General features: G+C 42.9%; 5 protein-coding genes across 9 annotated transcripts; 3 read left to right on the top strand and 2 right to left on the bottom strand.

Annotated features, from left to right (window-relative positions):
• Positions 1-4,899: 4,899 nt before the first annotated feature.
• senp8 (SUMO peptidase family member, NEDD8 specific) lies at positions 4,900-6,969 on the bottom strand. Of its 2 annotated transcripts, none has more exons than XM_067249247.1 (2): positions 6,871-6,969; positions 4,900-6,404 (listed from the first exon to the last, which is right to left on the bottom strand). In XM_067249247.1, the coding sequence occupies exon 2, from the start codon at positions 6,362-6,364 to the stop codon at positions 5,726-5,728; it is 639 nt and encodes a 212-aa protein (XP_067105348.1). In that variant the 5' UTR covers positions 6,365-6,404; positions 6,871-6,969; the 3' UTR covers positions 4,900-5,725. The 2 variants fall into 2 exon arrangements, with proteins under 2 accessions (XP_067105348.1, XP_067105349.1); XM_067249248.1 differs by having other exon boundaries at positions 4,900-6,455; positions 6,871-6,899.
• Positions 6,970-7,201: 232 nt separating this feature from the next.
• Positions 7,202-87,790, top strand: myo9aa (myosin IXAa). 3 transcript variants are annotated; one of them, XM_067248520.1, is made up of 43 exons: positions 7,202-7,455; positions 22,949-23,919; positions 46,864-46,958; positions 47,204-47,266; positions 48,609-48,708; positions 50,545-50,598; positions 53,618-53,715; positions 53,857-53,983; positions 55,432-55,521; positions 58,318-58,434; positions 58,898-59,032; positions 61,873-61,994; positions 62,092-62,233; positions 63,002-63,197; positions 64,547-64,666; positions 66,528-66,603; positions 68,863-69,006; positions 69,157-69,196; positions 69,300-69,422; positions 70,842-70,922; positions 71,426-71,536; positions 72,806-72,928; positions 73,627-73,776; positions 74,309-74,628; positions 75,167-77,020; positions 77,277-77,376; positions 77,682-77,894; positions 79,002-79,105; positions 79,285-79,415; positions 79,578-79,798; positions 80,058-80,174; positions 80,342-80,530; positions 80,687-80,734; positions 80,979-81,090; positions 82,031-82,092; positions 82,360-82,552; positions 82,694-82,822; positions 82,994-83,099; positions 83,303-83,434; positions 83,690-83,813; positions 85,328-85,536; positions 85,736-85,878; positions 86,006-87,790. In XM_067248520.1, exons 2-43 carry the CDS (start codon positions 23,032-23,034, stop codon positions 86,494-86,496), a joined length of 8,193 nt encoding a protein of 2,730 aa, XP_067104621.1. In that variant the 5' UTR covers positions 7,202-7,455; positions 22,949-23,031; the 3' UTR covers positions 86,497-87,790. The 3 variants fall into 3 exon arrangements, with proteins under 3 accessions (XP_067104621.1, XP_067104622.1, XP_067104623.1); XM_067248521.1 differs by lacking the exon at positions 50,545-50,598; XM_067248522.1 differs by lacking the exon at positions 64,547-64,666.
• Positions 87,791-88,512: 722 nt separating this feature from the next.
• Positions 88,513-94,086, top strand: scamp2l (secretory carrier membrane protein 2, like). 2 transcript variants are annotated; one of them, XM_067249065.1, is made up of 9 exons: positions 88,513-88,635; positions 89,096-89,173; positions 89,303-89,389; positions 89,772-89,892; positions 90,001-90,129; positions 90,428-90,587; positions 90,757-90,858; positions 91,556-91,673; positions 91,954-94,086. In XM_067249065.1, exons 1-9 carry the CDS (start codon positions 88,579-88,581, stop codon positions 92,098-92,100), a joined length of 999 nt encoding a protein of 332 aa, XP_067105166.1. In that variant the 5' UTR covers positions 88,513-88,578; the 3' UTR covers positions 92,101-94,086. The 2 variants fall into 2 exon arrangements, with proteins under 2 accessions (XP_067105166.1, XP_067105165.1); XM_067249064.1 differs by having other exon boundaries at positions 88,514-88,635; positions 89,772-89,907; positions 90,007-90,129.
• Positions 94,087-96,300: 2,214 nt separating this feature from the next.
• Positions 96,301-103,693, bottom strand: LOC136955605 (calcium-activated potassium channel subunit alpha-1-like). Its single transcript, XM_067249330.1, has 26 exons — positions 103,490-103,693; positions 103,262-103,366; positions 103,107-103,168; positions 102,930-103,020; positions 102,629-102,740; positions 102,333-102,408; positions 102,151-102,226; positions 101,860-102,030; positions 101,680-101,771; positions 101,435-101,545; positions 101,094-101,199; positions 100,724-100,806; positions 100,519-100,588; positions 100,290-100,445; positions 100,003-100,112; positions 99,819-99,887; positions 99,588-99,674; positions 99,372-99,457; positions 99,078-99,138; positions 98,699-98,819; positions 98,339-98,599; positions 97,902-98,139; positions 97,645-97,775; positions 97,065-97,259; positions 96,626-96,729; positions 96,301-96,448 (listed from the first exon to the last, which is right to left on the bottom strand). The coding sequence occupies exons 1-26, from the start codon at positions 103,691-103,693 to the stop codon at positions 96,301-96,303; spliced, it is 3,126 nt and encodes a 1,041-aa protein (XP_067105431.1).
• Positions 103,694-106,777: 3,084 nt separating this feature from the next.
• Positions 106,778-113,133, top strand: dapk2a (death-associated protein kinase 2a). Its single transcript, XM_067249021.1, has 9 exons — positions 106,778-106,842; positions 107,004-107,144; positions 108,596-108,817; positions 109,071-109,209; positions 110,457-110,586; positions 110,685-110,760; positions 110,897-111,049; positions 111,647-111,692; positions 112,148-113,133. Exons 2-9 carry the CDS (start codon positions 107,083-107,085, stop codon positions 112,823-112,825), a joined length of 1,506 nt encoding a protein of 501 aa, XP_067105122.1. The 5' UTR covers positions 106,778-106,842; positions 107,004-107,082; the 3' UTR covers positions 112,826-113,133.
• Positions 113,134-114,515: the final 1,382 nt, after the last annotated feature.

The raw sequence follows: 114,515 nt of genomic DNA, 5'->3' as shown, positions 1-114,515 counted from the left end.
TAAACAACACATTGCCCTGGTGTGATACCTGTCTGAGATCAGTCCATCTTCACTTGCATTCCTTAAAAACATACATATACATCTGTGAAATCTTTGACATGACTGTGGCAGTTTTAATAAAAAAAGCAATTTAATCCAATGGTTTATGTATTTATCTCATTGAGAAGGTGAAAACACAGGGCAAACAAATGGGCAACAAAGGGCATTCACCATTGAAAGAATATATACTTTGTATACTGAATGCAATTGGGAATTCATTGTATGCAATTATAAAACTGTTAGATGTGTGAGTGTAGTTGATTATGTTTTGTTGACTTTTAGCGTTTATGTTATTTATGAGACCCAGTTCCATTCCTGACACTTTCTTCTTTCCACGAGATGGAGCCACATATTTGAATGAGATAGAATGAGAAAACAGCTGCTGTATGTTGTTCATCAAGGCAATAAACCCCTATTTGTGAAAAAACTGATAACACACAGCTGTGTTTTTCAGCATGTATTAATTGGTTGATTTAACTTTTAAAATACAAAAGTATTGAAAGTGTTGTCAACAGATAATGGCTGCAACATGTCAAAGAGCAGCATTATCTCAGCTTCTGCGAGATAATGCTGGTCTATAGTCTCCAGAGTCTCGGAGGGGTACAAGCGGCACGTTCTCCATCATCGTCAAGTTCAGGTAGTTATATTTCTGAGCTGCTAGGTTCTAAAACAACATTTTAGTATCAGGACTTGATTCTGTTCCCCTCAAGTGGTAAATTGCAGCACTGTGCCTAAAAAATCCTTAACATTTGCATACATAGCCTTTATGGCGAGGCCACAATAAGTGGTCAGTGTAAATTTGTTTCTAACCAGAATATCAGGAACCACTAACTATTATGAATGTTGTTCTCAAGTGTCTTTTTTTTCGCTAAATCAGCAGCAAAATTTATGAAGAATGTTTGGAAATAATGCTACAGTGGTTACTTAATCAACATACCCCAAAATGAGGCTACTGTGGATAAAGTACATGACAAGGTGTGAACACAACACAAGCGCATCTAGCGTGACTTTTCATGGCATGACGGGTGGGTCGGGATGGGAGGGAACAAACAGAAATGGACACGTTAAAACAGACAATAGGCCTGTAATGAAACACCGAAATGAATAAGGATTTATATATACATTTAAGCTATAGTGATGTAGCTCGGCAGGGCAACAACTGGGATGTAGGAAAAGAACCACTATGTAGCCTACTATTAAGACCAAATGTGATTGACTGGTAATAGATTGGTTCCCACTGTCCAATCAAGGGAAGGTCCAGGCCAGAGAGGGACACCTGGTTCTGAGGTTCCAGTAGTCATGCTGCAACACTCTTCTTAGCTATGGTTGGAATGCTGCCAGATAATTGTCTAGGAGAAGACAAGCACCCTAGGTTGACAGGCAAGGCTAAAACTGGCTACTTTGAGACCAAGTGGCCATCAACTTTGAGAGGAGCATTATCATGCTCATCTTCTAATCTGAGTCCCATTTTAGATAGCCTCAACTAGAGTGGCTCGATACAATTTCATTTTGACAGCTTCATTTTATGTCTCTCCCTTTTATTTAATGTTCAAAGAATGTAATTATTTGTTATTTTGAGTTTTAGTTAATTTTGTGTCTTGGCATCCACTTACCATAAGGTTGGCTACTTATGCTTAGAATATATGGAGTGGTGGTGGTTGAGGCAGTGTAGGGTAGAGAGGTCAAATTGAAGCAGATGGACAGAAATACAGCCAAGCCTGTTCCTCCTGGGGGACATCTTGTGAGTTCTGGAATGTTCCCAAGATGACCCTTGCCCATGACGGTGTGAACATGAACATTAAGAGATTATGGTTACAGTGTCGGTCTACAGCACCAATAAATATTCTCCAACTTGTTGGAATTTGGGAGGAAATCATTTGATGCAGACATTTACATTAAATTATGAATCAATGGTTTTGACAATGCAGTCTTTACTAATAAACAGGATCAACACTGCATTTGTAGGATAGGCTGTAGACCTTCTCACATTCCCAATAATCAAGTACCTTACACAATTTTTAGGTAAATACATCTTTATTATTTACTATGGCACATTTACATATTCACCTGGGTTTTATGTGAGTAGCTACATGTAATGGTAAATCCAACAGCTGTGCTTGTTACCTGCTAGACTAGCTAGTTGAAATATTCACTAATATCCGTCTTCATACTCCAGGGATATAACATAAAATGAGGTGTTTATAATCATATAGACAGACTGACCTAGTCAACACACTGTTATTCTGTCATGCCTTGAGGTTATTTTTTGGTCAGACCAGATGGTTCAACATATCCATAATGTAGGTTGACACTAAGTTTATTGATATTAAGAGCTGTTTGGTGGACATAGCTAGCCTAATCTAAGGCAAGTAGGTCTATACTTCTAAAAGATGTTTTGAAATATTTATGTTCTGAAAATGGCTGTAGCTCAACTAACAGCTGGTGTTACTCTCGCAGACAGGGCTATTACCTATGGTATCAGACTTCAGAATGCCTCTAATGGCATTACTATTTGTGACTAGAAGACAAGTGTCTGCAAGCATTATCTTTTCAGGACTTTTGCAGATGTTAAGAGAATGCTGCATGTTCAAGTCAGTGAAGTTGCGCACATGTGGGTGTAAATGAAGTCCAAATGGTTTCAATCTTAATGTAGTTGGTTTCAGATGTTCCTTGCACCAACAGGACAACACAGAGTTCATAAGGCTGGAGGGAATTGCAAGTCGTGACCTGTTACAGTATTGTGTGCATGTGTGGGTGGCTTTTATCTAAATGGCAGCAGGATGGGCATGTGTGTGTGTTTACATGTTTTGTGTGGTACATTCCAATCTGACCCCTGGAGCAGATAATATGAAACACCTGAGATGTTAGAAATAACCTTGTAGGATCTCAACTCCCAGGAAGTATGCTAACCCTAGAGCTGTGATAAGATACATACCCTGATCTAAGAGTACGGGCACATCTGTCTCCAGCCAGACCCAAGAGGATTCGTTTTATTTAAAGAATATTTAGAAATTATAAGTACAAACATACTTGCATATATCTAAGTTGTCAATAAGTTTATTAACAAACAAAATCCATACGTTTCAGGTATACTTCCAATTGTGTAGAAAATTATAAATATTCTGAAAATGCCGTGAAAAAGCCAGTTTTAATCGAAAACCAGCGTTGTAAACCAGCGTCAGAAAACTGGAGCAAGTCAAACTATCCCAAATGATTAATATTGATAAATATTAAATACAATGTATTCTGAAAATGTATTAGACTCTCATTTAATACATTTAAATTTGATTTAAGTATACTCCGGGGGATAAACCCTGCAGACTGGTAAAACGGCAAAGATCCATTTGGCCAAGCTTAGTGGTCAGGTGTGTGTGGTGGTGAGTGTCTTTCTGCATGAATACAGGGCTCTTCATGGGGGGCTTCTTGGGCACTCTTTGGTCATATTTTTTCATGGAATGCCATGGTGCCTCTCTGTTGGATAGATTCAACCCAGGTTCATACCACAACCTAAAGGCCAGACTTGAGCACACATAAAACATCTGAACACATGACATTGTCATGGACATATGAAGATTTAAACCCAATATAGTATATCTGTCAATATATATCTAAAGAGAGCTGGACTACAGGGGTCGCTCTGCGAAAAAACCTCTTCACCCCACCAAATAAGTAAATCCCCATGCAAGTATAGTCTGTTAAGACACCCAATTGTCTACAGTTTTTGTCCTCAGTACTTTAAGTAGGGTATAGACAGAATTTTCAGGGTATTTTTATTATCACTTACCCTGAGTACCAGTGAAGGGCTCTACCACTAATGAACTTTTTTGCCAGGGTGGTGAGAGGCACAGCACTCTGGGTGGTTTATAGGTACACCAGTAACCCTTTTAAAGGGACGTCTGTCTGGGCACTCCTGGTGAAATACGACCGTGGATTGTATATGGGTGGGGGCGACCAGTCAAAACGGTCTGGAAGGTGGCACATCTCCAAGTGGAGTGAATACAAGAGCAACAGAGCCTTCACTCAAAGGGAGGGTGGAGGACCAGCAGTGCCTCTTCTTGAACCAGTTGTTTACAAATGGCTGTGTTTGCTTTTCCATTTCACATATGTAGAAATGACAGGATAGCTGATAAGTGACCAGTGTATATTAATTTAAAACAAATACACAAAAATCTATGCTATCTTGCTATGAAATCTGAATGATTAGTCACAATAGTTTAACATATTGACTGTGACTGTAAATATCTTAAAGTATACTTAATACAAAAGTGGATTACTTGAGTGCAATGTTGCATTTGTATGAGTCCTCAGTGCAGCCTGCCACTTAAATGTCTCTGAACTGGACAATCTCAGGCTGTCCCTGAGGTAACATAAGGTGTGCTGTCTGTAGAATATCACCCACACTCCCACCTTTAGTGTAGTTTCCACATTGCTCTTACACATTCACATCACAGCTGACAAGGTAAGCCCTTCAACCTGACACCAATATTTATACATTGGAAGGTCAAATTCTGATGGTAACTCTACAGTTGAGAAGAATAGCAACTCTTTCCAGTTAATATGGATTTTAAAATGTATGTTTTAGCAGTGAGTTGACTCACAACAATTAAAAACAAAATACTGTTGGGTCTGCTAGGAACAGCATTCAAGGTTACAACTTCCCTTAAGGGCACAACTGTATTTTTGTATTGGTATTCACAATGCTTTGGTTTAGTTTAACTGTGCTTCTAAAACATTTTGTTGCAATTAACTAGGGTTAGGGTTTTAGAGGTGAATTTAGAATTCAGTAAGATGTATATTTCTGAGTGTACCTTTTATCAAAAAGTTATTAAAGCAACCATCAGCTATTTTATAAATGTGTTTATCTGTTTTATTACAACTGAAAATACCATTCTTTCCATTAACATATTCATTCAAAACAATATTTGGCACTTTTGCTGTTGATGTTTTACAGGAAGTACTGTAGTATTATTCCAAAATGGCATAGAATAAATCCATTAATCTAATCATAAACTAGAATTCACCCGCAGATTAAATAGAGGTCTAATGAAACGAGCTGTTATCTTATTCTTTCAGACAAACATTCATAATAGTACTATGAATGTTTGCATTTAAACATGTCTTCAACATAAAGTAATTGTATAATAAACATTCTTTGTCAATTAAAGTTCATTTAACATGACCCTGAGTTAACATTCTTGTAAACAATTTTCTAAACAAGAAAAAGAAAAACATTGAGTGACAGTCTCCTTCTCAAGATGTACCAACTACCCCTCATTAAATATACGGTTAAGGATGAAATTGTTAAAATAGTTTTTGTAAGCATGCTGGTACAGTGTGTAAATGTTATGAATATGATTCAACTTGACAGAAGACTATTCACATTATTGAGCACAGCTAAACAGTACTACTAGCCTCCTTTGCTGCACTGAACAAGGACATTCTAAAAGGATACCCTTCGAAAGATTGAGGCAGCAGAGTACTGTTAAGATCTGCACAACAATATGACGAGTATAACTGTTATATGAATCTGAAAGATTAGTAACCTATTTTTAATACATTGGCTGTGACAGGGAATATCTTGCAGCATTGTTAATAGGAAGTGCATTCGTTGACTTATTGTAGACATGGGAGTGGCTGTTTGCTGTTTTTGACAAGCTAAAAGTTAAGGAAGAATGGGTAATGAAGCTCAACTTTTTGCCATTCTCTGGATCAGCTTGCTCCACTCAGCTCTCTTCTGCGTGATATAGGCCGGGGTGATGGTCTGGACCGGCAGCCGAGGTGACCCGTCTACTCTCGCCTTCTCACACAAGGCCTCTGCGTTACAGATCACATACATGCCACAGTCATAGCTGTTCTGCTGGGAGGGACAGGGCTCCTCCACGACAGCTATTTTTCTCCCAGTGCAGAGGAAGGTCTCCAGCTTGCTGGCGATTCGTCTGGCATGTTGTGAGTTGCTCCCACTCTGAGAGTCGTAGTGGGCAAAATGGCCACCATCACGGCGGAAGAGCAGCAAGCTCCAGTGGGACCCGCCGGCAGTCTGGTTGGAGTTGTCATTGACGGCCAGGAAAACCCAGCGCTTGGAGGCAAGTCCTAGAGGCTCTAGGAAGAGGGCTAGCTCCTCAAGACAGGAAGCACACTTGATAAACTGGGTGACCTCAGGGCTGATGAAAATGGTGGCTTCGCCAAGGCCTTTAAAACGCTCAGCAGCAAAGTACTCAAAGGCAAAGCCAATGACTTGGTCATTAAGCCAGTGAGGTCCATCTAGTAAGGCAACATCTGAACGTCGCAGAAGGCTGTCCTGGTAGCTCAACACCACTGGATCCATTATTCAAGATGGGTTGGGCAGACAGGTGGACTGGGTCAGTCTGGTGCAAGATATAGAGACAGTTCGGTTGACGATCAACTTTATTAACAAACTATAAGGATTGCATGTAAATTGTAAGACACAAACAAGTTAATTGCTGTGAGACTGCAAAATGTATAATCTATCACAGATACAGATGAGAATGGGATCATCTCTTGCTGGTAAGTACACTGTAACAGTCAGTTTTAATCGAAAACCAGCGTTGTAAACCAGCGTCAGAAAACTGGAGCAAGTCAAACTATCCCAAATGCATTCTGCTGCCTCATAGTCTCAAAACGATGCAAAATAGTTGGTTAAAGTTCTCTGGGGGATTTGGCATAGCGTTTTGCAGACCTAGGCTAACGTTGCTAACGTTGAAGGCTACATGCTCACCACTTTGTATTCATTTAAATGGTAATTCTAGTAAACTGACGTCCGAAACGCGTTCAACGCCACATAATTAATGTACAGTCTATAATGTCACATACCTTTTAAAACACATTCAACTGGAAAATCTACAAAAACTTCAACCTTGTCCTCTCATAGCAGTAGCAATCGTAAACCGCGTCTTTGACTGTAAACTCTTTGCGACAGTACTGCACGAGTGGGTTGTCCCTGTGTATTCTGGTCTGTCAAGTTCTCTGATTCGCGGGATGTTCACATTCATCCAATCACGTTAACGTATCTGGAAATCCTCCTTTGCTCATTATTTTGTCTCCGCCCATGACTAGCGTGAGCGCGCACTGCGCGAATGCGAGAGGCCGCACTGATTAGCAAAGGAAAAGAGGCAGTGGAGTTTTCATCGAACGTCACTGGGCGAGGAAGGACTGCTTTTAATTATTTTTTTAGGCAGAAAGAAAATTGGATGTAAATGCGTCATTCTTTGACACGGTCGTGAATTGCAAGGATTTTCTTCCGAGGTGGTTCTTTGCCGTAAGAGAAAACAATTATTCTTTCTTGGAGTCCAGGGAATTATTGAGTTGCAATTGTATCCAAGCTCGAGCTGCTTTCCCTTAAGAAGTCCTCTTTAGTGTCAGCGCACAGGTTTTTTGTTTAATATTCCACTGAGAAAGGTAAGAAAACTAAGTTGTAATTGTCACTGTCCCATACAGGGTATAGGGGCTTTTGCATGTAAAAGCTGAGAGTAATCGAAACCAGCAGTACGATTCCTATGATATATTTTTTAATATCATTCATCGCGCACTTTCCATGTAACCAACATTCAATTTACAGGCTGTGCATCGCAAACTGGCTTTAGCTTTACTTTGTCTGATTGCTTGGACAACTATTTGTGAATATAGGCTATCTTTTTGAGATTGCAGACAGCTACGTCAGCCAATTACTAATGAAAGTTCGCAGCATTATCGTTCAGGGTGATTTAGCTAAGTGTCACATTTCAAGCCACTTATAGTAAGAAATCTGTTTCAGCGACGAAGTTATCAACTTCGCATCTTGACACGTAGGCTATCATCCTGCGCCCGTCCAAATTGTACGACCAAGTTGGCTTACTTTCAAGAACTACCAAAATGTCCTTTAATCTTTCTGAGTGTTCAATGTCATTTTATTGTCCTCTACATTTTTATTACGAAGTGTAGCAGTCCACGCCATGTCATAATTCAATTCATAATTGTGCTCGCGCATGTGTACGGCTTTGTCTGGGGCAAGGAAATGTCTGCATGTATTATTTAGTGGAGGTCAGCCAGAATTGCTTAAACGTAATGCAGTGAAGGCGATACAGACTGCAAAGCATCGTGGAATAGTAGAGGAGGTCTAATGGGGTGAGGAAGCTGCTGAATCATGCCTGCCTTGTAGCTGGAAGGACAGTGAGACTGCACCACCGCATCAATGCCACTGTGCCATATTATTCAGCACAGTGCTAGTGGAAATATGTTGTCAGGGATGATTAATGTTGGTGTTTTGAGTTTGAAAAGTATTTTGGTGTCCAAGTAGCCAGCGACAATCGAGTATTATTATACAATCAGAAAATTGCAACCTCACACGGTAGATTATTTGAGTTTTCTAAATGTGAAATCTGTTCTGATCATACTATGGTTTAAAATAGGTTGTTGTCCATCCCATCCTTGGCACAGTATGGGACAGTACAGTACATTATAGTGAAGCAGAGAGTCTGGCCTACAGGAATGTGAGGAGGGGTCGGCACTTACAACTGCAACTGTAGGGTGAAGGAGTGGTGCCCAGGAGTCAAGCAACTGGTCCCCATTGAAATCCGACACTCCACTGCTTCGAAGTCGGCTGTTTACAAATGACAGGGTACTCTTTAGATCATATTGGTAGTAATGCTGTAGCCTCTTAACAATTACAGGTGGTTTCCCAGACACAGTTTAAACATAATCTTGAACTAAGAGAATCTATGGCAGGGAAACTAGTCATTATTTAGGCTGATTTTAGTCGCAGGCTGTTTATGATGTTCCCTGTGGTTGGTAGATAAATTAGTTACAACCACACACTGGACATGTGCTTTCCAATCATATTGTTGCCTATATAATGCTGTTCTTTTCAGCTGAATTCTAGCAGTGCCTGACTTATAGTTAGAAGGTAGGACTGAGATACAGATACAGTTTTTATATGGAGTTATTCTGTGGCTTCACTTTAAGTGGCATCTCTATGGGATGCTGTGGATGCAATATAGCTCTTACTCTGTAGAAGAAGCAACATCACTGCAGTTTTGAAATGCTCAATCATGAAATATTCATATGGCCTAAAAATAACCCATTATGTCATTCTCTTGACAGGGAACTTTGTCTGAGGCGATATAAAAAAGGAAATAAATTACGTTTTTGATACTCTTAATTGATATGAAGTACTATGGAAGGCTTTTAGAAAGATTTCCTAGAGACATTTACAATGATGAATCTGATATTTGTTAATAAAGAAACGCATCCTGTTTGAAGATATATTAGGGTTTATCGTTGGATGAGCTGTAGCCTTCATGCTGGAGCTAATGAGGCAACACTTGGAGAATACTGAATCTGCCATTGTTACTGACTGACCATTTAAGCCTGTTGTTTTGGTTGACCTTTTAATTCTCACACTGGAAAGGAGAAATGCTCTAAACACACTGACACTACTGTAAGTTCTGCCACCATGTCACTTTGTGGTATATCCAACTTGTTTAGCTAACTTGGGAAACAAAACACTTTTCTGTGACCAGAGCCTTCCACATCCACAATGGCCCACTGAGGGTAGTTCACATTCTGAAACCCAACGTGACCTCAAATGAGAATGACCCCGGTGGTGCTTCCTGCTGGACTGCTCTCTCATCTTTGTGTTTGTGCGCACCTGTGTGTGTGCGTGTGTAGAGGGAATCAATTAATGCAAATTCACAGTGGTGGACTCAGGCTATCTGAGGGGCAGGGGTGAAAAAAATAAAGGTCTAGCACAGGGGTGTTGTACAGTTCAGGGAAATAGGTTTGATATCAGCTTAGTCAAGGACATCAATAGTAAATGCAAGGGCAAATTTTCTTTGCAATAATTTGCATGCAAAAAAAAAAAAACTAACCCTACACCCCCCCCCCCCCCCCCCCCCCGGTCCATGACTGCAAAGTCACATGATTCTAGCGAACAAAAAAAAAGTATTTTTGCCCTATGATGGTATTGTGTGGCGTAAGTGATCGGCATGCACATGAAGTCATTAAAGTGGAACCTGCTTGTCTTGTGCTGAACAAAGACCCCCATTCAAAGGGCCATTACATGAGGAGGCTACAGCCTTAAAGGCTCCCCCCTCGCCACGGCATTTCCCCCCAATTACCCCATGGTGCTTGCAGTGGCTGGGGCTAGATAGAAATAAGTAGACCCAATAACAAGGAATTGTGTTTATGTATCATAGGAACATTTTGATTGTGTATCTTGCTTTGCAATGTATTAAATATATTTATTTAACTTTTGAAGTTTTAGTTTTACTTTACAGAAATGTAGGCCCTATCCCTGACCCAGCATATGAGCTAGTAACCTACTTTAGGTCAGATGGTGTTAAATACAAAGTACTTAGATTTTAGCATCTAATGCAGCCTCTGTAATGAGAAGTAGGCCAAGCCTTTGTGTTTAAATCCTTCTCTGTAGAGAAACCCATGTGATGATTTAGTTCATATGTTAAAACAATGACCGGAAAGCTTGAGGTATATGTAGAGAAAGTTACTTCTGAAAATGACCCTCAAGTTAATTGAAGCCAGTGCTTCATCATGCCTTGCAAATTAGCTTTGAGGTATGGCATGATGAGTTTCATAGATCTGCTAGGTTGCATTGAGCAGGCTAGTCTTCATAGTTTTACACATGTAGTGGAATAATACACATTACACTTGGCTGTGTACTAAAGTACAGTTACTCAAAGTATAATGTTGGAGAAGCACCTTGTATGGATGATGTTTGGAAGGAACACTGAGTGGCGTACTACAGTGTATAGGTGCCATACTCTTGAGGAATGTGGCAAATGGAATGTGTGTCGCAGAGTTTTAATACTCTTGTCTATGATCTCCTCATTACCAGAGGCTGTTTTCTGATCCTTTTAGTCTCAGAGACCTTCTCAGCCAAGGTGCTGCAGGATGACCACCCGCTCTGCTGCATACATAGTATATAGAGCAAGAATCATGACGGAAAAGGAAATGGGTTAGGTGTGTGTGTGTGTGTGTTTCGAAACAGCTTTGACAGTAGCTGCAGTGGGCCCACATACAGTGGCCCACACACAGGACAGGTCCAACGCTCATCTCCTGGCATGTGCTCCTCTGTGTTTGTACAATGCAGGCCCTTTGATGGGGAGGGCAATAGTTTAGGTTGAATAGTTGGCATTGCTGTCATAGTGTCATATTTTTGACCCGAAACACCCCCACAGTTTGTAGGACTTGATCGTTTTTACCCTTATAAACAAGAATATGTTTGACCAATATGGCCAAAATAATAGTTGAATAAATTGAATGAATTATTTGTTGGATTATATAGTATGAAGTACAGAACATTATGCCGATCCTGCTTGCTGTTTTCTTGGTTTTGGCCTTTGGGAATTCTTCAGCCCAGGGCTGTATAGTGTCAATGGGTGAGGCAAGAGGGGAGGATAAGTGGAGATTTTTGGTTTACTGACAAGAAGCAGATCGTAGTGCAATTTCTTTGTGATAAGGTTTAGGCCCTACTACAGTTCATAGTTCCTCCCCCGTAGATTAGCTCATACTGACTCACACACCTAGCCTAGCTACTGGACTTTAAGGCCTAGTTTCCCAGACATGGATAAAGCCTCATCCTGAAGTAAGAGAAAAATTGAATGAAGTTCTCCACTGAAAATGTTTTTAGGCTAGGACTAGGCTTAATACATGTATGGGAAACAAGGCCTACATTTATACCCTATTCTCTCTAATCAATAAATTCAATTGGAAGTATCTGGACATTGCAAAGATGCATGCATGTTGAATCATTGGCACCCATGTATTATAAGTAATACAAATAAAAAAACTTGTACTTGTAAACAGGTCAGCATTTAAAAAGTTCTGCCGTGCAGCTTCTCTGCTGATTGTTTAGTACTCTCAATCAGGCTACTGAAACCATTAGCGTCATTAGATTCTCTTTTTAGCGTCTGTTCACCTCAAACTGTCTGCATCTCTTATCCTCCCCAGACTGACAGACTGCCTGATGGACTAACAGATGTACTGACTCACTGATTGACTGAGTGTTAAGACAAATGTCTTCATCTTGGATCGAATTTTTGTAGATTTGTTAGTTTATCCCAGCTAATAGTTAAATTGCTCTTTGGTTGTTCTATGTGCTTTCCTACACCTATACTTCTGCTCTTTATCTGCAAGTGTACTGAACTAGAAAGTTCCATGTGTTATGTCAGGTGGGTCTCGTGTGAGTGTGGAAAGCTACCCTAAAATTGGGGGTCTTGAGGGGAAACTGCACTGCAAGGACCTTTTTGAACCCAAGTAACTGTATATTGGATGTTGTAGGCTAACTGTTGAAGCTAGGTGATGATCTCAGTAACTTTTCGTTTTCAAGAATAAGTTAAGGCTATGGGAAAAAAACAACCTTGATACTTGACAAACTAATCAGGACAAACAAGCCTCATAACTGTCACAAGAACTGCAACTCTTTCTCAGTCCTCACAACTGTCTTCCATATCCAGGTTGTACAGGTACAAGTCCATACTTTCACACAAGTGAATCTTACACCATTGTTGCCAGTGCAGGCCTTACCATATTTATCCACCCACCAGGGCACCACCCTTCTCCGATTTCAAAGTGTGACTGTCTGCTCCAGCCAGCCAGTCAGCCAATCAACCATCAGCCCCCATCCTCGTCTGACAGGCTCAAGATAATGCTAAACATTGCCCAGTAATTGGAGGTCACGTTTCAATTTAATGCGTTAAGAAGATGTGCTTACCTTGTGCTTAGCACTCATTCCCGGGGTTTGACGTTTACACTTTGTGTAGTAATTACTGCTATAACTGTACTGTAGATACCACTTAAGACATATGCATGATGTCATGTTGATGTTTAGCAACATTCAACATGACATCATGTAGACCTATTAATTCTCAAACAATATATGTTCAGTTTGCTTTGTTTCTTGGACCTTTCTAAATGCATTGCGTTCTGTCCAGCAAGAGAAATTACTTCAAAAAGGCCATTTCCTTTTGATGTTCAAATCAAATAGAAAAAACATGAATCAATCTCAGTAGATAATCAAATGCTGGACCCTGGCATTGTTCCATGTACATGAAATACCCCAGACCTTTTGAATGCCGGTCAAGCCTAAATTCCAGTTCCAAATCAGATTTTCAGGACAGAAGTGAATTACTGGTCTAGTCCTTGAAATTGAGAACAACCAAGGGACTAATGTCGGCACATACTCCAGGCGGCACTGGAGGCATCACTGGATCTTGGGGTCAGATGGCTGAGCGGTTAGGGAATCGGCCTATTAATCAGAAGGTTGCCAGTTCGATTCCCGGCCGTGAAAAATGACGTTGCGTCCTTGGGCAAGGCACTTCACCCTACTTGCCTCGGGGGGAATGTCCCTGTACTTGCTATAAGTCGCTCTGGATAAGAGCGTCTGCTAAATGACTAAATGTAAATCCTAATGTGAAGACCTGTTGGGTCTTCTGTTGGGTATCACTCAAACCTCAAGCCAGGGGTCTTGGGATAGAAAACAAATCAGATTTTGTAGACTCTTTGGTTGATTGGTTTTAACTCACTTAATTGTAATCTTCAGTTTCATTCTGTCCCAAATATTGTCTTTGTTAACTCCCTAGAAGAACCATTTTAAAACAATTAATTTTTGAATCAAGTCCGGCAGAGGCAAATGGTGTTGCCTTTGATTACATAGACAGTCCTCCCACTGTGTCATTATATAATGCTTCTCAATAGAATCATCCAGCAGCTAATTTGATCATCTTCAACAGAATTAATTGACCATGATGATTGGGGTTTACATCTAACAGTATTCATTCCCTCAGGTATAAAACTTACTGAGTATCTTTAAACGTGCTAGACTTGGTCATGACCGTTTCTGTCTGAAGAGTCATGAGCCATTTTTTTTGCTGCTCTTTACTGGAGGGTTTTTGTCAGTTTCTGTCTCTGGCACACTGATTTGGGAGCACCAACAGCAGCCATCAAACAGCATATCAGCAGTCAGCTATGAAAGAGATGAGGAGGGCGATCGTTTGGTGCTTGTCTTGCCTTGTGTGTGTGTGTGTGTGTGTGTATGGCTGTGAATGTGAATAGTATGACTGTATCTCTCCGCAATATCTCTGCCAACAAGTGGGTTTGGAAGCAGCCTGCTGGCCAGTAGTGCCCTCCCTCCCTCCTTCTGGTAGCTGCCTTGCCCCCAGGCCAGAGGTATCTGTGTGGGACCGTTTGGCCTCATGGCCACTTTTCTGAGGGGTAAATGGATTGTGCATAATCCAGTTCATTGGCATCTTCTAGCTTCCCAGTGTCTCCTCCTGCTTCCTTATTTCTTTTCTCTGTATCCCCCTCCCCAACTTTGCAAAACATTGCTCCTCCTTGATATTTTTTCTTGTAACATGTTTATTCGTTTTTTTCTTTTTTTGGCACCTTTTTATTTGTATAATAAAGCTTAGTATTGTTTGCTTGTTTTTGTTAAGATCTGGAGTTAAATGGAAGTGTTTTATGAATAGGGTTGTCTTGTTGCACTCATTATTGAACATACATGAATACAAGCACACTTTGACATAAATTGTAGGCAATTAAAGAAATTAGTGGAAACCTAGTGGGAGAGTGATTTAAGAGAAATGGGGATGAATTACAACAAATAGAAAGATGAGTCAACAAAATAGGAATTACCAGAATGTGACTGTCAAGCAGTGAACTCCTGACAGTAAGTGACAGACAGAGGCAGACATGTGGCAACCTGGTAGAGGGTGAGATAGAATGCCTGGTAGATCTGTGGTAAGTGTTCTACTTCCCCTGGTTTCTGACGGGTGTTTGTAGACCCACGTAGACTACGGCTTCTGCCATGCCGGAGCTTGGGAATAGATCCTGGAAGTTCTCAAGGAAAGCTCACATTCTGATGGACCCATGGACCCTCTGCCAGTTTGTCAATCCATAATGTTTCTTTACTAGAACCCGCCACTTTACAGGACACCTATGGCTTATCTCTGGCATTTGCAAGCACTATTTGTATGTAGAAATGCTTTCTTTGACAGTGTATCTGCCTGTTGAAGTTCATACTCTCAAACTTGTGTGTATAGTCTGTATCTAATTACAGATACAGGAAATTGAGAGCGCCATGTTTGCTATGATTTCTAATCTGAGAAAACAGCAACTCCATTGCACAATTTTCTAGAGTCTTCAAAAGTAGAAACGTCTTCAACCTTCTTGGAGACATTCCGGACAATAGACCTCCTGGAAAGGTTTTTGGACATTGACTCCTTACAATGTGCAGAAAGTGAAAACCAGACTCACCAACAAGGACACACTGTTGTTATGGAGAAGCCCCCTGAGTCACTCTTCCTGTTTCGCCCATGCCGGGGTCATTGTCCTGGGTGTGGATGCAGGAAGAGGGCTTTGCCATGGCGACCATGGAGGAGTGGTCTTGTTTACGCTCTGTCTCCCCAGCATTCTATTTTATGTTAACTTTCGCTAGCGTTATTAATAGCATTTCCTTTCTGGAACCTTTACTGGACTGATGATGGGGCTGGGGGTTTTGTGTGGTTGAAGTGCACCAAAATTTCTTTTGTGCATTAAAAGAATGTTCCCCCTCTACCAACACAGAACATGGTCACACCTCATTAAATATTGATGGTGCCTAATGATTGTGCCCTTTTATTTCATTTAATGCTTTCTGCTTTTATTGTTCAAAATATTTTCATTCATGTTATCACCTTTGGTGTTCATCTCAAAGAGCTTTATCCACAGTAGCCTAGCCTTGATGTTCTACAATTTACAAGGTTGTGAAAATTAGTGGTTGCGGTTTCTTTCTGCCTTCATATTTGACAGTAGGCTTTTTTTAAACAAGCACAAACACTAAGTTCTTATGCTTTACCTTTTTAACTTCCCAAAGACACCTTTGTCTGGTTGCATAAATTGGAAATTACCCTTATCCACTCTCCTATGTCTAAATGGGTCAGACCTTTTTTCCTGAACTCAGTTCAGTCTTGACAGAATCATCTTGTTCATGAGTTAGACATCAGATTGATATTGGTTAGACATGGCACAGATTGCTTTTTTCTTGAGTTGAATGCACAGTGATTTAGTGCAACTTGCTTCTATAGAATTGGCCTACCTTTTATGTCCTTGGATGGGTCCAGTGCACTGTGTAATTTACATCCTTCACCACAGTCTCCTCGTACCCTCGTGGAGCTACAACAATAATAGCTTGTGCATGGCTGGAACGAGGATCTTAATTTAGCAATGACACATGGAACTGTCAACCTGGCCTTCAAAACAAGGTCCCAGTCCTCTCAACAAGACCCATATTTTTTTGCCAGTGCTTATCCACACAGTTGTTCCACCTGTTCCACCTTTAGCGCAAAGGCTAGCATGTTCCTATTATAGAAAGAATGTAGAGGGATCTAATATAGCCCTTGTGTTTCAGTCAGACTTCCATCAGACATGATTATCTCCACAGTGTGTGCAGATGGGGATAGGAGAACTAATCTTTAGTTACATTGAGGACATTCAGGCTGATTTGACCTTCTGCCAGCACTGAAGAGGTGTCAATTGTGACCACATGCTACTGTAGCTGTGTTGGCAGTGTTAGTGGTGCACTGTTAAGTTGGTACGGTCTGCTTGACTCCCGTGGAGCTTAAGATAGTCATGATAACTGGGGTCCCCTCATTTGACCCATTCAATGTTGGTTGATAGGGACTCCCTGAAGCCTGTGTAGTGCCAACAATCTCATCCTGTTTTACAACATGGATATAACCTGTGGGCCAGATTTAAAAAATCCAAAGGAGTTGTTTTTTGTTTTAAATCTCTGAAAATCTGTCTGTCCTGACTTGGAAATTGTAACTGTCTTGCTCTTGGCTTGGAAGCGGTGGGTCTGGAGTGACATCCTCTCACTGACCCTGGCCTACTGACTAAGGTGTTTACAGCCACGTTGGTTCGCCTGGACACAAACAGCATTGCCTTAAAAAGCTTGTGTGGCCTAAGCTCCTTCAGTGAATCAAACTGATTTTTATCAAACTGCAAGTTTGTTTTTGACTCTTGCTCTTTTTTCTCACATAATTGCCAACTGATATCGAGCTAAACCTGTTTTGAAGAAAGATTGTTTCTGTTGAAGCTTGAGTTCTAGCCAGGCTTATGATATAGCCTAATGAAATCTTGTGGAGTCCACATGTTGTTTTGCAAAACAGATGGCGTACATATTCCTATCATGCAATTAATTACTCCAGCCTTGCTGTTGATGTGCTTCAATAATGTCATAGGCTTCTTGTACTGTATATTTTAGTGTAGGATCTACTTTTCAGGTCACTGAGGGCTGGGCTTATTGAAAGCAAACCTATCAATCTAACTTTCAAGCCTAACTTTCGAATCTACATTTTCCCTGGATGCAAGATGATGTAAACATTTAATTAACTTAAATAAACACATACTTGTGTGTATCCTGCCATTTCAAAAGTATTTTTAAGATGTCTAACTGCCAGACTAGTGTTTTATTGGATTGGCACTGTACTTCAAAGGCAGATTAAGTGCACGTTGTTGAATTTCTATTTTTTTTTTTTTTTTAGTTGCCGATATACATACATCTGCAGTATATAGCCTAGGCGATCAGTGCTCACTTTCTCGAGACTTGTCACATTTGCTAGGATTCACCAATATCAGCATTGTTTCAAATTTCTGTTGCAATTTGCAAGTCACAGACTATACTCTATGAGCTAAATGTGGCCCCTGTTCAGGATGTTTGAAAGACTACCATTTTCTTCACATGTGGGCTAAAGTGTAGCACCACCATCAACAAGCATTTTGCAGCAATCCTGTGCAAAGTATTACTTGTCAAAGTAATAGTCATACCGATAGGGCCACACAGGGGGCAGTTACCTAAACGGGACATGGTGCCCGTTGCCTCACATCATTTTCCTGGGTGTAGCCCACAAAGGTCTTTTCACAAGCAGCCATTACAGATCTAACTGTACTCTCTGCCACGGAAGGGGTGTATTTGTTGTGCAAATAGAGCAACTATATGTTGAACCACCAGTGTAGGGGAGGAAGATGGGGAGCGTTAGGAGTTGGAAGGTATAGTATAGACTAAGGAAAGAAGGAGACCTTAGTGAAAAATCCTTGAGCAAAAGAAAGATTGTGAGAATGTGAAAAGGGTGGAGAGAAGCCAAGGTGTATGGACCCAGAGCAGAACACAGACAAGGGCTTGAGTGATGTCCTCCTCCGTCTGCGCAGGTCTGTGGTAGAGTTTGATGGGCCACGGATTGACTGTGGGTAGGCTCTGGAATCTCTCCCTCTCTGTCTCTTGTGCTCCCTCTCTCCCTCTCTGTCTCTTGTGCTCCCTCTCTCCTGCTTTCTCTTATTCACGATAGCTTTTGCCCTCTCACTGGCTCTTTCTCTCACTCTCTGCCTTTTTCTTCTGTTGTGTTAACTCTACCGTTGGTCCAATTTCAGAAAACCAGCGTCCTAACTCCCTCTCCCTAGGTCCGCTTTGCCTCCCAAGGCAGCTATGAAGTTATCCTAGGCAGACAAACAAATACTGTGTGCACCAACCACCACTTCCATGTCATTACTCCAAAGACTGACCAGTGAAGAAACAGATACAGTTACAGGATACAGGAATAGGGATGAGTAACTAGGTCCCCCATATCCTTATGGATCTCTTACAGAACAAATATCATTGTCTATTTTGCAATGTTTAATTGAGCAAAGTAGACGGACACTCTGTCAAACTTCCACAGTTAAGCTCTACCAACTGACTAGAGCGCTCCCTATAAGAAACATCCTCCACAAACTCTGAAACATGACTGTTAGTTTCCTGCTTTCTTCCCTCTTTGAAGCTCAGAGCAGACGGTGTTACTGTACCATAAGCTGCATTCCTGCGTACTCATGTTTACATTTGTTTAGAAATAATTATGTCTAATTTGCATATGTTCCTGGATATTTTGTATGTTGGAGACTGACACGTCTGTTTCATTTCTGGCAGTAAAGGGGAGGCCACATGGTCAATTTGCAAGTCAAATCATTCTCAAAGATGAAATTATACCTTGAAAGAAATGTTGGCTTTGCAGTGTCAACAACTTAAAAATGTCTGACTGACTATTCTAGAGGGCTCCAAGCACACACCTTCTACCTCATTGAACACTTATAACTTAGGTAGCAGAATAATAAATGGTTACCTGTGCTTCTGTCTCCCTCTTTCTCTCTGTGCCCTCTCCCTCCAAACTATGTCTCACTCCCTCCCTACAAGCCTCCCTACAAGCCTCCTATCCCATGACCTTCTCCACCCAAAGCGGCCAAGATATTCAGTGTCTACGATGCAGGCTTGCTTTTGAATGAACTTTAGTTATGCAAGTCAAGTTAGTCACTAGCTCCCATTTTCATGTAGGCCCCCAAACAATACGAGACAGGACAGGATGTCACATTTTTCTATGCGTCTTTTTCAAAGAATCCTACTTCCTCTAACAACAGTTAATGGAAAATCAAAATAATTCAGTCTTAGATTACAGTCTAGTGGGTTCCTCTCCCTCAAGTGTTCCTTTCCTTTTTATGTGCTGCAGTAATGTCTTTTATGTCCAAAGTGCAATTTCCTCTCAGACTTGCGCTGTAATTGTTTGAGACCTGTTTCTGAGAGGCAGCGGAGCCTAGCATTGCATTGCCACAGAGCCATTAGCCATCCACAGACACACACTCACACAAAAGCACGTTTGGGCATTACGGCATATTTGGATGCAAACACAAACGACTGTAATCTATCAAAATAACAAACTATGACATTTGGAACTGTTTGGGTCCAGTTTGTGGGTCAAAGACTCCTCTGAAAGCGGATCAAATTTGATCCGTCAAGAAGCTCAATCATGTAATTCACCCCCCCCCCCCCCCCATTTGCTTCTCTTGTGTCAACATCCAGTGATATTTTTGAGGTATTTTTCAATATTTTCCATCTGCATGTCTGTTTTAAGATTTTTCTCCAAACTGAAGTAACCACAAATCTTACATCAAACTACCTGGATGTGCACTCAAAGAGAAAGGTCAATTCCTGGAGTCCACTTTATCCAACCAGACCAGATTACCTGAACATAAATCTTAACCTTGACCCCATTACCAATTGTCTTAACCCCCTAAGCAACTTACTCCTATATACTTTTGGCATTTATTTGAAATATGAAGTACATCCAACTAGGAGATGGTAATGGCAGAATACATTGCTAGAATAGTTTTATTGAATTGACTCTTAAGTGATTACAAGATGTTGTTCACCATTGATGGGAAGGGAAGGAAAGGCCATGTTCCCACATAACTGATCAGATTACCCTATAGTGTATCTTAAAAGGTGAGGAAACCAAATCTGTGCCTGGATCAGCACTTAGAGGGACAAGGAGAGGTCAGTGGGCGTACTCTCTCTCTCTCGCTCTTTTTCCTCTCTCTTTCCAGCTCTTTTTCTTTCTCAATCTCTCCCTCCCCCACCCTTGCGTTCTCTGCTCTCTCTCTCTCTCTCTCTCTCTCTCTCTCTCTCTCTCTCTCTCTCTCTCTCTCTCTCTCTCTCTCTCTCTCTCTCTCTCTCTCTCTCTCTCTCTCTCTCTCTCTCTCTCTCTCTCTCTCTCTCTCTCTCTCTCTCTCTCTCTCTCTCTCTCTCTCTCTCTCCCACCGTGTTCAGTCAGTGTGTCGTGTCACTTCCTTCGGGGCACTAACCCCATAGCTTATCTTCACCACGAGACCTTTTCTCCTTGTATGAACGAAATCACACACACAGAGACACACACACACTCCTTAGACGGGATGACCTCATGCCTCAAACATTCACTCATTTTCTCTCTCTCTCTCTCTCTCTCTCTCTCTCTCTCTCTCTCTCTCTCTCTCTCTCTCTCTCTCTCTCTCTCTCTCTCTCTCTCTCTCTCTCTGTCTGTCTGTCTGTCTGTCTGTCTGTCTGTCTGTCTGTCTGTCTGTCTGTGTGTGTGTGTGTGTGTGTGCAAGGACACCTCGCAAAGCAAGTAGCAAGATTGTCAAGTTTGTTTGCCATTCCGAGTAGATCATGGCTTCAGAATGTGATACAACAATGATCAGGTCTGTCCTTGGTCGGAAGGGCGTGCTAGACATGGTTAGGCTTAGTTCTGACACTTTGTCCATCCATGATGGCATTAAGACACTGCTGGGTGTACTTTTGTTCTTTAAAGCTTAAAGAACATATTACAGTATTTTGAGTAATGTCCTTGCATGGAGAAATACCAGGACGATAATCCCTTCGCCTAGTTGGTTTGCAAAGAATTTGCAAATAAATTCTACTGGATGTTGAAAGTTAATGTGGGCGACTGATGGACACACTTGACAAGTGATCTCAAGTCTTTGCTAAACTTATTTTGATGTTCATAATTCCCCATCTCATTCAGTAGAAAGAACAATTATGATAGGCCAAGTGATTGCCAGGGGCCTCTTATTTCCCAGGGGAAACCATTAGCTGATTGTCCCAATGTGGTAAACAGAGGGGCCAGCATGGCCTAGCCACATGCAGCACAACCTTAAATCTCCCCCTATCCTTTAAGCAGTGCATTGACCATCTGCCCTGTTGTCCACCGAGCCCAATCCTCGCCAGTCAGCCTACTAATACCATAGTGTGTGTGTGTGTGTGTCTGATCCACCGTTATGCAATTTAGTGAAGAAGACTGTGTGAAGAGAGATTGCTGATATGAGTAGGCCTTTGTGTGTTTGTGTGTTTATGTTTACACAACATGACTAATGTCAGTTGGCAACATGGTTACATTGGCCTTAAACATGGTGGGGGGTGGGTAATATTTGCTCCCTGGAAATGGGCATGAAGGCGCAAAGCATTGAATTTGGACCCAGCCAGAACCTGCTGCACTACACTTTGCACACCTTTAAGCTGTATTCCATTTCCTGTTTTTCAAAGCTGCCTGGTTTCTGAGTTAAAGTACCATGAAGGCTACATGTATTTGTACTAGGTTAGAAAATAATAGTAAAAGCTTTGTTTAAAACAACAACATTAATATCACAGTCAATTTGATAGATTGGTGTTTATAGAACCCCTTTAAAGAAACTACGGACTTCACATGAATTTGTTAAAATTACTACATTGAAAATCCCCCTTTTTACCCCTTGTACACAAAGTTATAGTCCACCTATGAAAGGCAAGTTGTGGATTTTGTCTGGGAAATGCCACTATTGACAACTTGTGCTCTATACAATAGAGGTCTCAGTTGGCTTGAACAGACACAGAAACCTGTTTTTGTAAGATCCACCTGAATGACATGGCCCCAGTCCAACAGATGTTTGTGTGAATTGGAGAGAGAATGCAACTGATATGTTTTTGACCCATTTGATTCAGTCATATCAGAATATATTGTACAAAACTTTGCATTCTTTATCCCCAGTAACAATATTTTGTGAGAGTTTAAGCACGTTTCTTAACAAATAGTTACATTTCAAATTACATTCATGCAAGTGACATTTTGAAGACAGCAAGACAGAAGCTTTTTTGTCACCAGCTCCCTAATAATCTCTGCGGCAAACACTGACCCCGTGATGGCCCTCTGCTGTGTATTAAGAGGGGGCTTGTGAATAGTGTGATTGTGTATTCAGGATGGCAGCTGCTGGCCTTGGCGTTGGGATGAGTTGCTGTGCAGTGTAATGCGGATGGTAATCCCATAGATCCAGATGAATTATCCCCTTTTATATTATCTTTCCTCTTTATGAGTGTGCATGCGGGGGCCTCTGACATAATAATTTGGTGCTTTCAAAGATTATGTATCAGGCACACTGTCACTTTGTGCAAAATTTCTATAAATATGTTGTCCCATGAAGTTGTATTTGTGTTTCAGCTTAGATAGATGATTAGGTTGTGTCGTGAATAGTGGTTGTTTGTTCAAGGAATACTCAAGCCAAGATGAATCATCTTATGCATTGGTCTCTTAACAGTATCATTCTCTCTCTGCAGTGATGTCTTGATGCGGTCATTCGTTCAGCCCAGCGAAGGACGTGCGAGTGCCAGGTGCTGCTAATGGGAACTCCTGCTTCGCCATGAGTGCTCGTGATGGCGGCGGCGGCGGAATTGGCGGCGTGGGTACCCTTGGCAGGAGACGGCGCTTCGAGGACTCGGAGTTCACCGTGCGCATCTACCCAGGCACCTTGGCGGAGGGCACCATTTACTGCCCTGTCAGCGCCCGCAAGACCACCACGGCAGCCGAGGCCATCGAGCGCGTCATCGAGCGTCTCCGCCTGGACCGCACCAAATGCTATGTGCTCGCCGAGGTGAAAGAATTTGGCGGCGAGGAATGGATCCTCAACCCTACCGACTGTCCCGTCCAGCGCATGATGCTCTGGCCCCGCGTAGCGCTGGAGCAACGCTCCTTTTCGGGCGGTGAGGACTATCGCTTCCTGTTACGCCAGAAGAACCTGGACGGCTCCATCCACTACGGCGGCAGCCTCCAGATGTGGCTGCGGGTGACGGAGGAGCGCCGCTGCATGGTGGAGCGTGGCCTGCTACCCCAACCGGAACCGCAAGGTGACCACGCCGACCTTTGCCGCCTGCCGGAGCTCAACGAGCGTTCGCTGCTGGACAACCTGCGCTCGCGCTTTCGCCAGGAGAAGATCTACACCTACGTGGGGAGCATCCTCATCGTCATCAACCCTTTCCAGTTCCTGCCCATCTACAATCCTAAATATGTCAAGATGTACGACAACCATGCACTGGGAGAGATGGAACCACACATTTACGCGGTGGCGGACGTAGCATACCACGCTATGCTTCAGAGACGAAGCAACCAGTGCATCGTAATATCAGGCGAAAGTGGGTCTGGAAAGACCCAGAGCACCAACTTCCTGATTCATCACCTGACCGCCCTTAGCCAGAAAGGATTCGCTAGCGGCGTGGAGCAGATCATTCTCGGAGCAGGACCTGTTCTGGAGGTAAGGATATTGGTTTTGTGGAAGGAATTATTCTAGGAAAGCTAGAGTATTTAGGTATTGTATTTTGGAGGCAAGTGTGTAGCAAGTGTGAATTGTGGAATAAACTGTGGAAGGGCTCCAAATTGTGTCAGTAAAGGTAGAATAATTAACATAGTAATATTGTCATTATGAGGAGACAAGATATTGCTTGGTTGTAAGTGTCTATCTTCTCTATTGGATCGGGTTGCATTTCTTACACCTTTCCCAAGGAATTTGGAAAGTTCCCTCAGATTATTTCACTGCTATCACTACAGTATGTTAAATGACTTGGCTGCTCTGTAGTCGTAAATGCAATAAATGAAGTGATGTGCTCAGTTAGATATAGACTGCTGCTACTGTGTTCAACCTGGATTGTTGTTATAGCTGGGATGAGCTGTGTTTGGACTCGGCTGTCCTGTAACATTAGTTATGCAATGGTGCTTAGCCACAGCTGCCCCCATTGAGAGCTGCAGTTGCTCCTCACAGGCCGTTATGACGGTTCGAGTTCATCTGTGCTGCGATTACAATGTACACAGAGGATCTTTTTTTCCCCTGTGTGTAACAGCTTCAGAATGGTTACAGTTGAATCCCTGTAGTGTTTTTCCCTTTGTTTTTGTAAAAACAATTGGATTGGAAAGGCAGCAATGAATTTATGTATTTGTGTAGTAGGTGCAGGACTGAGAAGGTGGCAGATAGTTTGGGATGGATGACTCACCTAGCCAGACAAGTTGTACGACGCAACGCTTGTTGTGTTTTGTTTATGTGTTGACAGTTTGTCCTTCACAGAGAGGTTGTATGAACAATAAGTTCTGTAGGTTATTTCAGGGCATTCCGTCCCCCATTTCAAAACATTCCACTCATACCGTGTGGACGAAGAGATACCTGAACTTGTCACTGGCGAGAGGACAAACATCCTGTGTTACTGTACCTCTCTTCAAGTCGACCAAAAATCTGAACATGCTTGCATAATACCCAGCAACTACAGGTACAGCATTGTAATAAGATTCTAAAACCCTTTCTGAGATTTGATAAATACTGGCACACACGTTCAGATATTACTTAATTCTCTTCTGGTCAGCTGACACAGAGCAAATTTACAGTAATGTAATCCTATCATAAAAATGAGTGAGAGCCGAATTCTTCATTTAGTCTTGATTTATTTATTTTTATTTCCGCCAATTTTATATTTTTATGGGTTGTTAAGCATTTAACTTGTCCACTTAGCTAATTAAACAGTGATGTGAAAGGGTAAAATTAGATGAGATATTTAGTTAAATCTAGACTTGAATAAAATGGCAATGGACACCTAGGCTGTGCTTTGTTCGCTGTTAACTATACTTCAACAGTTTACACTACAGTTTCATTGAACATGGGCGTGTGCAAAGCAATGCATAGCTGCATTCTTTCTGGCATTCCTGTTTGAGGAATTCAGACTGGCACCAGTCACGTTGATACCACAAGGAAGTAAACTACTGGCCTTCCAAATGTTGATTTATAATTGTTTGAATCCTAATTGAAGAGTTTTGAAATGTTTATTCCCATGCTACAAAAATGTCTTCAAAATTTGTCAGCTGTCTGAAGTGTCACATGACAAATTACTAAAGCTTCCTCCATGGAGCAGCCCATATGACATTCTTCACACCTTAACGTTTAACCATTCGGGTGCCTGTCGCAGTAGCTAATGTGTAAGCACTGTGGGGTTGATCTCTAACGGGAGAGCAGCTCCTTGAACTGTTTGCACAGTGAGATTGTGCTTCTGGATGTTGGTGATTAATGCAAGGCAGGACAGGAACTGGCTGTAAGAAGTACCATCCTAACTTCACTGATAGCAGTACAGATATTTTATGTAGCCCTGCAAGTATATTATTTGTATTGTATTGAAGAAAATTATAAACAAAAAGAAGTGGCTTAAGACTCAAATTAAGTAACTTCTTAGTGTGTATTAGATTGGAAAAATAAAACTCAAACCTCGTGATCATACTGTCCCAGTGCTATTTCAAAAAACTTGAACTTGTCCACTCCGACTGGGGTCATTGGTCTCAGGATTTGAGTTGTCAAAATGCCTTACAAAATAAATGTTTTTATTTATACAATCGGAAAGAATATGCGTACAACTTGATGTGGTGTTGATCCTCCAGTGACATGTCTTTTTGAGAATCGTAAAGACATAAATACCCCTGCCCTTTACTATTCTTTAGATGGAACTTGTAGGACTGCTGTCAAAAGTTATATAAAGTCTCTTATACCGTTCTCCCTTTTAGTGCTGTAATGGGCCACTCTCCCACTATTTAATGTAGGGCTGAAGGGTTATGTCTTTCAGATCCTAATGCTAACCAGATACCTTCATGCTAACTAGCTTTTCAAGTTCCATCCACCTCTGAGATGAGTAAGCATATTGTTCTGCTTGACAGAAGTGCCCTTATGTAAGCAAGTGGTTTGACAAGTATTTCTCTTGGTACAAACCAAGTGAGCTCATTTGCTAAAATGCATACTAAGGAATGGCCACATTGATGTATGTTTGAGTTGACAGTAATTATGTTATCTATTTTATCCAAGCTGTGAGGATGAAGGCATGTTTCTAGACTGACTATAAAGTGACATTTTTACTTGAGATAAACATAGGCTAGATAAATGCCATAGCAGTATAGTACTTTAGCATTAAAGTATTGTAAGTAAACTAAAGAAAGATTGACATGTTCCATTTTCCCACAAGTGAAATGGTTGTATGGTTGTTAGTTGGGAAGCTGGCTCACCCTGGGCTAATTCTTGTCAGATAGAGTATATGTTATTGTTTGATGGAGGATATTACTGACTGCTTTTTTGTCTGGTTGGAGTTCTGCCAAAACACTGTTTAACTGCTAGGTTCTTACAAGCCCTGTCGCTGATTAAGTAAATGAGGACGGGAAACTGCTAGCAGGTATGTCTGTAGCACAACTTAGAATAGATGTAATGTTTTTGGTGGTGTGTGGCCATCTTTTAAAGCTTGATGGAGATGACTTGACCATCTTATCTCCCATATGAATGTGTAGTGACTGTATGTTACTGTGTGTGTGGGGAACAAAACTATGTAATCATATACTGCATGTCTGTAACTAATATAGCTTACATTATTCCTGGCATTAATTGTCTCCTGATATGGAAGAACTTGTTAAACTGCATAACTATTCAACGTTTTAACTAGAGAGAGAGACAGTAACTCCTGTAAATCTTTTTAGCCTTATGTTGTTTTAAAAGTTTATTTTTAAAACTGTACTATCACTGAGCACTAATAGCCTGTAAAATCAGTCTATTGATTAGTCATAGAAGAAATTTCCTTTTTTCTCTGTACTGTATATTGGCAATAACCATATTGTACAATTACTATTTTTATTCCTACAAGAGAGGAAAGAAGGTTCGCCCTCTGTCAACTATTGACCATAACATTTCAGATCTGAGCCCTTTTCCCCTTTGAGCTCCAGTTGTCCAACACTCCCTATCAGTAATAATAGCCTAGTTCAGGAAACAGTGCATCCTCTTTCTTCGAGATAACTAACATGTTTGCCAAATGCCACATACAGCCTAATACTTTGCCCCACTCGCTATTTTTAGTCAACCTGCCACGTCCTCACAGAGAGTAGTCTTGACAGATTGATAAGTGTTGAAAATGCTCCTTGTCCAGTGTTCAGAGAAGAAGGCTGGCCCTTTTTCAGATTTTGGAGATGGGGGGCCAGATAGGAGTCTTTTTAATCTTCTCTTTTGGGAGATAGACAGTCCCTGGAGGCCGTGTAACTACCACTCATAGTTCGTATCCAGGTGTCAGCCGGTTAAAGAGCTTTTGGTTTGCAGGTGTTCACTCACATTCAGGATGAATGGGAGCCACAGTTGTGGGAGAGCTTCCAAACAGGTTTGAGACCAAAGTGTAGATTTAATTAGGCTATACTGAAGATGAGCACCATATGAAGCAAGAACGTTATTATAACAACTATTTTAACAAATGAAAATAGGTAATCAAAGATTGTAGAATATCCTGTATGGATAAAAAATGAGTTACGGCTGTCTCAATACCACACATTTACAGTTGAAGTTAGTCTTGACCCATGTACAGCTATAGAATTATCAAGAAACACCCAAAACTCACCGACTCACTTGGTCTATGCCCACACACACACACAATAATAGACACGCCACACATGTCAAACCTCTACGCATGGCTGGGTGCCTTAAATGAACCATGACACTATACATCATGAGCTATTGCTGGGCTATCACAGTAAGGTGGAGGACAAAGACTAGTCTACTAATTGTTGTCGACAACCTCTCTTGCCCAGTGTGTTTGTGTGTGCGTAGTGGGAGTTTGCCGTTAGTCCGAATCTTTCGACCAATCCTTGGTCCAAAGAAACACTCCCAGAGTGAGTCAACCCAGGTCAGCAGCTTTCATCAAAGCTCTCCTTTGGATGGTTGGAACACATGCATTCATGTTCACTTGCACACAGTCCTCAAACATGTCTTACTCTCTCTTTCTCATCCGTACATAACAGCTGCTCACTCCCACCCAAGTCCCCCTGAACTGCCATAATACTGGTATTAGTGGGTAGCAGGACCCCCCACACACACACACAAACACACTCCAACAGGGCAGGCTTAGCAAAGACGTAAGGGATTTACTGTTCACTGTAAGTGTCGTTTTACGTCCTCCTGGCCCCAAAAATAGACAAAACCCAATAAGAATTGATTGGTGTATGCCCTTAGTCAGACCTTTGTCACATGACAAGGACAGAGTTTGAACCTCCTTAGCCAGTGCGTGTCCACTCATTATAATCATGTTGGCCCAGCCAGACAATCGGCTCCAGGAAGTGAATGAGCTAATGTCCCTGAATCAATCCCCCTCTCGCCCTAATACAGAGATAATGAAAAAAATGGGAGATTATAAGATGCTTAATATTAGCTCGGCGGAAAATGTGTCCACCTGGTTCAAACGACAGACAGTGGAATAGATATAATTTGCGGAAAACAATTGCTTGAATATATTGTAGACAGTTAGTCATTCATGCTCCTCAAGGTTTCTTCTATTCTCATCTTGACACAACATAAATTATCATATTGACACAACATAAATTATCATCAATGGTTTGACATTTTTACTTTTGCTTGGTACCATACTCAGCAAGATGTGAAAGGCTGGTCACACTTGATCCTGTCATTCAATAGACCTTGAAAAAAAGAATCCTGACCTGATCATGACATAGCTTTTCAGGCCTAAACACATGGTGTTGAATTGCTACTCATATGAATAGCCTATGCCATAACCCAAATGCTTATTTTCCATCACATTTGGAAGTAGATTTTAAGGGCTTAATAGGGGTCTAACGATACACTCAGCTCACGATACAATACGTATCACGATACTGGGTGTACGATACAATACGTATCACAATATTTTGAACAACATTTTTTATGAAACTGAAATTCAATTAACAGATTTATTTCCAAAACATTTAACATTTTCAATAATTGTCTTTGTTGTCCATACAATTTAGTTAACTCAGTTCAAGCGATTTCTGTGAATGCAATGAATGCACGCATGACACACGAGCAGAGTAGGTCGCGCACTGGTAGCTCAACCAATAGGATCAAACGGATGTCATATTGTAAAAATATTACCATAACTCTACGATACATATTGTAAACATTTTGTATTGCGATATATTGTTCCACGATATATTGTCACACCTCTAGGGCTTAAGCATCATATCCAACACATTACTCTGTGTTAGCTAGCAAGTCTGTAATGAACCCACCAAACAAACACACACACCTCTTCTGAACACAATTCCCCCAAATGGAAAATGGATGCTGTGTGCTGTACGGTACCAATCTTGCCCACCCATTCCCTAGTGAAATGGGGGTCAGGTGGCTGAGCGGTTAGGGAGTCGGGCTATTAATCGGAAGGTTGTTGGTTCGATTCCCGGCCGTGCCAAATGATGTTGTGTCCTTGGGCAAGGCACTTCACCCTACTTGTCTCGGGGAGAATGTCCCTGTACTTACTGTAAGTCGCTCTGGATAAGAGCGTCTGCTAAATGACTAAATGTAATGTAATGTAAAATGTGAAATACTGGACAGACTCCTGCTGTTTCTTTTCAAGCCTCCCGTTTCCTTATCTCCTCCCCATGGTGCCAAGCAATTTTTTTCCCTCATAGACACAGCACTGGAACCTTCCAGAAGGTTTGTACCACCACACTAGCAAAAAAACGGGGAGGCCAGCATGCAGTACAGTACAAACTGTTCCTAGATTAACATGCTGAACTAACAAAAGCGCTTCTTAGACCATCACTTTATTTTGGTCTCAGTTATTGGGTAGGAACACAGGACTCAAGGTCAAAGTTCACCCCTGTATTTGACAAAACGTAAGGTCAGAGTAAATGCCTTTTGGAAGAACTTTCATGTGTTCTATTCACTCCCTCATTGGGGGGTTAAAGGGAAGGAAGCATCGGAAAAGAAAGCATCTAAAAACACCTCCCAAACATCCTGTCTCTTTGCAAGTGGGGGTTATGAATTTGGCCAAGCAGATATGCAAAATAGATTATGTACTTTTGAAAACTACATCTGATCAGCCTAAAAACATCTGAACATGGTTGTTAAAGACAGTTAATCGTCACGTAGATTGTAGCTAGTACAATAATATTCAAAAAAGAGAACTGCTGTCGGGCTGCAGTCTCTGGTCAACACCTCGCTGGCTGGTGTGTGTGTGAGGCCGGGCTTCTGTCTCAGTGCTGCACCAATTCAATAGTCCGTAGCAGATGCTGTGGCCAGTGGCAGCCTAACAATGTGTCTGTGTGGATCGCCCCAACATGCTCTTTATTTAAGCGGAGGCACGTGAGAGTCCTCAGATGCCTTGTCAGCATTACGCATGCACACATGAACGTACGCTTACACTCACACACACAAACTCAGCAACAGGCACCTGCCCTCAGAATTGACCAGCTGCGCCACTGCCCTCACTACACCTGCAGCTTTGTCACTGGAACAGATAGAAATAGAATGGGTAGAACATACTTGATTGTTTGCCATGTAGACAGCAAAACACAATGTCAACTTTTGCTCAGTGTCTAGGCCTGTTTGCAGTACACATGAATGTTGAGCCTACGTCCTATTGTGAGGGATCTAGCTCGCTAGGCTGTCTCTGGTATTGCCAGTGAGTTACACTGACTGCATGAATGGAAAAAAGGTCTATTTTGTATCTATTGTCTATGGCTTTGTTAATTGTTTTTCAGTTTGTATGACTTGTGTTCAAATCATTAATTTGTTTCTGTTTTAAATGCTCTCCAACTTCAGTGAACTAAAGGAAAACATGTCCCTTTTTTATTTATTCTTTACTTTACACACACACACACAAAGTGTGTTCCCTTCCCCTATGGCCTTGACTCCATGTCCAACTGCAGCTTGCCAGATATTGTTATTCCCCCCTCATCCCTCTCTTGCAAGTCTCTTCTTTCCTTCCTGCCTGTGTCAAGAGGTGGGTGTGCAAGCCCTTTGCCAATGCTCACTCGGTGTTCTTCTCCCTTCTACTCTCCTTCCTCAGCAGACATGAAGGGTTTGGGGGTTGTGTTGTAATGTTTGTAGTTTTAAGTAAGCCATCTTCAAATCACTCCAAAGTGAAGTTTGAAAAAGCCATCACTCCTGAACCTTTTATTATAGACCACTATGTCTAGACTTTTGACCTGACTACTTCAACATGCTTTTATGGCTGTTTTTTCTTTGAAGTTCTATGTGGGATGTGGAAGAGGAGTAGACTACGAGCCTTCCAATACTCACTGGGTTGTCTGGTCGTAACAGGATATTGTGTATTCCTTGCATACCTGTTGTATTGAGCACACACTGCTGTTTTGCATGTCCTTATGTCTAATTAAGACCCCAACATATTGAAAGTTTCAATTTGAAACATTAAAAATATACATTTTACAAGAAAAAAGGCCTGAAAGAAACAGTGCCTTCTCAATTTCATTTCTACCTTCCAGTGTTTGTTCGGCCATTTGAACTGGGCCTCACTGACTCAGCTCAGTAAGAGGATAAGTGTCACCACCATGCTAAGAATAAAGTGGTTGTCCCTCTTGGAATGTTGTCGGCGGTGTAGTAAACGACTTATTAACTGTCCATAACAATGACTGGAGAAAGTCACTGTAGTGGTTTTGTTGGGAACGGTCCGGAAATACGGTTCCAGTCTTTTACAGCCTGTTTGCTGTTGACCAGATTTGACTACCTCATTTGATTATGGCTGTTGGCGTAATTCACATTGTGCCAAATATCCATATATAAATTCAGTCTTTTTTGTGTCCCATGCCTGTATAAAATACATGCATTTCATTATAATATTTATAAGCATTATTTTTATATAAAAACTCTCCCCTCAGTGTCCCCATAGTTAAATCAACTTCTAGCATTCTGTTATGAACTGTTGTAGTTAAACAACTCAACACACATGGTTTTATATTTAAAATTGAATCATTTAAATGAAACTTTGATTTCAAATGTAAGCTATTTAAAGTTTTGACTTATTTTTATAAAAATGTCTGAATGGTTAGCCCATAGTTATATTTGTGTTGGTGCACATAGAAAGCTGTGGGATAATCAGATTAGTCACTGACCTCAGAATGGTACTCAATCACAAGGGAGAACTAAGGGACTGTGTTCATTCACTCTTTGCTTGAATACCACTGTGATTAAATTGGTAGAGGTATAACTATGGGAAAAACTTTTCATTACTTATCCACTAGACAACAGATAACAACTTGCTTATTTTATTTTAACCGCCAGACACTTTGAAGATAATATATTTAGTTTTGTGTTTAGTGACTACATTCATCTGCAAAAAAGAATTGGGGCATTGACATTTGTGCAAGCAGTTGGCATGAGATTGAATGGAGTTGCACTGTGTGTGTCTCAGTGCCAAGTAATGGGATTGACCTCCTTTCTGCCTGGTCCAGGTGCATTAGCATCAGCCCCAGTGTGCTAAGTCACCCTCCATAGTAATGTATGTTGCATAGCTTAGTACCTCAACCTAGTGTTCACCAGCCAATGCTTGACATGTGGCCTACTTTGGTGTGTATTGCAAGATCACCTGTTCTGTCTTTACATCAATATACCCTGTTAGGTGACAAGATCTCTAAAAGCACGCCCTTATAGTGTTATCTCAATTAATTCATGTCAGTAACAGTGGAGGGGTATCACAATCAGACAGACACTCTAAATGCCCATGTCTTATTTTCCTCCAAAAAGGGTGAATCATTATCCTGTAATCTCCACTTCATAGACATTTTACAAATGATGTGTGGGAGCTTGGAAGCAGTCACCACTCACCAAACAGGAGTTTGAACTAGTGGTAGTATCGAGTCTGGTGAAGTATGTTTGCTGGGTAAATATTCTGCTCAGATTAAGGGATAGGAAGCGCTCCAAAGTAAATCCTGCTTGTGAAAAATAGAGAAACTGACGTCTGAGGGCCAAGTGGTCTTTCTTCACCACGGTTTGTCGAAGGCTTTGCAAACACAGCACTGATGAAACTGATAGGAACTTCAAAACAGGAGATATGGATCTTCTTTAGTGAATCTCTAAAGAAAATCTCCACTAAGTAGCTATGTTCCAGTTGAACCAGTACAAAAGGGATGAACTACTGCAGTCCAGTTTAGTATTGACAGGCTTCCATAGACAGCACTCACTGGCTGTAAATCAGCTGCTTCCCAGATGAAAAAGGTTTACTGACTTTTGGCAATTTCTTATCACACTTTCTCTTGGGCTCAGTCAAAAGATTGTTCCTGAGTTATAGGCCGAGCCCTATAAAGATTATATCTACTCCAAAGCTACTGTAACACCAGTCCATCTTCACATGATGCAGTTAATAGTATCTCATTGAAGGATTTCAGAAGAAGTCTCCATACAGCCATGTTCTATGAAAGGTACTGAACGTTGGAAAAGCTAGGCAACCTTGTGAACACAATAGCATTCATTGTTCCACAGTCTCAGTTGGATGCTCTAAGCTCACTGCAGGTTTCCACTTCAGATTTTGACCTCATGACTTGCAGTTCTTTGTGTAAGATTCTTCCCAAAAGTGTGAGTTACTATCACAAACATGAATGTTAAAATGAGACACAGGTGCAGACAAAAAGCATTGACACAGTAACAATAAAAATGTTGGCATTCAGACGACGCCTATTTGGAAATACATCTGCCCATCTCCCTTTCAGACTGTGTTTATGAACATCCGCCCATCCTCAGCTAGTGCTGTTTCAGCTACTTCCCACCACCACTGCTGCTTCAGTGGTCTAGAACATAAAGGAGGAACTCCATCCCAGAATGCACTTAGCCTGGTGAAGCTGTGTGTGGGACAGTGGAGGCCCCAACCCAGCCTTGGCTAACAGTTACTGATCTACAATAACAATTACCCGTAGCAGAGTTCACTTACTAGAATGCTGGCCCCTCTCAAATATGTGAGAAAAGCAAGGTTGACATTGCCTAAGCTAAGGAATCTCAGTATGTCCTCTGCTGCTTATCCAATAGCAGTTGTCCAACAAAGCCCCAACATTGTCAGGTGGTAACGCTTTTATGTTTCACATGAATGTTTTTGATGTGTGTCATAGAAATATTTTATAAATCTGGGCAACAGATGTTGGAATCATGCGACAGTTAACATTTGAGTGTGAGAAAGGGAAAACAAATGCTGGTCAAAAGGTATTGACTTGACCTAGAAGTGAGTGGGGTTTTGCAATATATTGGGCTAAAGCATCTTAGGGACCGAAGTTAGTTTTTCTTTTGCTAATTGTTTATATAGACAGTATAGTCTTTCTTTCAGTCACATGCTCACACTGTAGGCTATGCATTCATACATGCATAGCCTACATACTGTCATTCTCTCTCTTTCTCTGACTCTTACATTCCATCTCTCTGTATGGCCACCAGATTAAGGAAGTTCCTTTTGCCAATGGCTGCATTTCCTCTGCTTCCGCTTGAATCTGGGTTGTCTCTCTCTCTCTGTCTTCCCCATTTCTGCCACAGCAAGTCTTAAGTCTGGCAGCCCCTGCATTGTTTTAGCGGCATCCTCATTGAAGCGACTCTGCTTAGTTCAGCGTGTCTGAGTGGGAGCAGACTCGTGAAAAGGCAAGAAATGGCCATCGTAAGAAATGTGAGTTTTCGGCGTCACTTCACATATAAGTTGTGGTGCATGGTCTGAATAGCCTACGCTCATACCCACACAGACAAACACAACGTGAACTTAGCCAGATGGATAAGGCTTTCTCCACTAGATCTGTCGACACTGCATAAATTCTTCTGGAGATTCCGCTGCGCACAGGAGACTAGTCCAGATATAAATAATTTGGCCTGGCTTTTCTCCTGTTGTCTTCTCTGAGTACAAACCTTCTCACAAGATGAAATTTCCTCATCACAGCCAATGTTCATCTACCTCTCAAATCGTTGAAACACCTTTTAGTGAACACCTAGCTGGGTTCCATTTCAGTTTTTATTTATTGTTATGTCTGGGTGTTATGTCTGGGTGTCATGCTATCAGTGGTATTAGCTATGGACCCTGATTTTTGGACACGTTCAGGCCGTAACCATTCGTGTCTGGGAGATAGCATCATGTCTGAACATCTTAAATGGTTAAATTCCTTCAGAACTTCATTTAGGCTCAAGCATGACTTGGTCTCTTCAACCCTGTCTCTTACTATAAAACCTTTGTTGGCCCTGTTCCTGCTTACATTACTAAATCCTGCTCAGTTAGCGAAGATCTACTGTAAGTACAGGGAGAACAACGCACATCCAAGTCGGAACTTGGAAGCTAAGTGGCGTTGAGATATCCCATATTGACACAGCCTCGGGAGCAAGTAGGCTTCAATGTTTGCTTTAAAAGATTGTGTGTCTTTTTGTCTAATACTATTTGCGGAAGTGCAGATCATGTTTGTGTCTTAAATTCCTCCCTATTCACACTTCCGCCACAATGAAAAGGATAGGTCAGCATTGGCCCCAGTGGGATTGGACTGCAGATATAATACATTGTATTGTGCCATCAGAGGAGGGCTTATTTTACATATAGCAGCAAAAATAATGGCCATATGTTTATAGTTTATGTAACAAAAGAAACAATAAAATGGTTTCTTATATACTAGTGTAATAATTGGACCAATACGCTGTTCCTATTGGTCCAAAAGACGTTCTCAAAAGTTAATAAATCCGTTTATATACCGCCTGAAAGTTCGCAGAGGTAAATAAACGTTTTTACGGACCTAGCAACAAGCGGTTGCCTTGGAGATGTAGCCATTGACCTTAACAACGTGGCATCTGCTCGGCAACAAAGTAGCCTAAATTGCCTAAAAAAAAACTAAAACAACCAAATATGGTTTCTGCACAGGTCCGCAAACGCCCCGCAATCGCTTCCCGTTTTAAGAAAGTATCTGAAGCAGACAGAAGACGAATTGATGTTGTTGATATGTTGCCTTGGAGATGTAGTGACGTCACCAGTGTAAGTGCAGCTGATTGCTCTGACAACATGGCGTCTGCTACAGATTCGACGTGTTTGATTTGGGATCTTACCACGTATTGTTGTAGTATATAAGAAACCAAATGTTTACTCCTCGACAGGTCAGCAAACGCTTTGTCGCCTCGATTTGTTAAAACGATTTGTTTGTAAACCTCTACCTACGGTCTCGGTTAACAAACGTTTTAACAAATCTCGGTTTACAAAGGCGTTTGCAGACCTGTCGAGGAGTAAACATTTGCTGTATATTATCTCTTTGGAGAAGGTAATGTACTCCACACAATTAATGATCAAATAGTCAATTTCTGAGAGAAATGAGAACACATCTCTTTTCGCAACTCAGATAAGCAAATAGAGAAAGCATGAGATTCACTGAAGCCAGTTCCTAAGGAGCATACATCGAATCCAGTCTACGACACTGTACACCTTTCTGCAAATAGACAACTGAATCAAACTACTGACTTTTAATACTCAAAACTCACCATCCACAACTGGAAATTGACATCATCTTCCCCCCATCACCCATCCCTTTTAAAACCCCTCAGAATATGCGAAAACACTTCACTTTCGAGGGGAAAGTGCCAATATAAACCAGATGTCCATAAGCTGACATCAGACCATGGCCTTTCTAGTTCCAGACCCACGCCCTCTCGGTTCCAGATGGTTTGCTGCCCACTGTCTGTCACTCAGAGGCTGCGGCGGCTAGAGCTAGATTTGAGCCTTTCACTCTAGATGTCTATCTCCTTTGGGACTGATCACACTGGAGGAACACTCATTACATAATCAGGATTCTCTGAGTCTGTTTCTCTTCCAGCTTAGCTGGAAAAGCAATCAGGGATACTGCCTATATAGACCCTCTGTACTCTCAGCACAATTTGCACACACACACACACACACACACACACACACACACACACGCGTGCACACACACACATAGTGGCAGTGATTTTGTTTCCCTCCCTGCTGTTATCTGTTTTTTAGTCATTGTACTCCATTGCCCTTTATCTTACCCCTATGCATGTGGTTGTGTGCGTGCACTTTTGAGTGTGTGTGAGTGTGTGTGCACACTTCACTTTAATGTGTCCATCCCTACTCTGGTACTATCCTCTACTCTTAGACAACCACAGCAGCCAAAAAACTCAGTACACACAAACACACGCAAGCACCTATAAAGTACGTCCTGTAAATGACATGTCCAGATCCTGGAATATGGTGTGTTGATGAAGTTGAAGGCCATGCAGTTGGCCAGAGGTCAAAGCCTGAGGGCCACAGCCGGCAGGCCACACTCAGATCATAGTTTGACCTCCATAGAACAGCACAACTTTGTCAGTTTGTAATTCATCAATGTCACTGTTAACCCCACAAATAGACCTGCCCCCGTCCCATGGCAATGACATTTTTTGACAACTTTGAGGCGAAGGCTGTATAGAAGTACATTGTAAGATGACAAAATGCCAATGTAGACATTGGTAATACATAATTGTATTACCAGATTTTTCCCTTGTCTGAGACAAACAATCCAGTACTTGGCTCGCTCCTAGCTTACAACCACACCCATGTCTACAGTGCTGCAGTGTGTTGGAATAGATTCAGGCGTGTGCAGTGTTATGTAGACTGGTCCGTGGAGGGATCAATAACAGTAATGGCAGCTGCCCAGTGTTTCTCACTGTTGGTTGCATGGGTCGCTCCTGCCCCTGAGGCAAGGTGAGGCACCAATGCAGTCACTCAGCTGTCGAATATCAGTAAAAGGCTTTCTGTTGTTTTGTACTCTTTGAATATGTGGCACTATCCTCGGGTAACTGACCCTCCAAAAACTGACAGAGAATATTCGAATACAAGATACAGTATTTCTAATGAAATCCAATTGATGACATCATTGTTTCCTGTGACTACACTGTGTAGCCTTGTAATGTGTATTGGGGCATGATTTTGGAAGGCAACAAAGCAAAAGGCATCATGGATCTCTGCAGTACATTAAGCCTGTTCCATAGGGCTGCCTTCACTACAGGACAGCCTGGTCAGAGACCCAGCCCAGAAGGAAGCAGACCGGGAAGTAAGCCCTGCCTTTCAGGAAGACTACCCATCAGGAGGCCTACATCTGCAAAACGCACACGGGCCTAGCCCCGGGCACTCTGCCAAGGCTCAACCCACCACACACACACACGTGCATGCATACACTTTGGCTCACTCTCTGTCACACAGACACGTAGGCTCTCATTCGCTCTCTTCCTCGCGCGCACACACATACACAGATTGCAGTTGACCAAGAAGTGATAACAAAGCTTAAGTTAAGTCAACTTCAGACATGTTGAGAGGTCAAAGGACATCACTGGCTCTCATGGAACTGTACAAAATCACGGAAATGGTCTGTATAGATCTGCTGTAATAATTGCAGTGAATCAGATGTGCTTCATACTTACGGAATGGCATCATGTCTTCCGATTTAAAAAAAATAACTCTGAACATCACTGTTTCTCTGTTAACATTTGAATTTTTTTGTCCAGTATTTAATAAGTGGATCAAAAGTTAATTCCGTATCTAATGCATTTGACCAGGAACAGTTCCATTGGCCGTGACAAACTCTAACCTTTGTAATATTACAATTTAACACATGCATCAGTATCTTCCACCCTCCCCCTCAAGTGCTGATATCAGATCTTTTCAAGCCGTGGTCAGTTATATGGTCGTTTGGCTGAACAATTGGGTCTTGTTTCACTTGTGGTTGGTGGAATGACTCAGAACTCGAAGGCTCTGTCTGTGGGCGAGTGGAAGGAATGACTAGCATCATGAGATGGTGATGCATCAAAGCTTTTTGTCTTGAAGCCTTCCATTTTTAACGCTTCTTATGGTGTTGACTGCACCATAAATGTGGTAGGAGGTCAGCAATCAAGTATGCTGTAGGGCAGATACAAGTCTCTAGGGTAGACATTGAAATTGACACAAGGTGCGGTCAGGGAAGGACTTTCATATTCTTGCTCATGGTTTCCTTCTTATTGTTAGCTTAATGATTCACCTGAAGGGGCTCCAAGCCTTGGAGCTGTAAATGACTGCTGGGATGATGCTTTATGTCCTTTTTAGTTTCAGACCAATGAGCTGGGAGGGTGATTCAGGCCCCAACTTCTATAGTTAGTAGTCGTCATGCTTTGTCATCTACACGCTTGGCTTTTTTTGGTATTACAGTCAAGATAGATGCTCGATTTATGTCTTGGGCAACAAATAGACTAGTAGTATACTCTTATTTAGGTTAAGTTGTCTGATCAATGATTTTGTTGGATACCCTTTTTTTTTTCTTTTTCTTTTTTTTTTTACAGTTAAAAGGCCCTTTAATACCAGTGTTCTGGAAAAATGCACAGAGGAACACATCGTTAATTCAAATGCATGGGTTAGGAAACTCCTACCCCAATTTTTTCCATTTTCATTTTGTGTTGAGTTTGAGTTCTTTTTGCTAGGAAAAGGACTAAGGTACAGCCAATGTTACTCCCTCTGTTCTTACATTTACATTTAGTCATTTAGCAGACGCTCTTATCCAGAGCGACTTACAGTAAGTACAGGGACATTCCCCCCAAGGCAAGTAGGGTGAAGTGCCTTGCCCAAGGACACAACGTCATTTGGCACGGCCGGGAATCGAACTAGCAACCTTCGGATTACTAGCCCGACTCCCTCACCGCTCAGCCACCTGACTTCCAGCTGTTAGCTGTTAGCTCAGCTAAGCTAACAAGCTGCTGAAAGCAGGCTTGTTTCTTGCTCTCAAAAGCACCCATAGTTTTGTTACAAGACTGTTTCAAGGAGGGTTAAAGATGTATTAGCAGGGTGCATGGCTTTACATGACCAGATAGCCCAGGGTAATCTGCTTAGCGCTCATGTGCAAAGTGATGGCTGTCATCTGATTACAGGTAAACTAACTGTGCTGCAACAGAGGATTTGCTGAGCATGTCGCTTGTTTTTTTTAAAAGTTTGCTGCAATAACAAAAAATACTTCTGGAAAAAATATCAGCTTTAAGAGTCACTAAGTGAAGTAAAAATAGTAATTCTAAAGTAATTTGAGTTGTCGAGCTTCTGTTCTGTTCATATTCCGCCACGCTTCGCTCATCATTTTATTTGTCGTGGATGCCATGCTAAATTACGCAAGCAGAGTATTTAACTGTATTACCATAGAGGAAACTCCTTTCAATGGCTTGGATGTGCAGGGCTTCAAAAGGAATGGGAAGATTTCCCCCCCCCCCCAGACACACACATAAACACACACAAAACATTAAGCACACATAAGAAAACAAACACTCTTACATAAATCAGTCAAAGTTCAGTTAGGCTTAGAGTGGGTGGTGTAGGGGTTGCTGCATAACATTTACATTTAGTCATTTAGCAAATGCTTTTATCCAAAGCAACTTACAAGAAAGAGCTTTACAAAAGGTGCATAGGTCAATGAGCATAAACAACGAGAACTGTGTGTAGCCAAAACATGAAGCATACATTGTGAAAAGCAAATAAGAGCCAATGGGTAGAACCAGAAGAGCATGTAGTTAAACAAATTATAATTGAATGACATGATCCTCGAAAGTACTAGAGTGTACCTGTAGGAAAGCAAGCAACAATAATATAATTCACAGCGAGTACAAGTAGTTAGATCAGTTACAACTAACCAACAAGTGCATAAAACAGCAAAACCAGGGACTTCAGAGATAATAAATTCAGTGCCAGGATACGTCCGAAAGATGAAAAGCTACCCTATGGCCCGGCAGTCTGGCATGTCTGTTTCAAATGAATGTGTCAAGAATGGTGCTACATAAAGATTAACACTGGGTTACGCTGGTAAAGCTTTGGTAAGGTTCTAAATGATAGATTTCCGAATATTGGTTTGATGCATTTTTTTGTGCTCTGAGTGTAATGTATTATATTTATATATAACTATATCCTGCATTTTGTTTCGTGAGTGACTTGCAAATCCCCAGCTTATTTTGTGATGTGGTAAAACAAAACTCCCAGCTCTCCTTTGCATCAAAGAGTCTAGGTCTAACTTGTAGATTGACAGAGAAGAGTTCCTACCCCATACAAGGTTTAGAGGTACTTGTTTCCCATTTCACCACCTCTTTATTGGATGCTTCCAGTTGCCTTGACACGTCGCCACCCGTTCCATGCTTGTGGCCACACACATTCGCCCAGCCCAGCCCATGCATCAGAAGTGCTAAATTTAGCTTTGTTATAGAGAGAGACAACGTCTAACGTATGCACTCATCTACACAGTTGTGCACAAGCCCTTGCAGGCCTGCATGTACAGTACATTTATTTGTCCACACACGCGGGAAATCTATTTCAATGCACAGACACACACACTGGCCTCTCCCTATAAGCATCTGCGGCAGATTTTTTGTACTGTCAGTACAGTAAACATCCCCTGCTTTCAGCAACAATCGCTCACGGGGGAATTCTACTCTAGCAGGGAAACATCAAAACAAAGATGACTAACCTTCAATTTAGGCCTGGCATCCCCCCACCCAGCACTGCACCTGCTTACATAGAAGCCAGTCTTATTTCAGTTCAGTTTGGCTCATGGGTGGTAGAGAAAGCTAGAATGTTACATTGAATCGGCCTTCTTTATGAAGCCTTAATCACTTCCCTTTCAGTCGTGCACAATATAGGCCTAAGTAAGTAAGTAAGACTTTATTTATATAGCACTTTTCATACAAGAATTGCAGCTCAAAGTGCTTTCTGTTTTCTAAGCTATTCTGAATTGTATACAGTAAATGTTAATTGGTATTACTGTGTAAGCACACCTTTCCAGGAACACAATTTAATGTAAAATGAAGATGATAGTAGAACTGTCATGAACGGGCAAAACCTTGTAATGGCAATGCATCAGTGCACTTAAACTTCAACATTCTAGAGTTGTACTGTACTGTCCTCATCACCCACATTGTCGATGTCTGGCAACATAACCACGCTGGTTCCCTTCTGACTACATATAAGATGGTCTGGATGAGCTGGTAACAGAATGATGCTATGCCTCATTATACATGAATAACTTGATTTTGGTCAGTGTGTTTTTGGTGAGATGGAGAATCTGTGAAGAGATCAGAAAATCACAAAACCACAGGGCTCAATTTCAAGGAAGGATTGATTGTTGACATAATTTTTCTGATTTACTAGAGAAAGAAAAGTCACAACCAAACCACATTTTTTAAAGACCTTATTACAGTGGACCCATGGACAGCTACAGTATGAAGGAGGAATGTAGCCATTTTCTGCTCTGCCTTCCTTAATTCCAGGAGGCTTACATTAAATGAAAGATGTAGGCTCTGATGGCCGGTTTGTCCATGAGAAACAAGCCTGAGAATTACTTTCCTGGTGGTGTGCTGCCATCGCAGCCCCTGCTGCTAACATCTGTAACTCCTGAATAAACTACTGTTAGATCTGAAGATTTGATTAGACTCTGGAGCTGTACACAAGTTAAAAAGCAATGGGTCTCAATCCTGGTCTCAGGCTTTCTCCCTCCCTCAGAGGACTGATACAGAGGAATAAAGAGGTCTGTCTATCACCTTTTAATGGTTATCCTCTTTCTCCGGTGGGCATACTGTAATTTCTCTCTTTTATCTCAGCTATAATCACTCAAACTATAACTTCACTCCTTTGTGAGTCATCATTTCATAACTCCTTGCTGTGTTTACTTTTTTAACGGAAAACAAAATATATTTGCCAACAACCCTTTCTTAGTGAGGAAGACAAAATGCAAGGAAAATTTCTGATAATGAAACTAAACCTACAAAAAAATATATATTGCAGAGAAAGTGTAGAGATACAGTATAGATTAATGAAAATGTTGTAATTGTCACAGCAGAACGCTTTGAAGAACAGTTTATGGAAATAGCTGCGGTAAAGGTATTTAGGGGCAGTGGCACTTTGCAGCAGCCAACTAATTAAGGGCATAGCACAGTCCCTCAGACTCTAGACATTCTTTGTTCATTGACATCACATCTGACCCTCGGGGTGTTGAGTTTGGGGGGTGGGGGTGGTATTCTCAGAACTGAGGAAGAGGCTCCGACAATAGGATCGTATGTGCTCCCACTCTAAAGAGCTTGATTGTTGAAACAGAGCCTTGTACTGGACCAGTGCTTGTGCGATGGCGCCTTTAGAATGTTCCGGCTGCTTCGAATAACATACTATCTATTATTAGAGGTTTGAGTCAAGTCACAATTTCCTGCCTCGTTCAGACGATTACTGTATTTAGTGAGGATGTTTCACATGCAAATATCTTGCTCATTAACAGTTGCTTTGTACCAGTGTTGGATGTGACACTTGCTACGTTGGGTTCAAATCTTTACAACTTTACATTAAGGGGGGTAGCTCATCAGGTAAGAGCTTGTACCACTTAGCCTGGTCTTAACCCAGGTGACCGAGTTTGATTTCAGCCATCCCATTTTTTTCTCCTCTCTCCATGCTTTCCTGTCTCCCTCTCTAACAGTCTCTATTAATAAAACCCCAAAAGTTCCAGAAGGTCTTTACATTAAGGTTACATTCACTTAAAATAAGTGGATGTTGTAAAGGGGCAGTTGAAGTTTACCAAAACGAGATCAATGGTAACATCCACTTACCACTGGAAAGCCCTGCTTCCGCCATAGCAAGTTTCACTATAGTCATAACATACCGCAAACTGTAATGAAGTGTAACTACGATGTTGTTACTATAGCTAGTTCTATACAGTTACATGGTACTACAGATACTTTACTATATAGACTACAAATAGTAAATGGTTTCATCAATTAAAGTTGTGTTGAACTTTGTGAAAGTACTAGTTACCTCTCAAAATATTCAGCAGATAAAGGCTACTTGTCAGTAACCTTTAATAGAGGTTGGTAGTGACTAGAAATCCCAGGACCCTTGACTCTCACTTTTAACATGACTCAAAATATCCAAGTGCACCCAACCACAAAAACCGCAGCACCCAAGAGCTTGCCTCACATCAGGTTCAGGAACACAGAGTAACATGGTTAGCACTTAGCTTCTGTAAAAACCACTTGCCCACACATGCTGGGGTATAATTGTGATACAAACCAAGTCTATTCACCCATGCTTTCATGCCATTGTGAAAGCCTCCAAAAACCACAGATTGTGGTAAGGTGAGTAGACCAAATGGTAGGCTTGTTAAATGGTGTGATTGTTCGTGGGATTTAGGTGAGTCATTCGGAGCCATAGAGAGATTATTAACATTTCAAGACACTAGTCTTGAGAGAGAGAGACATTCTGTAGATGGAACACCATTTTCTGCATCATCCATCTTATCAATCAAAGCATTATAAATCACTTAAAAACCTTAGATGGCATCCGCTGTATGCATGCCGCTATATTAGTCTACCTCTTAAATCATACAGGCAAGTAATTATGAAACAATTGGGAGAGGAAATTACCTAACCATTGGCAGAATCATGCAGGCTGATAGAATTAAAACAACGTATTCTTCCTCAGCTCCCTTTTGTTCAGCAATACCCTTTACTGTAAACAACAAGACACACAGAGGACACTACAACAAATAAACTGCCCCAAAACTCTCCAGACCTTGGTTTGTTCTAGACTCATTGACTCTCAATACAGACACATCAGTGACACGAGAAGCAGACTGGTCCAGCGTTGACCTGGTTCCATGCCCAGAAGACATATCTGCTTTTTGCAGGGTACGGCCGGCTGCACATGCAGGCATTAGGTCATCATGTTTTTTTTGAGTGGCAGAGCAGAGTAGATTAAGTGTACAAGTACAGCAGAGCAAGAGTTCCTTCGGGAGTTGTCCCAGACAGAGCTCCCTTGAACACACTGTTTGGTTCAACCCATTTTAGACCCCCCCCCCTCTTACACTAATTATGTGTCTGCTATACAGTTGTTGGACCACTCAACATTTAACTGTATGTTTCTGCTTTGATGTACGGATGTTAGGGGTGCTTTTGAAGTTTTCGATTAGGCTGCTCCACCAGTGGGTACCGCTTTACCAATGGCAGTGATCTATTTCCTCCTAGTGACTTGTTACATTAGAAATTCAATGTTGTGTCAGTCCCAATGCTTCGACAGACTTGTCTGTCTTGTGATTGTCTTGTCATTTTGACTTCATGGATGCACCTGTTTCTCAGGAGGCCCCAGTGTTCTGCACCCTGGAGGCTTGCCACTGTCTGACTTCCTAGCTTAATCTGATGAAGATTTAGTGCTGTAGATATGATGTGAGCCAAAATACTGATGTTTTAAGTCATAAAAGTGTCTAGCTTAACTATGGACAGTTTTACACAGACCAGGTGCATGTACACACACTGTACGAATCTCTCATATTTAATGACTCCAGATCTGTATTTCTGTAGCGATTCATGTGGAATGTCACCTGGAATGTACCTCTCTCGAAGTGGGATTCCAGTTTGCTTCCGTGTTCTTAAATTAAATATGCAGGCTAGCGCTGAGAAATAATCTTTATTGGCTGGGACTCATTTTCCAGAAAAAAGAAAGTGGTGGCATGATACTGACTGATGATTGGCTGTTTACATCTGTTTCCTTTTTTATGGAGCTGGCAGGTTTAAGGTCTGAGGCTCACTGAATGATGAATTCTCTAAAACAGCTCTGTGCATTTCTCATGGGGTACATGGAAGCCCTATTCACATCATTATACATTTTATAATCTCATCCCTCCGGGCTCTGCATTATAAATGTATAATATATTATATTTCTCAAATTACATTGACTTTGCCACTTTCTCCACAGTTGAACTTGTTGTGGGAGCGGAGTTAATACATGTTAGTGTCTGCCTTCTAGTAATGGTCTGCTTCTAGAACCAATGTGGTGTCGTTCAGTGTAGCTTAGAGTTCATTGCATTAGCCTAGCATCCAACTGACTGGTGATGGTGGAAGAGGATGTGGGCCGGGCGGGTTCCAGACACGCACTGGGGCACCTCAAAGTGATTTGCCAAGGAATTTGTTTACTTGTGGCGTTACTACAAATAACCATGGGGTTTATACAGGGCAAATAACTACTTCCCCTCCAGGCAGGCTTACAACACAAACACACCAGAGGGGAAATACTGGACCTCTTATTAAAGCACACCACTACACATTTTCCACAAGTACACATGGATCACATTACTCACAGGGATGTTTTTACATTGGAGGTGTCTTGCTTAGCTGCATCATTTTTGGACAATTTGTCTGATTCTTGACTTAAAGTGCTTTTGTGGTTTTTGTTCCAAAACCATGTTATGGTCCAGAGATGAGACTGAATAAGGACAGGACTTTGTTCTGTACTATTCACCTTGTTTTGAAAAATGATTGATCATAACATTTGCTTGTATTTTAAATGATATCTAATTAAAAGACTCAAAACAAAGCATTGGTTTGTTGATCCGCGATAAATATTTCTCCATTATAGTAAATGTTCTCATCACATATGTGCCTGTCTCTTCTCCTTAGGCGTTTGGGAACGCAAAGACCGCCCACAACAACAATTCAAGTCGTTTTGGCAAGTTCATTCAGGTCAACTACCAGGAGAGTGGCACAGTGCGAGGGTAAGTGGACCATATTTAACCTATGTCTCATCAAACTGACCGGAGCTAATAGCCACAACTACTGGTTGTTGTTGTTTTGTAGATCCTCTATTCCCTTTTGGTTTTCTCAGGTCTTAACATCTCATAGTTTAGGATTGTTTAGTTTGTGTCTTCCAAGCTCATAAATTCAAAGCACATCATGCAGTCAGCCTACTGTGATGTGGTGCCATCACACTCTGATTTGAATGTCTGGTTTTGTGTTCCAGAGCTTACGTGGAGAAGTATCTTCTAGAGAAGTCCAGGCTGGTTTACCAGGAGCACAATGAACGGTAAGCAGCACCAAACATACAGAATAATATAACAAGGAGCCATTTTAAGATGGCCTACACATGCCATCAACAGTATCAATCTACTTTTTAACTACTTAGTTAAGCAAAACAAACTGCTGTACTTTCACTGTTCAGATATTGTGTTATTACCCTCAGACCAGAAATAATTATTTTGCCTAGAAATTGATTGTAGAGAAAGAAAACACAGTTTTTTTTTCTTCTGTGTATTTTGATATTAGAACCCAAAAGTCAACAAGCTATTAATAAATCCCTGCAATTCTGATAGCAGACACTCATTGTGAATAAGCCATCCATTGTGATTCAAAAGAAACATATGGGAACAATTCAGCAACATGATATTCAGTCCTTCTGGTGCACATGCATAGCCTGACGTTGTCATACTCATAATTCTAGTCAGAATATGAGTCTGAGAACTCTCCGTTGGGCTGTGACTATGGGGCGTGTTTCAAACGAACCTGGAAAACAAATGCCTCTTCGCTCAATTGGATAGATCTACAACCAATCAGAGCAACGTAGTATGTTAACTTTTACCGAATCCCGTAGGAAGGACGGCAAAAACATATTTTCCATCGACAAATGCCTTGATTGCGTTTCTCTGTTCCTCTTTCAACATTAATGCGCTGTCGATGTCTTCTAAAACAGACTCGATGGCAGAATCATAACATCCCAGATCTCCAGCGGTAGCCATGTTTGTTCAAAACGAATTCAACTTAAGCGCTCTTTTGTGACGTGGGTGATTACGTTACTGTTGATCATCTGTCCATCATCGTATAAAGCCCGCCCTGGCAATTTCATTGGTCCGCCCAGATTCTGGTTTTCTGTAGTTGTCCCCAATACGAGACCCTCCAGACCCAACATCCCGACCAAATTTTTTTGTGGGCGGGACGAAGTTGGGCTGGCAGCCAGGCTAGCACATGCACACACTCACACTCTAAATATTCAAAGTCAACAGTAAAGGGTCAACTCAGTCATGACTATCTGGGCGTCCCCTTGCTGACTCCATGTGTAAAGTTGTTGACATGTTAGTGTGGAATCTAGTAGTTATTATGTGCAGTCAAGAAACAAAGAATTCTGAGTAATGCTGAAACTGACACTACAGTAAATGAATGGTTCCAACCTGTTAAGATAAGAAAGTACTCAACCAATGAAGAACCTATTTGCTCAGAAGCACAATAATAACTTCTCACAGTCCATGACAATTAGTCTACTGGTGGTAGATCTTAGCTAAGCACATGATTAAGGTGAGTGGTTTTTCTCTCTCTTCCATTCATTTATTCCTTCCTTCCTTTATTCCCTTCTTTGTTCCCTTCCTTTTTTCCAGGAACTACCATGTGTTTTACTACCTGCTGGCAGGAGCAAGTGAGGAGGAAAGGACGTCATTTCACCTCAAGAAGCCTGAAGAATACCATTACCTCAATCAGGTAAGCATTGGTGGTCAGCTCGACCTCTTAATGAGACTTGGACAAAGTCACCTGGGAACAGAAAGACATCTGTCTGTCAGAGAGAGTCACCCAGAGGTGTGTGTGTGTGGTGTTTTCTGCATTGTATCTATTTGTATACAAGTGCGTGGGTTTGTCTCTCTCTGTGTCACAGAGACAGAGAGACTGACCCACACACTTACATTACATACATACGCACTTACATATATATATGTAAGTCTATCCTGCTCTATCTCTCTCGTCTTGCTGTTTGTCTCTATCGCTCTCTCACCTCCCCCTCTCCAAAAACCGGAAAGAGAGGAAAGCAAATCGCAGAGGAAACGCATTCCATTGTTGGTGCCTTTCAGCAGCTCCCCTAGTCTCTCACACAGAAAGACCTTTTACAAGGGCCTAATCCCTCACCCATCAGATAGACAAGCTGTGTCTGTGTGTGTGCACTTATTACCATCACATTGCCATCCTTTCAAGGAAATCAGCTTAAGAGTTTTGACTTTGTATTGTTCCATTTATTTGTGTGTTGGTTGTCTTTGTGTTTCTGTTTGGATATATACATTCATGTCTGGTTATCTTTCTATGAGATCCTGATCTAGCACGTTTCAAAGGACTTTTGGTGTGTATGTGCGGGGTCTCGTGCAGGAGCCCGTGTGAGCCTCTAGGACATCTGGTAGACGATGCGCACACACACACTGACACACTACCTACAGCTGTTTGTGACAATACGCTGCCAACATACTCTGATGGCACACAGAGCCCCCAGGCCCCAGGGGCAAACCATGTCATGCTGCCTGGTTAAAGCATAAACAAAGAGAAGCACACACATGCTCACTGGGAGAGGCTGCGTGGTGTTAGTCTCTCTCAAATCCTTCTCATACCAAGCGTTGTTTTCCTCTTGCTTTTTCGACTGCAACATACTGGCCCCATCCAGATACGCACACACACACACACACACACAAAGTTACACAGCACACAGACGATAGATGTGAATCTAGAGGCTCACAGGAATACTGTTAGATACCACTTAGACAATCTCTTTCTCTGACACACTCACCCATACACACACACTCAAAGAAACCCATCAAAGGTGTGGAATGTTGATGTTGTTCATAACTTGTGGCATCTCTGCTAGTACCTGAGTTTACATGTCCATATCATGGTACAGAGCCAGGGTCTGTCAGAGACCACTGCACTCAGAGAGACCACTAAGAGAAGGGTGTGAATTCCTTCTATTCCTCACATGTGCAGTCCTCTCTCACTCTTTCTCTCTGTCTCACTCCTTCCTCATCCTTCACCCCTCTCACTATCTTTATTTCTCTCCCTCTGTCTTCCTCTGCCCCAGCCCTGTGTGTATATCTTAAACTCCCCATCTCTCCTCAACAGCTCAAGCGTTCCCAAGGACTTAATAACTTTCACAATTTTCCACCTCAGCCTCCCCTCTGGCATGTTGTGCACAAGCTAACTAAACCATTTAGAGATTAGAGCAAATTGCAGACCCAATTTTTTCTTATAGCAAAAGTTCAGGTATTCAGGGCTCCTTCCATCTTTCCACATTAAAACGTCCAGCCTTTTCTTCCAGTGTCTGTCTTAGTGGTGCTCCTCCATGCTTACTGTGTGTCTGAGAGTGTGTGTGTGTGTCTGTGTACGTGACTGTAAAAATGTGCAATTGTATCCAATTGTTGCTCCGCCTCCCCCACCCACTAACTACATTACCCTTGCATTGCCAAGAGAAGGGTGTGTATGTGTGTGTACGATGTCTGTGAATGCTAACGCCTAATGCTAACGCCTAACCCTAACCCCATCTAATGTCCCTCAACCTTCCAGATGACAAAGAAAGCCCACAGACTGCACTGGGAAAATTACGATGAGAGCGAACCGGTCAGTATCTTAAAGTTCCGGCTGTGTCGTGGTGAGACGCTATTTGTGTGCCACCAGGAGTAGTCTTAGATTTGCCACCACTTGACAGTACCTCACCAATCACGTGCTTGTGCTCATGCCACACACCCACTGTGCGCAGGGTCACCCCACCCACTCCTTCCTGATTTGGATTTAGTGGTCTTTATTTCCAAGTTCCTGGTTTGTTTTTTTGTTTGGCTTTTTATCAGTTTGTGTTTGTATTGTCCCCAGTCTCTGCTTTTGCTGCATGTGTGGTTTGGGGCGGCTTATTTGGTCATTGACACAGTGTTTTTTTTGTTGTTGTCAAGACTTGCTTTCTGTTATTTATTTACGTCAGGGGGATTTTAATGACAAGGTTTCAAACTACTTTTGAAGCCTCCTCAGAGATGTAGATATAGCTTAGCAACAAGATAGTTGTCGAGTGTGTTGTTCAGTATCCAAGAGTTGTCATGCTCCACTCCATGATGGGGTGATCACATATCAACAGGGCGTGATTTTACTTCCCCATTCTACGCATTCCATAGTTTGGGACTGTGCCAGTGGTGCCGAAACCACCATCCACACTTGGCCATGACTGGTGGTTACTATTTATACAGTAAACCTCCCTGCCAGGATCCTAGTCAGATCACAATCTGACTACAAACACTAAGGCCAGATTGAATAATTGCAGAGATAAGGGGTAGTTCAAACACTCAACTGGCTGCTGTTTGCCCTAGGTGGAGATCTCTGTTGACTTAGCCCTAGTGGTAGCTGTGTGTGTGTGTGTGTGTGTGTGTGTGTGTGCGTGTGTGCGTGTGTGCGTGTGTGCGTGTGTGCGTGTGTGCGTGTGTGCGTGTGTGCGTGTGTGTGCGTGCACATATGGAAGGAGAGTATGTTTGAGTGTTCGTGTGTCCGAGTGAGCTCTGACAGCAAGGAGGTAAACATGTCAGTGACAAGCCCCTGGTGCTAGCATAGTGGAGTCAAGACTTGACTCATGAACTTTTGACCTTTGCACACCAATCAGTAGTGAACTGTGGTGAACTTGTCAAACAAACAGTCAGTTGTACAACTCCGTCTTAACTCCAAACACATAAATCAATACGTTTTCCTGTGAAAAGGCTGACTCTGATTGGAGTCAATGACCAAAAAAGCCATTGGTGTGTGATTTGGATCGTGCTAATCCAATGGGTGGTGGGGTAAGGGGACAGTCTAAGCAATGGTTACACTGTAGCCTGCATATTCAATCAGTGTTCTGTTTACTCATTTGCACAAGAAATTACTTCAAATGTGTTTTAAAATACAGTGCAATCCAAGGTAAGTAGTCTGATGTTTGATTTGCGTCTAGTTCAAGTTTGTCCATGAATAGCACTCCAACATAAATGCTTGGAATGGGCACTGCCATAATAAGGCATTGTTTTTCAATAATTATAATGGTGAGTATAGGAAATCCTGTTTAAATTCGAAAATGTGCAGCCATTTAAGAGATGTCTAAAATGTACAGACGTAGTATTTTGAAATAATTTCTTTCTCAACGATGCATATAGGAACATCAAATATTGTTATTTCCTAAAAGTTAGTAGTCATTGGGAAAACTTGCAATGTTCAAGGCAGATGTAGGGAGGGGTAAACTAATCCTTGAAAGGTTCCAGTTGAAGCCATGGAAGAAGAGAAAGATGCATGAGAAGAGAGGGGTACAAATTATCATTATGGCAGCAATAGTAGTAATGAGCCTGTAAAGGAAAGACTCCCCACTCGCAAGAATGTGCATGTGTTTCAGTCCTGCTAGCTGACACTCATGCCCCCTCTCAGAATATGTGACAAACAGCTGTTACAGTACCACCACCGTACTTGAACTGGAGGTGCCATATGTTATGTTTTTCATGCCCTCAAATACAGTCTGACAAAAGAGCCAGAACTACCACTCAACCCATAATGACAACCAGTAATTGCCTGCCTTTGATCCACCATCCATCCATGCTCAAGTTCACGTAATCATGTGACGTTATTCAACTAAGGCACACCAAATACAATTCAGTGCTGCAAAACTTGGCCTTTAAGTTAGACATGCAGGTACTGTGATCCCACTACAAGGTATACTTCAACCTTGACAAACTAGGCTGCACTACACTGTGTAACTCTTGGCTGTTTAGTTTCATTGTAACATCACAAGGAGATTGTGGTGAACATGTGGTGCGTGTGATTTGCATGTAATCAGAGAAGCTGGCTGGCCTCTCTGGTCAATCTCTTTGTCTCTGGGACCCACGCCAGAGACATTTAAAAACCTGTGAAGAAGACATGCTGCTTGCAGGGTTACACACACAGGGAGATTGTGTACGTGTGTCTGCATGTATGTTTGTGCACAGCTTAACTGTGAGCTCATGAAAAGTAAGAAAACAGACGTATCCTCCATCTTGTTCCCCCTCTTGAAGCCCCTACTTGGAGCTCACAACCCACCAGATCCTATAAAGACTCTCATAAATTGCTACTTCTCTTATTGCCTTTTAACTGGCCTGCAAATTTTCCGTGGAGTAGAAGGGTTGCAGCAAAAGCACTGAATTTTCCACTACATGGGCAGAACATGCATATGCAAACGTTCACCAGACTCCCTTGAATGTGGCCAGAATTGCAGTTACACTGACAAGAGTTTGTTTGCCCAACTTTCATAATGACATGGTCTCATAAGTCACTCATCAAGTTGAGTTCCCTATCAGTTTCTTTTGAGAAGTAGCCAGTCATAACAATAGACATTTTAACGTGAAGTACTGTAAACTGTTAATAGTAAGTGGCTAAATGTCTTGCTGTTTGTGTAAATTAGTAAATAGAGGTGACTTGTCATTATCTGTCTATTGTAGAGTAGAACTTCGCTCGCTGTAGCAGTTCTGCTTTTTGTTGAAAAATCCATGTTTTAAACCGAAATGGCTGAAGCATCACCTATGTTGCTCATGTCTAGTTAGAGTCTAAATGTATACTATACCTTAGCAACATAGGTAACACCTGGTGTTCTTGTCATTGGCCCATTCAGGACTGCTTTACAGTGGAAGGAGAGGACCTGAAGCATGACTTTGAGAGACTACAGCTGGCCATGGAGATGGTGGGCTTCCTGCCTGCCACGCGAAAACAGTGAGTCCCTACATACACACGCACACACACACACAGTTCTTTAGTACCCTCTCACTTCACCGGTGCAAATGAAACATTTGAAAAATAAATAAAAACACTATTCCAGTACACACCCTTTTTCTTGTACCTCATCCCCTGTAGGATATTTTCCCTGCTCTCTGCCATCCTCCACCTGGGAAACATCCGCTACAAGAAGAAGACCTACAGGGACGACTCCATTGACATCTGCAACCCTGAAGTTCAGCCCATAGTCTCGGAACTGCTGGAGGTACAAGGAAATGAATGGACTAACTAATGAAAAACATTCAACCTAATTCCGTCCTTGCTGTGCTTAGAGTGGAGAGGATGTAGGAAAGGACTGGCTTTACAAAACTTTGATAACTTTAAAAGAAATAATTTACGATATTCAGGTGATAAAAAGAACAGTTGATGTGGACATTGAGTGTAAGCAAACGCACCCGCATTTGGTTCAGCAAGCTCAACATGTTTTCAGACAAAGTTTCAGTGAAATACTGGTCGAGACACTAAGCGGAAAAACGTAATTCCTCGGTCAGGAACGTTGGTTTGCATGGAGCATGTAATTACATCATTTCCAATTCTGTCACCCGTCTGCAAATATTCTGTAGGCGTAAGACTATTTCTCTCTCTCACTCCCTTGACAGAGTTAAATTATGGAGTTTTTGGGATGGAGGGGGCAGTGGTGTGAGGGAATTGGCCTTATACGGGCAGATTGGTGGCACTGCCACATACTGGCAGTCTCACATAGGAGCGCGCACACTAACTGACGCACAATGAAACACATACTGTAGTCAGGACAGGCACATGCTCAAACCAGCATGGACTCGTGCTTCAATTGAGCAATAATGGACTGTTGGATGGGAATTTCACAGTTTTAATCCTGTTTGGCATTCAGTTAGGTTGCCAAAAAAAGGAAAAACACAATTGGAAATGTCATTCACACTCCCATGATAAGCCTTACTCACTTCTCTGAAACAACCTGGCCAACAATTAAGACGGGGTTCTTGCAGGACTCTCATCTCAGTCACGTCAGGGCAGTGTTGACAGACCCTCACACACTGATTCATCCTATAATGTCTATGGAGGACAGGTTTTCTGGCTTAAATCCATTAGTTAAGCGGACCATGGTAGAATACTACTGTCAAACATTTGAGGTGCACTCACTTTAGGCCTCACTCCTACAAAATGTGATGGGGCCATGAATCAAATACATTACAATCAAGTGCACAAATAAATAAACAGCTTTCTTCAACTATCAAATGCTACTCTGTTGAAGTGTTTCCAAGACCACGTATATATCGAGAATAAAGAGGTAAGACACAACGCAGCAGAGAATCACGCTGTATCGGTTCGTACAATGAAATGTTTCGAAGCCTGGGCCTCGTCTCTCGTCCTCTCAGAACAGGATGTTTATTGGACACTCCACTCCTTTGGCCCTGAGTCAATAACCGGGAATTAATCTTTCTCACGACCACAAGTGCTACTAAATGGATTGGAGAACAATCCCCCCACCCCCACCCCACATACAAACACATCACTACCTAAACACTATAGTGAATCAAGGCTTTGATGTACAATGCCCTGACGTACCCTGGTACAACGCTGTTTCCTGTACACAGCGTTTCAGCCCCAAAAAAGAGAAACATTTGGTAAGCATCAGGAGTGTAATTAACAGTGTTTTTCTTTCCATGCACACAGGTCAAGGAGGAGATGCTTTTCGAAGCTCTGACGACTCGAAAGACTGTGACGGTGGGCGAGAGACTGATCGTGCCCTACAAACTGGCAGAGGTGAGACACCTACATGAGAACATCAACCTGTTAGTTCTCCTCTAAATCATCTTCACCATCACTGACGAAGTACCGAGTTATGACACACAAAATACCATTCCTCTGCTTAATTCCTTTGAAAGTTAAGGGTTAGGAGGGTTGTAATTCAAAATATATTTTTTTATGGTGGTCTAAATCATACATAAGTCAAAGTAGTTTGTCAATAATTACCAAGCTGCATTGTGGTCATTGTAAAGGAATACACTGTTTCCACATGCATCTGTCTAAACCGGTGCAGAGGGTCATGCTGGGCCAGGCTAGGCCTGTCTGGCTACAGGCTAAGACAAGGATGCTTTGGAAATGAGATGTATGGGTGAGCAGGGGCCAAAACAGATGTTTCCAGGGCCGTTGAAGGGGTCCTCTCGGCCCAGAGTCAAGGACTGAAAGTGTGAATACTGCTTTTTCCATCAGCCACCTCATCCGGTCTGTTATGAAAGACCAGCAGTGCAGTGCAATGCTATCTTTTGTCAGTTTCTTCTATACAAGCGACATTTATCTTAAAGCTTGTCCAGTTGTAGGCCTACTTGTTATTCCCCTGAGGAAACACTCTGTCTTCTGTAGTTTAACACCAAATAATTTCCCAATTGACATAATATTTGTGACTCTTGAAAATATACAGACAGTCAGACATTCTACAGATATGCTCAACGTCCCACTGAATATGTATCTACTAAGTTTCACAAATGTACTGGATACCAAACCTTCAATTACCTAAACAGGTTTGGGTGGAATGTCCCGGCTAATGGAGGACAATAAGTAGGTCTACATCTCAGACCTTTACCATGTTTCACCTACAAGAATGCAAACAGTCTGAAATGCCTGTGCATAGAACAGCTTTGTTCCCTTGTTGTTAAGATTTGTAAAAGGCCTCTTGAATCAAAATGGCATTGATGCAAACACACCACATGTCCTCTGGAAAAGAATGAACATGGTCTGAGATTAAATATAGAGATACTTTACTTGATCACACCTGAATCTGTTGTTATTGTGATTATTATTATTATTGCAATGTTCGACAGTGTCAGATTGTACTTTTGGTACAGTACCCTTCACATTAGCATGTGACATTATCCACTCCAGCACATTGGAGTAGGGGCTGTAGACTCTCCTTATATTTTTAAGTTATGCTGGTTGGCTATTCCCCCCCACCCTCCCATGGACCTCCACAGACCCGCCACTTTTTTCCGGGACACTTGGCTCCCAGCACGTCTCCCCTGTCCGGCACCCTCCTCTCCCATGCTGCGGCATCACACAGCCTCCCCTCTCTGTTTACAGGAAGCAGCATTCCAACCGCATAGAGAGAGTTAGTCCCCCCCACCCCCCACCATGAAAACAAACACACGCCACATCTCACTGAGGAACCCCTGCTGAAAAAGGGGGGTGGGAGGGGGGACTAATTCGAGCTGGACCAACAGGCATACACTCTCCAAAGGAAAAGCCTGTGATATTAAATATGTTATTTTAGGCCATGCCGTCCAGGGCCTATCAAATTGTGTTCACTTCCCAATATGTTTTGTTTGGAGTCATTTCAAGACTTATATTTCATTTTCAAAGCTAGGTTTGTCCTGTTTTTAGGTTCAAAACAAATGCACTTGTAAGGTTATTTGCCTACTTCATTACTCACAAATTATTACTGTAAAAATGACGTTGAGCATCAAGTAGAGGAATACTTTATTGATCCCCGGGGGAAACAATTAGGGGTGTGAAGGAGATTGACAGTATTCAAAGTCAATAAAAAGTCATTTTTGCTTTAAACTGGGGTTCATTTACCACAGTAATTCTATAAGCGCTTCGTTCAATATCAAAACAGTCATATCCTCCTTTGCTGCAATAATTGTAGATGTTTAGAGATCATTTAGGATGAACAAACAGTGGTGATTGTTTTGGCAGCTTGTTGGGTGGCCCATTGTCAAAGAACCCCCATGTACCGATTTCAGGGTTGCAACATTCTTGGAGGTTTTCCTACTGGTACTAATTATAGCACTTGAAAACTCAAGTACAACTGAAACTTGCTTCTTCTGTGTGTAATTGTGTTCCTGTGTGTCATTAATGAGATGCTTTAGAAAGTAAAACTTTGCATAACAAATTGTGTGCAGCTATATAACCTATCTACTGGCTATCACTAGCTGTTTACTGGTTAGCCCAGTGGCTGATGCCCTCATAAGACAGAGTGCGAGACGCTAGCACTTATCAGTCCAACCCAGACAGTTGAGCATGCCCTGCGACTGTAGATGTGTCTGCTACAGTAGATTGGATTGAAAGTGGCTGTGTCATCCTCAACGAGTATTAGACGGGCTAATGTCATTAATCCTCACCCTGACAATATGTTGTTGCTGTGCCACTGCTGGAACACATGCTGGTGCCACCTGCGGCCCAGTAGGGCACACTGCCTGAACTCCTTGATTGGATTTAAATCAGTCTTTAGCAGTTTAATGTTGTCCATTTTGTTTGAGACAGTTTAAATGATCTACATACAGAATTTGTTTCCCCCTTCTATTAAGTATCTGATATTACATATACAGCTGTACTGCTGTTATCATTCCAGTCATGTCAAATGAATGAATGATTTCTTCACTGAAGGGGAATTCTTGGGACTAATGACCTGATATTTTGGTCTGTTTATGTAGCAGGTTTTTTAAACCAAACATACGAGAAGTACATTATGCTTTCTCCTAGCTCTTCCGGGTTCACTGATAAATGACCACAGATAGAAGAAAACACAGATACTTCTAAAGTAGGTGTTTTTCTTACATCCAGGCGGGGACTGTTCGTGACTCAATGGCCAAGTCTCTGTACAGCGCCCTCTTTGACTGGATTGTGTTCCGAATAAACCATGCGCTGCTCAACAACAGGGACCTGGAGGACACAGCTAAGGTAAGGTTGCATCATCGACATACGGCTTCATACAGTACAGTATTCGACCCCGCTCATGTCTGGGCTAAACATCCTATTTAGAGTTTCCCTAAAGGTCTCTGCAGAGCTAACTATGAGCTAACTCCACAAGCCCTCTAATCATTGCCAGTTGTTGCTGCATTCTAACTTGAGGTGCAGATGATAGCTTGAAATTGGAGAATTATTTACAAGGGTCTTTTAGAATAAATGTTAATTCATAATTTAAAAAAACGCCACAAAGTATTTGGTGAGCATGGTCATTATGGCTGTACTTTTACTGTAGGTTGTGTTTCAAGGTCAGCTTTGTCATTAAAACAGCATGATCAGTTCAACCCATGACCCGTGGTGTAGTAAAAGACAATCTAAACAATACTACATATATATGTATTTATTTAAGTCCTGTTCCCCTATTATGTAAATATCCACTTGTTCCTTCTGTTCCCAGATCTTATCTATTGGAGTATTGGACATTTTTGGCTTTGAAGACTATGAGAACAACAGCTTTGAGCAGTTTTGCATCAATTTCGCCAACGAGAGGCTGCAGCACTATTTCAACCAGCACATCTTCAAACTGGAGCAGGTAAATGCTTTTATTTTAGGTTTTATTTTCCTTTGCAAGATGCAACTGCAGTACCTTATTTAGATACTGTATAATAGGCGTGAGAGTATCAACCTGCTCGCTGGCTTTATCGTACAAACTGCTCACTGTACAATAACCGTTTAACAACGGAGGACGTGCGGTTACACAACAGGTCTTAGGTCAGGGGCTGACGAGCGCATGATCCACATTATCATTTTCTTCCCTCCTCTGATTGAAAACATGACAGATTTGTGCTGTGTTAAGTAGATACAGGTTGACATGAAAGGGTGTCACAGTTACCACCATCAGGATTCCTGCTCTGGAGAATTACAGCATTTTCTCAACCATTGTCTGTGTTGGACTTTGAAGCCCTCAACAAGTCAGCTTTTCAGCTCCCAGTTAATAGCACCGTGAAGAGTCCCATTGCATGTATTTGGTTAATGAGGGACATGTAAAATAGTAGCCAAAAAACACATTTAACCTAAACAACGTGATAAGGCTTTGCGTCATAAAAATCACTTCTGAGTGTTTTGTCTTTTTGTTGGTTGTAAGCTTAAGTCAAGGGTCACTGTCCTTCATCTTGTAATGTAAGCTCTTGTCAGATTTGCTGCGTTAAGATGTTCTGTTCCTAGGCACAAAACAAGAATCTTACGTAATAAATAGCTGGTGAAAGTGCTCTAAAGCAGTCTTCAAACGCTCACGGCACGCATGACTTTAGAGCATTAAACTGTTGTGAATCGTTCGGAATCGTTACCTTTTGTACTTTCTCACGGGTATTGCTGAATGTTAAAGTCTGATGGCAGAAGCAAGTCACGCTTTCCTACGCTTTGAATGGAGGGTCCAATCTGTTTGACTATAGTACTACCTGATACTTGTAATTTGTGTTGAATGAATGAAGCAGTTTAAAAATGTTTACCCTTACACGTTTACTGTACTCTAGATCTTATAGCCCTTCCATTTCTCACACAGTATTGTGTAAGTGTGCAGGTGTATGCATATATGCATGCTTGCATGCGCACAGAGGTCCTACATCGTGTCTATCTGCAGGATGTCTCTGTCTACCAATATCATATAACTCTCCTACGTTGGTATAATTATTATTATTATATGGTAGATAAATGACTAACTATACCAAGCCAAACTTGCGTTTAAAAAACTATTGTCCTGCAACAACAACACTGTTTGAGACTAGCAGACAAGTTTGGTGTTGTGTGAACCTGCGACTGTGTGAACATACCAGTTCAGTGTCAACATGTGACTGTGAACATAAATTGTTTTTTTTACGTTCTATCCCACTGAGGAGTTTGTTATAGAGCACTCTGTGTTCCTCTGTGAGGTTGCTGTATTTTTCTTTTACGGTGTAGGCCTACTTAGCAGGTCTTTCTATGCATCATGAGAGAGAAGGATAGACAAAGAGAGGCAGTGATGGAGCCAACAACATCAGGCTAAGGTGGCGTGCTATCATCACTGAAGCGTTTCCAGGAATACCCAGTCATCACAAACACATAACCAGGCACCCTCACACACACATAACCAGGCACCCTCGCACACACATAACCAGGCACCCTCACACACACATAACCAGGCACCCTCACACACACTCATTACTCTCCTAATGGTGTTTTTTTTCTCTCTCTTCACTGAACCATTTATAGAATTCTCGTAAATTTACTTTTATTGTCTTTTCCGTGTGGGCCTACCAGAGTGCAGTCACGTTGTGGGGCCAGATCTAGGCTGTCCACACAAGGTGTTCCTGTATGATCAGAGACATGTTTTTGGAAGCTCAAGATCAAAAATGTGGTAGATTTAAGAACAAACTCATGTCAGTGAAGTAAGCCTATTATCTGTCAAGGTTTACGCTCTGTTGAAGTCCAGAGACGCAACATGTTGCGTTCAAACAATCAGTGATTGAATACTCATTCCAGTTGGCCCATGCAAATGTGTAAAACAATGCTTAGGCAGAATTCAATTTATTACGATATAATAATATTATTTCTCACAAATAATAATTCCGACACGTCTTGTGTCACGTCTGCTAAGCACATCCTTGCCTAGTTCCAAGTGTGTCACAGGGAAGAAGAATAACGTGCCAGTTAATTACATCGATCAGATACTTAGAAAGAAATTTGACTGATACTTTCGTTTACTTTTAACTAAAGTACTTTAGTGACAAGCATTGTACTTCATTTAATCACATTTTGTTGTTCGTTACCTTGGTAGTAATTTTCACACTGGTTACATAGTCCTGTTTATTGAAATACATTGTTGGTCACAGTAATTTGCACACTTGAGCAACATACTTCGATCACAGTATGGGTGCCCAAAATATTTCTCTTCGAGCCAAGCATTGAAGGACAAGACCAGTGTTCATTCCGATCCTTTTAAGAGCTACTGAATATACCGTATTAGGTTATTGTTTTCCAGGCAGGCACGAACAGGATTTCTTAGTGTAGACCAGTCCTTATTTGTGCAGGAAGTAGAATAAGCAATACAGATCAACCTCTGTTGGTTAGGTTGACCATTTGACTGGTTTGGTAAAAAGGGAGCGAAAGATTTGGATACCATTAAGAATAATAAAAACAAGAATTATGTCATTATTACATTCTCAGATTAAAGGCCTTATAACGTTATTCTGGCAAAATGCTAAGAATGCTGTACATTTTATGAAACCAGAAAAGGGTCTGGCTGCTAATTCATGCTGAAGAGCACTCTTATTGGAATTCAGATGGGACGGGTTTTATGGATGCTTGTATGGAGACTTTTGCTATCGACAATCAGACAATAGAGCGACAATTCACCTCACCCATTGTCATGTTTGTGTTGCCCCCCTCCCCCCACAGGAGGAGTACAGGTCAGAGGGCATCAGCTGGCACAACATCGACTACATCGACAACACCGGCTGCATCAACCTGATCAGCAAGAAGCCCACAGCACTGCTCCACCTACTGGACGAGGAGTGCAAGTGAGTGCTTCTGGCCAGCCGTTTGTCTGACCCACCCATATTTGTACACCTCTTTGAAAATACTTTGACTCCACTCCCTCTTGTGCACTGGCCCTAGCTTTCCCCAGGCCACCAACCAGACTCTGCTGGACAAGTTCAGACGGCAGCATGAGGGAAACAGCTACATCGAGTTTCCCGCCGTCATGGAGCCCGCCTTCATCATCCGCCACTATGCTGGCAAGGTCAAATACGGGGTCAAGGTCAGTGGCCATCATTGAGAAGGCATCTCTCCTGCTGCTCAGATCTTCCTCTTGTTTCTGGGTTCAGTACGGGTTTGTAGACGTTTGGTTCAAGTGAGTGAGGAAGTTGCCCGGGGGAATACTGAACACGCATACAGTAACACATACACACTCAGACCCAGCATAACAAGATAACTTGAGCCGGCATACTGCTCTTGTATAGCTAGTAAATGGGGTGTGAAGGCTTATACATACCTGCACAAGGGATTTTTGTAATCACTTACCTGGCAACACGCCCAGGTGTGCAGTCACATTACCACAATCAAGATCTGGCAACTGCTGGAAGATTTTACTCACTGTGCAGGTCTGGGCCTTTGTTTGAATGTTAATGTTACTTCCTTCACTGAAACAACAACCTTCTCATTTTCTCTAGAAGTCTTAATTTTTAGGGTACTGGTGTTATGTTTGGAGCCTATTCTCAAGATACAATACATATGAGTTAATTTGATACTGCATTGGCAATCTATGAGGCATAAATCTGTCTGTCCGGTATTTGTGCTGTGCCTCGAGTTGATCTAGAAGGCACAATGGAAATTTGGTTGGATCTGTCCCCACATCTCCCTCCTTCCTTTGTTTCTCTGTCTCTCTCTCTCACACACACTCACACGTTTTGCTCTCTCACTTTGTCTTTCTCTGTTTCCCAATTCTCTCCAACAAATAAACACACACTCTTCTCACCTTTCTTCCCTTTTCTCTCTCACACACACACACACACACACACACACACAGGACTTCAGGGAGAAGAACACAGACCACATGCGGCCTGACATCGTGGCCCTACTCAAGAGCAGCAAAAATGCTTTCATCTGTGGCTTGATCGGCATCGACCCGCCGGCCACCTTCCGCTGGGCCGTGCTGAGGGCCTACTTTAGAGCCATGGTGGCTTTCCGAGAGGCTGGCAAAAGACACACTCAGAGGAAGAGCGGTGAGTGGGGAACGAGGACTCAACGCACTGGCATTCAACACAAACACATTGAACACACACAGAATACAAACTGAAATTATACCGAAACTTCTTCCACAGAGGATGTTGGAGATAATGATTAGTGTGATTACTGTATAGATGCAAGGAAACACTGTTTTGCTGTTGGTTCAAGGTGGCTGCTAGGGCCAAAATTCTTTAGTGCAGGAGCTAGTCCCCCTTACACTCTTCCTTGGGACACAGAGATTTGTGTGTGTGTGCTTTTGTGTGTTTGTGTGCATGTGAAGATGTTTCCAAACACAACAGAATCTAAGGTCTCTCACCCTCCCACCCTTGTGCTTGTACATTGTTGTGTGTGTGTGGACAGTAGTGTATGTAGTGCTCTCCTGCATTCAGCAGTCTATTCCACCTTTAGACGTATTCTCCCTCCACCTGCTAATCCTCTTAGTGCTCCTAGCTAGCTCTGTCTGCCGTAGATATGCAAGATTAATGCTAGATCACGTTTGGTAATCAACAATGCTTGTTATGCTGTATACAGAGCCCAACTCTCTCTACTGTATATACAGTTTCACCGAAGATCCTAGCTTCCGTTTCCCTTTCAAATAAGATAGCCAACCCATTAGTTTCAGCTTTTGGGGTCCGATTTACCAGTGTTAACAGCACCTGGATTGCGTAATTAAGGATTTTCATGTGATGGCTCAAGAAGTGTAAGTCTTTGATTTGTTTAATCTGTCCTCCAAAGCCACATACCATTTGCTTCTCCCTCTAGCTCAATGTATCCCACATCTAAAAGACAACCTGAAACCCCTCACCTCACCATCCCAACTCTCTTGCGCACACACACACACACACACACAGAGAATGGAATATGTTGTTTGACACAGATGAGCTATTAAATTAGCATCCCCCTCCCATAACCCCTCCAGGGTTGTGAAATCCTGCCAAATGGAGCCGTCAGTCATCCACGCCATCACATCACCAGAGGGGAATGTACATGAAAGTTGTGATTGATTGTTATCTCCGAGTCTGAAGACAATCAAATGAGGAGAAGGGGAAATGGTTGGAGGGAGGACTCTGGGGGGGGGGGGGGGGGGAAGGCACCCGTAGAACCACTATTGCTGGGAGGGGGTGGTGTGGGGGGGCACACAACAGGTTTGAATGTGAATATACTGTATCTTTCTCTCCTGAAAGGTCTTGCACAGGTATTTCTCTTGTAGATTGCTACCTCTATTCGTCCGCTGTCTAATCTGTCTTTTTTCTCCTTGTTTCTCTCCCTCTCCCCCTCTTTCTGTCCTATTTTTTCCCCTCTTTTTTTCTTCTCCTATTTTATTTATTTTTTGCTTTTCCCAAAGGGCATGATGCCGCTGCTCCCTGCGCAGCTTTGAACAGTGTGGATAGTTTTAGCTTTCTGCATCACCCTGTGCATCAGAGAAGCTTAGAGATCCTGCAGCGGTGCAAAGAGGAGAAGCACAGTAAGGCTGCAATCCCACAATACCCCTCTCTCCCCCTCCCCGGCTTTCATGCAAAACTGTGAGTGGAGGGGGGGGGGGAGGGGGGGGGGGGAGGGGGGACTCGGGGTCAGACCAACAGCATTTGCTATCTAGCTGCTAAGTCATCGTTTCATTTACAAATTAGACAAGCTTATAACAACAGGCTACATAGCTGTAACTGCCTCCTTTGCCTTATGTGTGCATTGGATATTTGTACACACAGATTTCCACTCGGCTAGGTGCTTGTTGGTCTTCTCCTTAACCTCCACCCCCCCCCCCCCCCTCCCCACGTCTGTGTACGCGCCTGGGAATGCATCTCACTAATCATCTGTCTTGCATGTTATCCACTGTACGCAGCCCCCCCCATTCCCCCCACCCCCTTTCCTTCTCACTAACCCTATCTGTTGTCGTGGGGATAGCCCAGCATTGCATGAAAACAGCCATAGCACCCCTGTTTAACCTGCTCAGTGGTAATGGGGTTGGGGGGCACATGCACCATATCACCTCTGAAGTTAGACTTCTTTAAAACATTAGTTTTCTCAGGGGTGGGGGGGGGGGCTGGACCTATTTCACTGTAGTAGGCAGCAACAATACTGGGCACCCACCTTGGTAATAGTGTGCACCTTATTTTTATCCCTCACCTCCCTCCGTTTGGGACTAATCTGGGCAGAGGTTATGTGAGTGTGTGCACGTGTGTGTCGGAGGGTGAGATGATGTCTGACTGAGGTTGTGGTGTTTAGTTGGGTGGTGGGAATAGATAAGGCTCCATCTCCTTCATGTGCTAATCTCATCAAATGGACTCCATAATACCATGCCTATGGTTTGTATACTATATCTGTCTCCAGTGTCTGCAGTGCAGTGCCAAGCTCTTTAAATCCACAATTTGCTTGATAGCAGAAGTTTGAAACCTAAAGCTCTTTTATGCTTACAGCTTATGATGATACCCCGTTATGCTTATTATTTTTATGTATTTTCTATTTTTTACCCAGCAACATCTCCTGACATAACAGGAAATGTTGCACATCTGACTAAAGCAAAAACAGTATAATGTGTAATACCACATAATGACACGACCAGAATTTAGAACTTAGTCATTAGACTTACTGTGAAACTATTTCTTAGCTGTCTCCTGATTTTTGATTCTTTGTTTAAATTTCTGTTTGATTGGCAGAAGTTCAAGCCTGCTAATGGGGTGGAATGTTGGCATATGGATTACATCACTTCCTCTGCCAACTGTCATAATCCAATCTAAATCTTAGCTGCTGCTAAAAACACAGCTTTCAGTTACTCAAAATGGTTTCTTGATGAAACACCAATCTTTTGTCAAATTCTTTAAGGCCACCAATGTCTCTTAAAAAGTTGCTTTCCAAATTGAATATTTAAAAAGTTCACCCTTCAAAACCCCCCACAATGACGAGTTTAAAAGTATGATGAATACCATACACACATTTCTCATTCAGAATGTTTAAGTCCAATTATATTTAGATTGATCAATTTGATATTTCAGATAACTGTATTTAATTAAACTAAACCTTCCCTCAAAACTAAGTTCAGTAACGCCTCAAATGCATTATGTTTTTTACTGTAGTTTTCACACCCACACTAACAGGGAAACATTAACCATTACTGTATTCTACCTTGTTATGCTACATATTCTTTAACCCATAATCAGTCTTCATTCAAGGCCCATGTAATATTCATAACTAATTTGGGTTGTCCTATGGTGTTTGAAGAGTGTTGGTCTGGAAATAGCCTGGGTTTGGCCTTGTGTGTATGTGTGTGCCGTGTGTGTGTGTGTGTGTCCTCTTACCATCTTGTGTCCCTCCTTTCTGTCCTGGACCAGGTGTGGCCCGGAAGAGCCCACGCACACCCCTGTCAGACCTGCAGGGTAGCAACATGCTCAACGAGAAAGCACCACGGTAAGTCCCTAATGCAAACAAAAGAGCAGGCTAGATGCGGTCAGTTTGAGAGTGTATGTACCTACAGTGTATGTACCTTATTAAGAGATTTGTTTGTAACGTGTTCCTGTCATGGCCTATGGTACAAATGGACTCAGAGAGATGGGGGGTCTTCCAGACCCCTTCTTTGGGATGTGTCGATAGATTGCAAGTCTGGTACATCTTAAAAGACAAAATAATGACTGGGCCACCCCCCCAAAAAAGTCTAAAGGCCACCCGCCACAATACGATTTGGTGATTGTGTTACACGGGGGCACAGTTTGGGGTTATTAAAGTCCTCCTAATGTGATTTGCAACGCCCCCCTCCTGTTCACATCCACACTCCTCTTCAGTAAGTGAGCACTAAAGCCCCCATGCAGCTGCTTCCTGCGTGATGTCAGAGAGTTCCAGAGATGACGACCCAGGGAGTGATAAATATCTGCTCTATGCAGGGCTCTCCACGGTGGGGCTCTACAGTGGACAGTACAGTACTGTTTAAGTCTCTTAGGGGTACTGTTTAAAGATAAACACCACCAGCATGCCTGGCTTGGTGTGTGTGTGTGTGTTAGAGGAAAGTTTTGAAAAGGAGTGCCATAACCCCTCAGCCTGGATTCAATTTGTGTCATTTCCTCATTTAAATGTTGATATCCATCTGGTAACTTAAGGCAAACTGGAATAAAGCTTAGAGGAAATAAGATTGTAACGTGCCAAAGTTTTTCTTTGTATACACTTTATTTATAGATTCTGTCTCTAGCTATTCCACCAAGTAAACCAAATGTATGTCCTCAAGAGCCACCCTCCCATTTTTCTTCGTAGAGCAATCATTCACAATCCCTGGAGTATGTTGCAATCCTCGTCCTCAGTTGAAATCAGCAGGATGTTTTAGGCGTAGTTTAGCCGTAGGTACACTTTTCCACTCAGCAAGGCAGTAGTCATGGAGTCAACATTGGGGGGGACGAATTCATTTTTTAATGATAATTTCGGACAGCGTGGGTGGTTGCCTGTTGTAGTGCACATTTATATTTTTATTTATAATTTTATATCAATATTTTGGGGGGGACATTTTGACCAGATTTAAATATTGAGGGGGATGTGTCCCCCCCAATATATATTATGATGACGGCCTTGCCACTCGGTATAAAGAGGATGTGCTGTGCTTTGTTTGAATCTTGGACCTTAGTCCATAGCTGGACTCTTGTTAGTCCTCTGGGTCTTGTCCCAAGGTGGGAAACTTAAACCACTGAAAACCACACCACAGACAGGCTTGTCTTTTTACGCCTCAGAGTCGCTGTCCAAGCTATTCCTGGCTCCAAGTGCACCATAACAGAGACAAAGTATGTTAAAAATGAAAGTCATGTTCTTTTCCAATGTGACCACAAAAGAAAATATTGCAAACATGAAGGGAATCCGTATTTGAGGCCTTAACAGTAAAAACTCTGTTACTTTTATAGTTTTTTTTCCTGTTGCAAGAAATACTTTATTTTAAGTACTCATAAAGCCAGATGACCAGAATGAGTTCTCTACTTTTTCCAGCATGGAAAATATTCTAACTTTGACAAATAGTTCTCAGAATTAATTATACGGCCCAAAATCCTGACACTCCTAGTATTAGAAGAATAAACAAACCTTGAATTTCTAAAAGTCCAACTGTATGACTAAGAAGCATCCACAGGCGTGCTGTACTGTACCTCCATGCCTGTTGGCCTCTGCTCTCTTATTACCCATGACAGCACTCCCTGGACTCATGTCATGCCCCGTCTTTTTTAGTAAAGAAGCATACATGTGCACCTCAGTGCGCCTACCGTGTTTAGCATGGTCGCAGTGTGTGGCCCACCGACATAGCTGGAAGGAAACCCTATAAATCAGGGTTGGGAGCGTAAAAACAAACCCATCCCTGCTCCAGTGGCTCGCAGAGCCCAAGCTATGATGGATGGTCTCCCCAGTCCCCCGGTCCCAAGACCACAAGTTGTTATGAACCTCTCCCTCTCCTGCAGTGGTTCAGTGTGGTTCACCACTGTGTTGATACTTTGGAAAAAAATGTGGTGGTATGAGGTTCAGTGTACCTTGAGGCCTGAGGTTTTACAGTGTGTGAAGCACACACACAGAGGTTTTACAGGTTTACATGAGGGGTGTTCTGAGCCATCATGGTTGCTCTGCTTTAATTGGAGAAGCATTATTCTCCATTACCGTGTGTGTGTGTGTGTGTGTGTGTGTGTGTGTGTGTGTGTGTGTGTTTGCCAGGGAGTCTCCATCCCTGGGCTGGAACGGACGTGGCGGGAGGCAGAGCCACCTCTCGTGCTCCGGCTCCAACGCTGAGGAGGACGGCGGCATCTTCGTCAACTCCACTTCCAGCAAGCTTCTGGAGAGGGCTCACGGCATTCTCATGTAAGTGTGTGCTAGCCCTAACCCCACGTTCACTGATCCCCTTTTAGTGAATGTGGGGCTCAGTACTTGTGCTGCCTGGCCTCATCAGGCTGAGTAAAGAACAGAGGAACATAGCGTAGTTACCAAAACCATATCATGTGTTTTTAACAGGAGGAACAAAAACTACAAGTTAAAGCCCACTCTTCCAAAGGTAATAATACGCATATCTGTGCTTCACACACATGCCTTGCTTCAGGTTTTTCCATCCAGTCGAGGTTCTGTATGTAAGTGTCCATGTGTTACCTCTCCCACAGCACCTGCTGGATGTCAAGTCCCTCAAATACCTCAGCAACCTGACGCTCCACGACCGCATTACCAAGTCCCTCCTCCACCTCCACAAGAAGAAGAAGCCGCCCAGCATCAGTGCCCAGTTCCAGGTCAGAGGTCACTCCCCCCTGTCTGTGTTCACATTGACATTTGGAGGAATTTTGGTGAAAACCAGAAGTGGTGTGCCCAGTATGGCTCAGGCTTATTTGCACAGGCATGCCCCTAGTCAAAAAGTTTAAAACCACCCCCAGCTTCTCTTCCCCCCCCCCCCCCACATTTTGTCATCTTTATCACTCATTCTGAGAAATGTATTTTAAATTACAAATGTTAGTTTTTCCTTAGCCCTCCGAAATTATCCCAAAAACAATTTTGTGGTTGACAAGAGCCCGTGGTTCTTTCCTGGTTGAGTGTGCACACTTGATCATCACAAGTGGTTCAAACCGTGTCCAGCTGTGAGAATGACGCCAGTGTTATATGGACATGCTCTGGAACTCTGTGTTCAGTATGCGGCCAATTCAGACACATTTTACATCCCACACAAAAGACATAACATCATGTCTGGGTGGCAACATTTTTATAGGCCATAACCCTTTCCCCTCAGAAAAGGATTTTCTCAGTCACTTTGGGCTACTAGTTTAATCTGCAGAAATATAATTACAATAAAGCTCAGTAACTTGTAAATCCCATTAAGATATATTGTTGTGTAATAAATACTTTTCCATACTTTATATAAACACATTTATGATAGAGATGAAGATCCCTCTGAACTTATAGAAAAACTAACCTAAAGACCAGAAAAGTTTGAAGAAAAAAGTCAAACACGTCTTTGTATTTTTCAGTATTCTGTTGAACAAAATTAGCTTGTCTGAATCTAACAGCCAAGCTACCCAGCTTGGTGGAATCTCCCCCTGGGCCCAGTGTGAGTGAGAGTGGAAGACCGTGAATGCCCCACAACAGTCCCACCCTGGGCAGGAAGCCCAGTCAGAATATGTGGATGACTTCACTTCCCACATCCTGTTGTGTGGCTGATTGCTTTAATCCTCCAAAAGAGAGGGGGGCTGGGGTGAATTCCTCTGACCTCTGAAACAGACACACGTGGACACACATGTGGACGCATGTTCATGCACACAGTCTCCTCAACACACATGCATGCACACATGCTAACACACACACGCACACATAAACCAACTCAAACCACAGGTGCAATTCATCCACTGTGTTTCCTGGTTGTCAAAATGAAGACATACTGCAAGAGAAACAAGTTGTTTTGTACACCCAGTCCTTTTCACATCAGGAGCCAACCGCACAATAGGTTTTGTATGATCCCAGACATTGTTTTTTAATGTTACACACAGGAGTCATAAAGGCAGTACGACAAATATTCACACCCGACAAAACCACCAGTCCATGTCACCCTGCATTTTCCACCACATACATTTTGTCTACAGTGCAAGTTTGTATTGTTTCACTGGGTGTGTGACATAAAGTATGTAAAATGACTTTTTTGGTTCTTGTATGTCTAATCATAGGCCTCGCTCAATAAGCTGATGGAGACTCTGGGCCAATCAGAGCCATACTTTGTCAAATGCATCCGCTCCAATGCTGAGAAGGTATGTTAGCAGTTTTTACTGACTTTTGATCTTTGCAATTTAACATTCAGAACTCTGTTGCTCAGCTATGGATTAGTACATGTAAAAGTAAAGTTTCCTAATGTATGAAAGTGTGTTGAAGGCCATACTGTAGGAAATTACATCTATACTCTATACTCCTATACATCTCACATCTCACTGTCTCAGTAGTTTCTTACCCGCCCACCCCTCTCTTTATCTCTCCTTCTTTTTCTCTCTCTCTCTCTCTCTCTCTCTCTCTCTCTCTCTCTCTCTCTCTCTCTCTCTCTCTCTCTCTCTCTCTCTCTCTCTCTCTCTCTCTCTCTCTCTCTCTCTCTCTCTCTCTCCCTCTCCCTCTCCCTCTCCCTCTCCCTCTCCCTCTCTCTCTCTCTCTGGCTATATCTCTCTGGCTATATCTCTCTCTCTCTCTCTGGCTATATCTCTCTCTATCTGTAACTCTCTCTCTCTCTCTCTCTCTCTCTGGTTACATCTCTTTTCTCTATCAGCTGCCTTTGCGTTTCAATGACAGTCTGGTCCTGAGGCAGCTACGCTACACGGGAATGCTGGAGACTGTGCGCATCCGGCAGTCAGGCTACAGCATCAAATACACCTTCGAGGTGAGACGGAAACAGATGGAACATAATCCATACTGACACAGACTGGAGCACACACACCTCCCACTTCCCTCCAATACCTCCACTCTCAAACCCATCCAGAGGGGTTTCTCTCTGAGGAGTGGTTCTCCTAACCAGGACTAGTCAGTGTGTTGGGCCTGGGCCGCTCCTACTCTCAAGGAAATGAGGACTGTGTGAAAGGGAAGGTGCTGCATGTCCCAGCCTTTCTTTTGCAGGTCATGTTAACACGCGGTCAGAGTGTGTAGGAGTCCCAGTACAGGTTCTTCTGTGGGCCTGAGGAGCACCCCCCCCCACACACACACACACACGCCTCCCAAATATCTCAGTTCATCTTCTGTATTCATATGGATGTGGTTTGCTGACCACCTGTCCATATAGCCCTAAGGATATTGTAATCAAACACATGCCATGAATACACACGTGTTTAAAAAATGGTTACTTGGGATTTGAAAGATGTAGACATCCTGTTGACATAAGAAAATAAGACAGTCAAGTCATACCCATTAAATCCTTTAGTATTTCATATGATACAGGTCAAGGCCTGAGTGGTCTCTTACTTGCTTGGTAAGTACTGAATCCAATAATGGATTCATGTAAGATCCCAACATTTACTCAAATGTAAGAGACTGAGCATAAAATTGAGAAGGCTTTTCAGTGAAATGTTGGGGTTGTATATATTATTTCTGAGCCAAAGTCTCATTTTGTTGTCATTACCTCACAACTCAACAACGTACTTCACGTCTACTGCATCCTTGCTCCCCCCCCCACCCCCCATATTACTTCTATGGTTTTTAGGTTATTAAAAAATATCTTGTCAGTGTGTCACTTAATGAGGACTTATGAAGCATCCTGACCTGGGTTGTGAGCACAGAGACTTTCCATTGAGTGTGGGTGTGTGTGTGATGACATCAGCTCTGCCTGGGGTAATTGTATAAACACAGCATATGATTTTCAGTCCTGCCTCACCCTTTGACAATGAGAACAGACAAAAGCCCTTAGTCTAGGGGAGTTCTGGACTTGTTGATGTGAGGTCAGCTTGGACTCTGACCTGAAACCATGTGTCTCAACAAGATCTTGTGAGCCTGACGTCCTGAGGTTGAGGGATGCATTTTGCATCGTACAGTAATACACTTCCATTGTGATTCAAATGATCCAAAGTGACCTCATTATGATAAAGGTAAAATTGTACACATTTTGTACAGTCTCCCTGCTGTGTGTTTCTGACAAACCCACTTCCCTCTCTCTTGGCAGGACTTTGTGCGCCACTTCCGTGTGTTGCTCCCCGAGGGCACCAGTGCTAGCCAAGAAGGCATCAGACACTACCTGCGCCAGGCCGACCTTGCACCTGATGGCTTCCAGGTTGGCAGATCAATGGTACGTCTCTCAGGCACCTGTAGAGTGCCTCATCTCACTGTAAGAATCCACAGTTGTTTGTTAGAGATGCAAGGATACAAGGTCCTGGCCATGAAAAGATGTTGAATAATGGATTTCTAACATATATACATAACAGCAAGATGCCTGGCAGGATACTCGATCCATTGGTGTTGATTTTATTTCATATTGGTCCCCGTTACTTCATTTAAATCATGAGTGCATGGTCAAACACATAAGTGTGTTTGACCATGCGTAACCTTTAATAGACAGCCAGCCCTGATAACATAACCCCACCTTTCAAGCCAAACCTAAACTCCTGACTAAATCTATGATGTTATTTTTGAAATGGGTGATTTCCCTCCGCAAATACAACCCTGGAATTTCAGGAGTCATAGATGAGCAATGAGCCAGCTTTGTGCACGTTTTTAACTGTCAAAAAATTTAATTAATTAACTGCCTTTATAATGTGCAACCCATACCTGACATTCCTGTGGCCATTATGTGTCTGAATATCCTGGGGCTGAGTTGTGTATGTACACATTGGCACACTTGATACATCAAGCAAGCGTGCAGATCCCATCTATTTATACCATACGTGTGTGTAATGAAGTGTCCCAGTCCTGTGGGACCGTAATTCCACCCCTGCTGCTCCCCCCGCACGCTTCTTTTACCGAACTCCTCCCCTCCGGCCCACGCAGGTGTTCCTACGAGGGGCGGACCGCCAGCGGCTGCAGGCCCGGCTCCACGAGGAAGTGCTCCGGCACATCGTCACCCTGCAGCGGCGCTTCCGTGCACGGCTGGAGAGGAAGAACTTTGTCAGGATGAAACACGCAGCCGTGCAGATCCAGGTAATGTCCAGCTACAAAGCCATCTTCAGCTTTTGCTTCATAACAAATTTGCTTTTATTAGGTGTACAAATTGAGATATTAATTTACCTTAAAGTGGGCATACTGTTGACCCTTATTGATCATGGACATTCACTACATGTATATCAATTTGCTTAAATAGAAAATATATGATTCAATGTCCTTCTTGGATTCTGATGTTAGCTTGAGAACTTATTTACTGTGGTAAATACTGTGACATTGTCTTAGCCTCAAAATTCACAGTTGAATCACAACTGATTATCGGATATGGGGATGTAGTTGCACATTAAATCATTTAGTTACAAGAATCAAAACCTAAAACATGTAGGTAGAAACATTTAAACTCCAGAGTTATTTGTGATGATGCCAATTCTTCCATTATTTTATGTGGTCATTTGCCTGTGTGTCTTATACCCCACTCTAATTTACCACAAAAATGGTATAGTCGACAATCTTCCTATAAACACAACATCATCCACATATATTTATAATGCATGCGACATAACCTCCACAGCAATGGTGGCGCAACAACCAGTCCAAGGACGATGAGGAAGAGGACGAGGAGGACTACGACCCTGCCATCCAGGAGGGGGCAGCCTTGCGCCTGCAGACGGCCTGGCGGGGCTTCAGGGAGCGCCGCCGGCTGGGGCTGTGGCGCGGTGCGGCCCTGCTGCTGCAGAGGGAGTGGAGGCGGTGGCTGTGGAGGCGGGTTGCGGCAGCGCTGGTCATTCAGACGGCCTGGCGCCGTCACCGGGCCAAGGAGGCCTACCTCAAGCTGCATGGTGCTGTAACACTGCTGCAGGTGGCGAGCAGAGGCTACCTGGCCAGACAGAGGTAATCTACCGCCAACCCCTTGACCACTGACGGACTACAGTATATAGTATAGAATCTTACAGTATAGTATAGAAACTTCAGTTGTTAAACTGAAAGTTTAACTCCCCGTGAAGCATGCTAGTCCATGCTAGTGGTTAAACTGAAAGTTTAACAACTTTTATGGCTCAAGCAAGGGCTTGCAACAGGGCTCACTTTTGGTATTTGTTCATAATTCTATATCCAATCCCCCCTCTGTATCCCCGGCTTATTCACAGTGTGCCAACCACACAGTCTCCTGTTAAGATAATGTCATTACATAAACACCCCAACACAAAGTAGCTCCAGTCAGCTGAGCCGGGTGAATGAGAGTTCTTTCGCAAGGCTGCTACTTTTAGTTTACACATCTGAGAGGAAGTTCTTTGAGGAAAATGTACACTCGGAGACTCAGTGTAATTTGAAGTTTTCAGTCTTGATTGGCTGGACATGAAGGAAAGTTTCAATTCAGTGAATTTTCTCTCCTGATTGGCTGAACTTGTAACCATGTGTCCTTGATTGACAGCTTCAGGGAGCTCAAGGAGCAGAAGCAGAGGGAAAGACTCCTACAGCAGGAGGAGAAGCTGCAGAATGGCCAGACGAGCCTTTCGCCCAGAAGAGAAGAAGAGGAAGACGACGAGCCAACGAGCATCATGGGTCTGGACCTGAGCACGTGGGAGGATCGCTCATACGAGGAGCGGGAGAGAAGCCTCCAGAAGCTCAGTGCACAGGAAGGGCCAGTCGAGGACAAGCAACAGGAAGAAGCAGCAGGAACGAGAAGAGCAGGAGGGGAGACCAGGTCATCTGAGAGCTCGTCAAGAGCACATTCGGAACCGCCAGGGTCCACCATGACTCCTCCAGTGGTCGTCCGTGAGAGGACCAGAACGCTGGATGAGCCCAGCCAGAAGACAACCCGGGCCAAAAGGGAGAGCAGGCGGATGAGGGAGCTGGAGCAGGCCAAGTTCAGCCTGGAGCTCCTCAAGGTGAGGGCCACCAGTGGGGGGGCCTCATCACCCTCCGATGAGAGGCGCTGGTCAGCTGAACTGGTTCCACCCACCACCCCTCCTCTGCGCTCCCCCCAAGGCACCCCCGACAGCCAAAGCTCCAAGGGCAGCTTTGAGCTACTCAGCATGGATGAGGAGCCACCAAAGGAGAGGCCAGCAGTGATGGATGCAGAGGAGCCAGGCCCCCTTTTACCCACCCTGCTGGCTCAAGAGATGGAGCTCCCAGCAGAGGTCTTCCCAACCTGCCCCAAAATGGTTGATGAGCCATCCAGGGCTCCCGTTCCAGAGATAATTCCCCCTCCAGACAGCCAGAGCCAGGCCAGGCCTGCCTCTGCTGCCCCCAGTCCCACCCCTCCGCCCAAAATCGAGAACTACCTCCCGATCTTTTACGTCCCAGCCCATGAAGGCATCTCGGTCACCGCTTGCCCTCCTGGTGAAGAACTCCCACAACCCCTAAACCCCCCCACCTCCACTAGCACCACTGCCGTTCTTACCAAGCCACCCAAAGAAAGGCGGGAGTCATCCCGGCGGCCAGTGGTGGTTGTCATTAGCATGCAGAAGGAAACTCCTCTCAGCGAGGACCTCCTGGGCATGGTCCGTCCCCCCGTGGAACTCCGAGATGAGGCGGCGCAAACAGGAGAGTTGACTCCATCGCCTCAGCAGCCAGATCCCGCTCCGCCACCGCAAGACCCCCTCTTAGTCCCTCCCCCCGCGCCTGTCCCTGCCGCCAACCAGGCCGTTTTGGAGAAACTAGAGAGACTGAACGAGGAGAAGGAGGAGAGACAGCGGCACCAGCAGCAGCAGAACGAGAGAGAAATGATGGAGCAGATCAGGAAGCAGAAAGAGGAGCTGGAGAGGCAACGACGTTGCTTTGCCCAGTACGAGAAGGACATGCTTGAGAAGCAGAGAGGAGAAGCCTTGCAAAGAATACAGCAGAGCAGGCAAGGAGGAACCATCCCTGGGTACGATGCATCTGGACCAGATTTCAGGTCTGGGTCTGGAGCTGGTTCCGCCAGCAGGCCTCTCAGGCCCAGCTCCTTGCTGATTGAGAGAGCCCCTTCTCTGGCTCCATCTTCCAGGACCCATTCTGTGTCTGAAGCTCCCTCTGAGGGCTCTCCTGCTAGGGGCAACATTCAGACTGCTGGTGCTCAGGCTCGACTCCCTCCCCCTCCCACCTCAGGCAGAGAGAAGAGGCCTGGGGCCGAGGGCTGGGCACCCAGGCTCACCCTGGAGTCCAGAGATGGTGCGGGAGGAGAAGCAGGGGCCATGGGGAGAGTCCCCAAGAAGGCTCCCACCAATCAGGTTGTGACTGTCAGTATGACTGACAGGTCTGGGAAAATCTTCTTTTCCCCAAAAGACAAGGTGTCGTTTTCAAAGTGAGTATCAGATTAAATTGGTGGGGTGCCTTTGTTTTCCTTGTGTCACCAAAGTAATGGATTACGTCAGGCAAATTACATTTAGGATTTTCATTATCTGTAGATCAAATATGACCTGTTAGACAATGAAGCATTTACATCAAGGCAATTGGAAGCTACTGTTTCCTTCTATTTTCATATCACTGTGAATATGTAACCTCTTTGTCTTCTAATTGTCATGGCTAAACGTGTTCATGTCAAACCTGTTCATGACAAGGTTTGACAAGGACGCCGCTGACCAAGAGAAGCCTGCTATCGCCCCCAAGGATGGGCCCCCCTCAAGCTCCAAGCCCTCCAAGACACTTAAAACACGGGAGGTGAGCTGCTTTTTTTGTTCCCATAAAATGTATGGCAACCGAGTACCTCAAGAGATTAACTGTGCGTTTGTGGGGGCGCGTACTTGCACGTGTGTTCTTTTGAATGCCTTAATTGGGTGCAATCATGTGTTTATGTACACTTTCTGACAGAGGACGACAAAACTAGTAGTAATAGGTCATTCAAAGGTCACCTGCTGTTCTAAACGACACAAGATTCCCCTCAGACTCCACCGACCACAGAAGGAAGCCACTTTCGACACCTGCAGTGTTTCACTTGTGCTGTTATCGTTTTTGGTCAACCCCAGGTCGGCAGGGCTGGCTACAAAAAGAAAGCCCGCATGGCGCGGACACGCTCCGACTTCCTTACCCGCGCACCCATCCTCTCTGTAGGGGGCGAGTCCGAGGAAGATGACTGCGACGACACTCCTCTCTCCCCTCGTCATTACACCCTTCCCCTCCCCAAACAAGTGTCTCCCCATTCGATCTTGGGTGAATCGTGTTTCAGTGACTCAGAAATGGTAATGGAACCAGGCTCAAAAAGCCATAATTACTACTACTACTACTAATACTACAAGTGCTGCTGCCCTAAGTCTTCCTAGGCTAATACACCCAAGTCTGCTAAAGGTTGACTTTTGGATAGCCAAACTTTCTCTGCTAACCACTTCAGCACTGCATGGTTAGTCCTGCGTTACACTGCTGACAAACTAGGCTACAAGGCTTTTCACTTGGTAACTTTCTTCATCTCTCAAATGTATTTTCTGTGACACACTGTAAAATAAGGAGATATTTCTGTGGGTCAAACCCTTGCGAGAATATACGTTTGAATTTTCAGCGAAAATGGACGCTTTATATGATTTAACAAGGTTTATACTGCTACAGCTACCTTGGAAACGCCATAACCTCTAACATCAATCTTACAAATTCTGTACTAATTATGGATGATGGAATTTAGTCAGTACTGTATTCCCCAGGCTCTAAAAGCAGATTCTTCTGAAGTACGACTTAAAACATAAACTGAGATGACAATAAGCTTCTTTGAAAAGCAATCAAGGCCGCTAACGTACTTTAGTCCCTCTTCCATACTTTTCAAAGCCCTAACAATGATTTTCTCTCCCTCTTTGCATTTTTTCTTCATCCTTTCAGTAAACAGTCTTTGCATGAATTAGCCTGTTAGCTTCTTACACTTCTATCACTTCTCAGCTGGCCTGGCCCTGGGACACAGGGATCAGAGGTCAACAATCATCCACCAGCTTTCCTGCCCGTGATTTATTAACCCTCACCTCACTCAACAATTTTCTTTGTTTTGTTGAGGATTTTAATGTATGTTTTTGTGACACTGAATTTGGCTCTGTCTCCTGGTATGTGACAGTGAGTGACATGTTTGTATGACAATTCATCACAGTTATAAACACTATTTAAAGACTGTTCAACCACCGTCATTCCAATTTACCTGCAAAAAAGAATATACGGGTATTTGCACATGCTCAAACCTGATACTATGCTGCCATCTACTGACGTTTGCCCTTGATGCAGGTGTGGACATAAATACTGCATAGTAAATGCTCAGAGAAGCTTCGATCCACTCAGTTATTTAGTTGACAGTCTCCTATTCAATGACATTTCAGCCATCAGTGGGTTCCGAGGAGAAGAAAAAGATGCAGAAAGCCATGTCGTCCGGGGATCTGGGCAAAGTGGACTTGATGCCGAAGAACTCTCAAACAGATGGAAGGTTTGTGTTTTCTGTACAGCCTTTATGGGTAAGGGGCATTGACTGACTGAAGCCTGACCATCAGAAAAGAACCGTCTTCATATCAAAATCACTACTTAGAATAAATTGTCCTTGTTGGAAATGCCCCTCTTTTTGTTTTTGTAGACTCACAACAACTAAATGCGCTGTTTTCCCACCAGGGTTCGGGGTAAGATGCGTTTCTGGGGGAAGACCAAGCAGGGGGAGAAGAAGCCATCCAGAGAAAAGCTGATCTGTGGTGCAGACTCCATGGATGGTGATTACGGCGACACAGGTCCCCTACTGGGCGAGGGTGAGCGGGGGGAAATAGATCAGAGGACAACAGGGGGTACTACAGGAATGAAAGCAGCACATTACAATTCTACACTAAACCTGTTTAAAAGATAGTGTGTTTGTACCAAAGGGCTTTTCAATTGGTTGTGATACCCCCACCCCCCCCCCCTTTTCTTTTTAGGTCAAGAGTACATGTCTCCCCCTCGCAGTCCTGACTTGACACTGGAGCGTGCAGGGCGGGAGTTCAAGGAGAACAAGGAGCCCTCGCCCAAGGTGAAGCGGCGGCGCAGCGTGAAGATCAGCAGCGTGGCTCTGGAGCCTGCCCAGTGGCAGAACGACGCGCTACAGATCCTGACCTGTGCCAACGACTACAGGAGCATGAATGACTTCTTAATGAAAAAGGTGTGGGGGTAAAACTAAATGCATGCATGCAGAAAGCACAGATATACACACATTTACACTCACTCAAATACGGATAGATTACATACTTATTGGTGAGTTTGAATGTAGAAAGTAGAATGTTTGTGCTTTTGTTGCTTTGCATCAGTTTACTGTCTAATTGTATGAGTTGTATGTATAGTTACTTTCCCACAAATATCAATCTTTTCACCCTTGAAATTATGTCCGTTTTAATGACCATTACTTTTAATCCGTATCATAGATCAATGACTTGGACACAGAGGACAGTAAGAAAGATACCATGGTGGACGTAGTCTTCAAGAAGGCCCTGAAGGAGTTTCGCCTCAACATTTTCAACTCCTACTCCACGGCTCTGGCGGTTAGTATAGTGGAAGCACCCTCTTATCTGTCAAAATATTTTCCCGAGGACAATATAGTAAAGAGAAAGGAATACAGGAAAGCCATGATAAATTAGTTTAAGTACTTGAACTCAGGTGAAAATGTGTATTCGGTACCCCTTATGTGCATCTCTAATCCGTTATTCAGATGGATGATGGGAAGAGGATTCGCTACAAAGACCTGTACGCTCTATTTGAGCACATCCTGGAGAAGACCATGCGCCAAGAGCAGAGAGACTGGAGGGAGTCTCCCGTTAAGGTGTGGGTCAACACCTTTAAAGTCTTCCTGGATGAGTTCATGACAGAGTACAAGCCTCTGGATCCCATCCTCAGCAAGGTACTTTTTGATTTTGTATTTACAAACATTTTCTGAATTTACCAGTATTTTCAGGGTTATGCTATACAAATAACCATCAGACAAACAACATTATTCGTTATTTGTTTGAAATCAAGGCAGAAGAAAATGTATGCACTGTCTATTTTCTCCCTACAGGTTCCCAAAATGGAACGCAAAAAGAGGAGGAAAAAGGACATGGACATTGTGAGTCTTGGCTCACGCCTTCGAAATGATTTGCAGATAATCAGTTTACTTTCTTATTTGCAGAACTAGACATTGGACTACAAGTTGTTGGTCCAATATCTAGTGCTATACATAGTCTGTTTACCTTGCTTCCATCTTCCCTATATTATTTTATTAATATGAATAAACTCACCAATGAGTTAAAAGTCCACAGAAACGTTCTAGTTAACTACAGCATGTAAAGCATGTTCTCTGCCCCCTGTAGGTAGAAGAGCACAATGGCCACATTTTCAAGTCCACGCAGTACAGCATACCCACCTACTGCGAGTATTGCTCCTCCCTTATCTGGATGATGGACCGAGCCTGTGTCTGCAAACGTGAGTACACACACGGACGCACACAAACAGCAAATGTTTACTCCTCGACAGGTCTACAAACACCTTTGTAAACTGAGATTTGTTAAAACGTTTGTTAACCGAGACCGTAGGTCGAGGTTTACAAACAAATCGTTTTAACAAATCGAGGAGACAAAGCGTTTGCTGACCTGTCGAGGAGTAAACATTTGGTTTCTTATATACTACAACAATACGTGGGAAGATCCCAAATCAAACACGTCGAATCTGGAGCAGACGCCATGTTGTCAGAGCAATCAGCTGCACTTACACTGGTGACGTCACTACATCTCCAAGGCAACATATCAACAACATCAATTCGTCTTCTGTCTGCTTCAGATACTTCTTTAAAACGGGAAGCGATTGCGGGGCGTTTGCGGACCTGTGCAGAAACCATATTTGGTTGTTTTAGTTTTTTGGGGGGCAATTTAGGCTACTTTGTTGCCGAGCAGATGCCACGTTGTTAAGGTCAATGGCTACATCTCCAAGGCAACAGCTTGTTGCTAGGTCCATAAAACCGTTTATTTACCTCTGCGAACTTTCAGGAGGTATATAAACGGTATTATTAACTTTTGAGAACGTCTTCTGGACCAATAGGAACAGCGTATTGGTCCAATTATTACACTAGTATATAAGAAACACAAACGCTCAACCACACATCCCTAACAGTCCTATCACTCTTAATTAGATTGTTTTCAACTGGACTCATGAGTGTGTCTGCCCATGTTTGGAGCTCTCCCAACACTGTTTGCCCTCTTTCAGACAGGATGGTTTCTCCTATCCTGCCAATGTTGCCTTTGTCTTGCTTTAGTCAGTTAGCTGCAGATATCTGTTTGATTTTCAAAAAAATAAGGAATGATGAGGAGGCATAGCCTTTCGGTGGTTCATTGTTCTGACATGCATTTCTCCGGTTGTGTGAGTTCAGTGTGCAGGTATGCTTGCCACAGAAAGTGCTGCTTGAAGATGACGACCAAATGCAGTAAAAAGGTAAGGGCGGCCATATTGTGTCACTGCACAATCCTGTGACATTTATTATTTTTGTGTGCAACTCAAGCTGGGGAAGCCACTGGAGATCAGTTACTTGGAAGTATTGACATGCTAGCTGAAAAGGGAATTCAATTCCAGGAAAATCTTTGTAAAAGAAAGTATAATCAGTCTGTATCTTTCACTTTCTCTCCCTTGCACTGACACTCTGCCATCTGTATTTGACTGTGTTCTGTGTTTCTGCAACTTAATGCCTGTATCCATGAACAGTACGATCCGGAGCTCTCCTCCAGGCAGTTTGGAGTTGAGGTTTCCCGTCTGACCAATGACGAGCGGACGGTGCCCCTTGTGGTTGAAAAGCTCATCAATTACATTGAGATGCATGGCCTCTACACCGAAGGAATCTACCGGAAGTCCGGCTCCACCAATAAGATCAAGGAGCTCAAGCAGGGTCTGGACACAGGTAATGCTGACTAGTGGTAATGGTAATGGCCTGGTGATAGATGGACAGAAGACCAAGCTAGCCTATTCACTAAAGCAAATCATATTTTCATACAGTTGCTAAATACTAAATGTAACATCTTTCCCTATGCTGTTTGTCTAGATGTGGAGAGCATGAATCTTGATGACTACAATATCCACGTCATTGGGAGCGTTTTCAAACAGTGGTTACGGGACCTGCCGAACCCCCTCATGACCTTTGAACTTTACGAGGAATTTCTCCGTGCCATGTGTAAATTCTAAAACTTAATTAAATTAGCATTTAACTATAGTTTATTTTCTTGTCATATGGCACTCAGCAAATATTAATTCTCTGTATTTCCAGGAACATTTCATTGAGGGTGATAAAGAACTGGATATATATATAATTTGAAGATCAGAACCATATTTTTTCTCTTTTTAGGTTTGCAAGACAGAAAGGAGGTGATCAGAGGAGTGTACTCCATCATCGACCAACTGAGCAGAACTCACCTAAATACCCTGGAGCGCCTCATATTTCACCTGGTCAGGTAAGAGGTTCTAGAAACTGGCATGGCAGTTTGGGATCAGGAATCTAATAATCCTGAGACCTGTTATCAAATCAAATTGCTGCTCCATCGAAAATCAAGTAAAGAATTGTAAAACCAAGCCATCAAAATAAAAAATATAGAACTTACTCTCCTTTCTGTAATCTGCCCTTAGCTGAGGTGAATCATGGGATTTGTATTTTCAGGATTGCCTTACAGGAGGAAACCAACCGTATGTCAGCCAACGCATTGGCCATCGTTTTTGCCCCCTGCATCCTACGGTGTCCAGACACCATTGACCCACTGCAGAGCGTCCAGGACATTGGGAAGACAACAGCGTAAGACTTAAGTTTACTGGCTTGTATTATGTATAATACTAACTGCTACTGCCAACTCAAAGCCACCTACAGTAATAGTTTTAGTCCAACTAATTTTATAATATATCACTTTTATAGTTGTGACTGCAGGGCCATTGGTATCCCGCAGGGGACCTTTTGGATATTGTACTAGTACGAGTTTTTAGTCTACAGTATTTTTGAATACATCACATTTATTTTAGTACTTCCGAATGACTATGCCATTTTATGCTGTAGGTGTGTGGAGCTTATCATTGTGGAACAGATGAACAAATACAGGGCCAGACTAAAAGACATCAACAGCCTGGAATTTGCAGAGAATAAAGCAAAGTGCAGACTGACCCTCATACGAAGATCAATGGTAAGATCCAAGACCATGTCCCTCGTCGGGTTTGAGACCATGAACTGCAAAAAAGTGCCTTCAATTATTTCTTCATTATTTGTTGAAACTATATGCCTAAAACTAGCTGACCTTTCCTATTTCCTACACACTAGCTGACCTTTCCTATTTCCTACACACTAGCTGACCTTTCCTATTTCCTACACACTAGCAGACCTTTCCTATTTCCTACACACTTCATAGTGTATTTTCTTACTCCTTAACTCTGAGTTCCTTTTTTCCACCTTGTTTTTCCCTCCTAATTCTGTCAATACCTTTCTTTCCTTTTGATCCTTTTCCTGATCTAGAAACCTGTAATGATAGCTGTTAGATTTATGAGCATAGCCCGCAGTGCGGTGCCGGTATGTATCCACACATTGTAACGCATTGTGCACAGTCATCTGGCAGCCATTTTGTTGTGACGGTGGCAATGGCTGATTGTCTGTGCCTCTTTTTATGGTTAATGTTGAACCTGTGACCTCCTGCATCATAGAATGACGGCCATCATGTCTATCTATTTTCCCATATCTCTTCTTTTGTATACTGTAACTATGTCTGACTTGTAGATTAAAGTTCATGACATTGACTGGACATACGGTAATGTAATCATGCAATTGTTTTTAATTTGATTGTGACTACGTAGGGAAGGCTATGGAACACAAACTCTGCCCACTGCCAGCAGCAAAGGCCATCTGCTCTTGACTGTTTCCATTCAAACACATGACAATTATTGCATTACCTTATGGTCCAGTATACTTTTCAGTTTGGTCATTTTCATTTAAACAGTTGTTAACTTCATTAATTTACTTAACCCTTTTTGATCTAATACATTAGTAATTGGTTGCTTTATTAAATAATAATGGTTATGTATTTCCAGGAGTATTGAATCCAATAATATTTTTTTATTATTCTTTTTATTTTTTATAATTACTTTTATACTCCCCAATCTACATGAAGACGGTTGTTTACTTTGTTGGATGCATTTCTATTGACCTCCAATCTATAGGCCTTCCTTTAAATATGATATAACATTCTCTGGAACAGTCAAAAAGAAAAATTTCAGAGACTGTAATCAATTAGATGTAGGGCATATTGACATTCTGTGCTCTCTTATTTATTTTATATTTTGAAACATGCAGCACAATTCGGCCAAAAAGGTAACACTATCATAATTACACTTTCACGGATATACAGTAAGGTGGACCCAATAAGGTTCTTAGATGATGTGTGAGAGGGTAGCATGTAGTTGTGTGTATTCGGGAGTATACTGCATGTCTGCGAGGTATGGCCATGGGTGTTTGTTTGTAGTCGTTAATTGTATACTATAGCATAACACAAATTGGTGATTAATGGCACAACTACAGTATATGACCATGGTATACTTATGGTTGGTACATATAAATACAGTAATATTTGTCATTTTCAATTAGTACTGCTTACAAATATACACATACACATGTGCTTCTCTTGCTAAATGTTTTTGTTTGTGTTTGCAGGGCAAGGGCCACTTGAGGCGACTGAGTTATCACACGCCCTCACCACCAGTGAGCCCCCGGTTGCCGCCGGTGACTGATGCAGGGATGGAGGACAACACGGGCGAGGAGGGGGCGGGGCTGGAGCCCGAGGTGTCGGAGCACCAGCAGGCAATCATGCAGCATGAGGAGAGAGTGCTGACAGAGCAGATAGAGAGACTGGAGAAAGAGAAGTACGTACTTTTATTTCATGTTTTTTCAAAATGTCACGACAGGTAATACTATGCTAAGAAATGTTTAAATAGTCTACACCCCCTTCAGTGTTGATGAATGCAGGGGTCAAGAGAGACACAGTTTAACATCTCCTATGACACTAAAAGTAAAGCGTATTGGTGAATGGTTGTTTGACCTCTCTGATGTTCGTTTCCGCAGAGAGGAGCTGACCTTCGAGATGCTGAGCCTGGAGCCACGAGCATCCGACGATGAGACCCTGGAGTCTGAGGCCTCCATCGGAACGGCAGACAGCTCTGAGAACGTCAACTTGGATTCTGAGGGAGGCACCTCTGACTTCTCTGGTACAACATGATCATACAGTACAGTGTAGCAAGATATATCACATCTACATCCCTTTAAGGCTGCTGTTGACAGATTGACTGAAATGGTTCATCCTTGACCAATCATGTTAATCTGTGTCCCTGTTAGAGAGAGGCCCAGCGCTAGCCACCACCCGGCCCAAGAAGTCTGAAGGAAAGAGCCAGCATCGGCGGGCTCTCCACAGGCAGCCTGACTCCCTGGACTCGGTGGACTCCTGCTCCACAGTTTCCTCTCTGTCATCTTCCTCACACCTCCACCCCTCTTCCTCATCGTCCTCCACCACCGCACGCCGCTTCCGATTCCGCTCCAAGTCACCCACCTCTGGCTCCAGCTCTGCCCAGGGGCCATGCCTGGCCCAGTGTCCTCGCCGTGACAGCCTTGACTTTGCCCCCACGTCGCTTGATCAGGAAGGTCCATATGAGGAGAGGCCCCAGTTTAGCAGCCGAGGCACCTTCAACCCAGAGAAGGGTAAACAGAAACTCAAGGGAGCAAAGCCATCGACCTTGCGACACTCCAGAGACGGTGGGGGCCACAGTAGGGACCCTCCAGATATACCACAGCAGCTGGTCTTATACGGCAGCAACGAGTTCATGGTATGAAGGACACCAAAGCACTTCCTGCCCAACCCCCCAGCTGATAACCGCGCCCACTGAGGGCAGAGCTGGACAGGCAGTTGCCCCTTGCTCCTCCTCAAGCACTACAGCTTAGCCTTTTCCCCGTCAGAGTCCATAGAGAGCAGAAAACTGTCGCGAAGTGCCATGCATCGAGTGTTCACCTCCAGAGAGGATTGGTAGTTGCAGGGGGCCCAGAGAAAGAGATCACCCACTGTGGGCTCAACTACCCCCCACACCCCATGGTCCCTCTGCAGGTCTGGGCCTCCGAGCCGATGAGAGACAGATGGAGCAGGAAAGCAGAGAAAAGGGAATGGGATAGCTGGAAGTCCTTTCTGCATGTAGGAGTTCTCCTCTCGCTGGGATCCCCGAAGCGGAAAAGAGGAGGTGGAGTTAGATGGATGAAAGCGGATGACTGTGCCATCAAAAGCATGGTATTAATGAACTTGATAAGCTCCCAATCATTGGCTGCTTTAAAGTTTACAGTTCAATTACAATCAGTGTAAGCAGTGATTGCTCTTATTATTACAAATGTATTTTTCCCTTAAGCCTATTTAATAAATTTTAATTTCATGAAAAATATAAATCTATATAACTATTATACAGGTATAAATACTGTAAAAAGCCTGAACACCAGTAAATGCTGGGTAGTTGAAGTCAAATATTTATCTTTTGCTTGAGTATTGATTTACGGATTTGGGGTGTATGTGTTTGTGTTTGTGTTTGTGTGTGTGTGTGTGTGTGTGTGTGTGTGTGTGTGTGTGTGTGTGTGTGTGTGTGTGTGTGTCCGTGTGCGTGTGTCCGTGTGCGTGTGTCCGTGTGCGTGCGTGCGTGCGCGTGAGTGAGAGAAAAAGACAGAGAGAGAAAAACCACTTCATGTGTTTTAAGTTTGTGCTGCTTTTTCCTCTTGCGAGGAATATACCACCATCAAAGGGACCAAGTAAGCTGGTGTGTATTCCAGCCAAGGGGATCCTAGCTTTGTAAAAATGTTGGATGTGCATACAATCACTGCATTCACTGCTTAACAGCCATACAATAATTGTGTTGTACAGGATAATGTACCCCACCCCCCTTCTCTCCCCCGTTCTCTAAATTCTGGTCTTTCAGTGTTGGCTGTCAATAGCAACCATACCATACATGAAGTTGTATTGTATGTCATTATTTGTGTTATTGCAATTTGTTCACCTTTATGGTTGTTTTTGTCGCTTAAAATGTGTTTTCTATAGAGAGAGCAGTCTATTGGAATAAATGACAGATGGTGCCATAAAGTTTAAAGGTTCAAACATTACTCAGTCTGACTCTTTGTAAATTGTTTATTATGTACACAACAATAGTTTATAAACTACTCCCTATAGTCAGGTTGTCTGGAAACTTGACAAAAATCAAACACCTCAATTTGGTTCTGAATATTTGCCGTTTAAGTAGGCTACTTGCAATTAATTTAAAGTTGTGGATGAAACAAAACAACAATCCACAGATTCTCTGATATATGTATTTTCATACACTCAGATTTCTAAATATTAATGCACACAATATAACATGGGTATTGTGCAACTTTAATTTCAGTGTTTTGTCCGTGTTTACATCAATTGCCTAATCACATATGTCGCTACAAACCGCTGTTCGATTACACCGGCAGACACCGGTATGAATGTGACTACTATATTGTGGGGTTATTTAATTACTATGATCATGAAATTTGGAGTAGGCTATTTTGAAGGTATTTTACAGTTACGTAGGAATACATGTCAACAAAATGTTAATGAGTAAAAATATTGCCACGTTGAGGCTTATTCTTTTGTCACGGTCAAGATTGGAATTTAGTGTTACGAACTTTAAAACAGACTAAAAGGCAGTCATGCGAAAATTACGAATTTGTAACTCATAATACCTTATTTCTAAGAATCAAGTTAATGTATAAATAATTTAAGACGGCCCCTAAATGACGCAGACGATAGACACTCCCACGCGTGCGCACAAAGTCGCTGTCTGCGCTATCAACAGACACCAGCTAGCAAGGAGGCACATCTGTCATTTTGTTTACTTCCAAGGGAAAACACGGTCAGAACAATGTCGGAATTTGACAACAACCCTTTCGTAGATCCAATGGATGTCAACCCTTTCCAGGTGAGTAACGAATGTATGCTTGTAACTGGCATGTAGCCTACTTCATTTTATTTGTTCCCGTTCCAAGGCTGTAAAAAGATATGCCGCAACAGAAACCTGTTTGGTTGGTTGCTGGGTTGAGCCACAAGGCTACTTCCGTGTTCAAAATTGACAACGTAGTGTGATTGATACATTATCAACCAGTCATATACAGGGAAATTTGTGTACCAAGACATGACACGTGTAGTCTGTGGAAAGGCCTTACCTAAAACAGGTAGGCCTGCAGGTAAACGTCAACCACATTAAATAAAAGAGATAAGTGGTTTAATATTTTGTCTAAATAGTTCAGAGTTTGCATCTTTGTGTCGAACTTTCGAGGTGTTTTTTCCCCCCGAGATGAATGTTAATGTTGCATTTTGTCAAATTACAGTGACAAAGACGGTTCAGTAGGCAAGTAATGTTTGTGTCTTCTGTCATCCAGGATGCCTCAGTCACAGAAGTCACAACTGGTGGGATTGAACATGTTGAAGAATTCAACCCCTTTTCATCTAATGCAATGGTACGATTTGTCATGTAGTAGTAGGCATGTGTTCTACACGTACATTCAACATTAGTTCACTAATCTTAACTGCCGTTTTCATTTCATAGTATGTCATGGCAGAACTGTGTTTTGGTATCTGTCTTTCAGGGGAGCCAGTCAGGCACCACTATCCCCATCTCTGCTGCCTCCTCTCAACCAGCAGTTTTGCAAGCATCAGTGGAACCTAGTCCGCAGGTGAGTGTTGCCAATCTATGAAAATAACCAGTGAGACTATCTATTTGCCCACCTTTAATTTATTAGTCATTATAATCCCACACATTCACAGTTGGAGTTTCTTATGCCTCAGTTAATCCAAGGACAACCATTGGAATTTCAAATAGAAAAGTTTAAGATGGCACTGTTTTTTCATTGAAGTTCTATTTTTCTAAATATTGAGACACTTTCAGGTAAAAAGTATAAAATATAAAATCTTCCAACTAGCATCCATCTTCAGTATTCCACACTTGCCCATTTTGTAGATAAAATATATTAGACAATATAATTAGGTAAAAAGCGAATTAGGTACGAAAGCAAAGATGTGGCCGTTAATCAATATCCGTTTCATGTGGCCCACCAGGCTACGGCTGCTGCAGCTCAGGCCAACCTGATCAGGCAGCAGGAGGAGCTGGAGAGGAAAGCAGCCGAACTGGATCGCAAAGAACAGGAGCTGCAGAACAGGAGCCAAGGAGGATCAGCAGGTGATCCCGCGCTAGGTTTACCTTTCTGGTCAGGTTTAGGAGAGATCAGAGTACTGCACATGTTTGTTATCAGTTAACGGATTACAGTTATATTTCTATCTTTGGCAGTCAAAGAAAACAATTGGCCACCACTTCCGAAGTTTTTCCCTTTGAAGCCCTGCTTCTACCAAGATTTCAATGAGGACATCCCTGAGGAATACCAGAAGATTTGCAAGAGAATGTACTACCTATGGATGTGTATGTACACTGTGATTGGTTAACCTAAAGTTGAACTGGGCCTTTTAGCTGTAACTCAGGCTTTTGTGTGACAGGCTGGTTTCTATGTGAGAAAAATATTTCTGTCATTCTTGTTTAGGCATTTGTAAAGTTTACAATTTACATAGTGTAGATGTAGAACTTAATGCATAGCTTAGCCATGTTCCATGGACTAACCACACTGGTTGTGTTATGCTAATATGACCCCAATCAACATTCCAGCCCTCTCCAATACCACTTTCTGCTTAATGACCCAAACATAAATGTCTTGTCTTTCCAGTTCACAGTGTCACCCTCTTCCTCAATGTGTTGGCCTGCCTGGCCTATTTTACCACTGACCCGGGGAAGGGGGTGGACTTTGGTTTGTCCATCCTTTGGTTTATCCTCTTCACCCCCGTCTCGCTCATCTGTTGGTACAGGCCAGTTTACAAAGCCTTCAGGCAAGTGCTTTTCTGGTCTTGCGCCAAACAAGTTTTTGTTCTTGTTTTTATTTTTGTATTTTATTTCAGCTGTTTGCTATTTTAGACAGCATTATGGCTTCAGTGCAAGTGGCATATCAAGAAAGGAGGATTTCAAAGTCATATTTCATTTTTCTCTTTCTCTCCACAGGTCGGATAGTTCCTTCAGCTTTTTTTTCTTCTTCTTCGTCTTTTTCTTCCAAGTGGCGGTTTACATAATCCAAAGTGTGGGGATCCCCAGTTGGGGAAACAGGTCAGGAAGTGTGTGTGTGAGAAAGGGAGAGAAGGCAAGCACTCCATGGGTTTTAAACAATATGTAAAACAATTCTAAAATCGTACTCTACACAGTGTGTGTGTGTGTGTGTGTGTGTGTGTGTGTGTGTGTGTGTGTGTGTGCGTTGCGTGCGTGCATATATAAAGGCACATGTCCAAATGCTTATATTGAATTGTCTGTGTACGTTAGTGCATGTGTAGGTTTACGTATTGTAAGTGTGTGGGTTTTTTCTCTTCTCATCTTGTTGGGTGTATGTGAGTGTGCACACATCCTGTCCTGCATCTCCTCTCTTGCCATCTCTTTGACAGATTCCTGCTGAGCCTAACCTGATGGTGTGCTCTTTGTCCTGGGGGTTACTTTGTAAGTGTGTGGCACTCTGTTCAGCTCTCTTTACCTCTCTGGGTTCTCACAACTGTTGGCCTTTTCTCCTCTCTCCTCTCATTATTGGAAACGAACATCGCTATCGTCATTCATATAAGCTTTGCCTACGCTTTACTGTTGGTCATTGGTGTGAACTTGCGAATGTTTGCTCCATTCATATGTATGCTTTTATTTATTTAGATTGATATGCATATACAATACACTGATTATCCTTTGACTGTGTTTCTGATAAATGTCTGGCTGCATATATGTAAATACTGTAAAATCATGTCCTTGTTGTTGTGTGGTTCTCTAGTGGATGGATAGCATCAATCTCCATGATCAGAACTAACGTGGCAGTAGCTGTGGTCATGATGGTAGTGGCGGGCTTCTTCACTGTAAACGCTGTTCTCGCAGTCATCCTGCTGAAAATGGTACAGTATTTTTTGGCTCTTACTAGTTGATGAAATGAAATTGATTTACATAGGGGATGTTCATATTTAGCCAATAAGCACCTTGCGTCACACTTGTGTGGTGAGGCTATACAATGCAATTGTAATATAATAGAAGGCAATATGATACAGGAAGGTGAAGGGGCCATAAACATAGATATCTTCAAGGAATCCTTGAAGAGAAAGAATCTAGGAAACAGTCAAAGTCTGGCTACACTCTAACTCCCTGCTTGGTATTTGCTTTACCCTTCCCTTACACAAGGTCCACTCCAAGTACCGGCGGACAGGGGCCAGCTTCAACAAGGCCCAGCAGGAGTTCTCCCAGGGGGTCTTCACTAATAGCACCTTCCAGAGTGCAGCAGCTGGCGCAGCCTCCTCTGCCGCCCAGGGCGCCTTCCAGAGAAACTAGGCCATCAGACCACCAGAGCCAACTCCAAAGTCTTAGTCTTCCTCGTGAAATTACTTTCTGCTGTGCATTTATTGATACCAGTCTGGTCAGATCCCAATTTCTTTTCCTAGGTCAAATTCCAATACCTTACCATCCCCTCCAAGGTCCAGTTTGTTTATACAAGTGATATTAGAAATAGCAATCTGAATGCATGGCTTGAATGGATTGGTGGATGCATGCAAGTGTCCCATATTGTGTCATATTGTACATCATCAGGTTTGAAAGAAGGGGAGGAGGCTGTACAAGAATTTTGGGACTAATACAGTGACAGAAAACTAGTTAGTGACCTCAGAGAACACTGGACTGACTACTAAATACTCTGGTATCCTAATTTATTAGAGAAATCAAGAAAGTAACGTGTTCTATTTGTTTACCTCTGGCACGTAAAGTCTCCTTTCCTGTCATATCCCTAGAATCTTTATTCTTGATTTTTATTATTATTTTTCAACGATTCAATAATTATTAATGATTGTTAATCAAATCAGGCCAACTAAACACAATTTGAATGGCTCTTCTTGAAATTACCTGTACTAGTTATATTTAACTATATCCAGACGGGTCTGATCCTCAGGACACCTGTTTGGATTTGAGAACTGTACACAAGCAAAACTGTTAGGCCACAGGGAAGGTAGAACCATGTTACTGAAGGAATGTTAATGAAGGAATAACATATAGGATTGTGTAAAGCCCAGTCTTGGACAGGACAGCAAAGGGCTGCCAATTTACTTATTTGCAGTTTCCTCTAATGTTGATTGATGATGGACGTGGTATGACGTTTTTTTGTTACATATTATATTTCTATAATCACGCAGTTGTACAATACGTGTAATTGGAAGAGATACTATAAATGAAGTATGGAAATGGCATTTGTGGATGCCTAAAGGAAGACTTGTAGTTTACCTGACATGACCCACTAAATCTGGGTTTGAGTAACAAGCTTTTAACCGGTGAAGGTTTTTTGCAAACTGATTATTTATCAATCAAATCGCCCATGTCTTTCTGAATATACATAAAGTTTGCATTTGTATCAGTTTAATCTGGTTATATGCATAATTTTATTTTTCTCCATTTGAATCACCTTAGAATTAGTTAACATGGGTGTTGTGGCATTATAGCAATGGATTTTGAATGTATTTAGTGCAGGAATGGGTGTTTGTGTGAATGAGCTGACAGAACAAATTACTAGATCATTTAATAATGATGCATCTGCCTAAAAGGATATCAGATGTAAGGCAACTGTATTGTCTGCAGTGTAGAGTTCAACAAAAATGGCAACGATCAAAATACAACTAGTCTTGACTCAAGTAGCAGCGTAGCAGTTGTATAACCCTGTGTTATTGAATGTACGTTTGCCAGACACTGCTCTTCAAGTAAAGCTGAATACTGTCTCTTTTTATATTCATTGCTATGTGCCTATCTGTTACATCTAGCAGACACTAGCTTATGTGAATTTGCATTTTGTTCACTAAATTGCTGCAATCATGGATGTTACAAATCTTTTCTAACCCAGTGAGAAAAGTATACAAAATATGTACAGTCTGCTTTTTGCGTGTACATTTTGCTGACATCCTTTTTGTTGTGTTTTTCCTAAGATGGTTAGAAATGTACAGGTATGATGTTTTTTCTTTCTCCTAATAATGTAACTGGGTTTACTATACTGTAATTCATGGGAGTAGTTTTTTATTATTGCAATCTGTCTTGTTTCTCTGTACATATTTCTGAAATGTTATAATGCACATTTGACAGAAGGCTTTTAAAATATGTCATAGATTCTGATCTAATAGGGGCTGGCTCTAGTTTTGTTATAGCTCACCCAAAGAGGTCCTTCTAGAACTGACCCTGCGTAACTGCGTAATTTATAGATTTAACGTTACCATCAAGTTCCATGAATTGATTTATCATTGTTCATACTCATAGTTCTTAATACAATTGCAATTCCAGTCCACACATCTGAATGTGAGATTTTTTTGGTGTGTCATTGGACCTTATTTTAACATTTGATGGATGATGCTGGTCAAAATGTCAAGTTTTGTGCACCTTAAGTGCCGGGTACAGATAAATAAAAGTCAGAAACTCCAGAGGGTGCCGTTGTGCTGCTTCTGAGAGTTAGTCATCTGGCGTCCGAGCCGAGAGATGTTACAGTTTCATTAGAACTACTGACGAGGGGAAAGTCACTACGAGTGATCCCTATGGCTGTACGGCGCTAACCCCAGCACAGTACAACAATGAATGGGTCTCGATTTACCTACAACAGATATTGCAACTGAATTGTATATTGGAAGGGGGAGTTAAGGGGCCCCTTCATAAAGTTGAGGGGTCCCGCTGATATTTTCACCGACTACACCTATAGGCTATGACAATGATGCTGTGAGAACATCAGCAGGTGTGCCCATGTCAGGGTGTGCTTCCTGCCTGTCCCTTTGGCATCCTCACATACACGCCAGTTCGTCAATAGGCGACGTTGGAATCAAATTCCTTTATCTTAAAACTGTTTTGACAAAGGTTTTTACAGCCCTGCGGCCCAACGTCTGTTAATGTCTCTCTGGGTTTGGCTAGTAGGTTGTTTTTGTTAATAAATGTGACTCTGATGAGCAATGTTAATTAAAGAGGATGTTGTTATGTTGACTATGAGGTTAGAAATCCTTTATCTATTCTATGTCAGGATGTGGGTGACCACTACATTAGTTACACCCTCCCTCTCCCTGTGACCAAGTCTTCCACCATGCAGACATCATTGTCAGTTGTGTTCTAGAACAACCAGGTGACTATTGGTGAAGGATGAACCACTTCCTGTTTGATATTGTCAAATGATCTAGAGCTACTCATATAAAAAAAAAAAATGACTGACTTAAAATTGGACCAACTATTATGTCCATGAAGACTGCTCCAACTCATACAAAAACAGCTGAAAGTGAGAAAGGAGATCAAACAAGAAGGGAGCGATTCTTTCTCAAAACTACTCACACTCCCCCCCTCCCTTTCCCTCACCCCCTCCTGGTCCTAGCCCTGGAGCGTCTCCGACTGGAGGGGCTGTGTACTGAGAGGGGCCTCCTGGTGTTGCTGCACCAGGGGGCCCGGGACCTGCAGTGGGAGCTCTTCCTGGGGGCCAACTGGATTGACTGGAGGCTGATTGAGATGGGAGGCTTATGTGGGAAGGCTTAATGCTGATCCATTTGAAATGACTAACATCTAACTCTTTGAATGTGTGATTTGAAGTATATTCCACTGGGAAAGAACATGTGTTTAGGGCTCCCTCTATTGTCTAAATGTGCAGTTGCTCCACAAGCTAATTCTATTATTTGAATAATGGATTCCAGAACTGTATAAACTATTTTCTAAAATAACCAAACACCAAAACCCATACAGCTAAACACATACATCTTGGTGTATAATTAGTCTCCTTTTGTTCAATTTCAATAACTTGGACACAACTTTGTGTGTTTCTCATGAACACTACATGCTACATCTTTTATATATTCTCTCATCAAGGGAAGCGACAAGTCATTTTGGATGGATCGAATTGGCCAGGGACCAGGTACACAATTAGGTGCTCTGCTAACTGTCCAGCTACATGCTGTCCATGTGTAAAGCTTTATTTTAGCATTTTCATAGACACTTCTGGACCACCTTGAAAAATGACTTGGATGTTGATCATGAAGTTCACAATTCTACTAATGTGTTTTGGGGATAGCTGTACACTGGGCCACTGAACTGTCACAGCCACAAATAAAAAACAACTGAATACGTTTTCTAGTTTACATGAATGAATGAAAGAAAGACAAGGGATCCAGGCAGAGGAGTCAGGATGTGGTGGATGGGTGCTACAGTCTCAACTGGGCTATCTGGAGCTTTACCGATTCTATCAAGGAGGGGGTGAGACTCAGGCATGGAATTACAAGTGACAAGTAGTAGCTAATCAGCTATTGACTGGATTTAAGTGCGTTTAACTGATGGGAAATAGGTGTGTAATATCCAAAACTATTTTCCCCAAAGAACGTTTTCCAAAAATATTTTTTTCAGAATGAAATCAATTTAATCATAAATGAACTGTGCTACTTAGGGAGGGAGGGTGTTGGGGTGGGCTAGGGATGGAGGGAGGTCGGTTCTGGGGGAAGGAGGTTCAGAGGGTGCTGGAGTCGTGTGGGGTCTGGTGAAGGAGGTTCAGAGGGTGCTGGAGTCGTGTGGGGTCTGGTGAAGGTTCAGAGGGGGTGACTGGGTCAGCAGGTGGGACTGATGGAAGGGGACGGAACAGAAGACCCGGTCTGAGGCCAGCAGAGGGAGGTCACTTCGAGGGTTGGTGATCACAAACCTGTAGGACACACAACTGTTACCTTCTACAGAACAACCTGTCACCAGCACCTGCACCTCATCATGTTCCTGCTGTTTCATCTGGATTGTGTTTTGTTATGTTCCACTGTGTTCTATTATGTTGTAGTGTGTTCTATTGTCTCCTCTTGGGTTTCTGTTAAGGTGTTGTGGTCCATACCTCTTCGTGAAGCGGTTGGGAGGGTCTACGAGACGGTACAGGCCGAAACACAGGATCTCCAGAGAGTCCAGAGCCTGGACAAACAGATCCTTGTACAACACACACTGCAGAGAGAGAGAGAGAGAGAGAGAGAGAGAGAGGGGCTTTAGGCTGACAGAGAGACAGGTAGAGAGTGTGTGAGCATACGTGTGTTTGTGTGTATGTGTTCTCAGTGTGTGTGTGTGTTCTTAGTGTGTGTGTGTGTTCTCAGTGTGTGTGTGTTCTCAGTGTGTGTGTGTTCTCAATGTTTGTGTGTTCTCAGTGTGTGTGTTCTCAGTGTGTGTGTTCTCAGTGTGTGCGTGTTCTCAGTGTGTGTGTTCTCAGTGTGTGTGTGTTCTCAGTGTGTGTGTTCTCAGTGTGTGCGTGTTCTCAGTGTGTGTGTGTGTATTCTCTCCTTCACCTGTAGGTGACAGAGGGGCTGCTCCTGCAGGGCCAGCTGGGCCAGTTTGGACCTCCGGCGCAGGGCCCAGAGCTGCGGAGTCATGACCCCTCCTTTCAGCTTGTTGTCCCTGACGAGCTGGGCCTCCAGGAGGGGCGTGTCCCCGCCCGTCACCAGAGTTGACACCAGCAAGGGAACGTTGGAGTTGAAGTATGTCTGGACACACACAACACATTCAGCTAGCACCAAGTGCTGTTGTATGAGATAGTGACTCAATCCCTGACTCTAACCCTCACCACAATCCTAATTTGCCAAATAAAATATAAAATGACAGTCTATGAATGTTCAGGTCTGGACTTCCTGGCTTGAGAGTTTTGTAGATCTACTGTGTATGGAGGTAAATGTGTGACTGAACCCTGTGTCCATACATCCAGACTGAACCCTGTGTCCATACATCCAGACTGAACCCTGTGTCCATACATCCAGACTGAACCCTGTGTCCATACATCCAGACTGAACCCTGTGTCCATACAGACTGATGAGGTCATGGGGATGACTGCAGAGGGATGAGTACAGGCACTCAAGCCTCCTGGTGACTCACGGCGGCCATGAGCGAGTCCAGCACGTCCACAGAGAACACCTTGCCTACGGAGAAGTCCTCCGTCAGCGGGAAACTGTCTTCCTCCTCCAGACCGTCCGTGTCATTCATAAGTTTCACGTTCGAGGTGTTACCTGAGGGGTGAGACAGGGTAGGAGGGAGAACAGGGAGGTGAGACAAGGAGGATAGGGAGGTGAGAAAGGGCTTCGGTAGGACAATGACAGCATCGTTCCCGGAGGGAGGAGTGAGAGGCGCAGTACCCAGTTCCGCCAGCAGAGGGACGGAGTGTCCGGTTGTGTTTTGTGGGTCGAGTCCATGGGTGTTGCTGGAGGGGCTGAGTGTGGTTGGGGCCTCGGTCTGCAGGCTGAGGCTGTCGAGTGTGAAGCAGGACAGGAGCGTCTGGGTGTCCTCGGTGGATCCCGTCGAGGTCAGGATCACCGTTCGCGAACAGCGGGTCACCCCCACCGCAAGCAGGTCGTCTAGACACAGAGGAGAGCCCTGGGGTGGAAGGGAAGGGGGGGGGGGGGGGGTGGAGGGGGGTGGAGTAGGGAACAGATGAAGCAACAGAACGTTGAACCAGAACCCCACCACACCCACAACCACACACTCTCGTCCAACCATACACACACTCCCACAACCACACACTCTCATCCAACCACACACACAACCACAAACTCTCATCCCACCACACACACACAAACCCACATTTCTCCCCACAGCCCCCTACACTCACAGGCAGGAAATAGATGTTAGGGAAGTAGTGGATGTCAGGCCACTCCCTCAGGAAGTAGTGTCTGTCCCCCAGGAAGATCACGGTGGGCAGTTCAGGGCTGGTCAGGCTGCTGGCTCTCAGAGGCATCATGAAGGCCCGCAGGCTCTGCAGTCTGGAGCCACGGTCCCCAAACACACAGGCCACCACGTGCTTCTGGAGGGCCAGGGCAATGGCACTGTGTCTGGTCTGGAGGGGGCAGGACACACACACACGCAAGCATGTTGGTGTGAGACTGTGTTTGTGGGAGTGTGTGTGTGTGTGTGCATCCCAGTGTCCCAGTCTCACCAGGGTAACAGCTTCCAGGGAGACAGGGGGACACCAGTGGAACATTCCGGTGGAGTCGAGCGTCACCTGACCCTCCAGCTCCATCTCCTTGGTCCAGTCACCGTTCTCCACGAGATCAGAACTGTTAGACGGAGGAAAGGCAGCACACACACACTCATGACCTCATCATCACACTCATCAACATGTTTCCTATGTTCACCGGCAGTAGAGATGTTGGATCTGGGGCTTAGGTGCCCGAGAGAGAGTAGGAATAGATCCCTTGGATTGATTTATTTCACATGAAATATTCTCACTAACTCATATCATGGTGGACCTCTGTGTGTGTGTGTGTGTGTGTGTGTGTGCGTGTGTGTGTGTGTGTGTGTGTGTGTTTACTTACATGACCGGAAGTACTCCCAGAGATGGGCGTCGTAAATTCATGGCAGAGGTTAGAGAGCCGTCTGGTGGAGAGACACACACGCATGAAAACACACATGCACGCACGCACACGCAAGCATGCGCACACATCCAGACAGATGACAGGAATACATCCGGCAGAAGACGGCGTCAGTGTGACGAGGCCAGACACCAGTTGTGACAAAACTGAGGCAGGCAAGCTGGTGTGAAGCACATCCAGCTTGAGCGTCTCTGTTCCCATGAGCCAGTGGGGTCATCCCTCAGGATGTGTTCTTACCCTCATCAAACTCAGGACACTCGCATGGTCTCATCCTGCACAGTCTTCTAACCCGGCTGTGACACCTCTCACAGTAGATGCTGGCCCTGGAGAACACACACAAACACACACAGGTGGAAATGGAGCCATCTCTCCTCGTGAGCTGACAGGCTTCATGGCTAACAGGATGTGAGTGTGTGAGTCCTGGGGTGAGAGCGGCTCCCAGACTGCCTCTACCTCCTGGCATCGCTTGCATCGCTGGCCACCAGGAAGCCCAGAGTCCCCCGTTTGACTTTGATGCAATCCGGAGGATTCACCAGAACACTAAAGTGAAGGAACAGGAAGGAAGAGAGAGAGTGAGAGAAAAAAAAAGATAAGATAGTTTTTGTTATGTATGATAACATGACGAGACAACCAACGTATCTTTCAAACAGGAAATGACCGGGGTGTAAACGGGAAGTCACACACCTCATCTCGTTGTCTTCGCTGTAGGTTGCTATGCCGATGAGCAGCAGGCCCAGCTTCAGGAAGCAGAGCCTGAAAAACCCAACACACACCACACACACATTCAACTAGCATGTTTCTGTGGGGACAGGACTACAGTTCCCATGATGATTTCAACTCAGGCTGAAGCTGGGCTGCAGTGACTCACTTGCTGGCTTGGGCGAAGGACATGCCTCTAAAAGGCCAGGAGAGGTGCTCTGTGTATATCTCATTGTACATGCCCTCTCTGTAGAAGTTCTTCCACGAGTCTCCCTTCTGCTGCAGGTCACAAACACAGAGAGCTGTTAAGTTGTGTGTGGGCTCGGTGAGCAGCAGATAAATGGGCTCAATAAAGTTGTTTGAATCGTAATCTACAGAGTCTTTGGCCCATGTGTGTGTGTGTGTGTGTGTGTGTGTGTGTGTGTGTGTGTACATGTAGCCATGCGGACTCCTTACTTCCACCTCACTCTGCATTGTGAACAGATTTGCGAGTAAGCTGGACAGTCCTGGCACACGACAACTCTGCGCCATGAACCCCAGCTTCAGCTCCATGGGACACAACGCTGCATCGCCAGAATTCCAGTCCCAGTCCGGAATCTTCTGCACCAGGACCTGGAACACACAGGGACAGCAGCACCTGACACGCTGACACACACACAGACCAGACAGTGTGGGGAGGTATTACCTTGCTGCTGGGCTTCAACATTTGGACGATCACCCTGGTTTTGGGATGATAGGTCTTGACGGTGATCACACTAGAAAGAGACGACACAGGAGACACCGTGTTGATGTGTGGAGAGCTGTGTGTGTGTCTGTTCCTGTGTATTCATGTGTATATGTGTGTGTAGATCTCTGTGTGTGTGAGCATGTCTGTGAGTGTGTGTGCGTACTTCATCAGTGTGTCCGAGTCCTGTGCATCTGGGTCGGCAGCAAAGCGGTCACAGAGGATCACACAGGCGGCCGCGTCGCGCATCTGCCAGGGTTATGAGTGTTAGAGTTAGACACACAGTCTATGGACAGTTAGACTGTCCATTCTCCAACACATTTACACTGCATCATCTCCACTACAATATGGATATTAAATATTGTTCTGATGACAGGACCAGCGAACCAAGAGCAATCAATCATGTCAGTTACCAGTTACTCCTGTGTGTGTGTGTGTGTGTGTGTGTGTGTGTGTGTGTGTGTGTGTGTGTGTGTGTGTGTGTGTGTGTGTGTGTGTGTGTGTGTGTGTGTGTGTGTGTGTGTGAACACAGTTACCTTGACTCTCTCCTGGTCCTGTCTGGTCTTCACCAAGCCCTGATAAAAGTTGATTTGCCCAGAGAGACTCACAAAAAAATCCTCCAGCGTAGCGTCAGGGCAAAAGCTGAGGGAGGGAGAAGGGAGGGGGGGGGGGGGCAGGGAGGAGGGACAGGGACCCAGAGAGGGTGAGACTGAGAATTTAAATATACAACCATGTAGGCCTTTGGATAGACAGACTGCCAGGAATCAGTGGAGGGGAGCAAGACCAACAACTGTTGCATATAAGCCTGAAACTGGAAGTGTTTGGGGGGGTCAGATAAACTGGTGTAGCTGACAGAGACTGTCAGAGCTGTACTCACTCCCCCAGGAAGAGGAGGTCGGTGTTAACCTCTCCCCGGTCGTCATGGAAGAACTCCCTCACAAACGGCTCAATGTTGCTCAGGGAAAGATGTCCACATACGACCACATGCCTGCAACACACACACAGACACACACACACACAGAACATCAGTGTGAGACACAAAAAGAGGGATGTTCTCTGAAGCACATGACAATCTGGAGAGGGAGACTGAATAGGTCGGCCTTGTATTGACAGATGACTTACGATTTCCCCAAGACAACGGAGTATTCCCCATAGAAGCGCTTTCTGTTTGCTAGGATCTCCTTCACCTGGGGAATGAAGCTTGCAAACATCGCCTGTAGATGACACCGTGGATGAGACAGGAACAGACATGATGGAACAGAGAGAGGGAGAGGAAGGGGGCAGGAGGGGAGGGGGGCGTACCAGGTAGATGAAGATGAACACGGTGATTAAAAATTGTCCTGACGCGGTGTACACTAGGACGTCACCATAGCCCACCGTGGACATGGTCACTGTTAGGAAGTACACAAACAGAAAGTATGGACGGCTCGAGGCGTTGGAGTTCTCAAGCCAGGGGTCCCCGGAGCTCTCCACCTACAGCAGGTCAAACCAAGAGGAGAGAAACATCTTCTGATTCTAACTTCAGAAGCTTTTATCTACTAAAACACCAGTCATGTTTATGATTTGGCGTGTTACTTCAATCAAGTCCCTCACCAGATGGATGAGGCCGGCGTAAAAAAACAGGGTTCCCACGAGGACAGCTCCCAGCCGACACAGCTTCACAGATGTTCTGTGGTACCACAGAAGAAGAAGAGGACCAGAAGTTAAGTCTCACGCCAACCTAGAGCAGTTCTATGAGATCCTAACACAAGGTCTTTCGTTCCATCAGTTCCTACTTGCTGGTCAGGATGTTGAGCATCCGCAGGACGGCTGGGAGCTCAAGGATGTAAAGAGCCCGGAGGAACCTGAGGCCTGAGGGAGGGAACATCATGAGAACCAGGGAGGGAGGGAGGGAGGGAGGGAGGGAGGGAGGGAGGGAGGGAGGGAGGGAGGGAGGGAGGGAGGGAGGGAGGGAGGGAGGGAGGGAGGGAGGGAGGGAGGGAGGGAGGGAGGGAGGGAGGGAGGGAGGGAGGGAGGGAGGGAGGGAGGGAGGGAGGGAGGGAGGGAGGGAGGGAGGGAGGGAGGGTCTTACCAAGCCATGCCCGACCAGTGACTACTGTAAAACATGCGGGTGCAACGGTGAAAATGTCTGCGATGGTTTTGTAGTCCAACCACATGACCAGCAGATCCTGGGCAGACAGAAACTGAAGAGAAAATACACAATGTATTCACACTGGATAAACAGGAACTAATAACACACAGAGGCCATCAGAACCTGGGACCTCCTGATCTGCAGTCAAACTCTCGACCACTCAGTTCCACCTAATACATTTTAAATTAAAGATGAAAAGCATTTACGACTATTGGTGTTGTATATCAGAGGAAGTTCTTACCCTTAGCCAAAAGTGTAGAAGGTAAATTATGTCGAAGGCAAGGTCTAACAGGAGCAGGTTATCCAAATTCTCCACGCAGTACTCAATGGGCCTGTCAGGCACACAATCAAACATGAGAGACAAGCTGACTCTTCAGTTCTTCTGGTGACCAGGCAGAGGAGCTCTCCCTGTACTCACCTGGTGGTCAGGGCGAGGTAAATCACAAACGACCCCAGATTTAACACGAACATCAACACGCTCTGGACAGAGAAAAGGTGCTGTTACATTATTATGGTCTGTGTGTGTGTGTGGGGGAGGGGGGGGTGAGTGAGGCTGGGATCCAGCAGGCTTACCAGGAACTGTCCATGTGGGTGTTTGGGCGATACGAGGGTCGATGCATGCACTGTTATACCGTCCTTCAGACTGCTGAAGAATGAACTAGATTGCGGAGCGATGCACTGTTTCATCAACAGAAACACAGCATGGTTTGTGAATAAGATGGGTTTAACACTAGTAGCTTCTGGCACCAGCTCATAATCCCTCCTCCCATCCCTTTAAGACCTCATACTACTCTAGCTCACCTTGCCATTAGTCCTGTGTTGTTTCTGGCTCAAGAATTGGTGCAGTTTGACTGTCGGCTGAGTCCACTTCTTCAAGAGGATGAGTATCACACCTTGCACCAGAGTGACGAGGCAGGAGACGACATAGAGGTCCCATATTTTTGTTCCTCTGTACATACAGTGTTCATATGATATCTCCGGGATGGAGGTTCTAGGCTTATACATAGTATATTTATGATTGAGTTCACGATCTGTGTTGAATTATAAGAAAAAATATACTAGTTAGTTCTGACCAAGCAATTTGATTGGACAGTAAGCATCTCATGAGTGGTGATATTTGGAGATAACATCACTAGGACTTTTCACCATGCAGTCTTTTTGACTGTTTTTTAATTTAGCAATGTAATAACTTTATTGAGAAAAAGTAACAATAGGACCCTGACTTTTCCTAAATGTGTATATTTGACACTAACGTTGTTATTTTTGTAAAAATTACAAAACAGAAAATAATTCTTGAGTAGGCTATTTCTACCTTGAACTGTTATAAAGGTTACATTGACCGAATGCATTTTAGTTGTATACAGTACAGTATGCATTGAAGATAATTAGCACAGATGTGATTCGGTCGGCATTATTAGACAATCAATCATCAATAATAGTAGCCTACTTCAAGTGTGAAGTAGCTCCCTATCTGCTATCTAATGTTAGGTAGCTCATTTGTTCTCAAAGGATGATGGCTAAATATCGTCGCCTACCTTTCGTATCGATGACTTTGCTGAAGACAGTCAGAGCAGATTGCGAATGAATCAAGCTCTTATGTAGTTGTCATCAACTCAAAACAAAAGTAAACAAGTTGTTATCAACTCAAATCAAAACAACAAAAAACAAGTTGTCATCAACCCACTTTAAAACAATATTACATCAAGACAAGTTGTTTCCATCCTGGAAGCGGATTGGCTGACTCCACGTTCTACAGTGCGTATTGTTTTGTTGAAAATTTTGTCGCTAGATCTAGCAACTTCTCAGACTACCCTGGAAACAGTTTTTTCGTCATTTTTGAAAAGTGACTCAAACGCAAAAATGCACGCATTATACAAAAAATATATGTATAAATGCAGTAACCAATATTAATTATGTATGTATTTATAGCCATGATAATTTATTTCAGTATTCATTTATTTTTATATTTATATATTATTTCTATATATATATATAATTTATATATTACCATTTATTTTAGTAGGCCTATTTGTTAATTTTCCTTAAAGCTGCTTCCTATTAGGCTCCAGCTCCCCTGTTAATATGCCTATGCAGCTCTCTCATCCTCTACATCATCATTTAAAGGACAAAAAGCCATGATTGATATAAACAATATGTAGCCTATGATGTCCTTTATTATATTCCCCAGACACCCACCTAACACATTTAAGATGACTTTTTTGATACTGCTATATAGACTAGTATACATTCTTAGTATACATCTTATCATTTATAATTGTATAATTTATTTATAAATTGTAGTTATTGTTTATAGGCCTACATATGTTATTTATGTCTGTATATGTATGTTGTTTTAGTAGGCTACATTTTTGACTGATAGTGGCAGCAAATTGCTGCTTGATGTTTATGAAGTTTATGAAGGTAATTTTCAAATGAAAAAGCCGGGATAGTGTCCAAACAACTATGCACATTTGCATCTGCAGACAGGTGGACCAAGGAATGGACATTATACACAAAGGCATCTCTGCCGTACAGCTATCCAAAATTACTAACAAATGTGGTCACCAAAGTGTGTTTGCATATTTACTATACATAGAGCAGAGCTGTGGACTGACAAAGATGGAAATACCTGTAGATAACAACATGAAGTTGTTATATAAATTACTATCTAAATATGGTTCCAGAACAACAGGGCCTGTATACAAGAGAAATTGTCTGAACTCTGTAGCTTTCCAACAATCTAATTCTCGAAAGGATCGTGGTTTCCTTGCAAACTCTGCTGGTATATACCTACGTATCTGAGTTAGACTTTCTGAAATCCTGTCAACAAGACTAGAGGACAAACAAAACATCAAAAGGCCCCTCAGCCAAATGTTTAGCAATCGTCGCATTACACCTAAACATGCAAGGTGCATGTAATCTAGGGGAAACCGAGTTACCCTACAAACATCTAAATTAGAAAATCCATGAGGTCCTTCATGGTGATGATCCTCATCAGCTCTCTCTGAAAATGATGAGTCAGTCCGTAACATGTAATTATTTAAAGGGAATGTCATTCATCTGTTAATGTAAACACCTGGCTGGGAACGTTTATCAAATCAGTCATAAGCATTGTGAGCCTTTGTGTTTTTTACAAATGCCCTAGCAGGTGTATCACACACAGCAGAAACCAGTTCAAGGAACACTTTTTTCCCACTGAAATCAAAACCTTTATGTAGCTGTTGTAACTCACATGTGAAGTCTCACAAAGATTCTTCAGCTGGATTAGGTTTTTTCCTACCACAAAAAAATGCCTATGACAACAGGTTCCTTCATTGGAACACTTAACAGAAGTCCCAAAATAGGCCATAACTGAATATTTGTGCTTTTACACAGTGGTAACCCATCAATATTAATCTGCAGCTTGAATTTAAAGCCATCAGCAACACTGTGTATATGTTGAATTAAGGTGTTACTAAGCGCTGCCAAGATACCTGTATGATGATACCCACCACATTTTTCTTGGATTTTGTAATTAATTTTAGTTTTGAGGACACTCCTAGCATCTTTTGGCAGTTCTGGGTGGTACACCCTCAACAGGGTAAGGAGGGCTGTGAGCGCTACCAAAGACTGAACTGTTACAGCCCAATTAGCTAAAAGGCTGTCCAAAAGGCTCACATGCTCTTCATCAGCGTCAGCATCAGACTGAAACAATTTATTCTTCTCCCCATTCTATGTCTGTGTGATGTTCATCTTCCACCTGAAGAGTAACTATACACGCGCTAACGGTCTATCCACACATAAAAATTGCTAAAAATATGACATAAAATCTGTCCGTTAGATGCAACCCGTACGCTGTCGCCCCTTGATATTTTAGCCTCTTTTATAAAGGACACTGCCACAACTATTTAGTAGGAGTACACACCAAGAGATTTAGTTTCAGGCAGACAAAACTCAATGTAGATTCTGTAACTGTTAATCTCATACACAATTTGAAAACACCCACTAGTAATTAGATAAAGCGTCGCGTGGTAAAACAGGTGGTTCAGGAGCGCGAGCTTTGGGAATGCGTGAGCGCACGTCGTCAGCGACCAAAACGCTGTTGAGCTTAGAGCTATACACTAAGAAATCACAGTGGACGATTCAATACACGTTTTGGCAGCAACTGAAAGATGGTAAGAACTCGTAGATGTCGATTTGTGTGGTCGATTAGGTTGCTATACTAAGCCCAGGAGTGTTATAATCAGTTTTTTGAATTGTATTTGTCAAGGTTTCCAAATATAAGAGACACGGCCATACATGTTTTTCATCATACTGTTGGTCCAATTTGTCACAGGATATTCCAAGACTGTAAAGAAGAAAAAGTCAAACTGAATGGATGAACCATCCCAGCTACAGCAGGAAGAATTGCAGATATGGCCCTTTTCAAGCAACAGAAAGTGGAAGATTTTTATGAAATAGGGGAAGAATTGGGAAGGTAAAGAAAATATCTTCAATATTGTTATTGTAAATTGATGAAGGTTTCATGTACTTATTAAACATACTGTAAGTATGAGGCATGAGGCAGGTTTAATGTTATGTTATTATTATAAACCAATTAAAATACAAGTCACATGAATGATAGAACCATATATCCTTAAAGGTCACAAATAGAGTGTTGTGAGATATGTATGTTATGCATCGTAAAAAAAAAGTAGCATGGAGGTGACTGAAAACTAGTGCCCAAAAACACTGCTATGCTTTAATATTTACATCCTCTGCAGTCCATGCTACCACATTTTACAGTTTTCACAGTAACTTTCAACAAGAACGGCAGTCATTTTGTGTAATGTGTCATGCCATCTGCTGTTCGACAAACACTGTCAACATTCTGCTATACACTATCACTATCATACACACACATACACACACACACATACACACACACACATTGTGTGCCTCTGTCTCATTCAATGTAGACTAAGCAACAGGTGGACTGAGGAGGCGGACTGTGTTTAAATATAATGTATTAGTCATTGCGCTCTGTACTTTGAATTAAGAAAAAACAGCCTTTTCTCACTTAGATGCTTACCCACTACATTTTGTGCACGGTGAGTTCTGAACCAAGTGGACTAGATGTCCTTTCTATACTTTTCCAAACATTCTTGCTACTTGAAATATTTGCATACAGTACTGTTGCAGCCCATTTCCAAAGTGAATGTACCCTGCAACCCAGTATGTGGTCTTTTTAAGACACAACTGTGACAGGCACTTCTCACTGTGCTTTTTTTTAGGCGTGTTCTATGTTTAGGGTTGTCTGTATCTACTTTCAGAGCTACTGTGAATGAGGAAGTGGAGTATAACCTTACTCACCCTCGCAATGGACATGAAGAGAAAGCAGATGCAGCCGTAGCTAACTGACCTCTGAATCTGGCCAACTCCATTAAAACAATACTAACCTTGAAATAATGTATAAATGTTCTTGTTTTTATGGATATGCATCAATCAGAAGAACATTGAGTTCCTTAGTTTAATAACTAACTAACTAACCCTAAAATACTTTGTAAATGCCTATTGATCAAAAGTTCTTGTTAATGGATATGTATGCATGAAACCCCAAAACCCCAATGCTTGAGGTCAGACGCCATGCTGGCAGTCCAACATAACTGCTGAATAAGCCCCCCACTAAGAATAGACTAGCTACCTCTCGTCAACATTTTACATTGCAAATTAACTTACCCTCAATTGAGTTAACCTTTTGCATACATAACAAATATACTAAAGGAATACATTTCATTTTACACCAAAAACTAATGATTAGATTTTAATGATACGTGAAATATACACCACAGAGATCCATTCCCAGCTCTTTCCCCTCCATACTCCTTTATGTTTTCCTACTAGAGTTTGTGACATAATTGTGTCTCACTGTGCTTTTCATGGTCACAGTGGACAGTTTGCCATCGTAAAGCAGTGCAGAGAGAAGAGCACAGGCCTAGAATTTGCTGCCAAGTTCATCAAGAAACGGCAGAGCGTGGCAAGCCGACGAGGGGTGAGGAGAGAGGAGATTGAGCGAGAGGTGAACATCTTGCAACAGATCCAGCACCCCAACATTGTCACACTGCACGACGTCTACGAGAACCGCACTGATGTGGTGCTAATCCTGGAGCTGTGAGTGAGATGAGACCTGTCTAGAAGTTGACCTCAGAAGTTGTACAGACTGGACCAAGCGGAGTCAGTCCGACAAACTGTTTATTCATTTTAATTATATTTATGCTATTTACAAATTGTTTTACCATGTTTTTTGTTGATCAACAGCATAGTAGTTTCTTATGTATTTTCCTTTAGTGTTCTTAGCAGTAGTTGGCATATTATGTAGAATTCAGGGACATTATATATCCAGTATATACATTATTTTTTACAGGGTGTCTGGAGGAGAACTATTTGATTTCTTGGCTCAGAAGGAGTCTCTGAGTGAAGAAGAAGCCACACAGTTCATCAGGCAGATCCTGGAAGGTGTCCACTATCTTCACTCTAGAAAGATTGCTCATTTTGATCTGAAGGTCAGTCCCCTGTGAGTGTATGTGTGCATGTTCACAATACGTTATGTGTAGGTGTGGGTGGGGTGTGTATTCTCTGTGTAATTTCCTTTCCTCTATTATTTGTCTATATTGTATTGTACAGATTAATTAAATGGCGTTGTGCAATTCAGTTGATGCTGACATTGAGAAAAGCATACTTTTTCAGTTGTAAAATATTAAATAGGTAAGAGGGTAAAGAAACCAGTAGCTATGCAAATAGTTTTACACTATCAAATGACATTTTTATTCGAGGCCACTTAAAGGAAACATACAAATAGGTCTATAACTTTATGGAGAATCAGATGAAATCAATAATCAAATCTGCACTATAGGAATCAGCATATCTAAAACACGTTAAAACTAGCTAGCAAACTGCATAACAACAGTGCAAAATGGAAGTTGCATGGGCGTAGCCACCAAACTAGCACACTGCTCCTGAAATAAATTGCTGTCAAGTAAAGAACATCTTTCAATAAAGGTGCAGTCCCTGGCAGTGATGACAAAAATGCATGAACTGGACAAATCACAGGAAGACCAGTGAGGAGGCAGACCTTGTACCATAGAGAAATGGGTACAAGATACGGTCTAGGGCACAAAACACCCTTGTGTGAAGGTCAGAGCTCAGTGCAGGTCTGGGTGTAACGTCCTATTGGGCTGATTTCAAAAGCGTTGTCTGGCAGGGGTTTGAGGGAGAAGTAAAGCCAGGCAGAATGTAACATTCAGTAATAATTGTTGGAATGTACTACATACAAAAAAACATAGCTAACAATTGTTAACAATTATCCCACTTTTCATTGTATCTGTAATCGATTAAATGTTTGCTAATATATCTGAAAATGCTTACTCCTTAGTTAACTTGTTTTATTGGGACAAGAGATCAATAAAACATTTGTACAGTGAGTTATGGTTATTTTAGTGTGAACTGTGAACACAGTAATTTACAAAACTGTTAGGATGTCCCCTCCCTAAAAGGCTGTGTGGACTGATTTTCAACAGAGGAAACATAATATTTGGGTGAGGTTTCACAATAAAAAAACAATAGACAATTCAAGTGTCACAGCTATATCCAGTAGTTTAGACATTACTTTCCATTATTACTACTGTTACAGTAAACCTGTGAAAAGGACTATTTGATTTGATTCACTGACAGGATACTGCATTTTCACAGATTTTACAGGGTAGTCTTCTAAACTCAGTCGACTCAGCAGTCATGCTTTTGTGATTCACAGCCTGAGAACATAATGCTGCTTGACAAGCATGTGCCCTTACCAAGGATCAAACTGATCGATTTTGGCCTGGCTCATAAAATTGAAGCGGGGGCTGAGTTCAAGAACATATTTGGCACTCCAGAGTTTGTGGGTAAGTTGAGAAACAATGGTAAAACATATTGCCTACTATGCATTGTTAAATCTGGACAAAGAGAAGGCATACTTGTTGGTTTTAATCATCTTTACTAGCTCCAGAGATTGTTAACTATGAGCCTCTGGGACTGGAAGCAGACATGTGGAGCATAGGTGTCATCACCTACATCCTGTGAGTACACAAATACAAAAGACTAATCTTGAATTTGCTTCAAGAATGGTAATACATGACCGAAGTATCTAAAAAGGATAAACACGGGCAAACAAAATATCAGCCTTTAACTTATACTATACATTTCGTGTTTCAGTCTCAGTGGAGCGTCACCCTTTCTCGGCGAATCTAAACAGGATACATTAGGCAACATCTCTGCAATGAACTATGAGTTTGATGAGGAGTTCTTCTGCCACACTAGTGAACTGGCCAAGAGTTTCATCAGACAGCTTCTGGAAAGGGATAAGAGGTGAGAGTTCATGGGAGAAGAGGAGGGTAGTAAATAGTAAAATAGTATTGCCTAAGTGTATTATTGTTGTATGTTTATTGTTCTCTATTGCTCAATCTTGTTATGAGTAATACTTGTTGCTATGTACTTTTGTTTTGTGTCCTGATGTATGTTAGCATACCGCATTTAGAATCTTAAATCGCTCTGGATAAGAGAGTCTGCTAAATGACTAAATGTAAATGTGAGGGAGTCAGGTGGCTGAGCGGTGAGGGAATCGGGCTAGTAATCCGAAGGTTGCCAGTTCGATTCCCGGTCATGCCAACTGACGTTGTGTCCTTGGGCAAGGCACTTCACCCTACTTGCCTCGGGGGAATGTCCCTGTACTTACTGTAAGTCGCTCTGGATAAGAGCGTCTGCTAAATGACTAAATGTAAATGTAAATGATCAAGAAAAACCTAGTCTCTCTCTGTCTCTCATTGTCTTTCTCTTACTGGTGAGGCAATTTGTTATGGCAGATGGCCTGTATACAATGTTGAGAAAGATGTTCTCAAGCTGTGTCCTCTTGCCCTACCTTGTGTAACACTTCTATACTTTTTTAAGTAAATCTTTGTCTTACAGAAAGAGACTGACTATCCAAGATGCTCTCAACCACCCTTGGATCAAGGTACTTGTAAATATATTATATTTAGGATAAGAAAGGTTTATTGAATTCAGTAAACCATAATCTGCGGCTTCATGCATTGTGTTTTGCATGTTTTATTCCTATTACAATGTTTAACAACTTTGCAAATGGTCTAGTAAAAACAAACACACTTTGGTTGATCTGGTAGGATGAAAATAATACAATTTTTCTAAAAATCATTTGGTTTGTTTGTAGTGATTCACAATAACTGCTTTGAAGTAAACACTTCCACCCTCAGATCATAATAGAGCATGACCCTAAGGATGAAGAAAAAGTGACTGACCTCACCTGGAATGTTTTGCCTCTTCTTGGAAATAGATAAACCAGTTTATACTCACCCAAGTACTTGCATGTGTACAGTGTGTTGCATCAATGCATACATGCTTCTGAGTTGCTCCTGTACGCTGACCATATACTGTATACTCCTCTGTCTCAAGTCCAATGAGCACAAGGAGGAAACCAAGGAAACCAAGGAAACCAAGGCCTGTGTGACGAAGAAACGTGAGCGTCGGCAGTTGAAGACCAAGCGACTGAAGGAGTACACAATTAAGTCTCACTCCAGCATGCCGCCTAACAACACCTACGTCAACTTTGAACGCTTCGCCCAGGTGGTGGAGGACATCGGTCAAATGGAGGGCACCTTCAGCGGCTTGGCGGCAGCCCATGACTGCCTGCAAGAAGACATTGACACCCTGGTATCCATCTACAATGAGAAGGAGGCCTGGTACAAGGAAGAGAGTGAGGGTGTGCGCCACGAGCTCTCTCAAATCCGCTACGAGTTCCGCAAGGTGGAGGCAATGAAGAGGAGCCTGCAAGAAGACATGCAGGCGGTGGACAACAGCCTGGGGGCAATTAGCAACCGCTACCAGGAGAGGAAGAGCCACTTTGATGCCCTCAGGCAGGAGCTGAGTGATGAGCTCAAATGGGTGCAGGATGTGGTGGGGTCCTTTCCCTCTGACGGCAGCGGTGGCGGAGGCTATCCCAACTGTCATTTCTCCACCGTCTTTAATAACGATGTGAATGAGGCCCTGAAGGAGCTGCTGAACAGATCCTGTGGAGGGGACCTGTTGTCTGGGATCAACCTGGACTTCACTGAGGCTGGCCAGCAGAGATGACATGAGGGACACTGTAACTGACCTAAATACAGAGAAAACAGCTAGAACATGATGACATGACGGTTTATGGGCTTTATCTTTGAGGGCTTTAATTGTTACTGTGGTCCTAGTCCTTAATTATATACCTCTATGGTATGTACATTGGATGGTTAAATAACTTGCCGTACATCTTATGACACTTATTTTAAGCATGGCCATTGCTTGGTAGTTCATGCACTGAAATGTGTAGAAGCTAAAAGTTCATTTGATGTTAACAGGAAAAATAACTGATAACGAAGGTGATAATTAAATGTACATCTAATACACTTCTACTTCTCTTGTATTTCTAAATTCATTTGTGTTATTAGTTTTTATCCAATCTTATTCAGTATGTTACCATGTGAACTCTATCACTGCATTCTTTACTATAAATGTTCAGATTAGATTGTTGCTCACATAAAAGTGTTTTGAAGGTATGTTGGTGTGCATCATTCAGGAACAAAGGTCTGTTATCTTCACCTGGTGCATCTGATATCAATTTGAATGGACTCCAATGTGTGGAGTGTCTGGCAGATACACAAGCTACAGATACACTGGCAATACATTTTATTCTGTTTGATATCCAATATGGCACTGGACAATATCGCCTAGAGCATGGCTAGGTACTTGAGTCCAAAATCATAGGCTGAGCCATGGACTTTTGGCAACACTGTTTTGTTTTTTGGTGTCTTCTAGCCCTCAAACCCACGCCAAGCTTTAGTGCGCAGGCTGTCCGTCATAAACCTGCAAAACTTCAGAAGACAGTACGCACGACGAAGATGGAAGGTAATATATTACACTACCTACAACACATTTACCACAGAGGTCATTGCACATACAACACAGGCCTTTACTGAAAATGTGCTTGTGAATATGTGCTGGTTCTCTGTCTTGGAGAATATACATTTACATTTACATTTAGTCATTTAGCAGACGCTCTTATCCAGAGCGACTTACAGTAAGTGCAGGGACATTCCCCCGAGGCAAGTAGGGTTAAGTGCCTTGCCCAAGGACACAACGTCAGTTGGCATGACCGGGAATCGAACTGGCAACCTTCGGATTACTAGCCCGATTCCCTCACCGCTCAGCCATCTGACTAATATAATAATGTATTCAATTAGCATATACCTTTATTCAAAGCAACAGAAGGGGGGACCTAGTACCTGAGGGAGGCTTGAATGCCCCACCGCTGAGCTATAGGCCTATCCATCCCATTGTATGTCTTTCCATGTAGTTCTGATAAAGTGTCACTCCGTATATGCTGTGCTCGCTTCTACTCTCACCCAGATGTCTATAAGGATCGTGGCCCTGTGCAACCATCTAACCAGGCTGATGAAGAGAGAACCTTCTCTGGAGCAGGACGACGATCCAGTAGGTGGCCAACATCTTTACTGTTTCCCTTATCTTGTTAACGTGTTTACGTGCAACGATGATTTATCCCCACTGTGCTGATGTCACTACATGCAATTAGATTATGGAGCAGATTAAGAGACTGCGATATGGATGTCATGGGATGCGCTGTGTGAATGCGTTAATGTTGGGTTGAAGGGTTTTGACTTCCAACTGTAAACAACATTCAAAAACTTATAATATCCATTTGGAAAGAAGTTTGGTATACTAATTTGAATTCCTGAAGATCTGCTTGATCAAGGCAGAATCAGAATACTTTAAT

The sequence above is a fragment of the Osmerus mordax genome, chromosome 13, assembly GCF_038355195.1.
Source record: "Osmerus mordax isolate fOsmMor3 chromosome 13, fOsmMor3.pri, whole genome shotgun sequence".
Lineage (NCBI taxonomy): Eukaryota > Metazoa > Chordata > Actinopteri > Osmeriformes > Osmeridae > Osmerus > Osmerus mordax.
Note: the sequence above shows the minus strand (reverse complement) of the source record. Positions and strands in the feature narration are given on the sequence as shown.

What these genes read in the sequence shown, in the direction of transcription:
- LOC136955605 (XM_067249330.1), bottom strand. Translation starts at nt 103,693, where the DNA reads ATGTATAAGCCTAGAACCTCCATCCCGGAGATATCATATGAACACTGT. An exon ending in TGTTCATCTTCATCTACCTG is followed by an intron (nt 101,772 to 101,859) that starts GTACGCCCCCCT and finishes TGTCATCTACAG; the next exon opens with GCGATGTTTGCAAGCTTCAT. An exon ending in CCCTGGAAGCTGTTACCCTG is followed by an intron (nt 98,600 to 98,698) that starts GTGAGACTGGGA and finishes TGCCCCCTCCAG; the next exon opens with ACCAGACACAGTGCCATTGC.
- myo9aa (XM_067248520.1), top strand. Translation starts at nt 23,032, where the DNA reads ATGAGTGCTCGTGATGGCGGCGGCGGCGGAATTGGCGGCGTGGGTACC. An exon ending in CTCAACGAGAAAGCACCACG is followed by an intron (nt 66,604 to 68,862) that starts GTAAGTCCCTAA and finishes TGTGTTTGCCAG; the next exon opens with GGAGTCTCCATCCCTGGGCT. An exon ending in AGGGCTCACGGCATTCTCAT is followed by an intron (nt 69,007 to 69,156) that starts GTAAGTGTGTGC and finishes TGTTTTTAACAG; the next exon opens with GAGGAACAAAAACTACAAGT.
- scamp2l (XM_067249064.1), top strand. Translation starts at nt 88,579, where the DNA reads ATGTCGGAATTTGACAACAACCCTTTCGTAGATCCAATGGATGTCAAC. An exon ending in TGGATGTCAACCCTTTCCAG is followed by an intron (nt 88,636 to 89,095) that starts GTGAGTAACGAA and finishes TCTGTCATCCAG; the next exon opens with GATGCCTCAGTCACAGAAGT. An exon ending in CCTTTTCATCTAATGCAATG is followed by an intron (nt 89,174 to 89,302) that starts GTACGATTTGTC and finishes TCTGTCTTTCAG; the next exon opens with GGGAGCCAGTCAGGCACCAC.
- dapk2a (XM_067249021.1), top strand. Translation starts at nt 107,083, where the DNA reads ATGGCCCTTTTCAAGCAACAGAAAGTGGAAGATTTTTATGAAATAGGG. An exon ending in TTGCTCATTTTGATCTGAAG is followed by an intron (nt 109,210 to 110,456) that starts GTCAGTCCCCTG and finishes TGTGATTCACAG; the next exon opens with CCTGAGAACATAATGCTGCT. An exon ending in CTTCTGGAAAGGGATAAGAG is followed by an intron (nt 111,050 to 111,646) that starts GTGAGAGTTCAT and finishes TTTGTCTTACAG; the next exon opens with AAAGAGACTGACTATCCAAG.
- senp8 (XM_067249247.1), bottom strand. Translation starts at nt 6,364, where the DNA reads ATGGATCCAGTGGTGTTGAGCTACCAGGACAGCCTTCTGCGACGTTCA.